At 40.2% G+C, this 144179-nt stretch overlaps 1 protein-coding gene across 3 annotated transcripts; it reads right to left on the reverse strand.

The window, feature by feature from the left end:
- Positions 1–26564: 26564 nt before the first annotated feature.
- On the reverse strand, positions 26565–120101 carry cdh8 (cadherin 8). 3 transcript variants are annotated; one of them, XM_044200753.1, is made up of 12 exons: positions 119650–120101; positions 117095–117617; positions 84255–84549; positions 61302–61421; positions 53374–53541; positions 52916–53103; positions 44383–44630; positions 36658–36794; positions 33997–34118; positions 33090–33207; positions 28929–29180; positions 26565–28732 (listed from the first exon to the last, which is right to left on the reverse strand). In XM_044200753.1, the coding sequence occupies exons 2-12, from the start codon at positions 117350–117352 to the stop codon at positions 28245–28247; spliced, it is 2394 nt and encodes a 797-aa protein (XP_044056688.1). In that variant the 5' UTR covers positions 117353–117617; positions 119650–120101; the 3' UTR covers positions 26565–28244. The 3 variants fall into 3 exon arrangements, with proteins under 3 accessions (XP_044056688.1, XP_044056679.1, XP_044056698.1); XM_044200744.1 differs by having other exon boundaries at positions 26565–28738; positions 119650–120099; XM_044200763.1 differs by lacking the exons at positions 44383–44630; positions 52916–53103; positions 53374–53541; ... (2 more) ...; positions 117095–117617; positions 119650–120101 and adding an exon at positions 38026–38382 and having other exon boundaries at positions 26565–28738.
- Between the last annotated feature and the right edge of the window lie 24078 nt (positions 120102–144179).

A 144179-nucleotide genomic window follows, 5' to 3' on the forward strand; every position in this document is an offset into this window, starting at 1 on the left:
TGTTTCACCGTATTAAACACTTCACATGTTCCTCAGGGTCCCAGCTCCACACTGTTCTTTACACTCACAAACACAGCCTCGAAAAAATGCCCATACACATACATGCCCATGCACAAACACGCATTTGTAAACTCTCTCACACACACACACACACAAACGTAGGGCTACTATAAAATGGAGTGAGAATGAAGGTCGAGAATAATAAAGATGATGCATTGAGTAAAGGTTATCCTGTCTCTAAGATGCTAATTGTTCTGTCAACAGTATTCATTTGCCAGGACTCCCAAAGGGCATGCATCCATTTTGTTTGTTCCAAGCAGATGGGTTCTCTGTTTGTGTGTGCGTGTGTGTGTGTGTAACAGTGTTAGCTCCATGTTGATATGTGCCTTTATTTATACATATGTCGTGTGCTTGTGTTTGCGGTGTGCACACATTAGCATGTGTCTCTGTGTACCAAAGAATGCAAGTTGAAATTCATGGCCTCTACATCTGCATGTGTTTGTATGCATGGGTCCATTTGCACAGCGCAGAAAGAGTGAGGTTGCGCTCATCTCTGAGGGTAAACTGAACAATATGTCATGATGGTTTCAGCAGAGGCACGGCTAAGATTGGAATACACTGGAGGATTGATAATACCTGATAACAAAATGTGATCCAGTACAACAATCCAATATGGCCTCAAATAATGACCACACACAGTCTCAACAAAAATGGAACGTTATTAGCTTCAAAAGGAGAAGATTAATCGTGGTGTACTGGATTGTACAGGTGATCAGGGGTGTTGAAGTGAGGGGAATAATGGAACTTGGTACCCAAGGCCCCAACATGGGGAGGGCTCTAAAAAAAAACCTTGAATCAAAACAGTGTTTTTATCTGCAGTTTTGAAATGTTACATTATCAAAGTAAAAAGTGTTATATAATTCTGTAGTTTGACAGATCACTTCTTGTATGTAAAATAGTCTGTTTTAGCCTGCGTCTGAAAGGTTGTACATAGTTCCATCCACTCCTGCAGTAGAGTGGACAAAATCATTAGTCTCCAAAAACAGTAATTGTGCTGATGCTGATGTTGAGAACTTCAGGTGAACTTTGAAGCAATCATGCCATTTAGAAAAAAAAAAAGAAATCATGCCATTTAGAAAAAAATAAAGAAAGTTACCAAAAGAGAATGAAAGCAATCAGAGGAAAAGCAGCTGTTTTGTCAACGCAAATTGCTAGCAATGTTTTAGAATGGTTTAATATTGGTATTTAAAGTGGCTAGCTAGCTAGTATTAAAGTAGTTAGCTTGCCGTTAAATGAAGCAGCACAGAAATTATATCAACAGATCATGTGGGAATAAATGCACATCATGCATACTTCAGACCATGTGTTATATGTGCATATGTAAGGAACATCATTTATGAACATTTATAATCCTATTTATTTCCCCCCTAATCAATTACTTGATTGATTTTATTTTTTATTTACTGGATGGATCATTCTATTTTCATGTGTGCTTTTCATTGCACATGTCTGTTGCAATATGAACAGTATAAACACTGATTCTGACATTTGATGATGATGGCATCCCTGTTGATGATGGTTTACTGATGCACATGATAAATTGAGGATACTATGGGAGCTATAATACACACAGCCATGTAAAATGGTTGTGCATAATGAGAGCTGCTCTGGCACTGTTGGAAAGCTTTGCAGATGGAACACATATCGTCAATGGAATTACACTTCTTTGCATTCATCAACAGGTCTAAAGACTGGTGGAGCAGGCAGACGTACTGATATGCAAACATATCCATTTATGGCTAACTGTGGGAGTGGAATTCTTAAGTCCACTCAGAAGATTTCTGTTTCAGTGATTGAGATTTATAAAACAGTCATGCTTTGTATGGCTTTATAATTCTGATAAGATTGTATTTGGCCCCTGGAGTTGTGTAATTTGTGTTGAGAATTGAGCTAGCAACTGAATAGTACAGAATGAAAACAAGTTCTGTTTAAAAAAAATACAATTTTAAGAACGTTCTATGCTTACTTTGCATTTTATCGGTGTGCTTCAGTTACTCAAGTTCTCGAGAGGACTGTCTGAAAGAACTTTCTTGGTTGTTTGACTCTGACAAACTGATTATTGACTTCACTTTATTCTTGCTTTGTACTCAGTGTCAGCCCAGCCTTAACAGGAACAAAAAGGACTCAAACCATTATAATTTATCTTCATCATTATGGCTTTTGCTTCTGTTTCTCTCGTGTTAATGCTAAGCCAGCCATCATTGCTGTGGCTTTTTTGCACTGCACTTTCCAAAGATCATCTGTCAGTCAAACAGTTGAGTGTGATGTCTTATTCCTTGGATTCTCTGTTGCGTGTCTGTGAGTGCCACTCAGTGGGTTTATTCAGTGAAATCACTGTTCACGTTAACCAACCATTTCTTGTTCAGATTATTCCAAATGTAAATAAATGTGTTTTTTGTAATAAATTATTTTCTGAAAGTGTTTAGTTTGACTAAATACCTTTCATATTAAGTGAGTTCACATGTGGTCAAGGACAAATAAATATTGCAATCAAATAAGTGCAACCTGAAAGCTGGAAGGAGAAAAAACTGCTCTCTATGAAAAGATTGATAAAGTGTTGCATGTGTTCCACAAGTATATAAATCTCATGCATACTTAAAAGACACGCGTTCAGATGAATCACAATAACTCTTAAGGTTGAATCTTCAATTTGGCGATGATATGTTCGGAGGCACGGATGGAAGAAATGGCTGTGTGGCACAGCGACACAGCTCACACTTACACTGTACAGTCTTAAGGTTAAATGATATGACAGTCTCTAACTAAGTCTTTTTTGCCTTAAAGGTCAGCTGAATATTTTATTGCCATCCTGGCTTGGCAGTGTATTGAAATGGTAATGTAAATATCACTACAGGACAGCTTCAGTGAGGGAGGTCCCCTGAAAGGTCAGTCAGTCTCCCCACTGCAACCTCATATTCATACACAGAAAGGAGCACACACACACACACACACACACACACACACTGGTGCAGAAACTCTCACAAACACACTCATTTACTACATGTAGATGCAGCACAAAGGCAGATTTTTACTCAGACACATGGAGTATAAGGGTACACACAAACACATGTTTTTCTATCCGTGTACACTTTTATTAGTTTCCCCCTTTTCATTTATGTTGCAATCTGTGTTAAACTTCAATGCACTGGTTCATTTTGAGGCATCATTAGAGCACAAGGCAATTTCCTGCCCAGAGTCCAGGCATGGACATGAAATGAAAATGAAAATGACTCTGATTGGCTGCTGTAAAAGATGTAAGCATGAGGGCAATATCTGAGGTTTTGACTGGTAAGACACATTCCTCCTTTAATGCAGGAGGTGGGGGGCATAAAGTAATCTAAAAACCCACATTTCATCACAGTGGGAAGGTTTCAGTGGTAGGCAGAGCAAGCGTTAGGTAATGCAAATATAGGCTCAAATGACATGGTAATAGGCATTTCTGTAGCGTTACGTTACCTCTAATTAGTGGAGCTGCTTGATCTTACTGACTTACTTACATTAATTATGATAGGTGGAAATGGTGACATTTTCTTGATGTTGGAGAAACAAGAATGGTCAGTAGAATGGTCACCAAAACACTGAAGTGACAAGTCTACGATGTACATTAAGGCATTTGTACATTGATTGTATTTTTGAAAAGAAAATGAATGCTGACCTTTCTCACAATGGCCATTTTGTCAATCACATGTGAAGATGATTCAACTTTACTTTATTGTCACTACACATGTGCAAGTACAACGAAATGCAGTTTAGGTCTAACCAGAAGTGCAATAAGCAAGTGCAGGATATAAGTGTGTGCATAAATGCAGGATAGAGCAGTATTATGAAAATATTTATATAATAATATTATGAAAGTGGTACTATGGACATTATATACAGATGGCATTACTATAAACAGAAGTATACTGATGGATATGTACAATAATGAATTGGACTGGGCAGAACAGTAGTGCTATGAATATAAAGCTAATGACATTCATAAGGACTGCATTCCATGTAATTGTGCGAAGACCAGGACCCTGGTTTTGCCCATGCTGGCTCACTGCCATGGCTTACTGGGACACCTAAATATAAAGGAAGCATTGTAAATGTCAATAGTTACATTTGTGCTAAAAGCTGTGCCGTATTTCTAATCTCTGAAACTCACCAATTGACATACCAATTCTGTTGTTTATTTAATCCATCTTTACATGTGCTGGTAGGCAGATTCTGTTTCTAGTCTATGCTAAGCTAACCGACTGCTCGTGGTAGTATCATATTTAACAGACAGATATGAGAGTGGTATCAATCAACTCATCTAACTCTTGGCAAGAAAGCAAATAAGCTTATTTCTGAAAATGTTGAACTATCCCTACAAAATTAAGTTTATAATTCAGATATGATTCGCGCCTATTGCCAACACTTATTGTGATATTAGGCTAAATAAAGCAAAAATGTCTTTTTGATGGTCCTGTTTTCAGTTATGGCTGACTGGACCTCTGCTCTAGTTGAAGCTAAGCCTGAAATGAGTTGAGGTCACAGGACCCCATGTAGTAACAACAATGACAAAGGTATAATTTGTCCAGCTCCAACAGGTGCAGCAAAGCAAACAGTAGAGTCAGGGAGATGTGCTCAGTGTGTGCACACCCACGCAGTCCTGAGAAGAGTTTTAATCAGCCAAAATCATTTAAAATCACTTGTGTGGGTTTACTATGGGTGTAAAGAGTCTTTAATGAGTGCTGAGGAAAGCTGAATAACAATTTAGGTGGCTATCTGTATTGTAAAGTGAAGCGATTTCAGATAAATACAAAAGTTCATTGCAAATGATGTTGGTCTACACAAATGTAAGAAACTAAATATATTGGTCTGAATATATTTTATTTGCAATGGCATATATGTTAAGATTGCCAGCAAATAAGTTTGCACACAGTTGTAGACAACACACAGTGACTGATGTATTTATGCTAGCTTTTCTCCAGAGCAGATAAATAGAAAAGATCATATTGTCACCGTCCTGTAAAAGACGTGTATCTCCATAAAGTTTTTCATGCGATAGAAACACAACGCATTTTTAAATAGTTTATTTAGTTTAAAAAGTAGGAGAATTTTCTCATCCCCAAATTTGGGGATACATGGTTTTCATCCATCCATCCATCCATTTTCTACCGCTTGGTCCCGTTAGGGGTCGCGGGTGACTGGAGCCTATCCCAGTGACTTTGGGCCTTAGGCAGGGTATACCCTGGACAGTGGCCAACTCGTCGCAGGGCTAACACAGACACAGACAAGGACAGACAACCATTCACTCTCACATTCATTCAATACGGGCAATTTTTTTTTTTAGAGTTATCAATTAACCTACACATGCATGTCTTTGGACGGTGGGAGGAAGCCGGAGAACCCGGAGAGAACCCACGGTAACACGGGGAGGACATGCAGACTCCACCCAGAGAGATTGTGTGATGTTGGTCTGGTCCGGGAATCGATCCCACGAACCCACGATCTCCTTATTGGGAGGCAGGAGCTTTTAGCCGCTCTGCCACCGTGCACAAACCATGTGCACCACCGTGCACATGGTTTTCATTGGACTGCTATACCAGAATTCCTCAGTTTATCTGAAAAATTCAAAATCGCCAAATTTGGAGATACATGGCTTTATTTGACAGTGATGGTGGTGTGTTGAGGAACTGTTGGGGTAAGCTCCTCCCACTTCATTTAATTGAGAGCTTGCACGGCCTTTAGGACATGGACAAGACTGAGGGATGAATGCTAATGCTGTAGAATCTTTATGGGTATTTTGCATCCTTATTTCACATATACATACAAGTCTGCAGGGATTCAGAATGGTTACAAGACTTCCTGCTCAGTACTTTATTGCAGCAGAGTACTTCTCAGCTTTAGCATGGACTTTCTTTGTTTGGATGATGTCACTACAGTAGAGTCTGATTGTATACGTTCATGGTCAGACAGCCTTGACAAATGAATGCATAAGGTAAGAATATTCTCCAGGGCCATTGATATGTTTCCATTATGGTTTCAATGGCCATAATTTATTCATTCATTAAAGTCCATGTAAAGCAATAATAAATGTGGTCTGAGTTTGTCACACCACAGAAAAATGTGTCATTAACCACCCAGCCAAATTTGAATGATTAAAAAAATCAAAATCTTGAAAAAATAAGCAGTATTCTCTGCTCTCAAACGCCGGGGGCGTGTCCCCTGAGGGCACTGAAACCACGCCCACTCACGGGAAAGCTGCGCCTCTATCAGCTGTCACAAAAATACACACAAGGCATACACACAAAGGCAGGCAGATATGCTGGAGGAAGATGATGACAACTGCACGTGGGGAAAATACTCTTGTCAAATCTTTACAAATCATGTTCATATATCATACAATAAGTCAATAATGTAATTATCGTGACAGGCCTATGTAATGTATATATTAACCAAATAACAAAATTTTGAGTAAGGGCCAGAATATAACATGCAAACTAAGAACTTGACCTCTCAGCATTCCTGTATTCTTTCTATTGCTTAGTATTCTTTTAGACAATTGTGTGGCCACAGTCCTTCTCCCCACAGAGCGGTCCGTCTGACATCCAACTTCTCTAGTGACTTTCAGCATGTTGTCACACTGGCACTCCGTCTCACTCGTGGTTGGAAGGGACTGCTTTGTGAACAGATAACAGTTGTAATTACTTGTCTAATGAGTCAAACATACTGATACATATAAACAAAACCAGTTTTCCAATTACTCATAACCCGCCTCCCTTTTTCCACTGTGGGGGATAATAAAGCTGAGGAGTAGCTTTAGCTTTGAAATGACTAAAACATGTATAAAATTACATGACAACTCAAGTTTTGAACCTGCTTTGGGCAAGTTAAATCAGAGTCTCTCTCTCTCTCTCTCTCTCTCTCTCTCTCACTCTCCATGTCTTTCTCTCTCACTCTCCATGTCTTTCTCTCTCTGTCTCAATTTATTGAATATTTTCACTTCGCAGCTGATGCTCCGGTGCGGTTACACCCTCCCGGGAAGGCACGTCTCCCTTGGTCAGTTTTTGCCATCCCAGTCTACATATAATTCCTTGCCATAGTTCTATTGATGCACATAAAATATTACCCATCTTTTGTGGATTAGCAGTGTATTTTCCAATGGATTAACATTACATGCAGTAACATTAGCTAGCTTACATGAAAATGATGTTAGGCTAACGTTACACGATGTAAAATCACGTTATGGGTTTCAAAATTTTGTAGAGTTACTGTCGACTACCTACTGTAATTATAACATCTTTATATTATAACAAGACAACTTACACTTAATGGTGGACACGTACTGTAGACGATGGCGCCAGTTGTCGGCGGGACGGGAGATAGTCGGTTCGGCCCTATTCTCCAGTAACAGTGAATTATTCGATTATCAGTGAATCCCAGTTGTCTCCGATGAAAGTTTGTAAAACCATCAGGTGTAAAATGTTCACTGCAAAGGCGGGTGTTGGTGGTGATCCTCAGCTCTCCATTAAGGTGGCTCTTCACAAAATCAATCCACCTCTTCGTGATCTCATCATTCTTGGGAAATTTAAATAAGGAGACCGAGCACCGGCAGGAGGAAGGCATAGCTAGCTAGCAAACTGTAGGCTGTGACTAACTGTAATGACTGTAACTTGTGACTGAGTGATGACTGATGCTAATGTGCTCTAGTTATTATATAGTGTTAGGGGAGGTGCCATGATCGGTGGCTCCAGTGCGTCATCCAGCCATGGTTTCAGCCCAAAAAATCCTGAACACAAAAGTGGTGAAAAACTGTTTAACGGTCTAACTAAACAATTCAGTACTACATAGTTAACAGTCTTTGTAACATGTTTTAAGCAATACATTTCTTACATTTAGAATATGTTTAGAAACACATTTATGAATTTCCTTTACACAGACTTAAATTCATATCAGCTTGACGTTTCATGTTGGATTAGCAAACAAAACACACCAGATTTGAAAATTTGCCATAAAGCATTATAGGTTCATGTACATTTCTCTTTCACTGTGCTCTGCATGATATACAAGTCTGAGTGTGTAATATGTGGAAAGTGGGTAAGTAGTGGACAGTAACATGGCCGTGTGTCAATAGACAGGGAATCATTAAAGTTTTACAGCCACATTTTAATCCTCTGAAAATGGAAGCCTCCACCCCCTCTACACACACACACACACACCAGACACACATACACACACACAGTACAGTGCTCTCTATTCTCCATCCCTCACCTCCCTCCATTTGATTTTGTCTAGGGTCAGCAAAGCTTCCTTTGCTCTCTTCCTCATGGATGCATTCCAGGCTGAGTTTCCACATATGCTAGGTGGTAGGGAAAGTTGCTGACGCTGGTGTAACAATGTGGAGCCCTGTAGAGCACATCTGTGATTTCAGCCCTCACTGAGACCATGAAGCGCAGCAGAAATTACCTCCTCTTGTACACACTGGTGGAAGGCTAGAGTAAGGAGTCAATTTTTCAGAAATACCACCAAGTTTTAAAGCTGCACACGTAAGTCTTGTCTCATCATCCCTTTCACCATAAAACTGCTGAGCCAAGCAGCTATGCATGATCATATAGACATTTACAGTGGACAGTTTGGTTAATAACTAAACTTTAAATAACGTCAATATACACTGGTGACTGTGGACTTTTAAAGCTTCACAAATCAATATATTTATATGAAAAATGAATCAAATGTGATGGACCAATAGAGTATTATCACCTGACTTTACAGTTCCCTTCAGATTTATAGCATGGGCGGCGCCAGAGGCCGGTTTACGGGCCTTAAGCCCCGCATCTTTACTGTTCGTCATGCGTGGTATCTTTGTACCAAATCCAGATCATAGCTGTGTTTTAAATGGAATGTTTGGAGCGAAGCACTGATGGAACAGAAAATGGAACCTTTAGTTATGTTAGCCACGTTAGTTACATTACTTGCTGTGTCGTTGTTCGCGCTATATCATGGTATTTGTCATGCTAATTTTACTAATTCTAATATGCGCTTTGGTGGCTTTTTTAATTATATTGATATTGAATTATATTGTCTTTTTGAATTTATTCCATAAGGCAAACCACGTCAGTATTTCACTAAAGTGAAATTAAATGGCAATTCAGTCATATTACAGGCTTGGATGAGTTTCTTATACATTGTTTAAAATATATCTTAATTAGCTTCATATACACACAGTGGCCAATTTATTAGGTACAACTGTGAAATCTAATACAATCAAATACAACAACTCAGCCATAAATTCTACCTTTCCAAAGATGATGTTCAGATTTAATTGACACTGTCAGAGTGGTATCAATCTAACTATATGTTTATTATTGAGGTTGTAGTTTGCAGACAGACAGGTCTGTTATATTGGATTGCATTAAATGATATAGGTGTACCAAATAAATGGCCAGGGAGTGTATGTTAAAGGAGGCAAGAGCTGTTTTGTGACAGTTAACAGTGTGTCTGAACTTTGATAATATTAATAATAATAATCGTTTATTAATATAGCAATTATTTATATTGCACTATTTATTGGTCGACACGTGACCCCAGACTCACCCCTGATCTATGGAGCTCATTGCTGCTCACTGTTTGCCGTCCCATAAATATACACTTTCCATTTTTTTGTTCACTTTCACCCCTCTCATCAGCGGTGCTTACAGCTGCAGCAGGCAGTTGTCTTCAGTGAAAAAGCTCTGTTTAACCCACTGTATGCTGCCTATTTACATGACTAACTAACATGCTAACATGTTGGCCACAATCAAATTAATTAATAAGGTGTTGTGTTTACTGGTCGTTCTGCTTCCCCCAAGTGGCCAAAAAATCAATCAATATTTCTTTAAAGCCTGTCTGATTGTTGTAAAACTGTCCAGTAGAATTGAGTCATCCTCATGTTTTAGCAGTTAAGCAAATAGTTGCTTTTCTTTACACATCCTCTACACATTCTTTACAACTTTTAGCTCAGTTGTGGGTCTCTACCAACGTCTGACGTAAATATCTGGCTTATAATTCTGCTTAATGTGCCACTGTGTTCATCAGCTAGTCACTAACTGTGACGGTCTACTGTTTGGTGCTGAGCAGGTAGTGTACAGTGGGTTTTTAGAGCTTTTTCTCTGAAAACAGCTGCCTCCTGTTGCTGAAAACGACACTATGAGAGTGAAACAAAATAGTTGCAGACCAGACAGCTAAACAACGAGCTAAAACTCATTATAATGCTCTGTAAAACCAGGGGAGCTGCAGATTAGGGTGATAATTCTCTGTAGGCCTCTTTCACATTGTCATTTGATACATTGATATTATAAAAATAGCATTTATAGCCACTTTAAAGTTTAAATTTCTCACTAAATTCTCACTGCCATTTTGAGCTAGTTGCTAAGTTTGTCTGCGTGCCGTTTGGTGCTGGGCAGGAAGTGTACATTGATTTATCAGTGCTTTTTTGCTAATAATTGCTGCTTGCTGCAGCTAGAAACAGGGTAGATGAGAGCTGAGCCCAAAAAAAAAAAACAAACTAAAGCTAAAACGCTTCATAGAGCTGGAAAGAGCTCCAAAGTCAAAGTCAAACACATAGTCATCATTAAAGGCGGGGTATGCGATTCTAATCCAATACATGGCTTTTTGTCAAATTCAGCGAATATCTCCTCACGGTCTGCTAGCTGTCCGTTCTGTGTGCAGCCCTGGCTCCGTAAGTGGGAAACAAACAAAATGGCTTGGGCCGGGCCACACAACACTATTCCAGTCATTCCAGCCATTTTGTGTGTCAGGTCATGTTAAATTACTTGTCCACAGACATTCAGCTTACTTTCTAGTTTGCCAAAATGTGCTGTTGTTGTGCTGTTAGCTATAGTAGCAGGAGAGCTGTCTGGAGCTGGTTTGCTGGCTCTGGGAAACCCTCTCGTCCTCTCAGGCTGTTAGCTTAGCAGCAGCAACTGTAGGGCCAGTTTGCTAACCCACAACCTAGCTAACGTTAGTTACATTACTTGATGTGTCATTGTTTGTTCTATATCATAGTATTTGTCATGGTATCATGGTATTGGATTTCTCCAGAATTGCATTCCCCACCAATAATAGGACAAAATATTGATTTGTGCAGCTTTAAGAACAAACTGTTGTTTTTATTAGTAAAATAATAGACTAAATTAAATTTGACATAGAGCACCTAAGTCTTTCAGACTAGAAGTAAAAACAGCACCACACCATCTTTTCAACAGCAGCTTTGTGGCCACACATATTCAGATCAATAAGACAAATAGGGACAGTCTGAAAACAAAGAGTGTGCCGCCCAAGAACTCCATGAACCTATTTATAACTGAGGCTTTGTCCATCGGAATAATGATCCTACAGCAAGGCTGAGACATCTCCCCAGGCCGGGATCCATATCCCTGTTAAGGCTGCTACCGCTGCTGCCAAACACATGCCAGGAGCAAGAAAATAACCCCTGGCACTGGCCTCTGTCATGTCTTACACATTATTCAAACATGCACTGTGGGCTTTATCAATCTTCTGAGTGATGGAGAGGTTGTTTGCTAGTTTGAAACTACCAAAATGTGACTTCTTCAAACCCGATAAGCCTGTTAACTTTGGGTAGAAAGACCATGATGTCGAGTAGAGACAGCGATTTGTTTTTTGTGGAAATAAATTCCAAATATCTGATTCTTGCAGGCAAGTAAAGTAAAAGGGAAGTACATTTTAGAGGAATGGCTCAATGCAAATGTTTCATTTATGCACAGAGTAATGTGGTTTTCAGGGAAGAAGAGGCACTTAAATATTAGTAAATTCGATAGATGGTCTCATCCACTGTGGTCCCTATGAGAAACCAAACGCAGAAAATGTAATTACATACTGTAGGTTTTTGTCTTTATTTCCTTAATGTGGACCTTTAATGGAATTACTTCACTAAGAGCAGGATTTTCATTTATCATTTGAAATTCAGATGGGTGCATTATGGCGAAACTTGCTGACAAAATTGAAACACATAAAAGTGAAACACAAGGCTGTTTCACCCCATTTAATTAGAGACAGCAGAGGAGGACAGAAAGAGAGAGAAAGCATAAAGACATTCAGAGTGTGCTTACAGAGGAATATTAATTATTGCTTTTTTTTACCCATGCTGTGGAAAATTAAGACTAAATACTCTGCTTGATCTCCACTATGTCACTATCATTTATGTTGGGGCAAACACACACTGGCAGACAAAGCTATTGGATTTATAATGTATCAAGCTAATATACTAGCACAATCTAATCATTAAAGTCAAGGCCAGAGCTTTGACATATTGATCATGCAAGGATTATTCAGGGTTAATGTGTCTGTTTTTTCCTGCGCCATTCTTTATATGTATATATTTCATCAGATTTTAGTTGCTGTGAATGAATTTTTCTGTCAGTGCAGAACGTACTAAGGGACTGTACAAAAATTATTAGGGGGAGGTGGGGTCATAAAAAGGAGATTTTTTTAATAGGGATTATTTGGGGAGGGTTTTTAAAATTTACTTGCCCCATATTTACTTTATATTTTTCTTGCAAGATTAACAGATTTTTTTTTTTTAATACGTACATAACAATAGTTACATCCAAAAATGCCTTTTGTGTGAGCCATGGACTATAAAGGTGTATTTTGCCATATGCAAAACAATCCCGTCTCTGTATGGGGGCTTCATTTTACACTTCACAATATAGCTAGTAGAACAATAAACAGTAGATGTGGCTATTTATAGTTAGTTGGAATTGAACATGTGGTGTGCTGGATTTTTTTCTAAGTCAAGGCAAATATTAATAGCACTGGGGGAGGGTCTCGTTTTTTTTTTGTGAAACATGGAGCTGGAACAGGTTCAAAGTTCAAAGTGACAACCACTATTTAGCCCTCCTCCCCACCCTAATAATTTTCTCACTGTCCCTAAGTAAAAATAATATCCAAAAAAGAAGAAAGTGAGAATGACCACTGAAGATGCAAGCTCATCAGAAACATGCTCCAAATGATCACATGGCAATTCTAATAATAGTGCTTGACATAAAATCATACTAGACCTTTGAAACACACACACATACACACACAGATACATTTTACACACGACAACGTGAAAACTGATTCTGCTTTGAAAAGTAGTGTGTATGGAGAGCAGCACACTGCAGAGACAGAAGCACTTTGCACACTTAGACAATCAGTGGACACTCACTTCAGTTCTGCTCTGCCGCCTGGCGCACCAATTCATGGCACATTTTACAGTCATCTAAGTAATCAGTTAGTACTTCCACCCTCCACACACTCCCAGAGCTGCATTTAGAGAGAGTGTGCCATTTAGACCTTGAAGAACACAATTAAAATTTAAATGTGAAGCTAAACTCTTTGTGCTTTCTTATGTGTCACTTACCCTTGTGCAGTGATCACAGTGACGAACATCGTAATTCAGTCTGAAATCAGCATTTGCTGGAGTTTTTCTTTTTTTTTTTCCAGCTTTGGACAAATCATGGGATTCATCAGATTTCTTCTAAAAAACATTCACATCACAGCTTCATGTCATGTTATTGGTGTCAGGGCACTGAAAGGGAGTTGTCATGGGCTTCTTCTGAAACAGGAAATCTACATAGATACAAACGTGTATATGTTCTAAATGATAGCTTCTAGCATAAATGTTGTGTAAATTTTAAGGAAACATCTAAAACGTCGAGTAAACAGTTCCATCAACTAGTTTTATGCAAATGTTCTTTAAAGTGAAAATTCGACACACCACCCTTTGTGTATGTGTAGTCAGTGTTGATGGTAAATGTAGTCAATTGAAGCAATAAATTCCTACTCAGTGCATGTTATATTAACTGAGAAAGCAGAGTTCTCATCAGCGGCACTGCCAGCGGAGCCATGCTGGCATGTACCAGGATGCATTGCGCATGAGCTTCTGGCACCCACGCTCACTCGGCGGGCTTCCGTATTACAACAAAGCTAACTGGGTGTAGCTGCACTTGTACTGTGGATATCACCACAATAACCGCTTCTAAACCAAAAACTTCACAACCGCCCGTTGGAGCAGGAATCTGATCCGTATTAGCCTCGGCCTCACTGCCCACAGCTTTATGGTCTGAGCAAGCTAGCTGCTGGGTGCTAATCAAAGTTACACAATGTTGCCTAGCAAATGAATTCCTGCAGTTTGACCATTTATTTTTCACACACAGCTACATCGTTACCTTGTCTATCAAGTCAATTTACATAAAGCAGCAACACACACACATACCGGTGAGGATCCCGGAGCAGAATGGGATTCCATATAACAACAATACGAATGCTAGCTGAGCTAGCGCTGCAGTAATAAAGTTCCACAAAAAGAAAAATGAAAAAACAGTTACCGGCATCCAGCTTATTACTCTCGTTATTTAGTTGGCTTCATTCATTGCAGCAGAATGATTCAGTTTCTGTTGGCATCGGAGGGCAATTTGAGCAAAGGCACCACCAGTCGCTGTTTGCTCTCGGCTCTGCAGCAGCAGCCTCAGCCTCTCTCCGCTGCATTTCTTCGGCCGTCTGGCTCGAATAAATACGGCTGAATATCAGAGTCAGAGAAAACACTGTAAAATGCATCCTTGTCCATAACATCCTCTGCACACATGTTTTGGGATGCCATTTTCACTGTTGGAAACGTGGCAAGTTTGCAATACAAGCGAAGACAACAAGAAAGTTATGTTTTTCAGCTGCATCTAGAGCACGCCCCCAGGCTGCCCAGATGCGGAAGCTAGAAATCTAAGCTGAAATCCTGTTATTCTTCCATGCATCCAACCACATCACTGTCACGTCAAATGGCGGCACTGGATGCAGGAAGAACAATTTGGCGAACTCTGCTTTCTCGGTCACTATAGCACACACTAAGGAAGTTATTGTTTCAATTGATTACATTTACCATCAACACTGACTGGACATCCACATAAAAGGTGCCGAATTTTCCCTCTAAGTGATATAAAGAAACATGGTACCTTTGTAGCATTGGTACCTGGTATTTAATTGTTTCTTCTATGTTAGATGGCGTTTATTTATTTTCTCTGTCCACACATACTATGAGTTGTTTTTGTTGGCTGCCTTCTTATTCTTTATGTTATGTCTTTCTGGTGGAGTGAAGGAATGTAACTGTATGGTGCAGCAATAAACTGATGCTGAGTCTGCAGTAGAAGAAACTGAAGCAAGACCCACAACATCATTGTTTATATGGAAAAAATGTTTTTTATCAGTATTCATATTTTTACTTTAATGTTTCTTTTCATTTGGTTATTTCTGCAATATCCACACTGTACCCAACTAAACTAATGATTGAATGGTTAAAGTTACAATTCTTCTCAGTCGCAGATGAACTGAATAAATGTAATGTCATCAAAGGGAACTGGTATGAGCTTCTGATGTAACCAGAAATCCACATAGATACAAACCCATGTATCCATGTCTTGCAATGTTTGGATGGAGATTAAATGGCTATTGCTAAAAAAAATGTCAACCATTGATAGTATCACACATGATATTTGATATAATTAAAATCGTAAGAATTATAACCTGAAGGTAAACTAAAACCATAAGGTTAAGCTTAGGATACAAAATGCTCATGGTCAAAAAATAATAAATGATCAATAATTAATAATCTTGACCAATAACGACATAGGTGTATAATAGTAAAGGATGCTGGTGCCTACAGAAAACACCTACTGTATTCACCTATAATGGTCACACTATTCCTGCATTGGCACTGGTTTGCCCAAAACATATAACAGCTGCATGTTGCTGGAGCAGCATGTTAACTGTTACATTTAATATTAGATTTGTTTTCACAGTATTTCCATGACTACCTTTTTATCCCCTGCATTTAGTGTGTGAATACCTGATATCCACAATAAATAATGGAAGTGGCACCAACATCAATACAATATTTTGCTTATGGGATACAAATGAGTTCCATTATTTTTCCAAATAAATAAGCTGCTGAGTCTTTTCAACTTTCAGAAACCAAGAACAAAGTAGGGAATGTGTTACAGAAGGAAACAGTTTATCACCCCAAAGGTGTCATGTTTATGCTCAATGATCACCATCACACTCCTATTACTCATAACAGCATGCCAAATTGGCATCTGTTGAGTGGGAGCCCCACTTCTAGAAGTTTAGAGGGGCCTGTGTGCCTTTATTGCAGCCTTGAACTGTAAAGCAGAGAGCATGTTTTATTCAGATTTCAGACTGAGGTGGAATCGGGTTCCCTTCATTTCCATCTGCAGCTTAGAGATAGCCAGGGATTGATGCACAATCAAGGGAGGCGGGTTTCAATGTAGTGGAAATCATTTCTCTCTCTCTTTCTGTCTCCCTTTCCCTCTTTCTTTTTTCTTTTCTTCATCTCTGTTGCAGCAATGTTCATGTAGTTTTGTCCTGCATGTCTGCCTATCCTTACCTCTGTTTTAATCACACACACATACACCACTGTAGACGGTCCAGACTGACTTGGGTTACTTGGGGAAAAGGGTCTGTGAATGCATGCTGCTCATGTTGAAAGATGGGGGAATCTAGTGTCTATTACCTGAGAGAGAGAAATAAAGAGCCTGGGGGTGGGGGGTGGGGGATAGAGTAAAAAAGGAAGAGGAACGGAGCAGGAAAAAAAGGGAAAAAGGTTTTGCGCGAAGAGTGCCGTTGTCCCCAGGGACATAATTAGGTCTAAGAAGTCTAATCATTGGACATAAAATACAACCTGTATTAACACATAACCTCTTCCCTTCACTGCCGGGGGGATGGAGGACCCCATAATCATTTATCCGGTGTCAAATCACTTCCAAAGAGGCTGGGACAAGGCGCTTTCAGGCAAAAATCATCTGCATCAAAAGCTTCCAAGATTCAAACGCATTTCCATGGGAATTCGTAACTGAAGAGCTTTTCTTTCTTTCTTTCTTTCAGAGCTCCAGCTATTAGAGAGGGAGGGAAACGAGAGGGGTGGAGGGAAAGATGGAGAAAGTCTGAGAAAGAAAGGAAGGGGGGAAAAAAGGAAACCTATACGCCTGGCAAATTAGTAAGCCTCATATGTTCTGTCTTCCTATGAATGAGTTTTATATCTGGCTGCCGTTTCGGTTCCTGTGCTCCCCTGCTGTTCCGTTGCGTGGTAGGTATCAGCCATTTGCCGGCTCACCGGGGTGTCTTTAGATCCGTCTCCCAATGGCCATATTGGAAAATAAACGATCTCGGGGTGAGAACATATTTGTAATGATTAAAACATGCAGTGGTTATAAAAGATTCAAATCAAATTTTTGAACTTTCAGTCTGTTTCATCAATTGAAGATTGTTTGAGGAAATTAATTGATTTTAATGATGCATGGATCTGCTGTTGACCTGAATACTGTATGCTGTCAGGGTCAAGGGAAAGTGTAGATTTGACAGAAATTCAGCTCGACCAGCATTCAGCGTCTCTGGACAGCAACATTTGGCCTGAAATAACCTTAGCCCTATTCCCATTTTTTTCCTAGCTCTTCCTAGCCTCATTCTCTCCTTCAAATACTTCTCCTTCTGGCTATCCTTCCCGATATCTCACCTCCCGCTGACTCCGTGTCCCTCGGCCCTGTCGCGTCTTTCTCTCTCCTTCTCGTAAAATACAATATTTATCTCAGTCTGTTTGAGTTCACTCACCCTTATCATTGGGTGAGCTCCCCCTGGCTCCGAGGTGGATTAGTCTAGGACTCATTGACATAACATTGGTCATGAAATATGTATATCACGATCAAAGGTGATGGCAGGAGAGACGGCATCGCTACAAGAGCTCACAACCTGGAGTTGATGTGCTCCTTGAAACCATAAGTAGCGGTGATCACATTGTGCAAAGCTGCAATGTTATAAGTAAATTAATAATAAAACAGAATTTGATTGGCTGGATGTGTGAGGGCTCATATGTGAGCGAAGGTGAAAGATTGAAAGCGAGAAGGAGAAAATGAATTTATCTTCTTCCTATACACATGTGCATAACACTTTGGATTTGGATACTTTGATTTTGATTTGAATTTAATGGTATTGATCGTTTTTTTTAACAGAGCCCAGCTGGAGTTTAGTTCCAGTCATCTTTTTTACCTGAGGCTTTGGACAGAGAAGTCTGCCAACGCTTTCATTTCCCACATCAAAACATCTCACAGGATGAATAATACATTTGGGGGGGGAAGAATATTAGGTTTAAACCAACAGGATTACAAGCCAGGGAACATCAATATATACATAAAGCCTGTGAAAATAGTTTCTACAATTTAGTATGAAAGATTTGACATGATAGTTCATAGTCCTTTTTTAAAAATGAATGCGTATACCGAATGTTTAGGCAAAAGTTAATTTATTATGGGACAACACACGTCTACTGCCTTGCTAGCAGTTCTGTGGGCTGTATCAAGGTGCACTGGTTCTCTGAGCATACTAACATGGTCACGGTGACAATAGTAACATGCTGATGTTTGGCAGGTATAATGTTTACCATCTTCACCATGTAGCATGCTAACATTTGTACAGCTGAGGCAGATGGGAATGTTATTAGTTTTGCAGGGACAGGTATTTGGTCATAAATCAAAGTAAAGAACAAATTTAAATAACCTGATGATTGTGCTAGATGAAAAGAAAGAAGATCAGCAAAGTCTTTAGGACTCATCCTCTGGGCACCATGGATACTACATTTCATGGCAATCCAACTAATAGTTGTCATTGTCGTCATTTCGATAAAAAACAAACACAAATGTCAACCTGATGGTGGAGCTTGAGGACAAACCAGGGGATCGCTGAACTGAAATAAATAGAATCCATCCTTTGGTGACCATGAACATCTGTACAAAATTACAGGATAATTCCTCTGGTAGTTGTTGAGATATTTCTGTCTGGACCAAAGTGGTGGGCCAAACCAGCATTTCCAACCCTCGAGCCATGCTGCTGGCATGGCTAAAAAGTCTAGCCACCAACAATAGAACCATTATGATCCTTTGTTGTGTGCTTGAATATTGACACTTTGTTAGATATACACATCCATGTAGATTGTACTTGATAGTTGTTATTGTCACACTTGTTTAAATTCAGATGTCACATAAGTTGTCATGCAGAAGAGGCCTTTTTGAAATACTTTGATTTGTCTAAACTTTCTCACTGTGGAAGTGTCGCTCTATATAGCAAACTGCACCCATCTGTCACATAAGTAAGTAAGCTCTTTATACAAACAGACACTCCAAACACAGTACATAACAGTTTGAAGTGACAATGTGGGTCTAAGTCGTTTTGGCCTGACCGAAAGTGGCTTCAAGAACACATATTTCGTCTATTCTAACTTCAGATGCTAATATAACAATAACATATTGCTGATACCGGATATTAGAAGGCACTAAATGCATTTGTTTCTGAATAACTGAGGACTAAACTGATGTGTTACTTGAGATCAGACTGCAACATACAATGTTAATGAACCAGTGTCTAATTATTAGTCCCTAGATATCTGTGTATCTACATGCCGACCAGTACCTTAATGAATCTTTCCTGATAATTAACAATAAGTAATCATTATTTTGTTATTATGTACAGATTAGTAACTTTTTTGTGTGTCCCCTTTCATTAAAGTGATGCATCATACATACATACTTCAAGTAGAGTGTCACCCACACTCATTCCTTGTTAACTTATGTACTTTATTGTGAAGTGTTACCAAAAAAATAGAAATATAAAAGTGATAAACCACATGCAGCCATCATGTACCACAGTATTGTTCCTTTAAACAAACTACCAGACACCATGAGTTTAGACGGCAGTTGTAAAAGCCCTTACTCTTACTCTATTGCTACACTATCGCTATAGGGATAAAGAGTAACAGGCAATTGTTTCTGTGAAAACATGCTAGATTACCATTATGATATACCGAGGAGTCCTTGTCTCAGCTTTGTTAGATAAAAGAAATGAAACAGTTTTGAAAGCAACATATTGGTTGAGGCTTATAAAGGCAGTCTTAAAATGAAGACTGATTAACACATAATTGGAAGTGTTAAACATGTGTGTGTGGTAATTGCATTTTTAGCCCACATATAAATGAAATCGGAAAGCGCTGCAAAACTGTCCGTTTCAACTGATACATTTCCACAGTTCACTGCTTCTACTACTTTACAACAACATGAAGTCATGGCATGTGCCATTCATAAAATCCAAACTAAGATTTAAAAATAAATGTTTTGAAGGGTTTAGCCATAGATTCAACAAAAAGTAATTAATTTATTAATTAATAAAATTAAAATATTTGACTGCTTGTTACTCATTATGTTTGGGGTGTAATATTGGCTCTTAAGCTTTACATGCATTCCATTTGGCAAATGTTTTTATCCAAAACAACTGATATATCTTTCCCCTGCATAGTTAGTTAGCTAGTTTATTCATTTAAACATCAAAATTCCATGCATGGTGCAATTCTTTTAACACATTAATACAATTTCCAAACAACACTGTCATGTTCAAGCAATTTGTGAAAGTTTACGACATGTTTCTACTATGTCTAGTCAATCAGAGTACATAACCCGACGGATCATCATGCATAGCAAGCTGATGCTTCATCTTCTGTTAAACCTGGCCTTCTTTTCTGTTAAAGCCTGTACTGATGTAAGATACCAGAGTATTTGATTTATTGATTGCTGTCGTGATGTAAAGAGAATTTCAACAAATATAACAAAAAATGCTTCTGAAATACAATACCTGCCCTAGCTTTAAGGGTGAGGATGTGTTTCTGGCTACCAGCATTTTTGTGTATACCATTAGACTCCAGTGTCTAGTCATATACAATATATTTGTCCATTTATAGAGTTTTGCACATTTTTGAGCATGCAAAGCAATTGGATTCAAATAGAAAAAACACAATATAATCACATAACTGCATAAAGCCTCATGTTCTCAGGGTGTTTTCTCTGAAAAGAAAATGAAAAAATTAAAGTCATGATGTTGCTGTAAAGTAACCAGCTATAAAAACTTCCAACAGAGTAGTGTCAAACAAAGATAATCCAAACACAGGCCCATGCATCTGCTCATGAGATTCGCCCTGTAGTCCAGCAGGGCCAAGCTTCCTTTATCCCATGAGCAGCTGTGAGGGTACCGGCTGGCTCAGGAACTGATTTAGATCCCAGCAGTTATTTGGCTGAAGTCGAGACAGCGGTGTACCGTAGAAACGGCAGGACAGTTATGGTGCAATTCTGCTGGCTGTGCTATCTACCAACAGAGGTGCTAATTAATGCTAATTGCAAGAGGGGGTCAATTATACACTCCATGGTGCATGATTAGGACCACCGTGTTAGCGACCAATGAATCAAAACAACAGCTATCCTCTCCTCCGCTGAAGCTAGAACACAAAAGTTATTAATTAATTAAAGGTATAATAAGAGGGATTTTCTCTTCTCCTCTGCACAAAGTGACCATAATATTCCTCCAGAGGAAGGATAGAGTTGTAACTCAAACCCAATAATTTAACAATTACTTGGATTTGCGCACATAATTCTGGCTTTCAAAACTTACTTTCCAGCCTGTACTCGTGTGGTTTGGAACAATAAGTTTACACCCACTACAGTGCCAACAGTGAAGTTCCTACTGGCCCCCACCCGCCTGCATTTCCACCTGCTTGGCAGCTGAGGATGCTGGGGCAAAGATTCAGCATGCAGATACACTGTCTTTTTTCTAGACACTTAGACACTAGACACTTTTGGATTTATGGTGTAGCTGGCTTGTTTTCTGCTCTACATCATGAAAACATGACATAGGTCAAGCGAGGGATGTGAGAGAAGGACATTTCTAACTTTAGTTTAACTGGATGGCAAAGTTTGCTGAATTAGCTTTGGCCATGCAGTCCTTCATGTCAACAAAAGTTTGAAAACTGCTTACAGAATGAATTAGACCAGCAGCTGCGACCATATGGTGTTTACGTGGTTTGGTGGTTCAGTGACCAGTGGTGAAAACACAAGATTGGTTAGACCATTAGTGTGATTCTTTTCCAGTACGGAACATTTAATGGGCCCCAAAATGCTGTCCACTTCGCAAACAAACTTTGAGATAGCCCGCCTTTAATCTTTGATGATTTTCATTATCCTTTGTTTAGACATGTCCACTTACTCCACTTCATATAGCTGAACCTGATCACTGTGTTACTTTGATTTTCTTTTGTAGTGATGTTGTGGAACATTTCTCGCAGCAACCTCAGAAGATGAAAGTGGACTAAATTAGACATGTAAACACTGTTTGATGGAACTTAATTAAAAAGTTACAGTTAAGGTTATTCTGCCTGAATAAGTTCAATCATAATGAGGGAATAAATTCATATAATAAAGAAATGGGTTTATTTGTGAATTCTGTCGGGACTTTGTTTTGAGAGGTAAGGTAAGAAAACTATTTGTATAAGAGAAATTGCACAGGGCTTCTTTTTTTAATACAGTTATACTGTATGTGTTTGTAGAGGCTAATGAACTAGATTTAACTAATACAAAGCCTTTTTGATTAGTGCTGTGAATTAGATTACAGATTTATAATTAATTATAGCCATTTTTGAATTCTAGAACACCAGAGTTGGGTATGTTGTAATACATTTTCCAATAGGCAAAAGAAGGACCCCAGACCCCAAGGGGCCCCAAGGCCCCAGTATGATTGTATTTCTCTTGGTCAATGTTAATTTAATTAATGCAAGTTTGTTTGGGAATAGGCATCATGTATTCACAATTGAAACTAAAATAATAAGGGCCTTAAAGAGACAATTAACACAAATCACAAAACTGTATATTGTCCCACTCACCTCCAGTGGTAACTAGTCATGGAGATAGTTTGAACTTCATTTGCTGAGGCTTTCAGATTTTCACCATTGATATATTGAAAAATTGCACTGAAAATTAACTATTTAAGTATTACATTGGAAGTACTTAGTAGAAATGGAATATATTTTCAGCATGTTGATTATCTTCACCACAAGCATTCAGCAAACGTAACAACACTATTTCTCAGTTATAACTAAGTCAAATCGAAACATACAGACATCATACACACCTTGTTACAATCAGTGAAATTGACTCTTTGCAGTGATGTCAGGATCGCCGATGTCCATCAAGGATAGATGTTAGGAAATCATATAAAAAAGCCGCACCTTCATCAGATCTTGTGACAGATGACTTTCTCTTCTGTATCAGAGTAACCCAGGTGATTGGTGATAGTATGTGCAGTGCAAATGATGCAGGCGTACCAAAAATGTAATCAAATTCAGCTACGCTCTTCCTCAATAACCTCAAAAAAGTGCATGCTAATGGACCAAGGAAGTCAGATATTTAGTTAGCTTTTTGTTTTTTTCATAAATATTTCAAACAAACTATTTTCACTGCATGCACAAACTCCTTTTTTTTTAAATCATGCAATAGGCCCCATGAGCTATTATGGCCCGTTTTTTGTCAATAAAAATCTTAACACTATTATCAACTGTACTGTAGTTGATTAAACAGCTAACAGGGAGGTTGGTGAATTATCCTGAGTTACTGCCACATTTCTGGATCAGACTTGCTATTGCTTAATTTTGCAAATGTCATTTTTTAATGCTTTTATTAACAAATTAAATTCACTTTGGCCAATACTAAAAATGAAAAAAACTGGAACTGCTGGATACCACTGGAGGTAAGTGGGAAAACAAACAAACACTGCATTATTAACTAAACTTAGGGCTCTTACAGTACTTGTAGAAGGCCCATCTAGTCTTGCAACATTTATTACTTTGTTGATATTGTGCTTACATGGTGCATATTGCTAAATGAATTAGTGTTTAATCAAATTCCCACAAACTAATTGGAGCACAGCAAACCTGGGGCCGGTACATTTCCAGTACAGGAGGACTGGTTGGTTTCTGGAGCTTTAGGGAAAATATACTTAATATGTCATTTGTAGTCTTCTTGCTTGGGCACTTGAAGGGATCTGGATACATAGTAGGGGTCCACTTACAATTTTTTCCCTCGGGCCCCGTAAAGGGGTTAATCCAACCATGAAAACAATACAATGACAAATGTGAAAAGCAACCCATGATATCTATATGTCCAAATCCAGGACAGAAAACGACTTTCTTTATTTGTATGCAACAAAGTTTGTTTGTAATTGAGGGCATCTCTGCCAGACAACAGTAATTACAGTTTCTACACCACGAGAGCCGGAGCCACAGGCCTGCCTTATAAAATCTGGCACATATCAGCAGGGAACAACAAGTGCAAGGTTGTCACCTGAGGGACACTTTCATTACATGACAAAAGTGGGAAGATAATTTGATTTACTGTTTAGTTAGCAACCTCTGTCAGACCTGCAGCTATACTCAGTAGTGGGGGTGCATGAAGATTGACTACAAATGAGTCTGCTGACCTGCCGGGGTCGCACATTCTGGAAAACAATTTGTGCTATCATTTAGCGGAGATATCAGTTGGTAAAATGTGTTCCATGGCTGATTTTGACTAATGGATCAGGTGCATAAAGATAACAGCCTCCAGGTTTAACATCACTTCCAATCCCAGAGGGCAAAGGCATCTGAAACACCAACACCAGTTTGGCAAGTTTGGAAACGGTACATGCATGTTGCAATGTGGAATCAGATGATAAGACGTCTGATATTTCTGATTTCTATTTCTATTTTTGACATCAAATATATCTGATCTTTGTGACTAGTATCCATATTGTTTTCATTACAAGAACATTATCAAATAGAGCAGGTTCCTGTCTTAATTGTGTGTGTGTGTGTGTGTGTACTACAAGCTCTATATATAGGCATATGTGCAAGTGGATTTGTATGATTTTGTGCCTTTCAGTTCAGTGAGGCACAGCCGTTAATTGATACGATCAAAAGCTTTTGTTATTTATGAGAAACCTCAATATCAGATAAAGCTGAACAAAAGTCTAATCTTTCAACAAGATTAACAAAGAGGAGACAATGTTCAGAAAGATTTGAATTTAAAAAAAATAAATATAAAAAGGCTAGGAAACGGGAAATTGCATTATATCTAATCTCCTTTGCTCATAAAAAAATAAAATAAATAACGGGGACAGATGATTATTACTGTAACACACCACAATTTACATACCAGACTAATTAATATAATGAAGGCCTTTCTCGTGCAAAACTTTTATCTCCCTGGGTACATACTCTGTGAGATGGGAATAACAAATCAGGATTAATACACAGTGGTCTTCAATACTTATTTTTTTCCCTTTGATAAGACATTAATAATGATAGACAGTAGATTATGTTGTATTAATCTATTATACAGTATGTTAAAAGAATGTTTAGAATGATATATACTGTCTTGGATGGTCACAAACTAAGTGGCAAGAATACACGCCACATTTACAGTGCTTGTTGATTTTATCCCTGATTCTATTCATTGTGACCATACTTTAAAGGATTACTACATTAGACATGTTCAATCCAGCAAGTTTGAACAACACTGTCGGCTATATCCCTCTAAAAGTTGAATTGTTCCAACTTCATAATGTCAAACTGATAAAGCACATTGTTAAGACAGTATATTTTCTGAACAAGCAAAATGGCAACTTTTAGGGATGAAAGGTTGCCTTTAACATCAGAGACATTTTCAAGCCAAGGAAAAGCTGCTGGAAGGGGAAAATGATAAGCATTTGACATTTTTTTCTCCCTGTTGATGTGCTTTCCTATCTTGTTGCTGTTTCTGGGGTGCAGGTTCAGTCTAAAGCTGTAATAATAGAATGTTGAGTCAAGTGGGTTAAAAGTCCATTTTTGCTTTCCACAGCATCAGGAAAGACAGTGAAATAGACTTTTATAGCATTCAAGGAGTACAGGCACAGGATATGCTAGGTGACTAAGTAAAGAACAGTCAGGGAAATATAATGCTACAGGGCTGCTTTTGTCTTTATCACGCAGTTTGATGACGCAAAAGCCTGCCAGAAGCATTTTTAGAGATTCAACACAGCCGTCCTGTTGTTTTGAGGATGGGTCCAGTTGTGCTTCCTGCTTTTTTCTGTTGTTGGATGTTATTCTGTGTTGTTCTGCTTTTACTTTTCTATAAGAAGAAACAGACCACCAAAGATATACCCAGAAATTCATTGCAGGGTACACTAAAAAGGTACTCCGGCAATTTACTGTAGAATTGTACTTTCATGAAGAGGGAAGGGAATCACAAAACAAAAAAACAAAAGAGAATGGTCAAAATCAAAGATGAAGAGGCCGAGGTATCTGAGCATGGGTCATGCAACCAATAGTATATTTTGTTGGTCCCTCTCTGTCCGGTCTTTCAAACTCTACGCTTCAAGTTTGTAAATGTGTAGCCTCCAAGCACAGATAACCCTGATGACATCCCTATGACGTCATCTGAATTACTTTCTCAGACTATAGAAAGCTCCCTCCAGAGCCACAGAAGACATCATGCAGGCTGAGTAGAACTCCTCATAACGAGTAAACTGACTCTTGTGTAAAATAGGTGACGTGCCCCTTTGACAGTGTTAATATTCTATATCTGCATAAGAAAACCACACCAATTCAGCAATATTTATAAAAATATATTTCACAAGGTAGGAAACAATACAGGGTATCTTAGATTACAGTACAGGGAGTAAATAATTGAACATACACATTTATAAGCATTAAAGCACAGTAGAAAATATGATCTGCATGTAGGACTATTCCATATATATTGTTTAGTCTACCGAGAACTGCCATAATACTGTATCAGTACAAACTGAGTATGCACGCAGCTGTAGTGCCACTGAAATTCTCATTATGTGCAAGAGCTAACGTGCAGAGACAAAACCTACCACCTCATTGAAAGCTAATGACATTAGCAGTAACTCTATGTACAATACAAGTCTTTTTTATTGATATCATACAGTGTAAGCACAATATGCAATATGCACATGGTCTGGATTTGTGTCTTCATTTTTCTTGGGCTACTGCAATCTGTGTTTCCTAAATGATATTTGATGTTTGGAGGGACATACTCAGGTATCAATTGGACTATTGTGCTCAGACGCTCACTGGCTGTACCTCAGAATATATTATGAGATATATTTTACACAGAATTAACATGTGTCAGAAAGGTCCCATTCCTGTAGTCCCAATTAATTAGATCATCTATATTGTTAAAGTAACTTAGAGCTCTTGTTTGCCTGCTTACATCTAGTCTATATCATCTGCAATATATCAACTGCAATAAATTCATCATATGGTTTGGCTGTTATGAAATAGTGTTCAAGTGGTTGAAAAAACAGCTGAATGTGAAATAATCTAAACACACTCACTTCAAATTGTCAGCACAGAAAAAATGATTTAGGAACAGAAATACAAAAACTCATAGAACAATAATGAAGAATCAACACGTCTCTTGTCAAAAAACAGTAGATTACAATTGTATTTAATGTTGCTTCTGTAAAAAGAAGGCCTCAAGAGTTTCTACATTTCTCTTTTTTGTCTTCACTTCAGTCTTTTATAGGCTAGTAACACTTGCGACCCACACCTGTAGCGTTTAAATACAAAGAGTTGTATAAAGCAAGCCTTTCAGGGCTTTAGATAGTTTATAAATGTGGCCACCAGAGAAGATATCAAATGATAACAAATTCACCTTAAAGCCAATACTGGGTTGTCTGTTTGCTTTTTTCAAATCATACATACATTCATCATTGTAATGTAGACCATATATTGCTTTTTCATTGTTCATTTTGTTTCAGATCACCAATCAGCTGGGTGGCTTAGGGAGACATGAAACAAGAGTCCCTCTGCAGCTTCTGAGGTCCAGCTTGCTGTCCATGGAGCATGGAGTATGGTGTCCGCTCAAGCTTCAGAAAACCCAACGATATTCATTAGTCCCTTGCATCGGGCATCTACCAGCAATCCCAGGGTTTTTCTGCTACTGGCAGTCACAGCAAATGACTAACACCCAAAATACTGCTAGACACTCCACAACGGAATCTAAGTTACACTCCACAAGAATCATAGATCTCCTAATAAAGACATTGTTTGGCTCAACAATTACAATGCGCTTGACGTAGTGGATGACGACTGCTATACCTCACTCTAAGAAGAATACAAAAAGGTGGCCTCTCTTGTTATTAACAGTTTTTTTTCTTTTTAAACACCTGCTTCTAAAAGCCAGCAAACCCCCTAGTGTTTAATACACAAGTATGTGGACAGAAAAAAAACTGGAAAGGTCTTTTTTCTAACAAACCAAAGGTCAGGTCTCGCGGTCGCTCTCACCCACAGAGTAGAGCTCCCCAAGTCTTCTGAAGCGTGGGCCCCACTCTTTGAGATAGTCATAGTTCTGGTCCGAGTCTGACGACGCCGTCTCCAGTGAGCTGAGGGACCCGGCAATGGATCCCCGGCCTTCGTATCCATAGATCTGGATGGAGTCGTAAGGCGGTGCTGTGGGATCATTGTCTGCCTCATGGAGCCGTACGTTGATGAATTCGTCCACGTCCACGCCGTTTGGGCCAGAGTGCTGGCCCGCCCGGGGCATAAACTGCAGGTCAGGCTTGATGTCTTTGCGTGGCAGGTAACCATTGATGCCATCAGGGTTCTGCAGTGTTGCGATGTCGAAAGCCTCCGTGTCCTCCTCGCCGCCTCCTTCATCATCGTAACGGATAATATTCTCCCTCACATCTTCGTCATCCTTTATAATCAGAGGCTCATTCTTGTGTCTCCTCAGGGTCACAAATAGTACTACTATTACTGTCAGAAAGAAAGATGGAAAGAAGGGAAGAAAGAAAGAAGAAGTCTAGGTCAAGCTTTGACATGTGGATTTCTGTAAGTACAAGCAGATTCAGATTCACCTTGTTCAGATTATTATTATTATTAGTTTTCATCTACATCTGTTAAACAACTTGTAATAATGTCACAATGCAAAAAAGAAACGCCTCACCTAACAGCAGTATAATGCATGCCAGGATGGCAATGAGAGCTCCCATACTAAGGCCTATAGGTAACACATAGGCCTCCACATTGCAGGACTGGACAATGCCATCTTTACTGCACCCACAGACTCGGATGGTCAAGGTGTTGGTGCTGCTCATTGGTGGATTCCCATTGTCGGTCACAATGATTGGCAGGAAGTACATCTCCTGTTTCTGTCGTCGGAAGGTATCATGCTTGGCTAGAACGCTGATTGAATTGTCTGTCAGAGAGAGGTAAAGCCAGAGATGAATTTTTGTGTGGATGTGTGAAAAATCCATTATTATTCATGGTGGCAACAGACTGAAGTTCTATTATTAAATTGTGTGAAGATCAGTGCAGCATGAGGGTAAACTAATTCCACATCAATCGTCACAAGGTTATTTCTAGCACTCTCGCATTCCAATGTTGTAGATGGATTTCAGCCACCTTACTTTTTCTCGACAGTCCAATTTGGGAATTCTTAAGGAAGGCAAGCCCGAGTTTGCTGTCCCCCTTTGAAAGCTGAGGAAATGAAGGGACCATGGCAGGCGACACTGACTTAGAAGATGGCACATGTCGACCCAGAAAGGTGCCAGCTGCTCTTTGATGACACTTCTGTGAAGCTGTCTGCTCATTAGCTGGCTCTCCTTACCCTGCTCACATTATCAAACACTTGCATTCCCATAAGAATCTACTCCTGCTGATCTTATGGAAAATGTACAAGATTTCTGATAGTCTAACCTTTGCCTCTCTGCTTGAGGGTGCACTAAAGAGAGGGGGAAAAAAGATCTGGTGATATGCGCTATAGAGAGATGGGCCATGTTGAAACATTCGTGTTGACAGAGCAAACTTAATCAAAAGATGGAATGCTTCATGATAGAATTATTTGCTTTGCACAATCTGTAATTGATGTGAACATATGTTCAGATTTATTTTCTTACGAGTGCTGCCACAAAGTGGTACGCTGTGCTTTGTGAGCACCAACATGTCCTATTTCATTTGGATCATTCAGCAGTGCATAGTGAGTATGCAAGTATCTAATATACTATAGTAAACCATCAGGGCTTGTCCTCGTATACAGGTCATTTTAATTTTCTTGGCAACTATTGATGGTAAAAATAGAATTAAACATTTCCTGCCCGTCAGCCCATCCACAGAAAAAAAGTCTGCTACTCAAAGAGAAAGACAGCTGTGCAGATAACCTTCAAACACATTTAACTCACTGGAGTTACAAGAATTCTGTTTTTATTATCTTTTAGGGCACATTAAAGTGTTTCATCTACCGACTGATGGATTCTGATGAAAAATGGTGTACATTGAAATACTAATAGTCACTATAACAAAAACAAAACCTCGTTTGAATTCATTATTTTTTGCTATAAATAACTTAATATGGGAGGTTCCAAATGGCAGCAGTGACAGCAGAAGTGACACTAACAGTCTGAAAACTTTCTGAACCTCTGAAGTCTCTTAAGATTATATGAGCAGCTACACCGAGCACATTCATGAATGCCAAACCAGCAGGAGTTCAATGCCTTATAGTAACATAATACCAAAGGATTGGGAGAAGCAAAAGAGGCAATGTTGGTATATCCAATTTTGTCTAGAGAGAAATACTTACTATTGTTAAGGTGACAGTTTGTATCACTCCTGTCCTTCTGGTGGAGGAACTTTTCCACCACTTACCCCATTAAGTGTATCTGATTTCTTCACACTACATGCTGATTGTATGGATTGTATGTTAGTATGTGCAGTGTTATTGTGCAAAAACATTTCATATGTAAATAGTGCAGTATTGCATGTGTATGCAACACAGACATAAAATAATTGGTCCCTACTTATATATAATACATTCAACCTGATAAAGAGTATACACTAATATAGTATTCAGAGCGTAGCTATTAGTCCAACTCAAATCATAAAAGGCATCCTTTTCATAGTCAGAAATTTTTAGACATACACCAGAACTCCTCCAAGCCTCTGAGTGGATGGGCCAGGTGATTGACGAGTGGTCCGGCAGGGGCACTAACAGAATATAAGCAAACCTACACTAGAAAATGTAGCTAACAAGCTAAGAGCATTGTTGTGTTGGCAGTGGAAAAGCACTACAACAATTAATATCTAAACTGACGGATGCTGACATTTTGCAAGTAGGTTTTTACGCTGTTCGGTGCACTATAGCTAACTAGCTAATTAGCCTGCAAAATCAGCAAGTATTAGCAAGCACTTTTCCCTAGGTGGCTGTTTGTCTGGTAGCTTGTTCAGCAAGCTGAAGCGCAAGACACAAGACACGTCTCCATGATTGTAGGAGGAAAAGGAGTTAGCTACAAAGCTACAGCTTTTGTATCTGTGGCTCTTTTTGAGCTGTTGACTGGCTATCAGTCATTGTTGCTGTCAACCAATAATTGAACAATGATGGGTACTGGTTCATCCTAATGTCATAAGTAAAAAATATTGAAAACAATTGCTTGATTAGCTATATGAAGAAAAAAATATCTATCAAAAGTTTGCTAACGTTAGCCTCCACAAGGTACTGGTCATACTAGACCAAGTTAGGCTGTTGCTGCAAAACCCCTGAGTGTATTGAATTGAGCAAGGGTAAGGCATTTTATTGCTAATGAGTTGAACTTCAAATTTGTAAGAGGAGGATTGTGTAATTTCTTAACATAATTAAAAAGTTATGCATAGAGTCTGAAAAGAGTTTCTATCAGCAGAATTTCATTTTTGGCAGTGTGGTGAATGTATGTTGTCTCAATTACTGAGAATGGGACTCTCTGCTCTGTTGCAATCCCGCCTCCTGAACACAGAGTGCTTGATATCTTGTATACAGCTGGTCAGAACCTTAGCCATTTTCCACAGTGTGGACAACCCCTAACCTCTTCACTGTTCCATCCCTACAATTAGACTCATCATCGCAAACAAAAGCAGCACACAGAGGCTCACAGGAGCCTGACGCTCTTTACTGAAGTGTCTCCCACAGCTGCCAATTCAGATAGAAATAGTCACTGAAGTGCTGGGGGATATGGTGCAATGGGCTTCTTCTTCTCTGTTCGTATTAGCAATACCACAGACAAGTGGTTGGTGCGGTTTGTAATATATAGAGCTCAGCCACAACACATATTTACTTTGGTTTCAGGCAAGTGAGAAAAAAAGCAGGTCTTTTTGTTGTAAGGACTAACACAGAGCTGCGCTTATTGTGGTGAAACATTTCTAGTGGGGGTTTTATCTGTTACATCATCTTAAGAAACTATTAAATCTCTTCTTAACAAAAGGGCAGGGTTCAGGAACCTGCATGTTTTATACACTTGAGTATTTTGCAACAAGTCTGTGCCTGTTAAACAGCCCTTCATTTTTGACTTCTAATTTTCTGACAGGATTTTTGCACATATGTGAGAGGAAAAATAAGATTTTTCTTTCCTTTAGGTATTGTTTAATGTGTCAAAAAAGGTATGAATATAGTTAGCTGAGGCTATATTTCCTTTGCCTGTGATTATTACACTGGCATCTCATGTTCCTGCCTGTTAATGTACCTCTTTCAAAAGTAAAAGGTATTTATTTTTGTCAAAAGATGGCTAGTCCATTTGATGACCTGATTTTTATGGACTCTTTCCTCCGTCAGAAAGAGGTTGCAGTAAGTTACCCTGCAGCCTCTGTGTTGAAACAGAAGGCCAGTACCATATGAAGATTTTTTGCCCCAAGCTGAAAACATTACACAATGTCATCATGAACACAGAATGTTCAGAGCCACTTATGGAGGGGAAGCAGGAGAAGAGGAATGGAATAAAGACAGAGAAAAACAGCAAATAAACCAATCAGAGTATTTAGCAAATTAATTTAGTACCATCTGCCATGCGGCAACAGCTCCTAAGAAGTCACCCTACATTGAGCTGCAAGACTACCAGGAAAAGCCATTTGGATCCCATTCATTTAGTTTCTCTCAAAATGCACTGGGGAGTAAAAAGAAGCTGGTGTCCAGACAATTTCACATCTGCTAATTGTGAGCTACACTGATCCACCAGATTTCATCTCGAGTACGGCTAACATGCCGCGGGTTAGAGATTAGACTGGAAAGCCATTGGAGAAATTTACAGAAACTTCAGTCATTCTGCCACAAAAGAGTTACTTCTCTGTGATTTCTTTTGTTACTCACCTTGGTTGTTTTTGATGGTAAAATTGGGGTTGTTGAGCATCTCTGGGACTAGACGATAGTCAAAGTAGTGGCCCTGGATTGGGTCGTCTTTGTCCACAGCACTGACAGTCTGGATCACCTGTGTTGAAAACAGAGAGACAAGAAAATATACAGAGGAGGGCTCAAAGCCATTAGAGGAGGCAGCCTATTCATTACTCTGTTTTTGCCACCGCAGATTGCCTCAGTCTAATACTGGCTGGCTCACACCTGATGAAATATAGGCCCTATTCATTCCTGGAGTTTGAGATTATTATCAATGAGGTCCTGTCTAGTCTGGCACACTTTCTGGCTTCTGGCTCTATCTGTTAATCTGTCATCATAGGTCTTATCGTGCTGTATGTCTTTATGATTGATTGGAAATTAGAATTCAGGCCCTGCAGGACAGTTTCCCTTTTTTCAGTTTCCCCTTTTTTTTCTCCTCCTTTCAATAAAGCTCCCCATTGTATGTACGCAGGTCCCCTGAATGAGGTCGATTGATGAGTAGGAGAATGCTAAGTACTTGTCCAGAATTTTTGGCTGGGAGAAGCATTGTGCCATCTGGAGGAGGACATGAAAGACAGTCTTGAATTATGATCCACTCTGATCAATCCTGACTGCTCTCATTTCCCCTTTGCTCCGCTCACACTGTGTCAAGGGAGGACTGTTGCAGGGAAAAAGGATCGTACTCCCACCTCTGTAGTTTCCCAGTGAAATAAATAGGCTATAATTCACTGTGGCCAATCATTACAGGGGAGGAGAGAGAGAGAGAGAGAGAGAGAGAGAGAGAGAGAGAGAGAGAGAGAGAGAGAGAGAGAGAGAGAGAGAGAGAGAGAGAGAGAGAGAGAAAGATAGATCACTGGTTTGATGAATGAGCCACTTCTTTCCTTACCTGTCCAGGTTTTCCATTTTCACACAGAAAGGCCTCGTATTCAGCGGCAAATTCAGGGGCATTGTCATTAATGTCCATAACTCTGATGGCCACAATTGCCCTCGATATCTGACTGTGGTTTCCTAATATACAGTGTGAAATAAGGACAGATAGATAAATAGGTAGAGAGAGAGAGAGAGTAAGGAAATCAAAAAGGGGAGGGACAAGAGAATATAAATAAGAAAAGACAATGAGCAAAAACTGAAAAAAAAACAAGGTTACAATGAAATCCCAGGTAAATTCTGTGACCTAGTTTTAATTTCCTTGATTTTCCGTCTTTATTTCTCCCTTCATTTCCTGAGCTGATGGGAGGACAGATGATAAGCCACATCAATCTACATTTCAGCTGGTATCAGCGATGCAAAACAGGATTCTAGGCAACAGAAAAGAAAAAAATATCCCATTCAACGTGCTTTTGAAAATCCCCTGTACACTGTAATGTTTAAAACATGAGGGTTAAAACATGCATATTAATGAGTCACTGGTGACTGAAGTCTAAAAAGACAATAAAAAGCAGTTTAATTAGATTAGGTTTTGATTGGAATTATTCATCACCGGTAATTGACAGTCCCTTTCGAGAGTCCCCACAAACGGTTGTATTTATTAATCAGTAGTGCAAATGCCAACTTTTAAAGCAATTATCTTTTAATGTGGGCCCAAGAGGGCAGTGTCACTGTGGCCAATGACACTGGTGTGTTTTTATTTTATTTATTTATTTGGGGCCATGCAATTTGCCTATTCTTCACCTTATAAGAAGAATGATTCCATGTGAAGGACGGCAAGTGCATTGTCTTGACATTTTGGACATAAATAAAGATTTCCTGAGCAGTGAGGTTGTCTCTTGTGGTAGCCAATAGCAAGTGAAGAGATTTTTTTAAATTCTTTTTATCAAAGAGGTTTTTAAATCATATTCATCAGGATATTGTAAACTGTTGAAATGTAACTTGCTTGAAGTCATGGCAAATCGAATTTGTCTTCATTTTCCGAGATTCTCTTGAGCCAATTCCTTTAAAGACACCATCATGTTTATTTATGATATGGCTGCGTTTTATTGCTTATGAATTAAACTCATTTGTAAGAGGAAGAATGTGGTATGTCTTCTTAACTGAGACATAGTCTCACTTTAACTATGACTATATTTACATTTATTTAAATGAAAATGTCATAGCATTATATATATATATATATATATATATATATATATATATATATATATATATATATATATATATGCTTTTTTCCATATTTAAATTTATTTTTAATAAAACCTAAACATAGAGCAGTGGACAGGATGCCCCAGAAATTCAAGGCCACCAGACGGGCAAGGAGATGAGTTGAAAAAGAGGTAAGCAGTGAGCAGAGTGGAAATTGACAGTTTGATAGACAGTGATAGATGGATTAGAGCAGAGGGATAGAGGGAGACAGAGCCCACACCCCTACAAAAGTGACTTTCCCCCAGCAGCAGACAGGGAATAGAATCTGATTAGTCAGATGTCAACCGGTGCGAGGCGGCAGAACGCGCCTCCGTTTGGGTGGCAAATGGCATCGGGATAGAACTGGGAACACATCTATTCCTCTTCACGCCAGAGAAGACACCAGCTTCCCCTCCCCATCCGTGAAGAATAGCAAAACTGCCATATTTATTTTGGCAAATTCCTATTAGGTGTTTTCAGAGATGCCACTATCTCGAGCCACAGTTACTTTGCCAAGAGGCATGAAAACGCACTTTAAATATATGGGTGCAAGAAATGACAAGGCAACCAGCTTATCAAATGAGACACATTCAATTCCTCCAACGGGCTCCTACGATGGTGGGATTTGTCTGTGCTGCACGGCCAGAACATTATGACAGCATTTGGGCTTTCATTTATTCTGACAATTATTGTGCGTTTCCTTTGATTAAGGAAAGAAAGGGACAGATAGAGGATGAGACAGAGAGAGAAGGAGAGAGAGATAGAGTGGAAGAGGACAGGGAAAAAAAGTTACAAGCTGTGTAAATTTCTATTCCAATAGCTTTAAGGGGTACATTAAGCTTTATCACAACATACAGCCCCCCTGAAACAATCTGTATGCAAATAAAGCCTTACATATGGTTTGAGCTGTTTGCAGCTCTGCCGGCAAGATTTTCTACATAGTCAGTGAGTTTTGCGGTTCGCAGATGTTCTTTAATCTGTAATGGATGCTGGCGTTGGAGCAATCCACTCTGGAGCATGTCTTTAAAACTGTTTATTTGATACGTCTTAATGTTCTTGCACTTCCACAAATTGACTACTGAGCTGTTTAATTCAATCAAAACTCAGCAAATCAACGTATTTAATGCCTCTGTGGATTCAAATGCTAATTGTTTGTGCCATACTCTCCGAGCGATTAAAGCACTGGTTTACAAAGCGCTATACTGTTGATCAGAGGATTGTGTGTAGCAGGTCAGTGATTCCTTTGACTGAAACCATGAGGTCGCTCCGAAGAAGAAGATTTTGTACGTGTCTTCCTGCAGTTCTCAGTTTATAAAACTCGCATGCTAATGAATGTCGAATAGTATGTTGATTTTGAAAATAGGACATTACAATTCATGAGGAATAATGTTCATGGCAGGGGAGAACAGAGTCAGGAGAGGTTACTTACTGACTTCTGTGGCGGTTACTGTGATGTTGTGCCACATGTCCGTCTCCCGGTCCAGTGGTTTGGCGAGTGTGATCTTCCCATCGTCCACGTTGATGTTGAACTGCCTCTCCAGGTCTGTGTGCCGATCGATGAAGTACCTGCAAAGACAATCGATCATCAGAAATTTGAGCCAAAACTCTTTAGCGACCCACCACTGCAGCATCTTTTGCAATCCGTCGGACATTGTGACAAACGGGGCCTTATCCATCAAGAGAAACCTGTAGATGAATGCACATTATAAATAGTAAGAAATCAATAATTATCTGAGGAATAATTACAGCCTTTACATGAGCAGCAGGGGGCATTAAAGCCTAACACGGTCTGAGAAGCCCTCCTCCCAATCACAGCTACGCCTCCCTCCTGCAAAAAGGACCATTAGTACATGTTATGTCAGGGTAAGAGATGGGGTGTTGTTAACCCTGTTTGGGATCTGTCAACACTCAATGGCTCCCAAAGGCTTTGCATTAATGAGTTAGGACAGCATTGTGTCACACATGAGCTCTAACAACAGAGGGGGGGTGGGAGGGGATAATGGATGTAATGGAGATGAACCAATGACCGGGCCTGTTATGTGTGACCTTGTCTGAACTTAGGCAAAATGATTTTGTTTTGTTTTCAAACCACTAGCCACTTTTAGGTCCTTGTCAATAAAGCAGCACACGATTAATCAAACACTGTTTCACATGATACATTTGTAAAACGTTCCTTTTTCCTGGTTCTACTTCTCTGTGACCCTGCCTGTGACACACTGACTTTTTGAGACTTGTACAGTCTTCAAAATACAGTGGCAAGAGATAAAACTCCCCAGAAAAAACTCCAGCAGCGGGTGTGAAATTGGAATGCACATAAAAGAGAATTTTCCGATGCCACTTGAAGCTGTGAAATCGCTCTTTCAAGTAGCGACGCGCGCAGCGCCAATTCTTGGGACAAGCCCACACAAAACTGACTGAAAAAGAATCTGTCATTATGGGTCATCTTTGGTTTCACATGTTTCATTTGCCGTTATGTGTGACTGTCATAAACATCTTACTCAACCAAAACGCAAGGCTGCTGTGATTCACGTGAGCTAATTACACCGTGTACTGCACAAGTGTTTCCATACCTCCAGAACAAACTGTCCCTTTCTCTCCGTGTCTCACTCGCACATCTTCGCTCACAATCTCTTCCCCCTCTTACTCACTAACAATCAGAAAGTTTTGTGGGTTTTTTTTTTCTTCCTTTTCCATCCAGCTGGGTCTCGAAGCTTTTCCTAATCCAATCCCCCTATCCAATTCTTTGCAGACCCCTTCCCCACACAGACATCCCTTGGCCACCAGGCGCCCTGCTCACCCTGTCTCCCTTCCTTCCTAACCCTGGGTCTTGTACCATCTCGCAGAGGAACCGCTCATCCCTATCAGTCCAGACCTGTTGGCAGGAACCCTACAGTGTTTGTATGAGAGAAAAGAGAGAGGGAGGAAGGAAGGGACACAGAGGGATGGAAAGAGAAATAGAGAAAGTGCACCAGAAAAAGCCAAAGACAAAGTCACAACAACAACAATTTATATGAAGGAGGATGCTGCTTATACAAGAATGGAAATCAAATAAATAAACCACTGGCCCAGATTCCAATTGTTGGGGAGATGTACCGAGCCGTGACATTTCCATTTTTGAGATGAAATGGTTTAAAATCCTCTAGACGCCGGGCTGGGAGAGGTCCATGAGGACCCCCCCCCCACATCCCCCGCTCTCTCTTTCTCTCTTGCCCTGCAGACGCAGAGCACTTTCAAGACAGGCAGACAGCAGCAAGCCACCTGGGAGCAGCCTCTCTCCTGCAGACTGAGTGGATCCCAGTCAAACTCTGACAGCCTCACGTGGAAGCGAGGAGACAGACCCTGAAATGTTCTGCCACCTGTCACTCAAACTGACAACATGATGTGAAAAGAATTAAAAGCAAATAAAAAAATGATATCCGGCGTCATATGTGCGCAGTTTTCTCGAGTGTGATGTGTGCAAATGCGCGTGCGTCTGTGTATCGCCTCGTTTCAGCTTTGCTTTACTTTTCACAGGCCTTTAAATGACATTGGGCTGACCTCAGTCTAATAGTTTGAGACTGTTTGTGCCAAATATTTTGTGGTTATGAGATTATGTAGTTATACGCTAATCAAAATTCATCAGTGTGATGGAAGCTGTTCTGTGCATAAAAAAGCTAAGTTGTAATCAGTGAGCGCATTGTTCTTTTTTTTCATTCATTTATGGTCCTTTGGTGCATTGAGGTGGCGTCTCTGCAGGGCATTTCTCACGGATAACCTGTCAGTCAAAACCAGTATGGCCAGGACTTCTCTGTTAGAGTTTCTGTGGGTGGCAATCTTTTATCTCTTTAGCCACGTTAGCTATCATTACTCAAGCTAACTACCCAGTGATTTTTCTTTGCCATCGCTTGATGTGTGTCAAACAATTATCTCCAGGAAAATTGTACCACACGCTGGGCAACAAGTGTAAAAGCTTCATCAGCTAAATGTACGATAATAACTGCTAATGTGCTGGATCAGTATGTAACACGTACGACGTAGCAACACAGACTTTTAGATCATAAAATACTCTTTAATGTCAAATTTAATGTTAAAATTTAGAGCAAAAATCTAAAATCAAAATGTTTTACTGATCTTGAAACCTCAGTGATGAGCCAAGGTGGGAACACAGCAACATACTCACTGTGGCAATCCACAACATCTGCCACCATCTAACCCTGAGCAGTGATCATGTTGCTATAGTATGGGTTCTTCATCACAATGAGATGGTACAAAGTGACATTGATTAAATCTAACAGTGAATTAACCAAGAAATAAGAGACACTACGGTTTTTTTTGAAAATAGGCGCAAATAGTGCAGTTGCTAGCGCATTTAGATTTATTTATCAAATTGAACCCCAGTTGTATGTATGTATATGTATGTAAGGGAAATAAATGTAAGGCACTTTGGACAAAAGTGGCACTCCACTCCAATTTTACAAATTAAGTTCAGTTTATAACCCATGAGAAATACTACTCAGCCTGTGGAAACAGATGTATAATGTCTTCTGTTGGGGTGGGGGGAGCTCTCCAGAAGTCTGAGAAAATAACCCTCATGACATCCTCAGGGTTAGCGGGATTATAAGTAAGGATATCTCAGTCTCTGCTAATTCAGTTTTGACCATTCTTTTTTAATGTATCTCTTGTTAGTCCCCCAAATTTATGCAAGTGCCATACTAAATCGCTGGAGTACCCCTTTAATGTCAAAAATAAAACCCTCTATTTGTGCCTGTCCCTTAAATCCCTTAAAGTGAGACTATGTAACTTTTGATTAACATCAGCCACTGTGGCCACAAGTGACAATTAGATGATATTAATAAATGCTAAGCATTGTGTAACAGTAGCATAAGTACAGAAGAGTTATGAAGCCAGGAAACTGAAATTTCAGTTGCACAGCAATTTCTATCTAAAGTTTGCTAACATTAGTTAACATTAACCACCGTAAGCTCCTGGTCATTCCAGACAAAGCAAGGTTGTATTAGTAAAACTCCTGAGTGTATTTCATTGATTAATGGTGTGTTTTATTGCTTGTGAATTCAAACTTTCATTTGTAAGAGGGAGACTGTATTTTTTCTTTGTTCAAAAGACACATAGTTTCACCTTAAATTTGGTTATTAAAGAATTGTGACCATCTGAGTGATTATAGCATATTACAGTTGAAAAATAAGCTATGTAATGACACCACTGCGTCTGAATGAACTCAAAAGTATTCTTTGCCATTTCTGTGCTTCAATTTCTTGTTACTTATCAGCCAACATGTACTCTCATACTAATATATAGTATATGTCATAAGTTAAATGACAGATATACTAATACAATATTGGCCATGCCTACTGCAAGGTGTGCATCATCACAAAATTACAGGCCTAAAGGTTAAGCAGTCAAGGAAAGGTTTCTGCGTATGTGTGTGTGTATGTGTGCTCAGTAGGTGCTGGGTTTTATCTCTGTTAGAGTGCAAGTGTGTGCATCTGAGTGACCGAGTGCCTGCAAGTTGGAAAGAGAAGGGGTTTCCGCAGAGAACAAAATGCCTCTGTGACATTCCTGCTTGTTATTAGGTCAGTAATTCCACTGGGAGGATCACAGATGTAGAACTAATTTTTGCCGTCCCCTGAATGCTGACCAGTTGTGTTTTAACACTACATTTTATTCAGGTTGGATCCCAGGCCCTTTTTACCAGGAAGGTGATTTTCCTTGCGAGTCCAAAGTAAATCATAAATAACAAAATATATAAAAACTAAAAATCCACCCTGCGTACCAGGCCTTCCTGACATTAAATTTCCATTCATTTTAAAATCAACTCTTTTACATGACTGCGTGTATTATTGTATGCAGGATGTCAGCTGTGCTAAAACAACATAAGGAAGCCTGCAGAAAGAGACAAGCTTTACAGAATTCCATTATGTTCCTTCAATTTCCCTCAACAATAAAAGAAAAAAAAGAAGAAAAGGAGAATGAAGACAAAAAATGTTAACCAAATATCCAAAAGCAGATTTTGGCAATGCTTGTCATGGTATCAGTACTCTGGAATAAAATACAGTAACAGCTATTCTATGAAATCCAGCAGTTTGTGTCAGACAGCCATAGTGACTGCCAGATGTCACATTGCTTTTTATTTGTGATCAGTCAGGTAGAAAACAACAGAGCACAGGCTACAGAGAGAAGAGAGGATTTTTTCATGGAGTGCACCTGAAATGTTGTTGGTTGGATGCATTAAGTACAGCTAAGGGGTTGTTTGTCTCCTGAGTGCAGAGGACATGGCAGCCCACCTGAGCACTCGCCTCAAGTGGTTTAGATTCAGACTGGTTTAGTCTGGTCCGGCTGGAGGGGGGACTGAGACGGAGAGTGATTTTAATCAGAGGGGTCGACTCGAGAGCTCGTTCAGATGGTGGTCCACACTCATGCTGCTTTTACTGCTGCCACTCCTCCACTATAAATCCACCTTCACTAGCTACAGCTTACTTTTAGGGAGCTCATTCTCTTATCAATTTCTTGAAGCAGGAAGTTAAAGAATAAGAGACTAAGAGGGAGAGAAGAAGAGACAGAAGGGAGGAAGGAGGAGAACTGTAGGCTGATAAGTGTAATTTATGAGAAATTCAAGTGCAAAGACCAACAAGCTGCATGTGTTACAAATGATACATTCACTATTGTTTTCACAAGAATACTTGTGAGACTTGACTACTTATGTATTTTAAATCACTTTCACAGTTGAAAAATAAAGTTGTTATACCATAATAGCCCTGTCCATGTCTGTTTTCTTCACCATTAGGATAAGTCGATCGGCAGAAAAATAATCTGCAGCTATTTTGACAATTTGATTAAGCCATTTTTGAATCAAAAACTCGAACAATTCTCTGCTTCCAGCTTCTACAGAGTGATGATTTACTGCTTTTCTCTGTTTTATATCATTGTAAACTGAATTGCTTTGGGCTTTGGACTGTTGCTTGGACAAAACAAGACATTTGATGCCACCTTGGACTAGGAAATTGTGACAGGCATTTTTCGGTTTTCTGATGTTTTAGAGACCAAATGATTAATCGATTAATCAAAAAATAATAATTGGCAGATTAATCAATAATGAAAACAATTGTTACTTGCAGCCCTGTGTGCCCTTCAAACTAACTAATTATATGGCTTATTGTCTAGTGAGGCTTTCTCCAGATTTCCCATTATTTTGAACATACTTCTGATCTTGTAAAAGGCATTATTTAGGTTACAGCCTTCTGTCAGCCAGTATATCTGGAAGGATTAAAATCTTCTGCACTGTAATCATTCTATCAGCCCAAAGCTCAGAGTTACAGGCTAATACACACCCTGGCTGGAAGTAAAATCAAGTGGTCTTTGGTGAGGGTGATGCATCATATTAAGCCCTCCATGACAATAGTTTGTTTCATCTCGTCCCCCACAAAGAAAACACTTGAAATCTGTGATAGATCAGGCTCGTCTTGAAGATTTGCAGGGGGGGTAAAAATGTACATTTGGACTTCAAATAAAATCACATGTTGAGGTACAGCAATTTGTTGTGACAAAATGCAAACTGGCAAGAAAATGCCCCCCGATGATCAGTGGCTTTACAGGAGTTGGCAGATGATTAATGCAGTATTCTATTAGCCACTTACGGCTTCTTCTTCTTTCTCTCTGAGATAAAATTGAAAATTTGAAAATGAGCTTTTTTTAAAAATCTAACAGCTCTTGAGAACATTTTCAAAAGGCTCTATTCTGTTTCCCTGACTGCAGTGGATTTTTTTTTTTTGGCTTGACAGTCACACAAAGCCCTTGAGCAACAATCCATTCTGAAAATAACCACTTCTCCACAAAATTGTAAAATTGGTGATTAAAAGCATAATGAACACTGTGAGTGTAAGTGAATGACCTCAGGACAAAATAAAAAAGAAAGAAAGAGAGAAATAGACTGCAAAAAGACAAATGACCTGGTGCATAAAGATGGCAGCCTGTGACTCAGTTCGCACTGCATCATGCTCAAAACATTTAACAAGTGCCAAGACAGGATGTTGATATCTGGACAGTTTCATAGCAGCAAATGTGTGAAGAGATCACGTCAGCAGAGCGCTTCCATTTGCATGCACACTCATTCATTATTTAGTAAATGTTTCTTTCAATAATGATGCACTAAATGGGCGAATAGCAAGACAGTAGGCAAACAACTCGCTATAAATACTGCACATAATTCAGAAGAAAACGCTATTTTGAAATGATTAAATTCAATGATACACTGGACTTCTATACACTTAAGATGTAAAACAAAATCACTATTTTACAAAACTAGTAACCTTGTATCGCTATCTCCCTCTAACAGCATAAAACACAGACTTGCGCACAGCAGCACCATGACACGAAATACTGACAGAGAGAGGTAAAAGATGTCATTATACATAAAATATACTTCTCTTTTTACCAGGGGAGGGACATCATGCAACCTCAGGGCTCAATTCCTCCTGGCAATCTCATCACTAAACATGAGGATGCCACCAGAAAAGGAAAAAAAAAAAAAAAAAAATAATGAACCGGCCCTGCTCTATAGCCTCAGCCAATCTATGAAACCCAGCCTGCTCACTGCTCGCCATGCAATTACACACAACCTGTTGAGTGTTGTTCCGGGAATGCGGTCAGCAAGTCGCTGGAGAATTAATGAAATGCCAAGATGGAGGGAGAGAAATTGCCTGTATAACCTATCCTCAAGGTGCCCTTGTGGTATTTCCAAGAATAAGTCACACAAGAGGAGAATAGTGCAGGGCTGGTCACACATCACACTGAAAGAGAAATTTGTGCTGTCTTCAACTTAAAATCTTCCCTTTTTTTGTACATCTGTGGAAATGAGAACAATCAGTGAATTGCTTCCTCACTGCCAACGACGCTACCACAGTCTCCAAAGGTCACAGGCATGAAAAGATTTAATTGCATGCCTCAGTGTCAACCCTTTTATTAAAACAACTCATTATAGCCTGAAAAGACTCATTTGTTAACCTCTGCTCTCCATCACTTCATGAAGTTACACTAAAGAGTTTTTTTTCTTTTTCAAGTTGTGTTACTGTATTGCTCTGGTCAGTCAATAGCAAATGGTTGAGCTGTAAAGGTTGAGGTTTTCTCAGGAGCTCACTGTTTACTGCAGCCACTATCTTACCTGACGAGGCTCCCAGTAGCGTCCGGATCCCTGGCGGTGACTGTCCCTATGACCGTGTTGATGGGGGCGTTTTCATTCACTTCCAGTAAGTACATTGGCTTGGAGAAAACAGGAGGTTCATCTGAGTCTTCAACCACAATCTTAACTGTAGCTGTATCTTTGAAGGGCCCACCGCTGCTGGGCTCAGAGCGGATGTTGGTGGCTTCAACTTTCAGGGTGTAGGCTCTCTTGCTCTCGTGGTCTAAAGGCTGTAGGGAGGATAAAAAGAAGAGAAGTGGTCAAGGGCTGCTTCATTGCCAGGATAACAGAGGTGTTATCCTGCTTCCTTACCTGTCCAAATCGCACATGTAACAGCCTGAATAGAAAAACTGTAGACCGGCTACAGACTACAGGCTTTTAACCAGAGTAAACAGGTTTGATCACTGGTTTAAGCCTCTTGACACTGGCTTCCAGTACATCTTAGAAGTGATTTTAAGGTGCTTTTAATTACTTACAAATCACTTAATGGTCTGACTCTTCAGTATGTCTCAGATCTTTTATCCCCGTACGACCCTGCTCGCACCTCGAGATCCTCTGGCAGGGGACTTTTATGTGTTCCAGACTCTAGGCTGAATACTAAGGGGTACAAAGTTTTTGAAATTAGAGCCCCGAGAACTCCCTGCCCGAGGAAATACGTCAGTGGCTTCTTTTAAATCTAAGCTTAAAACTTACTTTTATTGCACCGCTTTCCCTGATTTTATCTGATTCTAGCTTTTATTATTGCTGTGTGACTTTGCAACTTTGTTGTGTTAAGTTCGTTTAATATTTTATTCTATTACTGCTGTGTTTTATTTGTTTTTTTGTTGTGTTTTATGTGTTCTTTGCTTGCTATGTGAAGCACTTTGTAACTATGTTTTCACAAGTGCTATTTAAATAAAGATATTATAAAATACATTACTCAAGTACCAACTTGTATTTTGGTGTTTTTCTACTACTTATGTTCAAAAACATTTACCTGGCAACTATACCTTTCAGATTCAAATTTTACGTAATAACATACTGTATGATCAACTTATAATAATTTGCATTGTTGTAGATTAAAGGGGCACTCCACGAATTTTACACATCACGTTCAGTTTACCCGTCACAAGAAGTCTGTGAAATATATAGCATAATGTATTCTGTGGCTCTGGAGGGAGCGCTCCAATGTCTGAAAAAAACCCTGATCCTGTCATGGCTGTTACAAGTACAAGAGTCAGACAGCAGAAAGCCTGCTTTACAAAATGGTCTTTGAAAGATGCTATCGAGTTTCATTATAGGGAATGTAGTTCAGTGTTTTTGGAGCTTGACCCATAGTAGGGACCAAAGTAGGGATCTTGGTTTTCTACTGCTTAGATTTTGACATTTAAAAAAAAAAATCTGTATGTTGAGTCCTCCGACTTTATGAAAGTGCAATACTTGGCTAGGGTACCATTTTAAACTACCCAACATTATATAACAAAAGTTACCACGCTTCATCCAGCTAAAACATTACAATCACTACCACAATCTAAAAATGCTTCCTATTCCGCTTTTGATACTTTAGGTACTGTACATATTGCTGAAAATGCTTCTGTATTATATTTAAAACAATTGGGAACAGAGGACTTCTTGTGGCATTGCTTCTTTTTTTTCAAGTTACATAAGTATCTGAGTTTGTCTTTCACTACTATTAAAATCATATTTCCTTTTTCCTTAATTTAAACATCATGAGCCATACTGTATTGAGAGGCATGCATCTTCACAAAGATGCTACACTGAGAAATTAGCATTTACAGTAATGTGAATTGATTGCGTGATTGGCTAGAATTCTAACTTATAGTCCCCTGGTGTAGATTTGAAAATGTCTAACTTTGGCTCCCCCAGTGGTAGCATTCAAAAAGACACTGCTGCTACCCCATCACTCCACATTCTAAGGGACTGAGCTGAGCTCTGAGCTGAGTGAGCATCCATACTGTTAACGACTGTCATTTTTCTACTAAAAAGATCTATGCCATCATAATCATTTAAAAGAAGCTGCAATCAGATAAAATTACACACACAGGGGGCTTCAATCTGAAGAGATAGAGTTTGTGAGTGACTGTGATAATGTCTGCGTTATCTGTCTATTGCAGATCAAATGTATTTGATCATCATTTTGATTTAAATCAACAGAACTGTAATTTTCAGAGTTGCACAACCTGGAAATATTTTCCAACCTTTATCGGCATGAAAGAACACAAATCTCCCTGCTAATGTTCTCAGTACCGCAGATTATTAGAGCTTACATACTGCTATCACAACCAGATCACATAAAAGAAATAAGGAACAGGTGCTTATTCAAGACCATCAGCAAAAGGTGTAATTTCCCTAAGAGGAATAAAAACATTTTGTACAGAACATGTCATTGTGTGACACATATCTGTTTAATCGCTATTTCCATTTGCTATACAGTATTTCCTTTACAGATGGCTCTTCATTAATTTTTAAAAGAAAGAGGAGAGTCACAATTCTACTCTCTTGGCATCTCTGAGGACACCCCAGACTGTCACAATTTCATTCTGAATCACCTCTGGTCGAATAATGGGATCAAGTCACTTCCACGCTCCATAACCAGGATTTATAGGGAAATCAAAACTGGGCCTTGCCGCTTGAGGGGATAGGAGCTGGCTTGGGGAGAGAGGAGGACTAAGAAGATGGAAATGAACAAAACGAGAAATGTATTCAGTTAGAGAAAGCGGGAGAGAGTGAGAGGAATTGTCCCTGAGGTCAGCCAGGGCCAGTGCTAAGAGCTCTGGGGGTCGGTGGGTGGAGGGGTGTCTGGGGGTCCAGCTGTGTGACAGTAACAGCAGCCGGGGGGGACGGGGGAGGCGACCCGGGGCTTTGACTTTTACACTCCTACACTCCTGGCATCAGGGCACTAGTAGACAGACCAAAGCCCCTGAAGCCTCTCCAAGCCCCACTCAGAGAAGCTATTTGGAACACTTTCATTATTAACCTCCCCTTCTTCTTCTCCTCCTCCACCTCCTCACTCCTGACACCCAACCCCCCCTCCATTCCTTCCTTTTCGCTCTCTCTGATCCTACCGTCTGTGCTGAGAAAGTACATAGTGTGGCTGGACCACAAACCAATGGATTACACTTTAATTCAGAGGGTAGTGGAGTAAGAGCCTGTATATTGTGGCTGGATAGTGAAAATGATTATATGGAAATGGAGCGAGGAGAAGTTTTAATGTGAATTATTATTTGCAAGTCATTTAGTGGTACAAACATCAACAGTTTTTTCTTGGCACTTTACTATAATGTAATAATTGTTTTTTTTTAAGTATGTAATTTCAAACTTTTATTTCACAACTGTATTCTTAAACCGGTCACTACAGTTACATCCGAATATTGTAATTCTAGCCATTCAGTAGGCTTATTGACATGAACCAACACTGGGCATGAGCTACTGGAAATTGTACAAAATCACGCGTATGGAGAGAAACATTAAATTGCACTGACATATTAAAACACACTGCATTTTTTTTTTTTTTTTTTTGCCACTTTAGGGGCAACAGCATGCGCTTTGGCATTAGCATCCATTTGGAGTCATGTTGTGGCAACCTGATGAATGTAAGTCCAACATTCACTCCCCTTTGTTTTGTTCTCCCCCAAATCCTGAGAACAATTATCCGTCTCTCTGGCTGCTAAATGAAAGGTTGTGGGCCGTAAAACAATGAGCTAAAAGATGCTAAAACGCTCCATAGCTGAGGAGAAATTCAGAGTCGGAATGCTAAATCCGCGTGGGTTGGTCACAATGAGCGACCACTTTCACATTACACATAGTCATTTGATCAGTTGTTAATATAAAAATATATAGATTAATGGAGCTTTAAGAGTACTATTGTTTTTGGTGAGCTGCTTTTCACCTTTACATAAGTAATATAGCACATATAGTACTCCACATTAAATTCATCCAAGAAAATTGGCTCACGTTGCTTTGCTTCTCCATATCAAAATATGTCAGTATTATTCCCACTTGACAGCATGTAGAAACAACTTATTATATTTGTTTCCAGTGTCCTAACAAATAGGGGAAAGGAGAGAGGGGACTCTCACTTTTGCTGGCATATTTAATTACACCAAACCCACTATGGTTTGAGGAAAAAAATAGCAGTAAACAGCTATACTGATTAGCCTAGTTAAGTTTGATTCAATATGTTCAATATCAAGTACAAAATCAAAAAAAGCACTTAAGCAAGCTGCTCTTTTAAATACTGTATAATATCCTACCCATGGAATCAGAATCCAAGTCATATTTTGACCCGTTCAAATTATTAATTCAATAAACGCACACAGCGCTTTGACTGAGTAATCCAGGGAGAGACACTTTGATTTTTATTAGTATGCATGGTGGTACTGTTGTGCAGCTACTGTTGATTATTAAGAGATTCATGAGTGCAAAAGGAAAACAGTAGAGGTATGTAGCAGACATTTAGGAGTCAAGGTTGCAGAGCCAGTTTACATTCTTACATATTCCTGGTAAACAACATGGCTCAACTGAATGAGGCTAAATTTCTAAAATGGGGGTCAGCAGACTTACGCTCAGCAGCAAAGAGACGCCCCCTCACCGTCGTGTCCCACCCCACAACCCTACTGTGTCATTTTTTTTGGTCTCTCTCAAGAGTTAGCATCAAATCAGTATGTACACACAGGCCATTTAGAGACTTCAAAGTTCAGCGTCGGCTGCAGGGGTGAAAGCTCAGCATCCCACTAACATCCCTCGACAGGCCTGGGGGCTGGCAGATAAAAAGCTTAAAACCCAAACAGCAAAGGATCTCTCCCCTGGTTTGTGCCTCTCCAGCCTCAGTTAGATCAATGCTTTTTAACCTTGCCACAAATAATGTTAAATAATTTGAATTCCACGTTAGATGTCAGTTTATGGACCCATACAGCTGTTGACAGAGACAGTGTTGGGGAAAAAATATACGCTGAACCTTTTATTCTGTCACCCTGGTTGGAGGATAACACTGGTGAGCACACAGAACAAAAGAGCAAAAGCATAACGACTGTTTCTTTTAACTCATCTCAACTTGAGACGCTGCCATCTGGAGGGATGCAAAAACAGTGAGTGTGAAAATGCCTTGCTATTTTCCCAACACATTATCATCTATCTTGCTTTAGTGATGTAGGCAACCAACACAGGACCACAGAGAGAGAAAGCTGAGCAGACATGGGGGAGAGCGAGGCTCTCCGCGGGACATGGAAGTGGAGGTTGCCTAAAAGACTAACACATTTGACATTTGCTTTGTCAACAGTTAGAGATTTTATGACTTTGTGTCGAGTTTGTTCTCCAGCTCTGATGTTTTCTTTAGTGGCAGTGAATTGTAGTCCCGGCAGATTGCTTTAGCTCTTATACATTCCACCTCTCAAGCAGTTCATTGTTCACACTTTGACAAAGTCACACCACATGTCCTTGGGGTAATGTCATTTTACATCACAACACAATGGCATTCCACATTTGAGTGATGTATAGCTTTACTGAACCAACCATGACTCAAGACTTAAGAACACCCATCCATCAATCATGTGTATGATTCAGTATATGCAAACATCCTTTACCAACCAGAGCATCTACAGACTTAAGACTGTAGAATACATACATATATAAATAGCATGTGCTTTGATATCTTTGATGCCATGTGTTCGAATCTCTGTTTGATTTTCCACAGATGTCTTTGAGATACGGCTGCGCCTAAACTTGCTTGCAGGTCACGAGGTTATTAAAATGCAATTGCGGTTTTCGAGTGAAAATTTCACACATTCCGTATTGAGCAAAAAAAATGGGGTTGGGTGCTTTAAATGTCTACAAGCAAGCAATGATATCCAGGCTCAAAACTCTGCAGCTTTTATCCTGGAGGAAATATTCATACTGCATTTGTACGGCATATCTAGAAACGTATTACATTGTTTGAAAATCAATGAGATCCTGGGATACCATCAACAGCAAAGCATGTGTCAGCCTCGGCCGTACTTCGAGATTAGTTGACGATTACAATGTTGATGTGAACACTTGCTTCAAACATCATCACATTGTACCATGCCATTATACTGTACGCGAAGTGTTTGCCTCAAGGTTAGAGATTCAGATTTTGTTTCAGGAATCTCGCTAGCTTGCTTTCCTCAGGACCATACACCTGGGAATATTTTGACGAACAAGTTTAATGAGCATTGTCTTTTCTTCTCTGAACAACTACTGCTAATGTTCTCTGGGCAAGGCAATTAAACAGCAAATGCTTCACTGAAGTTGCTTTGGGGCTGCGGTAGAAGACTGCAGCTCTCACGTGTAGATGTGTTAGCATTGCAAAGCAACGGGCAATTTTATGTTCAGTCCATCTGCTCTTATGCTGATGGTAAAAAAAAAAGTAATTCAGACCTCAAACCACAGATGTGCTATATTTGCTCGGATGTACACACACACAGAAAGTCCAGCTAGAAAACTCGTAGTTTACTTAAAAGCAAAAACCATGTGAAAGTGATATCTGAGTTCATTGTTGTTCACTATTTCATAGATTTTTTAGAATAGAAGAAAAACAGGTTTTAGCAATATATACCAAAAAGCAAATGCTCCTTTAGCCTCCAAGATTCTCAGAGGGGAGGCCCCAATGTTAATATTTAATGTCATACTTTTGAGTGAACCCTTTTCTCAAAATAACAAACTTAAAAAATGAATGCAGTTCTTGCCCTTACCTGTATAGTTTGTATTGAATTTCAAAATAAATAAATAAATAAATGTATTTTTGTTTTTGTCTTTGTTTGAATTTAACCTCTTTTCTAGAGATCCAGGGCTCAGCCCTGACATCTTTGAATGAAGAGAGATATTGCAATATAAATAATTGCTACATTAATGAACGATTATTATTATTATTATTATCATCACTATTATTATTATTATTACTTCTAACACACTGTTAACTGTCAAAAAACAGTTCTTGCCTCCTTTAACATACACTCCCTGGCCATTTATTTGGTACACCAACATCATTTAATGCAATCCAATATAACAGACCTGTCACAAATTCTTTAGGGAGATTATAATGTTCAGTTTTTGTTGACACTGTCAGAGAGGTGTTAATTAATTTATGTGTTTATTATTGAGGTCGTAGTTAATGGTGGTGTTGTACTGGACTGCACTATACTGAGATGTGTTTCTAATATTCTTCCCCCCTCATGTTTGGAAATGGGTTGGGCAAAACATTAGAAACACCTCACCTCACACCACTGTAAACTACAACCTCAGTAATAAACAGATAGATTAATATCACTCTGACAGTGTCAATTAAATCTGAACATCATCTTTGGAAATATAGTTGAGTTGTTGTATTTGATTGTATTAGATTTCACAGTTGTACCTAATAAAGTGGCCACTGCGGGTATATTCAGTTGGCGTTCCGTTATGGAACAATAAATTCAATAAGAAAAATCAATATAATCCAAAAAAAGCCACCAAGGCGCATACTAGAATAAGTCAAATTGGCATCAAATGCATCTGATTTTGTGGCAAATATACGATCACAAACTAAATGCTCCATCCAGTTTTGAACAAATAGCCAATCCAGCCACTCTGTGTTTGAAATAAGAGCAAATAAATCAACGGTTATTAATAGGTGCCACTGAGTGAACAAACTCGGTAACATTATGTACTGTATTAAGGCACACCTGCGGGGCTCTGTCAGCTGGCGGCACTCGTTATTGTTTGAGATCCGGGGGAGGGGGCGAGTCAGGCGGTCTGCAGGTTGGACTCAGACCGGGCAGGATAACTGTAGCCTGTGGCAACTTCAAAACTTCTGGATCATCATTATCATCATTACCAGGGACAAAGTGGCATCAGTTCCGTTCTTCAGAGACATATTAATGTCCAGGACTTGCTTTCGTATCAGTCTATAATCAGTCTGCACGTTCATGTAGACACACAATGCGTGCGCACACAAAATGTGCTGTAATAGTATGGTGAAGTACACAATTTGAGTGAACACTTTTTAAAGCTTTTACAACCTAGTCACGCGTTGTGTGTACTTTACTGGCTTCATTTAGTGGCCTGCCTGTCAGAGCACAACTAAACTCTCCTGGCTGGTGCTCCCAATATCAGTGACAGCGGCTGAGCAAAAAGACTACATAGGGGGTGTAGAACTTAGATGTTGAAGAATCTACATGTCAAATTTCATATGTATACATGAACATTTCCATGTCTAATCACTATACGAAAGTGAATTTGATGAGAGGAAGCAGTACGCTTAAGTCACACAAAACTGTCTGTATTTTCACTACGCTGTGTACGAGTTGTTGAAGCATGTTATATTATTGTGAAGTACATTTCCAGATGTGTTTTGACAGCGTTGATGTTGACTTTAATAGAATGTTAGCAAAAAAAGTGTCAGACCCAGGACACACTAGCTAGCAGCTGCTGTATTACGCAGTGTTGTGTTTGACAGTCAGAGACAGAGAGAGCATAAGGAGTTGACTTCAGCCATTTCCAGTGAGTTTCTAGGTCTTACCCTTTTCAGTCGAAGAATCCCTTCTTGTGTTTGTGTGTCTGTAATAATCTCAAACATGCCTTGGTCATCTCCCTCCACAATGTTATACGTTGACTTGGAATTCTCGCCGATGTCTCTATCATTTGCTTTCACCTTGCCACCCATTTTCCCCATCGGTAGGTCTTCAGGGATCACAAAGTCATACAAACCTGGGGAGGGATAGACATAGCTCTTTGGTTTTCAGATACGTTGATCAAATTAAACTAAATTAGGGAAGCATATTACAGTATTGCATCATCATTATACATTACAGCAGTTAGAGGAATTAGTTTCTGAGCAGGCTGTTTAATGACATTTTCAAAATAACATTTATTTTTCACAATTACATCCAATCAGAGGAGTACTTTAATTTAGAGAAGCAGTAATTTGTTTCTCCTCTTTATTCGATTTGGGATGTTTAAGGTCGCACAGTTACTTACTTTTAGAGAACTTTGGCGGATTGTCGTTGATGTCTGTTAGTGTGACGGTGACAGTCGTAGTTCCGGACAAGCCCCCCATATGACCTCCCATGTCCTTAGCCTGAATGACCACCAGGTACTCTTCTCTCATCTCCCGATCCATCCCATGGAGAGCAACTTTTATGGTCGCTGGAGGTGGAAACAGTTCATAACACATCAATGCAATTATAAACATGACTGATATACTCTGCGCATCATTTTAATGATGCTCATGCGAATACGCACCAGCAATCACAAGAAAAAGCGAGGCGGGCTGTAACCTTCACGCCCACTTTACTTCCCAGTTTGTAACGTGCATTATTGTAGACCATGACTTTACAAAACAAGGACTCCATACCGAGCAGAGGTAAAGAAATCCCTGCAGGTTTATTCTGTGTGAGTCTGTGTGAGCATGGCAAGGTGGTCATGACTGAGCCAGTCCCAGCACTGTTTGTTTTCGAATGTGTTGTTCTGCCGTCTGCAGTCATTTGTATTCTGATTGAGTGTGAATTATGCTGTCTGTCTTGTATAATCTTGAATATTGTATGCAGAATGGACCTTATTGACTCTGCCACGGCGCTGAATATAAAAAGGGCTCAGCACCGGCATATAGGGATAATCCACTCAGGAAACAGAGGCCCGCAGGATCATCAAATGAATATAAAACCCCTCATAAAAGCCAGGCTTTGGCATGACACCCTGCCTTGGTCCTGAGCTGCCTCAGACAATGAGAATATGCTTGGCTATGATGAAAAATGTGGGAGGGGTTAGGATGTTGTTTGTGCCTGCATATTCTATTCTTGAGATAGATTTTCCTTAGAGATGTAGCACAATTTCAGGGTCAGCTTTGCTTTTGGAGGTCACACACAACACTGATGATCTAAACAACTAGAGCATGTGAGGAAGAAGAGTTGGATATTAAAAATAAAACAGCTACCTAACCTCATCACCAAAGTGGCATTAAATGAAGGAGCATTGTTGTTCAGATAATTTAATAAATACAACAAATACAACAAGCGTTTGGTTTTTTTGGGGGGGGGTTTTGTTTACCATTTTGTCACTGGGGTTGGGGCATTTTTCTCTCCACCTCAAGCCAACATTGCCATCATTCTTCACAGTAATGACCGAACAAGCAACTGAATTGACAAATAGTGCATTTGGTGACCATGGGATCAGCACAACAAATCGATTTGGACCAGTTGCTCACATTAGTGCCATAGACTAGTACTCCCAGACCCAAGACCATATGTTTACTTTCACATAATATGTCTCAACCGATTGATTTATACAGACGTTTCTGTACACCAAGTGTGATGTCTGTGTTTGACCCTTGTTTTTTTGTTGAAATTGGCTTACTGAAGTAATTGTTTTTGGAGCTGAAGAAAAATGATTAAAAGTTAGCGCTCAGCTTCAATCGGTAATGTTAAAAACCACAAAACAAGCCAGAAATCTCAGACTCAGACCTGAATTTCAACAGGCACATTAAGATAACCTGAAGAATATATCAAGAATTAAAGGTTCAGTGTGTAATATTTATGGGGCTCTTTTTGTAGAATATGGCGTTAATATTCATAAGTATGTTTCATTACTGTATAATCACCTGAAAATTGTTACCTTAGAACAAGCCCTTTATATCTATAGAGGGAGCGGGTCCCCTTCCACGGAGGTCGCCATGTTGAACCGCCATGTTGAACCGCCATGTTTCTACAGTAGCCCAGAACAGACAAACCAAACGCTGGCTCTAGATAGGGTCGTTGGCGTCTTTCGCGAGTTTCGAGACAAACTTGGAAGGGGAGGGTGAGCAGTATTCAACTGGTTGCAATCTGCATTTTCACCGCTAGATGCCACTAAATCCTACACTGCTCCTTTAGAGGACTTATGTCTCAGCAGGATTTGGAAAAACTTGTACATCCATTTTTCTTCAGTCAACTCGACTACTGTAACGGTGTCTTTACAGATCGATCAGACAGCTGCGGCTGATTCAGAACGCTGCTGCTCGTGTCCTCACTAAGACCAAGAAAGTGGATCACATCAGTCCAGTTCTGAGGTCTTTACACTGGCTTCCTGTCTGTCAAATAACTGATTTTAAAATACTGCTGTTGGTTTATAAAGCACTGAATGGTTTAGGGCTAAAGCACATTTCTGATCTTCTGCTACACTACAAACCATCCAGACCTCTCAGGTTGTCTGGGACAGGTCTGCTTTCTGTCCCCAGAGTCAAAACTAAACCTGGAGAAGCAGCTTTCAGTTTGTATGCACCATATATCTGGAACAAACTCCCAGAAAACTGCAGGTCTGCTGCAACTCTCAGTTCTTTAAAATCAAGGCTGAAGACTTTCTGTTTGCCGCTGCCTTTTATGAAATCAAATTTGAGGCGTTTGATTAATATCTTACACTGCACTCTAACGTTTACTCTCCTGTTTTATCTTGTTTTTATTGTCTAATTCTTTTTAAGTGTAAACAAATGTCTTTTTATATTGCCCTATGTTGCTTTTATGTTTTATGTAAAGCACTTTGAATTGCCTTGTTGTTGAAATGTGTACAAATAAACTTGCCTTGCCTTACTTCCTCATTGTTTGGAGTCCTACAGGCCCCACTGCTATATGTGTAAAAATAACAATAATAATTGCAATATTAACCTTTTTTGTCCTTTATATACTTTTTTCCCCGTTTCTTCTGAACTTATTAGAAACCAATGTTTACTGTAGACAAGGATTAAAGTGGTAACCTTTTCACTTTGCTACAAACTGGGCTTGTTCTGTAGATTCAATTAGATGATAAAATATGGAATGGAATGACCATAAAGCACTGATATTTGACCAGAGAAGTAAGTCTTTCATGTTTAATATGTTATATTAGCTATAAACAAACAAATATATATATATATATATATATATATATATATATATATATATATATATATATATATATATATATTATTTTGTTTGCCAAAAGTCATTCACTGACAAAGAAATGTAAAGTACTGTATATTATCTTACATGGTGATGTTAATTATGTTTGGGGTAAATTAGACAACAAACAAACTGTTATAAATCTCCAATAACAGCAATCCAAATAGACTTATTTTGGATTTGGGATCACAGCACAGCAGAAGAACATCCACTGTATTTAACCAGATTTTACAGCTGAGGTCTCTGACACCCGTACACAACTAATGTGACATTTTCTGCAGTGAACTTTTTTAAACACGTCATCAGTTCAAAATCAGGTGTTTCAAGCAACTGTCCCAGTTACATTTACGAAAAGTCATTCAATATCAAGGTGATAAAACTATTTAAGTGTGTTTTTTTTTTTTTTTTTTTTTAGCTCATTGAGGCCTGGGTTGTCCTGAGCCTCAAACAGAACATTAGGGGTTAAGATTTTGTTTTCAGAGGATGTTCAATTACAAGATGCTCAATTTTTACACACAAGTTATCTTTGAATATTACATACATAAATAGATGCTGGGACCAGGGGCACAGTATTGTGAATGCAGTAATAGGTATGTAATCCCACAACACATTGACCCATTTTATTAAAAAAAAATGAATAAATGAATGTCATTTAAAAACTTGTTTCAAAAGGCAATGGAGTGTTAACACATGGATGGTTCAGTATATATTTTTCTTATCTATTTTACTACTACTGCCGGTAATAATCATAACCACAGAGAACCACATGCAGTACATAGCGTATCAACTCACTTGTCCTTGTGAGTGTACATAGGACACACACAAAGACGTCTGAAGGATGGATGTGAGTGCACATAAACACATACAAAAACACGTCATCAAAACAAGAAATCGGTCACCATTTTAAACCATTAACACGACCAATTAAAGTAAGGATGGTAATATAACATTTCTCCTTCTTATTCTAATTTCTGCTCTGCTTATAGAAATAATCACACTCACATGGGTGTATGCTTGATGTGCATGTGCAACATTTATACTCAACATACTGAATCATGTGACCGGTCTAAGCAGTAAAAATGCCTAATGAGTCTGATTTTAGTGCGAGCTCTGACTGTCGTCAAAAAGGTAGGCCTACCTCTCCTCTAGTCACGCTAACAAATGAATCGATAAATAAAAAGAGCAACACAAACAAGACACTCGTACTCCCTCATCCACGCACACACACACACAAACATACTTCATTCATCCTGCTAGAAGCAACACTCTCATCTCTGTTGATCATCGTTAATTATTCAAATTAATTCCTAATCACTGAAAAGGGAGGATAGACAAACACTCATTTCCATAGATATTTGCCTCAACTTTTTTTTTTTTTTCCACCAACCATTAACCAAGTGATGAATTGGGGCATGATGTTTATTTATTTATTGAATGCTTTTCATTTCCAATGTGGCATGGCAAGTGTCAAACGCATTCTAATGGCTGTTTTCCTCTTACCTTTTATTTTTCATTAACATTCATTAAAACATCTGGCTCACTTGAATGAGCCATCTGCAGTCACAGAAAGCATGAATGCTAATCCTTAAATTGTCCGTTCAGTGTGGTTTCTATAGCCATGTTCCGCCGCAGATGCTTCGAGATTGTGACACCTATAGCAGTGAGGACGAGCCCAATTTCTATGTGTTGAACTGAGTGCTCATCCTAATTATGTACATACATTTTGAGACTCCTTTTCTTGAAGCTTGTTTATTGTGTGCTGTTTTCCAAATTGTGAGCAGTCGATTTCCATCTCATTTCTTATTAATGTAATTTCGCCATTATTTAATCATATTGCTTACAGACACATGTTAAAAAGTCAGCTGAAAAAGCAATTAAAGATCCAATCTGGAATCTGTTTTGAGATAACTTTATGCATGATGACGCTGCCAAAGAGTTTGCCTTCTGAAAAGATGAAGTAATTATTATTATTATAATTATTATTTTGAATTCATAACACGCAACTCAGTGATGCCCAGCTCTGCTCATATGGATCTTATAATTTTGTAGTTTTAATAATGAATTTCATGCAGCCCATTGTTGAACCATACAGTAGTTCACTGACATCAGTTGACCTAGCTAAACCAGGACAAACCTTGCATTTGTCTTGATGCATCCCACTGATACTTTTGTCCTCACCCACCTACATGCGTAGCCTGTACTTCCTGTTGTGAAAGGCTACACGTGTATCAGTCTCATTCAGCACCGTCCTCACTGGTTCAGTACAAGGGCCAGGGTGATTTTACTATGCAGATTGCAATCACCTGTGAGTAATATTGTGCGTACATAATACTTTCCATTTGCGATGCCTTTAACTGTTCTGATCTAATCTGACAAGCCTCATGAAGAACTCATCAAAAGATCAAAATGTTACCTTATTAAATTTATTGGGAGTCACTGATACAGTGTGCGGATTTTCTTACTGTGTGGCTGCATTATTTCATGTTTTAATTTAAACTATACACTCCTCATTTTAGTGACGGTGCCCCCACTAATACAATCTTTTCTGACACAGCGTACAGTTCATGTTTTCAAGTGTGAAGCACGAGCATGCAGCTGTAGAGGGAAGGGGTAGAGAAAGGGAGCGAGCCTGGGAGCCTGAGTTAACAGCAGCCTCATGCAGCGATAATCTACAAGCTCATTTCATAAAACAGATGGGCTGAGTTACCTGCAGTCCTTTTGTTGTTACACAACTTTTTAAACAATAACCAACATTGTCAGCTCCCTTTTAGCATGCATATGATAATGTTTTTCCTTACGGGCTTGCTAAAAAGAGGTGAGGTGACATAATAATGTAGACATTTACATAGTGGTGAACAACACACTCGTTAACATAGTTGCCATGCGGTCTTCTGACAAATGCTTTTTTTAAACTATAAAATATTTTTTGTCCTTTCAGAAAATGTATGCATTTTTAGCCTAATGCACAGCAACAGAGGGAGAATATCTCAGGTGGGCCAGCAGGTGGGGAAGCTGTTGCATCTCCACCTGCTGCAACCTGTACAACCTGTAGCACCTGCAGGCAGTGCACATGTACATCCACCCTCTCACTCACTGTCTGTCTTTCTCATTTAAATCCAATGCTGCCAAAACTCAGGCAACATTATAAATGCAAATAGACTGATTTAAAACTAAACTATAAATATGACTGAAATTTGAATGAATTCTAATGAATTTGTTGGTTGAATCCCTTATAACAGATGCTGCAAGAGGGGTGACCCCCCCAGCCTAAATGCCATCTTAGAAGAGCTTCTGTTGATTTACAGCAGAATGTGCATGTATATTCATGTAATCAGGATGTGGATGTCTTGTTGATGTTTCATCTCATTTTTAGATGCCACAGCTTACCACAGCCAAAAAGCAAAATTGATTAAAATATAATTAAATATTTCTGTTATCCAGTGATCTCTCCTAAATGTATTTATTGGAATCCATCTAATTATTCATCATCTACATAACTGTCATTTTTTCCTTAAGTTGGCATTTTTTTCTCCGATAAAATGACAACGCATGTTATAAGTGCTAAGATTTGCTATGTGTTGTCAGTGATATGCTACAGTTGTTTCTGTCTGTTCCTTCTAGCCAAGCTAGTCTTTCTCTTATGAAATATTTCAAAACAGTCAAAAGTTGTTTACAGACTGGGCATCTAAAGCCTAACCTAAGCCATGTCAGTGATTTTACACTGTCCATAGCTTTTTGATTGATGAATGAGTTTTTCATACGATCCAAGCAGCCACTGGTTTATTATTTTTATTCAATATGGTGTAAAGTTCAACTTGCACTGACTGAAAACTTACTTGAGATAAAACAACTTACTTAAAACAACATGCATCAAAGTTAAGTTATGTTTATATGGCTGACCAGTTAAGAGCAGGGCCTTTTTAGAAAACCCTGTTGCCTTCAGGTGACCGTAAAAAGCTTGAAAAAGTTTGGTCAGCACCTGTCAACATTTGTAATACTACTATAATAACTACAGTGTTATGGTTGTACTAGTACAAGGTATTGTTAGCTATTGGCTGAGTGACTGTGAAAATATTTCATCTAAATAATGCAAAACTTGCATTATAATTTTCCACTGCATACTGTTTGCTCTAAAGTGGCTACAGTCTAAACATTCGGTTGTTTGTCAGGGGTCTCATGCACAGTTGAGGCCTATCGATATACAATAAGTTAGACCTTTCGAGGGTAAAGTTAGTCCAGTCAGTTGGAAGTACTCACCTAGAAACTCGGTCAAATAGCGTTAGCCCACTACTTGACCTTAGTTAACTTTGTAAGCTCATTTATCTAAGCTGAGTCAGATAATGAAAAGGACAAAGGACATAACTAAAAGGTTCTGGCCTGGCCCCGTCTAGAAGAAAAAGACTCGGAATAATTCTGGAATAATCCTTAGATGTAATCACTGTCTAACTGTAAAGCCTATTTCTTTCCTTTTTGTCCCATTATGGGCGTGGCATTCATTCATTACATTTTGTAATACATTATGCTCTCCATTGGTTAGAAACAGACAAAGGATTTGCACACTGTATTAATCGCTCCCATTAAAATTAATGAAGCAATGTTTCGATCTCACAGCGATCTTTGTCAGGCAAACAATGAATAACAGCACAAAAAGCTCTGCCTGCCCCACAGAGGTGTCCTCCTTTTGTGTCTCCTTTTTTAAAGTCATTGTGATGACAACTGGACCTCTGTATTATTGTATGTGTAGAATTTAGCATGCTATTCATAGTGTAATACTTCAGCTGGTTGCAGTAGTCAACTTGGCACAGCCGTCCTACACACCCCGTCCTCTTGAATCCTTTGTGTCAAACGTGCTCCAAAATGTCCTCCAGTGTGTGCTGCTTTGTCTTCTAATTAAGTAGATTTATGGTGGAAGAACACAACCCTCACAGAGTTTGTGCCCACGGAATAGAGATTAAGCTTAAAATTCTAAAACACCAACAAGCACAGAACTGCATTTACCTGAGTTGGGGTCAATGGAGAAATACGGTTGTCCCTCCAATATGCTGTAGACTAGTTTAGCGCTGTTCCCGTACACTGGATCATCAGCATCTGTAGCTGTTACCCGGGTAACTGGGGTACCTGTGGGGCAGAAAGACAGAGTTATGAAGCAGAACTCCATAGACAATCATCTCTACATAGCTCTGCACTGAAATTTGGAAGTGCTGAGCCAATCAGGGTGAGACTATTCAACCCTATGTGGGGTTGATTTGTTCAAAAATCCAGTCCCATCTCTATCAGACATAGTTGATATTTGACCCTCCCCTACAATGCTCCCTTCAGCAGACAGAAAAAAATACACAACCCCCCCAATAATATTTGTGCAGTCCCTAACCACAATGAAATAATAAACAAATTTGAACAAGCATGTGTACCCACAAACCCTATTTTGTATATTGCAACCGCATGCCCCGAATTCGTCTTCCAATCGTGTGCGTACAGTTCTGCCGTCAAAGCGTCAATTACTTTCGGCAAATGTGACATGACTTCAGATGAAATATGTTATAATGGGTGTTTGGCCTAACTGAGCAAACCAGTCATGTCGGTATGGATTAGTCTTTTAGCCTCTTGTAATGCTAGCTTCTGCTGGATATGTTAGCTAGTGTGCAAATCAACATGACAGTGATGGATGTGTCACATACTTATTGTAACACAGCAGAGAAAGTAACTGTGTGTACTGATGGCCAAATCGTACTTTTACATGCTTTTCACAACTGTTGGTCCTCAAGAACTACAGACCTCAAATATACACACTGAAATGTGTGTTGCGGCACCGGAAAACACTCTGTTGAAGGTTATAAGATATACGAATGTATGTCTTTGAGCCGCAACACTTAAAGCAAACTTGTTATTGTAACTGGTGGCACAGGTATTCTTAAAATGCTAAACACTAGAGCAATTAGCCATTACCTTCATACCAGCAATACTCAATGTAGCAGAAATTATGTGCTTTATTAAATGAGGTTTGCAGAAAATGTACGCAAGGACCTTCATCAATATACCAACTCTGCCAAACGCTCAAGGCAAATCAGAAAATAGATTAGTGACAATACAATCCGCCATTCACAGCTCCATTATAAGGTATCAGGAAAAATGCACTGAAAAATGGAATATAAAGAGACCGTTAATGCAATTAAACTCATCCATTTTAATTCACAGTGACCTAGCTCCCCATCAGTCTCAGTGTGAGGGAGTGTGTGTGAGAGGGAGAGGGAGAGAGAAAGGAGAGAAAAGAAGCTGATATGCTGACAGTGAGTAGCATGCTGGCAGGAAGCTACAGATGGTATGGTAATTGTTTCTGTGAAAGATGTTTAGAGGTATTCTGACAACAAAGGGAGACGTCCCTCGTCGCAGACGGCGCAGGTCCTGCACAGACACCTGAGTCTGTCCACTGCAGACGAAAAGGCTTGTAGTAAAGACCTGCGCCAAGTATGAGTCCTGGCTCCGACATTGTGATTCAGAGGTTTCAGTCGTGAATGAAAACATGAAAATGACAGATGTGTTGAATATTATAAAGAGTCCGGTGTAGACCTGCTCTATAGGAAAAGTGCAATGAGATAACTTCTGTTATGAATTGACTCTAAATAAATAAAATTGAATTAAACTGAATTGTTGAAAACACAGTCTCTGCAAAGTCTACAATGTGTAACCCACAAATCAGACATCTGTATTCTGTTGGCATATTGTCTTTTGCTGCTTCTACAAGCATTGAAACAGCCCCCAACTAACCTGCTGACCAATGTGCAGCACAGTGGGGACTTAAGATACATCTAAGAAGTTCAAAACAAACTCTGGGAATACATATTTTATCTCCAAACCAAACTATTGCAGTATAACCACTGCAAAATAGAAAGGACATGAATAGCGCTACACCAAAGATGTTTTAGATCCACATGGTACAGTTTTTGAACTTATCTCCTTCTTTATGACATCAGCTACACGTGTCAACCATTGATTAATAGTTACCGCGGTGTCTGTGGTCTTGTAACAGCAAAACAAAGCAAAAGCCACCTTTGCTCTTGAACTGAAGTAGCAGTTTCACTGTTGCAACCCAATTATTTCACAGTGAGAGAGCCTCAAGTGGTCCTCTGAGACAAAGGTGTTCTAGTAATTCATAGTCTTATGATGACCCATGCTGTTGTGTTGCCAAAGCTTACCTTGTAAATTGCATACCGCTTGTTACACCTCATGCCTTTTGCAGTGTTTAGATCACAGCAGATCAATGAGCTCGCTTTCTTTCTGTGTTTCTGCTTGCTGGGATAGCACTAGCAAAAAAACTGCACGTTATAACTTGCGATGTGAACTGCTGACAGACTTGGAATTTTCTCTACTTGAATCCACTGAACTGGCGCTCAGGTCACTTACTGTCAATTTACATGAAGTAACCCGTGAGCATGATATTCAATATTGTAGCTATTAACGCTGCATATCATTGCATTGACTACTCTCCATAAGCTGCATGTTTGTTGTTGAAAATCTCAAATAAGTTCAAACCTACACACCACACAGAATAACACCTCAGTATGAGGTTATCCATGTGTGCTATTCACAGTTCTGCCTAAAAACCTGGCATTACGTGTACATTTCCTACAAACGTGTTAGATAAGTAAATAAAACATTAAATAAATCGGTTGACAGTATGTAAGGAAACATAATTGTATGAATTATATCTCACAAATGTGCGCAATAATTCAATTCAGCATTGGCATGCTCATGCAGTAATGCTGAGAAGTAAATTATGTCCTGTGTGCCATAGGTGTTTGCCAATTGTCAAATGAATAAAATGAGAGACAGCTAAGGAAATTGCACCTCTTTTTTTCAGAGATAGAGAGCCTTATCTGCCTTAAAGTTAAATTACTACTACTACAGAGGGAGAAAGCAGCCATCTACACATCCCTAATTATGAAAAGTACCTTCGTACTTCTAAAAGGTGTCTGACTATTGCAAACAGCCTTTATAAATTCAGTTACACTATGGATTGAAGCGGGGGAAGTAGAGGGTAGGAAAAAATCTTCATAAAAACAGTGGAACCGGTGAAGCATGAAATAGCTCCCTCTTTCTTTCCCTCCCACAGGATAAAATGCTCCTCACCACCCCTGATAAAAAAATTAGGGATTAGGAAAGCCTGTGTTTTGGTCCTGTTTCAAATCAGTGCAGATTAGCTCATCCTTCCCCTTGATAATGCACAGAAATTTCAGGGCCACTGCAGAAATGGATGCAGCTGTAGGCCAGGCAATGGGCACAGAAACTCAATTGTAGGAGGAATATTGTCTCTGGCTTTTATTTGAAGCCTGTAGCATTGTGGTGATTACAATAATAGCAACACAACACCTATAAACTTCTAGGGATGAAAAAGCTGAATGCCTGCTAAAAACAAAACCCATGCAGCGAGGAATTAGGTATGTAAAAAGCCTACAATGGAAAATGGATTGGAAATGGAAAATGTTCACCCAGAATGCAACTGATGTCCTGCGCACTCTAGTGCTGTGGCAACTTTTCTACCTAAAAACTGTTACTTACACACCATTCTTTGTCAAACCTGTTAGAAATGTGCAAGTGGGTGCAATCATGCTATTTCCTGTCTAAATGGATTAGTCTCACTTTTCTCCTGCTGTCTAGCAGATGCCCAGACACTGAAAGATTGCATATAACCTTTTCCTGGGAAAGCAAATCTACCTCTGTTGGTTTGGGCAGTGGCCCACAGAGTGACACGCATTAAGCATGTTTGAAATTACAGCCTGCATTAACGGTTGTTTTCCCACGCTAAGTGTAATATCATTAATCATGTCCTGAAGTTCACAGGTTTTAATACCACACCAATAATTTAAACACACATCATTTCAAAGGATGCCATTACTATATATGAGGCATTTACATCAAATTTACAGCTGCTGCTTTTTTTGGTCGAAGGGCCTGCAGTTTCTAAAGGGGCCTCAGAATAAAGACATGGGGGTCTAGCCTCCTGTTTTATCAACCGACAGAAATAATAGGACACCCACTTCCTATTTACTCTGTACACTGGCTCAGTGATAGGAAATCAATAGGAATCTTCCTTGAACCAGAGGGAGGATAAATTGGGGAATGCAGCCCAATGTGACACACAATGGCTGTGGAAGGACATTGCAGCTTATTTATGTAAAACATTATCCCACAACACAGCTTCATCTGTATAGCCTTCTTTCCTTAGAAGTATTGCAAAGATAATCAAACAGTGGAGGGTCATAAAGATGTGGCTTTAAGCCATCACAAGCTGCTCATTTGCAGACGCTGACTGTACGCTGCAGGGTGACAGGAACAGGAAGTGAATTTGAAAATTAAACACCATACTTGTTTACAGCTTTATCTACAAATAGCTATTTTTCACAGATATCTCCACCATTAAACTTTTTCAGTTGACATACATAAGCACAGTCAGGTGTCCGAAATGCTAAGACGTTAATTTACCCCAGCTAGGGTCATCAAAAAGGCAGCTGGATGATAAAATGAAAATGAGGAATATTGTATTTTCTTGTCAAATTAACACCATTGTTTGAAACTATGTGTGAGGGGCTCCTGCACAATTACATTTCTTGAAAAACCGGATGAAATAAAACATCAAACTATTGTACAAAACATGTTATGCAAAGATGGAGCTCACTTTATAAGATGCTCTGCAAAACACTGCATTGCACAAAACTATTACAAAGTCTTCATTACAATGTTTATATGCACAGAGGCTCTATTTTCCAGTTGATCTCACAAGAACATGAGCTGCTTTTTTCCCCTATTTCCCAGAATTCCCCCTCAGCATGCTTACTACAACTCAGCAAACCGCACCACAGGGAAGCACTCTCAGCTCAAGTACCATCATACCTATAATCATTTAAAAGAATGTGTCATTACAGTTCATTTAGTATTGCTGGAATGCTAGACTGCTCCTCCATATCCCTCCATCCTACATGCATGACAGCTGTGTAACATCTCAGCTCTGCTCAGCTTGGACCAGCTCAGAAGCGTGAAGGGTAGAAGACAGGGGGCATTCATATGTATGCAGGCACTGAGCCATAGAGAAGAGATATCACTGAGGCATGGGGAGAGCTGTGGGCTGCGTGAGGCGTGGGGCTAACAGTGCCCTGCTGTGAGCCCTACCCGGGTAAAACAATACTGTTTATGTCTGACTGGCTTTACACTGCAGGGGTCGAAAGAGAGAGAGAGGGAGAAACACGGGGATAAATAGAGAGAGGGGCAGAGGGGTAGCGCATAACAACACATACTGTACGTCTTGGTGGTTTATTGCAACAGCAAGGTATGCACAATGAAATTGGAAAGTTTTCTTAAAAAAAAAAAAAGGGTTTTCAGGTAACGCACCACACCCTTTTAGCAGCCATTTTGGGGGTCTACAGCTCTTAGTCAACACCAACTCTGGGCAGCTGAAAAAGTAAAGTGCTGCTGTCTCAGAAGAACTGAACAGATATGGCTGTTTTTGACCATTTCTTTACAGAAAAATGTGACATATTTTGATTTTATGTGATGTCAGCTTGTTAGCAACAAGCGACTTGCTGCAAACACAATTGTACACTAACTAGCTGCTAAAAGCGAGCAGCTAAAACAATAGCAGTTAGCTAGTAGCTATAATAGAGCGCCAAAGTGAAACTGAAACTTCCGGTTTTTGTTCCAGAAGTCAGAGAAGCTCATTCAAAATCCCACTAACATTTGTAACAACACTTGCACAGCCTTGGAGCAGAGCCTTTCTCAACAGTATGTCATGTGGCTCGCTTTACATGTCTACATAAGGACAGTAGTTTAAAACAAAATTGTAGTTTTTTTATATATATTTCTGTTTTTATCAGCCTTTAATTAACACTATTTCCCATTATCATTTCCCTACACCTTTGCGGGCTGAACGTCAACGCTCGACAAATGAGGCGAGTCCATGTGCAAGTCAAGGGGCCGAACAGCACGACAGAGAGGAGTGAGCGTTGTAAATGTTTTTAGACAGCAGAGATTACAGCTAAAAAAATGGCTTTATAAGAGTGTGTTGTTGAATTTTATGGATATGGACAAAAACCAAGTTACAATGACGTACCGAAGTAATGAAATACCCGCGCTTGCAAATTTTCATCGGAGCTGTAGTTTTTTCTATGCTCACAAAGTAATCATTGCTTAACTTTGTTTAAATCAAGAAGGTTTCACTTTCTTATAGCGACGGATGTAGTGGATGCTGATTTGTCTCAGAATATGGAAAGTAAACTCCAGGAACACACACAAACCAATCTGATATTAATGCTGCTGCGTTATTGGTATTGTTCACAAATCTTTTTCCTCACATACTCTAACACAGTTTTCTAAATGTCAATTTATTTCACAAAATGCTGTGATGCTGTAACATTTCAAAATCTGCAGAAAGACTGCTGAGCCTCTAACTGGCATTATAATGTTTCATGCACTCAGGTAAATGTAACATTTGTATTGGAACAATCTTCACAGTCAATTGCATTTGTCTCCACTAGCTGTCAGCCATAATGTGATTACTATCAACAAAAAATAGACTTCTTGACTGTGATAATATAAATGTGAAAAAATTGGTTTATTATTCAGAAATTGCAAACCTCAGAATACATTCATTGGGCAATTAGACAAAAAAAAATGATGTTAAGTGCATGCTTACTGTAGCTGCTCCCCTGTCATTTAGAATTAGACAGTAGTGAGTCTGTCTGTTGGTCAGTAAATATTTTTCTGGTCTCATGACTGTCACTTTTCTTACAACAGCCCATTGCAAACTAATGTAATGAACCCAAGCACAGTGAAAATGTCATAATGCATCCCATGGCAATGACTGGTTAAATGAGTCCAGCCTTCACTTAGCCACTGCTCATCCTCCCTCCCGCTTTTCTAGGTCAGAAAGATGGCGTGCCAAACCCTTTTTCTAAAATGGCTGGTCTGTCCCCTGATAGCGCCATTGCAGTGACAGGAAAGTGATTATGTATTGATCACGATCACATAGACACTGGTGTAGCTCTCTCTCCTGTCTGTGGGCAGAGAGGATAATAGCTCATGATCAGACAGGGAGACTGACAGCCCATCTCTCCCGGCAGTGCCACCAGCACTATTTTTGGACAGTACCACCTATTTGATTGAAATGCATGTGCACGGATGGGGTATAACGCAAGAATTAAGAGGCGATTAGCGCTGTGAGGCAGAGTATTGTCAAATACAAAGTGTAGCGCTGTGCTGAAGTGTGGCAGGCCAAAGCTCTTGATAACACAGAAACGGTTGTAACGAGGTGGAGAAAACAAGCGTGTCGAGGCATCCTTTCATCCATCCATCTATCCCCGTCCGTCTATTCTCTCAGAGGAGAAGATGACATACTTGGAGCACTGCCAGTTGATTTTCCTACAGTAGTCAAAGCCAGTTTTAGATTCCTGGGCTGCAGATGGGCATTTATGGCAACACTGCAGATGGGCATTGAGGGAAACCCGTAAACAAATAAGCATGCTCATAAACAACTGGCATGTGCACTTTTTGTCATTTGCCAATGAAGCCTCAAACTTCCCCACCCCTTCATTTGTCACCATTTCCACCAAACACTCATGTTCTACAGCCCGGGCTGTGACTAAAAGTGGTGACTGTCCTCTACCATGATGTTTTATACTTATATCGGGAAGATGTAAGTATTTCAGATTACAGGGAGACACAGTAAATAATTGCAAAGCAGGAAAAAACATGGTCTCCCTCAGCCCATCAGTCTTCATAACAGGACTAATGCATACTCATGCTAAACTGCATGTTTCAGCAGGGCTGCAGAACGCAGCTGAGGAACAGGGCAATTGAATGAGGAACGCCCTGCGGAGGCCGAAAAGATCAGGATATACAGTATGTGTTTATGTCAAGCTGTAACACACTTTTAAAAATTGGACTTGGCCAAATACAACATGGGCAAGAGGAGGGCTTACAACAGGAAAAAAATATCAAGATATGGTTGTCAGCATCCAAGAAATTGTTCCCCAGAGCCAATGATGGATAAGGGACGCTGCGCTTTTGAGGAGTAAGGGACCGTCACACTTAAGCACTTACATTGTCATTGTTGTAGTACAATTACTAGTCTTTTATAAGACAGAGAGGAAGCCGTCACAGAGAAATGGGACAGAGTCTATGTGTGTGTGTGTGTGTGTACAATACGTGTCTGTGTGTGTACATGACATCCCTATTTCAAGGATTTGGCTACTGAGTCTGCTGCCTTGACAAGCCGTTTACAGGAACGGCAGGAACAAAATAATTAAGTGGGTCCTTTGTTCCCTACTGATGGCCGTGACATGTGCCGCCATTTTAAAGGGTTGTGTCATTGATTCACTTTAATTAGTTCATAGGAAATGTGTGCAACACGCAGATAGAGTTCAGGACTGGAAGTCGAGGACGGAAAATTGGGCACTTCACATGTTTAATTGCTCCCAAGGCATTTACAATGGCAAGGTAATAACAAAGAATAAGGCAAAGTATATTGTCTAATGAACAACTTTATCATGGGTAAATGAACAAAATGTTGCTTAATTTGAGAACTCTGCCACATGGGCAAGGGTGTTTAATGTGAATTATGCCTCCTCAATTAAAAAAAAAGGAAAACATAAGAAAAAAAAACCAAGTTTCAGCATAATGCAAAACTGTGGTGGGAAATGAACTTGCGGTTAATATTTTTGACACACTACATCAGCACAAACTCCTGAGAGTGGTAAGCCAGAGATCAAAGTTATTACTTAATACCAGAAATGAATTACTTATGTATACACTGTTGCCAAAATGCCCTTAATGAGGCATGTAGCCCAGTACGGTTCCAGCTGAGCTGCTCAGTGGCCAACAGTAGACAACTCCCAGTGTGTGTGTTTATATACAGTATTTCTGTGTGAATGGAGAGCTGCTGTACACCATGGAATAACACAAGCAGACTATATAAAATGCCCCTTATAGACAGAAATTTATAACAAGAAGGGACTTAGGATGAATGGCCTGATATACGATAAAAAATACCCACTGTCCTGCTCACTTTAACTTCCTATTTGAGCATTCTTGTTTAGCTACAAACTGTGCAGTTTTCCTGCTGGCCTATCAAATTCAAGCTTCTCACAGTAAGTTAGCAGCAAATGTCCTCAGTATCAAATCCTCCTGCAAACCCTTAGGCCATATCAGCGGTGAGAAAAATCACAAAAGATATCGCAGCAAACTTCACTTGAAATCCAGACAAGAAAAATAGACAGCTCTGTGCAGACAGGGAAGAAGCCTTGCTGATTCAAGGCGGGGGAAGAACACTACCAAATTATTGGAAATTGACTAAATGGACTGTACTTATATAGCGCCTTTCTAGTCTTTCTGACTACTCAAAGCGCTTCAACTACATATCACTAAGAGATGCCTTTGCCACAGTGTCTGATCATTTTCAAATGCAGTGTTGATGTTAGCTTGTGATCATTTTTAAAGACCCTGAAAACACATTTTTTTGAGGGGGGGGGTCTAAGTATGAGTTTTGGGGTTAGAACAGTTTTGGGGTTTTCACATGAGAGATTTCTGTATTTGTGTTTTTTTTTTGTTAGCTGTCCTCATGAAGTGGGCGGGGCTCAGTTATTAAAAGGTGATATCACATTCCCATGTGCCATTCAAAATTAAGAAATATATGAATCTAATTCTGATGAGTGTTGGTGGGTTGTTTGCTCATGTTACCAGGAACTGTCAGTCAAATCTGATCAAACTACACCCACACAGTCCTGATTGAAGCAGATGAGACTTTTAGACTCTTAATAAATAATAAATAAATAGGGTTTTTTTCCCCAAAAACCCTAACTTTAATTGTGTCTTATTTAGACATTAATATTTAATCTTATGGTGAAAAACTTATAACACTAATATAACGTAGTTACATAAGGTAATCTCAGATATGGGTAACATGACATGAAGTAAGTGTGTAATTGAAAAATGTGACTAAAATAAGACATAAGACAAGGACTAAAATTAAACTAAAATTAAATTAATTACTCATTGTTGAGTACATTTTAACATACGCTAATACATTACAACTTGTCGCAAAATGTAAACCCCTGCAAAACTTTACGCGATCCACAGTCCGTTCCAATTGTATAGACTGAGTGTATAGGTAATACTCGGGGGTGTTTTTCAGCTGTCTGTAACAGAAAAAAAGTAAATTTGCTTTAGGTGCCAGCATGAACATTCACATTCTTTCAGAATGTGCTATTTTCATATTCTGGGGGCAGCAGCAGCACTGAGGATGACGTTGGGTTAAAAACAAAGGACAGGAGTTGGAGGGAAGCGTTGCCATCCCTCCCTCAGCAATGACTCCCCCAGGCTGCTGCAGTGCAACAAGATATTCTCAGTCAATTACATGTTTTCTATTCTTACAGCATGCAGAGGTAAAATTGAAAAAAAAAAAAAAAAATCTCAAGCCACTCAATGGCACTGGTAGCACACAGTCTGTAGCCCATAACCCCAGCAATTGGCCCATCTAAAAGCAACGTGTGACAGAGGTCCTCCACCTCCCACACAACTGCAGTAAGACACTGAACTCCACTGAATCCATGTGGTTTGTTTAAGCGCCGAGCACACTTCTAAGTAATACACTCTGTCATCTGACGGCTGTCCTGGAGTGAGAAGGGTTAAAGCGTTTTCCCAGAGGAATGTCAAAACGTACTACGTGACTGGTGACTTAATGTCTTCGTCAGCCGGTGAGAGCGGTGCTATGCTGCCGTCTGACAAGCAATCCATCAAAGAGAACACACAGACAGAAAGCTGCATGCCGCCACATAAAGTGTCCGCGCGACAGACATGCTAAAATACACGGCTACAGCGCGCGCGCGCACACGGACGCACGCCGACACACACACATGCAGGCATATCCACGATGGAGACAGACACACATTCATGCGCTTGTTAACATGCTGACAGTCATAAAACACAGGAAGACAGACAGATGCACAAACACACTCCAAATACTGAGCAAACACCTAACCTACCTCTAAACTCTCAAAGTAGATGGCCAACAGAAAAAAATGGGGGGGGAAATGACAGAGGAGGAGAGCGACAGAAATGGTGGAATGTGGATTTACACCCCTAGTAATCCCAAGGTTTGTTTACACTCCCAGAAGTGAAGTGAAAATTTTAAAGGGCTATCTCTGTAGCGTGCTGGAGAGCAGATTCACCCAATTACACAGCAGCCCCCAGTGTGACATAGTAAACCTGCTGTAGGATTGACTGTGTGTGTGTGTTTGTACACGTGGCTTTATATATGTGTGTGTGTGTGTGTGTGTGTGTGTGTGTGTGTGTGTGTGTGTGTGTGGACACCAGACTGTGACTGCGGTAAAACCACAAACTGACTAAATCCATACTGCAGTGTTGAGAGCAATACAGCTGCCAATGCTCCAATACACAAACAGCCAGAGCAGAAGAAGGCTGTGTGATGCCACAAATCAGACAGCTGCATGACAGCAAGACAGGAGGGTAAAACACACAGTAACCAGACCTGAATTTGGTATCGGTCTGCAATAAAATACAATAAAAACAGAGCATTTAAAGTAATATCTGAACAGGAAACAAGAGAAAAAGAAAAGTTTAAAAAACTAAATTACAAGCAGGGCCATGAGGCAAGCTTTTTTTTTTTTTTTTCATTACTTTCCCCTCATTGTATCAGACAGCTGAGGCGTGGCAGTGACTGTATGAGCCAGGCGAGGGCTTTAGTTAATGGGGACAGACATCAAGAGGAGGGCCTCGCCCGTACTGGAGATTTGATCCTTTCGTCTTATCAGCTTCTTTTCCAAATGACCTTGCTGTACGGACTTTTATGCCTCTCCCCTTTATTCTCTGCCGGTGATTGGATGGGCCTCTCTAGTCTCAAATCTCCTCCACCTTGATGAATGTGTTCCACCCTCATTTATGTTGCACTGACCAATCCCCCTCCACTACCAGCGACAGTATGGCACATGAATCTTGGCTGTAGCCACTTGAAGCTGTAGTCACACACACGACCACATACAAAAAACAGCTAATAAAGATATTTGCTAAGCCCCTTATTTGTCTCTTGCAGTTAAATTAAGTCTGCACAGTCTTTTGTGGGAGCAAAATGTGAGTGTTATTATGTCTTTCAATGGGATGCAATTGCTGCTTTTAATTTTAGGTACTGAGTGCCTGCAGCATCCAAATAGCTATGGTTGGTACCTCAGACAATTAATAATGCAGACATGAGAGAACTGGGTATCCTGTTCTTGCTGCTCAACACTGTACAATCACCTGAAGCATGAAAAGGGAGTGCAGCCTCCGACACACACACACATTCGTGTTGACTTTTGGCTGCAGAGCCAAAGAGCAAAGTTTCTTTCTTTTTTGAAAAAAAGCAAAGAGTAAGTGGGAATGATGTGCTGCACAATACAAGATACAGCATGAAGGCGATGCAAAGGAGCAAAGAGGGATGCAGAGCAAGAAAAGTGCAGTGAAAAAAAGGCCCTACAACACAACATTAAATATCCACAACTCTCTTGAATAATTAATAGGTGAGCCACGGCTGTGTACTGAAGAATGCGTATGAGAAAGCATCCTGGCATCTTAGCAGATATGAGTAAGCATTTGCCAAGTCTGCGAACTGGAGCCCTCCTCATTGTGCCTGTTATAGCGATGATGCAGAGAGGACCTCCCACTCACTAGCATGACTTCAAACAGTCCCTTGTCACTTCTGGCTGATATATGACACAGCTGATAAGGACACACACACACACAGGAAAGTGACATTACATCCACAAACCTTTGAAATGGAACTTTCCAAGTGTCATACTGAAAGATTCATTAGCAAAATTGCATCAAGTCCAAAGTAAATGTGTTCTGACTTAATCAGTGGAAATGAATTCTTCCAGAAGTTAATAAATAACGCTCTAAAATTACAGAGCTAGAGTTGTGTACGCATAAATAAACGAAGAAACGTCAACAACAACATTTTTTAAAAATTCTTCTGTCAAACATTGTAAACACGAACACGTTGTACAGTTCAGCAGTATAGCAGAGAGAAAGTGCAGTGGCTCAGTGTGTCCTCTGTAGAACGGGGGCCGATAGGCAATTAGTGAGTAAATGTGTGACTGAGAGAGTGAGAAAATGACTGTTTCAGCCGAGCTACACCAGATCTATCTCTGGTAAGATGTTATATGCACCCGGCCTAATGAATGCAGCTGGTGGCGTTGGCAGCAAACGTCACTGATCTCACATGCAGGTGAGGTTGCAGTGGAGCGACACAACAATGTGCAACTTCTATTAAGTTGCACATTGTTGTGTGCAGCAAAGAATTATGTGAGTAATACACTTGCTGCAGTGAGATACAAAAAGCACGGGAACACAAAGGTTCCGCATCTGTGGCTGTGAATTGTAGCATATGGTATAAAGCAATAACATACTCAAGGCCATGCTATACTGCGTGGTACTGGTGTGCTGGGGGTCATGGAGTCACAGGCTGAAGGCCAGCTGCTGTAGATCAGTGCTAGCATAATACATCTGTTACTGATATTTTTGCTGTTGAGAGGCCTTGAAAGAAAAAGCCATGTTTTATTTATACTACCCAAACAGAAAGAAGTTATATAAAATATGTTAAATCCCTTTAAGATGGATAAAAAAAAAAATTCTATCATGTCTTGGTCACAACAACGTATTGTTGTTACTGCTCTGTGTCTACTTACATGTACAGTAGACTCACACCCACTCTTGTCATGGTGAGACAACCTGTGAAAACAGTTGCAAAATGTCTTCTGTGGCTCTGGAGGAGTTTGGCAAGCCTAAGAAATTTCTCTGCCTATGGAGACTACAATTTTTTAAAGAGATGGCTTCATTATGGGGAGTGTGAGGTTCAAAAGGTGTGGGCATTTACCAGGCAAGTGGGTGTAACAAAAGACTCTATCGAGTTGTATTATGGGAAGTGTAGGATCCGGAGTTTTTTGGAGCCAGAACCGAATTAGGGACTAAAAGTGAGGATATCTCGCTCGTCCCAGCATTGATTTTCATCATTCTTTTTTTAAATCTGTCTCGTGCAAGTCCCCAATTTTATGGAAGGACAATGCTACATTGATGCAGCAGTCTTTTAAAATGAAAAGTACTCATAATAAATGGCCCCTTGACTGTGTGAAATTATTCTTTCATTGTGCACAAGCTCTCTCTGTTACTGCCTTACATCAATGGCAGATCAGAAGCACACAGATTCAAATCAAAGCCAATAGATATCAAAGGCTTTACCACCCTTTTTGGCCCAGTAGAAAGCCAATGATGGTTACAATTAGGGATGCAACAAATAATTATTTTCATTATTGATCCATCTGCTGTTTATTCTCTCAAATGATCCATTCATCAGTTAATCATTTGGTTAATAAAAAGTCAGAAAATAGTGAAACCCATTACAATTTCCTAAAGCAACATGTGACATCTTGAAATTGTGTTTTGGACTGTTGGGTGAACAAAACACGGAAAGCAAGCAAAGAAAAGCAGAACATCCTTACAGCGGAGAAGCTGGAACTAGGGAACGTTTGGCATTTTTGCTTGAAAAATGACTAAAACAATGAATCAATATCAAAACAGTTGCTCACTAATTTTCCATCGATCGACAAATCAATTAATCCGTCTTAGCTTTAGTTACAATAATGCTAGCTTCTGCAAGTCCATCCTACACCCAGAGACAGTCCGACTGCAAGACCGTTTACATTTGGACTTGTTTTCAGAAAGTAACTCCCTTAAAATATTCATTCATTCATTCATTCACCCACAGTAAGCCTATCTGCCCACTACTGGCCATTAGAAGCGTCTTCAGCTGACATACTGAGCCAGGATCAGTCCCTCTCCTCGAACGGGAAACAGTCCCTTGTCACTTCTGGCTGATATATGACACAGCTGATAAGGACACACACACACAGGAAAGTGACATTACATCCACAAACCTTTGAAATGGAACTTTCCAAGTGTCATACTGAAAGATTCATTAGCAAAATTGCATCAAGTCCAAAGTAAATGTGTTCTGACTTAATCAGTGGAAATGAATTCTTCCAGAAGTTAATAAATAACGCTCTAAAATTACAGAGCTAGAGTTGTGTACGCATAAATAAACGAAGAAACGTCAACAACAACATTTTTTAAAAATTCTTCTGTCAAACATTGTAAACACGAACACGTTGTACAGTTCAGCAGTATAGCAGAGAGAAAGTGCAGTGGCTCAGTGTGTCCTCTGTAGAACGGGGGCCGATAGGCAATTAGTGAGTAAATGTGTGACTGAGAGAGTGAGAAAATGACTGTTTCAGCCGAGCTACACCAGATCTATCTCTGGTAAGATGTTATATGCACCCGGCCTAATGAATGCAGCTGGTGGCGTTGGCAGCAAACGTCACTGATCTCACATGCAGGTGAGGTTGCAGTGGAGCGCTCTAATGACACACGGCTGTTATTAGTGTCAACTACACACCTGTTGAGCCTATTCTGTCATACAAATATTTTGACCTTTTTTTTTGTCATCTACATGTCAAAAAATTATATAGTCATCTCAGGCATAAAAATGTTTTTGTAATCAAAATATGCGCAACTTAATAGAGGCTGCAGTGTTGCTGAAGGGTGGATGCTGCGTCCTTGTTTTCATTCTCAGATTGATTAACTGACCTTGATGCAATGATCAGCAGTGTGTGACAGTATGACAGCGAAAGATGAGTCTTACATGCATTTCAGGGCTGGAAAAACTGTCATTACAAACACTTAATTAAACAGTACAGTAACCTGGGACGTGACCGGTTAGGTGTTTTTGACAAAAGACCTTTTCATGTATTAATTCTAATGCTGCAGCCTTACAAATATTAAAAACAAGCATTCAGCCAAATGTCATTTTTAACCTTTGCTTCCCTCATGTCCCATTGTACTACTGTTGACCCTGTTGCATGAAATCCATTTAATCACATCTACTCAACGCAACAAAACAGAGGGTGGCATTTGTGACAGCCTCGGCTATTCACATTCTTCTCCTCATCATTACAAATACAGGCACACAACAGCTTGCACACATGCTCTGACACACGAACACACACACACACACACACACTTGCTCTCATTTACCTTCCCTTTACTGAACTTTGTTTATTATTTACCTCTTTCCGTTTTATTTTTCTTTTCTTTCTACTTCATGGGCACAGCAAAAAAAAAAGAAAGAAAAAAAAAAAAAGAGGTGACTTTGTTTGAGAAACGGCGCTGTGGATAAGGAGAAGGCTGCTTTTTGTCCTTAGTCTCATTGAGAGCTTTTTGCTATTCATTGGGGCAAGGCAGGCAGGCCAGCAAGGCAGGCAATCTTATGCAGATCACATTGAAGGGCTTCATTACCTAGAAGCCAGCTACTTTTTGTTCTCCCTCAAGGGAAGAGTGAGAGAGAGCATTAGCTTAGCAAAAGAGATCTATGGCAAGCAAAAGGGAGGGTGAGCGAGGGAGGGAGAAGTACAGAGAAGGAGAAAAAAGTGTGTACATGACAGAAAGAGAGGGAGTGCGTTACAAAGAGAGTGGGTCTCTGCGGGCTACACAGGGGAGCAGGGACAAATTACACCTGAACAACAGCATCTTTACGACTGCACGGTGGCTTTATGCTAACACAGAGATGTTTTAGTGCGTGTGCACTTATATGCACTTGTGCACGTGTGATCTGGGCGTGTGCATGAGATACACGTGTGCGCGAATGCCTGCCTGCATGCTCTAGGAACAAAAAATGCCCCAGGAGGCTTTCAAGGGCTTATATTACTGTATCTGGACCAATGACTGATGATGTTACATACATAATTCAGGTACATTGGATAATAAATAACATTTGATGAATTTGTAATACATGTATACACGCTCGTATGTGATATTGAGCAGCTGCGACTGTGTGTGTGTGTGTGTGTATATTTTGTTTTGTTTTTAACTCCTGAACAACATGTGTTAGCTTGGGAATATCTGACGTGCCCTTTTTTCTTATAGAGGCTATGTAATGGCTAAGTGTGAAGCAAAGAGATGCTGAACTAGCAATGACTCTCTATCAGCTGCTGGGTGTAGCTACAGGCAAGAGCAGTGAAGAAGAATGGAAAAAGGTGTTGCTGGGTTATTGACAGGTGAAAAGTATCACAGACGCAGACGTGGATAAAACCAAAGCCTACGAATAAACCCACACACACATGAACATGCACGTACACACAGATGTACAAGTGCAGATGCTGTTGCCAAATGAGGTGAGATAGATAGGAGTAGCAGGTTATTTACAGAAAAACTCCAGCGTGTCAGTTAAATCCTTTTTGCCTCGGAGGCCTGTCCTATTCCCATTTAGCACGGCCACAGAAAAGGGCAGGCTGGCATGCACGTTGCCTGGCAGTTAGACAGGCCTAAGAGAGTCAGCGCCTTGGCCAGGTTCACTGCTCTGACCCCCTCTCACCCCAGCTCAGCCTGTGAGCCGCCCACCACCATCACCACAGCCCTGGTCTGCCCAGCCCAGGAGCCTGCTCGTCAGATGTGCCCTGGCCCAGCACTGGCCCAGCTCTGGCCCAGCTGCCCACTATGTTAAAGGGCCAGGGGCCCCCTGCCACTCAGTCCATCTGCCAAGCTGCAGACCAGTCTAGGATCAGAGAAGAGAGAGACACAAACACCAGACACCCTCGCTTTTAGCTCTCTGCTCAAAGCTCAACAGAGAAATGCCAGATAAAAGATGCACTATAAATGTGCTTTTTTTACTTATGTGGGTTGCTTTGACCCTGAAACACTGCAAGGGTTTATTCAAGTTAAACTGCATTTACTGCATTCAGACTTAGACTTTTCAAGACCAAGATATGTTCAAGATTTACTGCAAGGTCAGCATAGTACAATCATATTTTTAGGTATATCAAGGAAGGGGATTTTTATAGAACATCTGGCCCGAGTGGAGCATGAAATGCTCTCAAAATAGCTCAGCTTTCCCTGTATTGATCTGAAAGATGCCAATGTGTAGAAAAATAAGTGAAAAGCAATACGAATCAGTGTTAGAGATATAGATTTAAGACACACACTTTGATGCACATGCTTTGATGAAACATACAGTAGCATTTAACAATGTTATCCTTCATGCAGGATTATGTATCAGTGTATCACTTATAAAACCGTGTGGGTATTAAATCATCTGTGATCACAGTGAGCTTTCTGCTGTATGTTGGAAGCGTGAGCCGATCAGCTCTGATAAAGGTCTGCATCTTGCTCATTTCCATACGTCTCCCCTTGATCAAGTCTGCTCATTTATCGTCCAAATCTGTGATGACAAGCCTTTACTTATTTTCCCAGCTGCCGGTGGTGATGAGAGCGTAATCAGAAACATCATTAAGGCCCTACATAGACGGCTGTGCCTGCTAGTGCTGTTACCCACACCCATAATAACTCTGAAAATGCAAATCAACTCCAGGTAATCTATTAATGTCACTTCAATTTTATGTCTGCGCTCCAATTTAGCAGATCTTGACACATTTGGCGAGGAGCCGTGCTTCCATACAGGTATTCATTTTGCTGGGGTTTCAGAGAGCACGGCCCGTGCGAAGAGGAGACGGGCCATCTGTCTCCGCGCCCGTTTATTAATCGTCCTGATAATGAAGCACACTCACAGCCTAACACTCCTGGGGCACCTCTCGCATGAGTTCCATCCGGCAAAACAACTTTTAGCAAGTTTGTTTCGCAGTGTCGCAATTATTGTCATTCACACCCCCCTTAGTGCAGGGAGGATGGTCTCGCAACCTCTTCCTAATTACCTGAAGCGTCACTTCAAGGAGACTTTGTAATTTCCAACTACATCACAACCCCCTTGTTAGCTGCAGAGGGTAGCAGAGCCTCATAATTCCAGCATATGGTCGACAGACATACAGGGGAATTTGTCAGCTTGTACTGGCCTTAAAGTCGAAGACCCCATTAACAGGAAAACAGGATCTACTAATCCCGTGAGATCTGTGAAATCCGTGCAAATGAATTCTAATTCTAATCATGGCCAGGCTTGCACAAATAAGCAACAAACTCACTTTTAATTGAAGTGACAGTGAAACACAGTTGTTCGAAGAATATTGAAGAGATATGGCGAGGTAGAGCATATCAAATATTAATTTGATTAAATGAATTGATAATGGTTTGAATTTTTGTCTTTCAATTAAAAGAAAAGATCACACAGTCCTTTGCTTGCCTGAAGATCAGAAGCAGATGAAATTACACAACCCATGGATTTGTAAAACAAAATCAATTAGATCATCTAAAAAAAATGCTGTATGTGGTTAAAGCTGCACTAGTTAATATTTATATATTAACAATGAATCAAATGAAATCAAATTCTGATATCTCGGAATTACATAATCACAATTACAACTGAAAATAACATAGCTGAACATTATTGACAAGTAGTCTACATTCATTAATTTGTTTGTGTCCTCCGTCCAGTTCCATTGTGTTGTGTCACACTTGCAGTATTTATGTATTTGCTTATGTTTTCTGTATTTGCAGCGCATTCCTTTATACCATGTATACGTTTTCTAAAGTTGCAGTGTGCTGCGCTCTCCAGGCCACTGGACTAGCTTCTGTTCATTCGTTGTCTGGGTTTTCTAGCCCACAACCTCGTTTCCAGCCATGGCAGGCAGCTGTTTTCAAAATGGCAGACATACGTTAGCTACTAGCTAGCGTAGCATAGTGGAGCATTTAGCAGCAAAAGAGCTTTTTTTCAGTAGATGGTGCATGGAGACTAAAGCAGAGCTAAAAGAAGAGTGGAAATTGGACTTAAATCTCTCAGGTGGCCAGAAACCCAACTCCTCAAATGATTGTCAGTGCTGCTCTGTGTCTGCTGAATGTCTAAATATGCCACAGTTTGCATGTTCACTATAATAACTTCATAATGGAATGTGTTAATGTTGTGTTAGTTTGTTCGAGTGCCCCCATGAAAAAATAAATTAATGCATTTCTTAAACACACGGCAGTTTTCCGTAGTTACTAAAAAGTTGGCATTTTGGAGATACACTTCTTCCCCCTTGACAGACTACTACTGGCTCCTTGCATTAATGAGATCAAACTCTATTCTGACTGGCAGTCTCTCCTCCAGCACAGCCATCACCTTTGCTCTCCACCTCCTCTCATTGTTGCACTGTACTTTGAGAGACGATCCACTAAACAATTAAAGTGGTCCATTCTCAGCTATCTCAGGAAAATTAAAGTCAGAGAAAAGTCACAGAAAGCGACACATCTTATCCGACTGGCCCTTTTAAAGGAAGAACAAAAGGTCTTCCTCCTTCATTTCCCATTAACCTCTATGCTCCTTCGCACACAGGAAACATGGCGACCTCAGTGACCCATGTCACATATCTCATCCGGCTGTGGGGACCGCTTCCTATGGGGGATGGTGACATTCAACGAGGGGGGTTTCTATCTAGCCGTAGTCCTTGACAGATAAAAGGTGGGTGTTGATATTTGTCCCTGGTCTCACTGATATGGCGTGGATACACTCTTGATAAGCGAGGAGCCGGTAAGACACTGATGAAGTCTGGAGTGGAACTGACAAGCTCTGTAAGTGGATAACATCGCCAAGAGACCTAGCCGTTATGGTCGGGATTCGATTTTTGATTATTCGACGGAGGTGGCTACTTGCTAAGCAGAAATACATCAGTACACTCAGCACTGTCTGAACGCAGTATCAGATGTAATGCGGCATCTCTTAGCATGTGCCATAATTACATTTTAATGCTTTCCAGTTTCACGTCGCTGTGAAGATTTGCTCATATGCAGTAGACTTCACCAACCATCCGTTTATTTTCTTCTCCCTTTCCTGTGGACTTTATTAGTTATCCAGTGCTCAGCACACTTCCAGTAATCCACTGAGTCCTGCACAAATTCTCATTTCAGCGTGATAAAGATGAAACGCCGCTGTAAAGAAACCGGCGATTTATGAATATGAGGCGAGAGAGATGAATGACTTATTGTTTGTTCGTCCAGAGCGTCTGATTCTTCCCATAATGCCGCAGCACATGAAAACTTAACAAGAGGAAAACTAGTCACTGCAAGAAAAGGCTTTCAAGCAAACAACTGAGCATTCGTGAATGTTTAATTAATCAGTAGTGACAAAAGGGAACAACAATCAACAAAGAGATGCCGATTTCCATTTCTTATGCATTATTCCCTCTGGCAAATCACAGAGCGCTGTCAACTACCACTTTGCTCTCTACCCCATCACTATGGTTGTCCCTGCACTGCACTAGCAAAACCCTTGGAGAGCTACATACATTTCAACTGAGATCCAAAACAATGAGCAGCAGGGATCAAGTAACGGAGTTCAGACAACAAGAGTTCACTGTTATTCTGTGTTTACATGGATTCTTTTGAATTGTGTTTTGTTCCTTTTTGCTTCCACCGCAGCAGCAGAAGCAGTTAATGAGAATCAGCTGCAATGATCATGAGAAGCTGAAGCTAAATCACCGTTACCTCAAAGAACTGACGCGAAGGCTGTTCCCTACAGATGGGATTTACCAAACAGATTCCATTACATACCTAACACCATCTGCCCTAGCATGTTATGTCAGCTTCGTGACAGGTAACAAGAGGAAGCTCGATGAGGAAACACAATAACAAGCGCATACCGCCCAACAACAGACCTCAGCACCCTCGCTGAACTCCTCCAATGTCAAAACGGCATAAAGACACAGTCTGATCTCCTTTGTGATACTGATGGAAACATTTTCAACACGATTCATACTGCTCTGGAGTCAGTGGTAAGGCTCCCCTGAAGAAAAAACAGTGTACTGATCTACTTATAGACTTTTGCCAATCCTAGATGAGCAATACATTTAAATTATTTGATCATCACACAGTGGTCATTTAAATGCATGGATGGAATAAGAATGTGAATATATGAATATATTAGCATACAGTAAAATGGAAAGTGTTTGCAGTGGTTTGTGCACCAGTTTGTGGGGGATTGAAGAATGGTAGCTTGTGGCAGTTAGCATCAGTCAGTGTTGTCAAGCTAAGTGACAATGTGGTGTAAATGCAAACCCTTCATGCTCTTATTTGGCTTCTTTTGCTTCCTCTGTGATTGTACTAAGTGCTTGAATCTTGAATTAAAAACTATCCATGTACAGACATTTCTAAAGTGAGTTTGTTAAGCTGTACTACTGTTTCTGCTCCTAGTTCCTTTAGTTTTTGACGTATATAAAATCTTACATTCTGAGCATTCTAATGTTTCCATAAATATTTGATTGTGGTGATCATCAGCTTATATCACATAACTGACTGCACACATGAAAATGTTAAAGAATGCAATTCCACATTTTCCCAAATGCTCCACATCATAAGGAAACGTGGCCCTTGATCTAAACCAAGTGGAGAACAGCATTTCTTTATGTTTGCCAGAAGGGCAAGTGTTGTATCTACATATGCTGATGTTGCTGTAGCATGTCTGAAATGTGCTAATGGTGCTTTTTCAGCTTCTGTAGAATTCAAGTTGTGTGTGAAAGTTTTAGAATGGTATTTCCTGCTTTCCTGATGTGGTGAGTTGTTTCATTTTACAATATGAGATTGTATGGCTCACGTTTTGCATTTTGTTAGTCGGACTTCTTTGCGAGCGGGCTGTTTTGCAGAAGATGTGACATTAGCATTACGCAGCCTCGCTAAGAGTGTGCTGACATTGACATCAGTTTGTTCAGTTGCAGAACTGAGCTATGGGTGAAGTGCTAGGGATTTATTATTCTTGTATTTTCATTTGCCAAGATGGTCATAGGAAGTAAGCATGTAAACAGGCGTACTCATTTCCTCTTGTTCTTATTCACTCATTATTTTTATGCAACAGTCCATTAGAGATCAGCCGTCTCAGAAATCTCCCACACTGATTAGGCTGCTGTGTGCGACAGCAACCAGAGAAGAAGTCTATCTATTGTGACTCACCGACAGCAGACATTTCTGGAACAGAGGCTCGGTACGGGCCTTCAATGAACTGCGGTGGATTGTCGTTAATGTCCTGGACTTTGATGATGAACTCGGATGGTGGCTCCAAGGGCTCGTCTGTGTCGGCATTAATGACCTGGGCTGTTAGCGTGTACTCGGCCTTCTCCTCGCGGTCCAGCCTCTTCATGGCGTGGATGTCACCTGTTAATTCGTTGATGGCGAAGATGGTGCCTGCCCCCTCCCCTGCTAGGACGTACTTGATGTTCTTGCTGCCCACATCCAGGTCTGTGTGCAGCTGCAATCAAAAGGAAAAGACAAATAATAGATAAAGTTAAAAGGTGAAGGAGAGTCCTCAGTTTGATCCCACTGTGTAAACCGAGACTCAGCTTTAATGAATGCAAGTTGATATGCTCAGCAGATTCTAAAAGTTTTTTACCGTGTAAATGTGGATAAGTGTACATATAACTGAAATGTGTTGTTTTTGCTGTTGTGCTTTGCGGCAAGTAGTGTAGCAGGGATACTAAACGTGGCTCAACATAGCCTACACTTTGCTAAATGAGGCCCGTTGGGGACAATAACTTTACAAGTAGCACAGGAAATGGACCTTAGCCTACATTGTTGCTCGTTACACATCGCAAATACATCATACAAACACACGTTGTTGGGGATATTGCTCCCTACAGTCTGGAATTCATAGAACGAAGAAGTGCTTTGAATGTGCATACCATAACACGGTAAGAACAGAAAAGTATCAGAATCCATAAAAAATTAAAGAGGAAACTCTGCACATGATGCTTCATGCTCACAAATAACTAGCCCCAAAGTTACTGGACGATACTGCATGTCCCTCATTATTTTTGTAATTACAGTTTCATTAGTTCACTAAAACTGCATTATGTGCTAGGCTGAGTGGTTGGCTCCCACTTGCCGCATGGGCTAAGTATAACTAATGAGTCTGACAATGCTACATAAGTCTGTTGAAACATCTGTGGACATAAGAGCAGGCAAAACCTTCTGCTGTTTCAAGTTGAAAAGGTAAATTAGAAGGGCAGGAGATACAACAGGTCAGATAGAAGAGAGGTCAGAACAAGAGAAACACCAGGGCTTTGACACAAGGGAAGCCAAAAACTTTTCTTTAATTCACATAAACAGACAGAGCACTTCTTTAACTTTAAGTTCTTTTATATAAGCCTCCTCAAGGTGAATGACTTTCAGAGGGGATGAGAGAGGCACTGAGTAGAACATTTACAAATCCACCAATGTTCAGTGTTGCTGTGACACGGCTGGCAGCCCTCTTCTTTTCAGTTTGTATTTTTTGTTAATATACATGCCTCCCAAAAACACACAGCCGCACACACATGCACACACACACACACACAACCGAGCACACAGGCATGCATCAAAACATCTGTATTCAGCAGCTTTAATTTCATTTCCTGCCAGTGTTTCAACAGAGATTCCTGTGGGAGCGTGGTTAGGGTGCAGAATAGCAAGGTAAAAATCTGTCGGTGAAAATCCCGACCTCTAAACCCCCCGCAATGTTTTTATAAGCCGGCTTTTATGCATATACTGTCTCGGAGGTGTTGTTTGCAGACACTGACAAAGCACATTCACTTAAATTGTCACACCTTGCACTTTTGTTTTCCTAATTGTGCCATCATTTCACATGAATGATGTAGCTCATTAACACAAATGCCTCGCAACATCCTGCACACTGAGAAACTCTTTAAATGAGCTGAAATTAATGATGGTCTGTCATTGTTTTTTTTATCCTATGTGTGACTTCTTGTGTGTAGTGGTAAGCCTGAAGCTAGGCATATATGACTGCATGTGTCTATGATTCACTCATAGGGGTGCAAATTGACTATTTTAGCTTGCGTATTGGATTTGGTTGTGCCATGTATCATGCATATTTTTAGCAACACATCAGCATTTTAATCCTGGTGGGCTTGGCACTGACACTTTTTCACCTGGCACTAATACTGTCAGGTGAGGTCACCCATGCACAAATGTATGCACAAAAATGTAGAAATAGGTATACATGTGTTCATTGCAGACTTGCTGTCAAGGTCAAAATGAACTGTCAAGCTCAACTTTTAAGTCGAAGGGAAAGTTTGAACACCTACAGTTCCTACACCTACTCAAGGTTCACTTACTAGCTTTTTTTCCAGAGCTTTCAACTGTAAGCTCAAAAAAGGCTAGTAATTGTCACCTTGAAATTACAATATTTTGCCACAGTCAAAATGTGTTAGTTTATTAGTATTAATTGATATAATCATTTGGTTTCATCATAACCAGGCAACTGTTTTGCCCTCTATTTATCAATCAAACTCGTATTGCACTCTTTATACAGGGTAGTACAATTCAAAATGGCTGACAAGTTGATAACAAGACAGTAGAAAACATAAATACATAAATGCTTGGCTACATGATTGAAAACCACGCCAATGCACATCTACCGCACAACGGGCTTACTGCTTTGAATTTTTTAGGGGATTGATTCCTCCTCTTATGAACAGTTGTAACATTTAATATTTTAATTAAGTTGCCACATTGTAAAGCTGTCTAGGTAGCACATGCCATGGTGCATTCTGGCTGACAAGTTAACAAAAATTACAGGTGGATGAATAAATGGCACACTGTGTGCTTTCTCATGAAAAAAAAGTGATGCAAGCAATCACGACTTTGCTGAAAACTGTCACTTTAACTTTTCATTACCTGAAAATTGAACCAAGCTGGCTGTAACCATCTGCAGTTTTCAACAATAATGTCTTCTGTAAATGCCCTGGTAGGCCCTTCCTTAGACAGCCTTCGCACCGGAGTGCACAAATGGTCATCAAAGAGTAGAGGGGGTCTGCCACCGCTCCCTGTCATTAACTGAGTTGTTACAGCACCAACAATCTGTGACATTGACTGTGGCATTCAGGAAACAAGCAGGTAATGGATAAAAACAAACTGTAGTCATGACGATTATGTGCTACCATGCAGACTGGAGTCACAAACCGCCAATGCAGTATTCTGAGCACAGGGTGAAGGAACGTTGTTTAGACACATAGATCATTGCCCTACATGTTTATTTCGTATTTGACTAGTAACAGTGGTAATATAGTTGTTAGTAGCCTGTTGTCCCTGGCTATAAAGTCTAAAGAAACCTTTCCAATCCTTGAATAATACTGGAATGCACTACGGCCGTCATGTGTAGTTTCATTTTACTTGTAAGCAAAGTAAACAGTGTGACTGCATTATTGTACGAATGTAAACAGAACCTATCATAAAGAGGGAATAATGCCATCAGTGAGTGCAGCATGTGTATACAGGCTGGTACCGTTATTATGACTCTTGCCTTAGCTGCCTTACTCTGCTGTTGACAGACATCCATATATTTTGAATCTGCAGTTCAGAATGATAAAGAAAGCGTTGGTGGACTGAAGAAATTATCCCGTGGCAGTACTTTGCAGTGCTCCCTGCTTCATGCCAGTACTGTTGTGCACGCCCATTCGCACACACACACACACACACACACACACACATGCACACCTCCATTTGCCAACCACAACTCTCAATCAGGGGCTGCATGGGACTGCTTATCCTGTCAGTGGAGGAGGAAATATGTCACTGCTGAAGATGAGCTTTTATGGCAATCACTTGAACAATCACTGTGTCTTAATGAGGAAGATTCTACAGATTCTACTCCCACCCCCAACCCCCCCGCCTCGGGCCTGGGTTCCACATACTTAAGTGTAGTCCTAGAGAGGGAACTAATGATTTTGCTCCTTGTCAGGGCAAATGGTAGTTAGGACATGTGCTCCTCCTATGTATGTACCAGCAGGACTGGAGAAGGAGCGAGAGGGAGGAGATGCCGTCACTGTGATGCAACTTGTCAGCTACTGTCTGCTAGAACAGACTGCACACAGTACATCAGACTGCCTTCTCCAAATTCTACCACAGTTAGTCATCGGTAAAGGTCAGAGATTACTTCTTTTGCTGAATTTAATCTGAGAAAACACTGTGACACACATATACAGTATATGTATATACAGTGATGGAAGAAGTACTCAGTTCCTTTATATGTCACCACTACAGCAATGTAAAAATACTCCCATTTCTGCCTTCAAAATTCTACTCAAGTATAAGTACAGAGGTATTATCAGCAAAATGTAACAGTAAATGTACAAGAAACAAGTACTTTTATTAATACAAGAAAATGGCCCCGGTGACTGATATATTATTATAAATGACATTATTGAATTGTTAGTACTGATGCAACAATGTGTACGTAGCATTGTACTGATGTAGCTGGTTAAGTTGTACCTTGCTTTGAGTATTTCATATATACAGTTACATAGTTCAGCCTGGTGGTGCCCTACCAAGGGGTCAGTTCCCTCCAAAGGGGTTGTGAGATAATTTATGGGGTTGGAAAGAAGAAAAAACAAAGTTCAGCTGCACAGATTTGTATACAGTTTTTGGACTTTGTCTCTTTACTTTTTTTTTGCGAAATATTGGATGTTTTTACCTCTTTGAGCCACAAACAATTATTCAAATGAAACCATCTGAGAAGTCTGGAGGGGAAATGTCTCTTTGGTGAAACTGATAACAACTAATACACATCTGAAACATATGAGAAGGGGCCCCAACGACACACTGCTTCTATGTAAGCGGTCACAAGCCAAAAAGGTTGGGAACAACGGGTTAAATCTTTAGCAATGCATTATGTTCATAAGCTTGATATATTTTTTTATGTAGAATCTTTATATGAAAAGTAACTAATAATTATAGCTGTCAGATAAATTAAGTGGAGTACTTACATGAAGTACTCTACATCAGATTTGTACTTGAGTATTTAGTTACTATCCATCACTGTTATTTATAATAATATGTAGCATTTGATGTCATTTAATGTAGCAAATGGTGCAAACTGGCAAAGACGTAGAGCAGCATGAAAATGTGCTGTATAATGCAACATTGTGTTGACTCTAAATGTCATGTTTGGTGCGATCCTGATGTGGTGAGGAAAATGATGACCAGACCACGTGATCATACTGAGGGGGGGTCATGTTACCCATTAAATATGTAGTTGATTGCATGTTGTTATGTAAAATGTATGGGAACCCCAAGGCCTTGTACTGTGTGGACTAGTTTACATAGCACCTTTTGTAGCAGCCAGATGTTAACCTTTCTGTATTCAGTTCACTTATTATGGCCCAGTTCTCCTCATCTGGTCAATGTGACCCAGTCTCACAGAATGAATCCAAAGAATTCATTCAAGAGGGCTTCATACTGCAATGAGGGATCAACAGGGGGTAATTCATTGCCAAAACTGGTAAAATTAGAGCTACCATTTTTCCCCATCTGTACAGCCTTAGGCAACTGTAGCCTAAATAGTTACTCCAGATAGATTCTGCTCAAACATCGCTGGAAATTAATTGTAGCTTCCTCCCATTTGTTGGATTTCGACTCTGTTAATTACACCTACATGAATAATCTGTAATTCTAAATATTGCAATAACATTTTGAATGTACGGAACAGATGGCGCAATGCATGATATATGATACACTTAGCTATTCTTGGAAACATTTTCCCTCCAGTCTGTCTCATGGCACATTGCGTTTTATCAAATTGGACAGAAAAGTTCCCTTCTGGTGTGAACCACAACAGGCTTTATTGGAGGAAATCATATAGTGAATATCCGTGGTGCTGGAACATTGGAAATGAAACGTTTCATTCAGAAATATTGTAGCCAGAAAGTCTGTAGGCTCCTCAACACAAATGAGGCCAAATTTAAAGGTCTTAAGTAAATGCTTAAATAGCTATAAGATGCATTCATTTTTACTTCTGTTATGAACAAATATAGATTTTTCTCATAACTCAGTTAGAATATAATTTTTTAAATGCTAGGTTATCTATTTGTGTTCCCTTGCACTGGCCACAAAGGAATTCAATCCTCGGGGATTTGTGGGCATCGGTTGCAACAATAATCAATATTGCTCTTCTGAGAGGTCAACCACAGTATTCATGGAGGCCAAAAAGGGGAAAGAGAGCCTTGCATGTTTTCCTGTTCATGTATTATCAGTGCAGGCACTCTTCCTTTATTGAAACAATGGGAAAGAGATGGAGTCATGACCCACATACAAGCAAAGGTGACGGTTTGTAATTGAAGCCAGCTCCACTCAGAAAAGGTACTGTAATTACAATCAGTACAGAGACTCCCAGTGTTATACCTTTTCCTCACAGCGTTGTTTTTCTTTTATTGGACAGAAAAGTGAATCATTGGCAAGCTTTCGCCTTCAGCTTTCATTCTGTTTTATTTTCCTCTTGGACAATCATGAATTAATGAGACAAACAAAAAACGAGACAATTTGTACTGGATATGTGTGCAATCTGTACCAAGGTCAATCAGGGCTAATGTGTTCTGTGCCCATCCCTGCACTTTGAGCAATGGCATATGTGTTGCATTCACTGCCACTGGCGCATTATTGCTTCTGGAGAATAAGTCAAAGTCAAAGCAGCTACCTTTAGTACAAGAGGGCAACACAATTAGATTTAGCCAGCCATGAAAAGCCTTTTGTTTGTGAGTGTGGATGCATGGGAGGAGGCATTTTAATCATAGCAAGGTACAGTGTCACCACAGAGAGAGAATGGGGAATAAGAAAATAAAAACAATTCTGCATAATGCATCCAGGCTGTCGGCTACATCAGCTCTCACTTCAAGAATGACCTATTGCATGCAAGCAATCTTCAGTATAGATTTTTGCCGTTACATGCTGTTGTTACAACAAGAGAGCATTAGACAATCAGTCTGTTCATTGGTCTGTGCCCTCACACCAACCTGGCAAAGGTAAATAAAAAAAGACGACTTCGGGTAGAAAGCATTTGTCCATTCATGGCAACTCTGCATGTGTCCTGTGAAAAGCTCTGCAGCCAGAATTAAGTCTGCAAGAAAAACCTGTGATTTGAGCAAAACAAACAAATAAAAAAAAAAGAAAGAAATGTTCTAAACAATAAAGAGTCAGAGCTGTGGAAATGTGTAAATGAGCTTGGCTACGGGGGCTGTGGCGCACATGCTGAGTGTTAAATAGAGGGAGATTTTTTAGCATTAACCTCGACTACTGTCATTACCCTACCTGTGGGCCCAAAACTCATCGGTATACACAGCATGCCGAAGGTGGGTTAGTGTGGAGGGGTGCAAAGCAAAACAAGCTTAATCAAGGAGCACAACAGTTTTCTCTTTCTGCTGTGCGGCTGACCTAATCAAATCAAGAAATGAGATTGATTTCACGAGGTGCAGATGGATCCCGTAGCAAGTCTAATTCAATGTGCCGGCTCTCTACTATGATGTGTGTTTTCTCGGTCCAGATGGTGCTGCTCGGGTTTGTAATTCATATTTCAACATTTTACTCCCCCTTCCTCTCTCTCACAGGTTCTTTTTTTCTTTTGCTCATAGTTTAACCACTGAGTAAATGAGTGTTGATTTGGATAAGTATCACAAACTCATCTGTCAAACATGTGATCCTGTGATCTTGTTAAATGTCACAAACAACACATGTGCCGACTGGTGAGCTTGATAATGTTGTAGCTTATGTTTAGGAAAGTAAAGCAGAGAAGGAGAGTCCTAGCCAGTATTGACTGAAAATGTACAGTATACTACAATGTACAAAATTATTTTGACTGAAATTATTACTTTTACATTTTTTGTTGGGAGAGTGTTGGAGTTCAAAGAAAGCGTTAACCCTGCGGACGGCCTTGTGTGTTTACAAAGTGAAAAAAGTATTTTTTTCTGTACACTCCCTAAAAGCCGCAGTACCACACTATAAAAATACTCCATTACAAGTAAAAGTCCTGCATTTCAAATTTTACTTAAATAAAAGCACAGACGCAGTATCATCAAAGCACTAAAAGTAAAAGCACTAATCACACAGGATGATCAACACATTTCAAAAGATTATATAATTTTAACTACTTTCTATGCTGTTAAGGTTGTTGTAATTTTTAGGAATCATATTGTATAAGTTGATCATTGGTTTTGTATGTAAAACATGTATATCTACTACTTCACTCTAAATATAGTTGAATAATGTAAAGATAAAATAATAAAATGGATCTAGAGTTAAATACAAGAACTATAAAACTGTTCTTAAGTAAAGTACTTGAATAATGTACTTCATCATGTTCTGCCTTTGAAAACTGGGTTGAAAAAAGGTTGAATCATGTACAAACTGTACCACATGTGAGACACTATGGACTGCGTGCTCTACTGTGAATCTGGGATAAATGAAACTTTAAATAATAGTAATGAAAAAAAAAACACCTAGTATATAAAAAAATAGTGAACAAACCTGCAGGGAACAAGAGTCATAATTCAGATTGTCTTTGCATTCCAATCAGCATGTTTCAAGAGGTGTTTCATATATAGTATATATAGACATGCACAAATTTCCATAATTGGAAGACATGCAGTGCAGGAGCCATTCTTTGGGGCTTATTCCTGTGGAAAAATGCGGATGTACTCCACAGCTCCTGTTCAAGCTGTCAAAGTCATTGTTCTCAACCCGAGAAGCCTTGCAAATTAGCCAGTTTCAATGCCAACTGCCACAGCTGGAAAGGCATGCATTGCTGGTGTTGAAAATTCCTGCAGGTATACAGTAAGTTTTCTGTATGGGAACTTGAATAATGGGCTCCGACAGCTTTTGTTTGTCCTGTAGCAAGTCTCTACTGCAGGCCCTTTCTTAGAACAGCACTGCAGGTTATAGTGTTATTATATTAATTGTTAATGTGCAATAAACGCAGGTGATCGGTCAAATCTTTGTAACTTTGAATGCCAAAATCGTCTCCATCGTGTAAGGACGGCTATCATATTCATGAGCAAGTTATGGACCGAGACCAATTGCTGCCAAAAAAAGGATCACGCCCTCTATGTGTAAAACATCTAAGAATAGGAGTACTGATCTCATCTCCAGTAGGATCAATAACCCGGCTACATTATTTTGACTAAGTATCTCTTTGTACATCAGTAGCTTATGCCAGCATCCAAACTTACAAAGAGAGGCACACAAAGGCTTTGCACGTATCTGCTGTAGTTTTTCCATATTCAAAGCCAACACATCTCTCTATGGGATATAGCTTTTATTAGGCAGGTATTGGAAAGCAGTATTTGCTCAGGCCTAAGAACAAAAGGCAGTATAAATGAGGGCTTCATTGGCTATATTAATAATCATCTGTGCCTTCTCCTTTGAGAGGCCTGTGATATCGAGTATCATTAGACATGCAAATAACAGCTCCATTTTCCCGTCCCTGGGATTAGGAAGGAAAGAGAGAAAAATGAAGAAGAGGCATGGCTGTGGCAGAAACAATTAAGCCATCCTCCTCGCGGAAGCACTTGGCAGCCGGCTTCAGACTGGTAAGGGGGGACAGGAGGGGTCCTTTGGCTAGGCAGCAACGTCAACACGCTTGTCTGAGTGAATGTGCAATTGCGCAGAGCATCGCTTTAAGATGTCAGATCACCTTGGAGTGGACGGCAGCTACAAGCGCAAGCACTCCTTCTGTGTGTCTCGATGCCACTATACATGTTTCACACTCTGTCTCGAACACACACCCGGAGACGGAGGGTGGGGAGGGAGGGAGAACAAAGAAGCAAGGAGCAGAGAAACAGACAAGAGAGAGGAGACAGTAATCTCTGCTGTCTTACGCAGCGGACAGTGATGACATGTTCCTTTTATCCCTTCCCTCACCCTACACGGATGACCATCGAGTGCATTCCCCCCAGCCTTCCTCCGCCACATTAGACAAATATCCAAGGCCTCTCTCGCTTACATAATCATATCCTTTGGCTTAACAGGACCAACTTTTACATCCCGTTGCACCACCCCAGTAGCACAAAACCAAGAAGCAGCAAGAAAAAATTATATCAAAGCCCTCCTGGAATGCCGCACTTGAGATGAAGTACAACTAAATATTTTCATACACTAAAGTAAAAGTCATTTACTCTTCCCTTCAGTGCTTGGAAAGGGGAAGTTGGCATGGAAATTGCCTCTCATAACCCATTTCCCTGATTCCCTTGTTACCTTCACTTCATTTCCAAGTTATCTTCATCTTTCCACTTCTTGCTATCACATAAAGCTACCAGAGATGGAAAAAAACTCTATCTTTGTTGGTTGAAAGGTTACATAAAGAAAAGTAAGAAAACAGGTTAGGCCTAGAGGGTATTGTAGCTGTACGATCCGGCGACTGAATTAAAAGTGCTTTTTTAAGACCAGTAAAAACAGGTAGTTTCTCTGTGTCCGCCTAAAAAAAAGAGAGGGAAAAAAAATCATTAAAACCTCAAATCTCAGTGAGAGACTGGGGATGACAGCGTGCAGCCCACTGAGTTCAGTCCATCATCCTGGAGACGGAGACAAGACAGTGAGTCAAAAAGCAAGAAAGTCAAAAGTGACTCCCTGAAATGCTCACGTCTCCTCACATCGCTCTCTCTTTCGCTCCCTTTCCTCTTTATCACTCTCTTCCTCCTCTGCTCTGGCTCTGTGTCTTTTTCTGGAATCGCCCGTCGGTAATGTCAACAGAGATTTCACGGCACGGTGCTGGTGCATCAGCCAGGCTCACATTTCCCCTACCTGTGATTTACATCAGAGAAGAGGCTCATGGGGGATTTTCCATGCCAGAGAAGGGAGGGGAGCGATGACGGTGGTGGTGGTGGGTGAGGGTGTGTGTTTGTGTGTGTGTGGGGGGTGGTGGTAATACCCTGGGGCTTGACGCAGTAAGGCACTCTAACAATGGCGGCATAGACCACCCAGCTGAGAGATGCTTTTACTGCAAAGAGTACCTGCATGACTGCATTCAGGCCCTGCTCCTTAAATGTCACCATCCTCCTTATATAGCTCACAGATCTGACTTATTTCCAGCATAGTTTGGAATGGCAGCACACACATTTGCGCTTGTCAACTTCAATACATGTATAGCATGTAATGAAGTTGTAATAGAAAGCAGAAAAACTGGTCTGTGGTTTTAGTGGTTTTTATTCATATTTTGGTATGGTAAAAACCCTTTGAAACACCATCTAGACCATCATGTCACATCAAAAATCAATGGTAGTAAAGTCATTTATGATTACTACCTCCTAAAAGGGTTTGATAATCTAAATCCAAATTATAAAAACAAACAAAAAAAACATTGATAATATATATGGGATTCAATTATAGGGAACACATTCTTCGCTGTAATACTAATAGGGAGACAAAATACAAAAAGTGTAACTTAACCTTAGTTAAACATAGTTTTTTGAGTTAGTAAATTATATGTACAGTTACTTTATATTACACATATTACAATTATTGATCCTGGTCCCATTTTATAGTGTTTATTACAACAGAAGTTTTTTTTTTTTCCTTTTCCAGAGAAAATCCAGTAATTCTGTCCACTTGACCCCAAAAATGTGTGAAAAGTCAGATTTTTCATTGAGATACAAATAGGAATTTGTGAAGGGGCCGTGTTCAAGCTAAAATTGGGTGTTAAGTTGTTCTTTAAAAATATTACATCCATTAGATATTGTTAAAGGGCAAGCTGGGCTTAAATTTAGCTCAATGTATTAAACGTCATTCAGAAATTTTCACATATGTGTTCACGTACATGTTCTGGAAATGTACAGGGATCCAGACATTTTGGAGAGAAGTGAAAGATGAAGTGGTCACCTTGATTACATATGATTTGGAATCACCTCCTTGTATATTAGCAACTGAGGTGGACAGTGCAAAAGGTAATGCCAGAGTCCTTGGAAAATTGTTACATGTAACAATCCATAAATTTTAGATTTCTAAAGCTGTGTCTTCAGTATAAGCTATTGGCATAAGGAGGTGTTGATAATAATAAGTTATGGCAACCAGTCATAGACACCTCTGGGCTGGAATTAAGTCTCTGTACTCGTTATACCTGCTGTGTTTTTGTGTGTATTAAGTTGGTTATGATGAAAAATGTGGTTCTGTATGTATTTCAGACTGGACTGATACATGTTGACTGTTATTTCAACATACCTCAAAATATTCAGCCATGCAGGTAGCTTTGATTTGTTTTGCTTAGATTTTTAGATATCTATTTTTAAGATTTGGAAGTGAATTGATTTTTTTTTTTAACAATCAACAACAACATTTCCTTCCAGAAAAAATGTCCCGCTTATTTTGAATCACCCACAGAACACACTGTCACCAGTTTCACAGAAAAGTAGTTCCACTGAAAACTGTTTACAGGGTGCTCTGTGGACTGACTGTTTCTGTCAGTCTGTTTATGTCACTCTTTTTTAACGTAATTTTTCAATGCTTTAAAAAACGCAAATTAGATTCAATTTATCTTCATTGTATTGAAAAACCTGGGCACATAAATCCAAACCTGCATGATACCACTAGTGGTAATTGGAAAAAGATGTGTTCTTTGTTTGCTTGTTTGTTTGTTTTGTAATTTGGGTGAACCAAGCCTTTAAGATAGAGTGACCGGACTTTACGATAAATGTTGTCTATTATTGTTCATTTACAGAAAACATCACTCGAATAATAAATGAATCAAACATGTACATGATGTAGTTACGGTCAGAGAGGAAACGCTATCATACCATAAATGACACTGACAGGCTAATATCCATTATTTAACTGAAACCCAAAATCAGCCCGAAATGTCTGTGATTACATTTTCAATCTCACCATGTGTGCTGTCAGAGTAGTCCACATGATCAACCAACATAGTTAAGTGAAATATGTTGCGATGGTTGTCATGTCGAGGGCTAACGAGTTGGGACACGGCGTTGGTACGACATGCCATTTGTCTCCCATAATAGGACATGAGAGCTTGCAGACATTTGAAGGAAGTCAGCATCGCAAAACGACTCCTTCCTGGAAAGACACACAGCGAAGCTTGCCAGGAATGCTTTTTTTTTTTTTTTTTGACTCAGTGTGTATGTGTGCGTGTGTGTCTGAATGAGTGTGTGCATACTCGCTTCCTGGCGTGTGTGTGTGTGTGTGTGTGTGACAGATATGTGTGTGCATCCTTGCTTGCTAAAACGTGGGGAAAACACAGGCTGTTGTGTGCCTTTGTGTGTGTGTGTGTGTGTGTGTGTGTGTGTGTTTGTGCGTGTGCGTCCCTGTACAAATGCCCCCTCCCTGTTACAGCTGACTAGTAGATGGATGCTGGCTGTCACACCTGCCTGACTTTGTTCCTGCCAGATGCGGTGGGGTCACAGGGAAAGCGCCCAAACACTCATCAATCTCAACCATTGTCCAACATTCTTTCGGCTCCAGCAACAGCTTCCAATATCCATTTAGTCGCTCCAGATGCTGGCAAAAATGCTTACATACACAGAAACGGGGTGGCCAAACCTATTGACCTGCACTGTCGGTACGGGTGGATGAAAAAACAAAGGACGTCACAGGATCAGGAGTGATCTCTAAGAGCTTGTGACAAATAAAAGTTTAACTTTGCATTTACTCTGTGAGGTCGTCATCATCATTAGGCTGGCAGTAAAAGAAATTGAATTTGGTGTGTTCCCAAATGCTGCTGTCGAGTGTGATGCTGTGAGCAAGTGCCAGTATATTCCCTGCAACCTGAGGTCTTTTCATTTAATAACATCAAAGCCAAATGGAGGAGCTTGGGAGTCACTTTGGGGTGGTGGGGTGGGTGTGTGTGTGTGTGTGTTGGTTAAGGTGGAGTGGGGGGGGGGGACTGGAAGGTCTAAAGGACGCAGGTATAAAACAAAACCAATCATATGACATTGAAAACCAGTTCCAGGTGAATTTTGGAAGGAGGTGAATATAGCTGTGCTAAAAGTTTGGCCTCATATCCAAAAGCAAAATAATGTGCATCGTTTTGGTCACAAACACACAGTTTTGCCTTTGTGAACGCACCAAACTCAATTACATTTGAAATACACTCCTGGCCTTATACTAGCACCACACAAAGAAGCTAGAAAAGTAATTTCCACCATTCTGGCTCGTGCAGACTTTTGCCGTTCCCTTGATGGGAAGCAGCACTTGAGTAGCCAATCCGCTAATGGGAGGGAGGGAAATGGAGATAGAAAGCATAAACCTGACAAATAAATGTTATACTGCTGGAGTTTTTGCTTCCTACCACTCCCAAAAAAAATGACTTTGAGTGTGAATTTTTTCTGGCAAAATATCTAATAGCAGAAAGACAGAAACAGAGGAAAACTCTAATGCCACCGAGCAAACACAAGCTACTGTAATGTCTTTACGCATGGAAAATCATTGTTGTGTTTATAGTTTGTTGGTCAGCCGCTATTGCTGTGGGTCACACTGTCGTATTCGAGAAAGATGTTTTCATGCAGCAGCACATCACTTTTTTTGACATAGCGTAGTTACTCAGGGTGCTAAAACGCTCTACAAACAGTAATGGTGTGAAAATACAGCTCTCTCCCACTCTCCCCGCTCTGTCTTCCTCTCAGCAGCGTTTCTCTTAGTGTCTTTTCTACATTTTCACTCCTCAGCTCTTTCTCTCCCTTTTTAATTCTCCCTCTGGGCCTCCTGAGGGTTGGGAAATAATGTACACAAACAAAACAGGCGAACGGGATAAGCACTCACGTTGTTTACGGGAGGAAAGAGGAAAAGGAGAGAGACCAAAAAAAAAAAAAAAAAAGAGGAGGAAGAAATCATCACAGCGTGCGTTTCCATTCCCGCACCCACTTTAATTGTGAAGAAACTAGAAAGTTGGGAGAATTCCCCGCACTATGCAGAAGCACTTTGATGCTGTCACTCACACGGTGTGGGGCCTTTGATTAGGCCTTGTCTGTGCACTGGATGCTCATGACCACCCTTGGCAAGCAGGAGCCATTAAAATCCCAGCAACTCTGGCTCCCCCCTCAGTCTCTCTTTGTCTTTATCCCTTTTCCCAACTGGGTCACCCACTGCAAGAGACTTGATACTGAACGTTAACACCATTAATAACTAGTGCTTGTAATGCAGAGCGAACGAATGATTTACCCTTTGAACCCAGATGATCATTCATATACACACTTAGGGAATCAGCGGGACTTCAAAGTACATTTACTCAAGTGCTGCACTTAAGTATATTTTTGAGATACTGTACTTTACTTGAGTAAAAACTATTTATGCCACTTTATCCTCCTACTCCACCACAATCACAATTCACATGGAAATATTGCAGTTTTCACTCCACACTACATTTATTTGACAGCAGCTACTTACTTTACAAATTACAACGCTACAACATTAAAATGTGACTTACACATTAATGCATCAATAATAACATAACACAATATATATAATAATATAACACTCTGAAAGGGGACGTTCTGCATAGAGAGTCCTTTCACTATGGATATTTTAAGTTCATTTTTCTGCCAGTACCTCTGCACATTTACTAGTATAATTTTGAACAATATGAAATCATAGGCAAAGCTTTGGATTTACCAGTCGATCTACGTTCTAACCCTCACCTATATGGCCATGAGGTTTGGGTAGTGACTGAAAGAGTGGGGTAAGGATGAGCCCCGTAGAGACAGGGAGGCTGGAAATGGATATTACGAAATATTTTTATAGTATTGCTGTTACTAAAGTAAAAGATGTGAGTACTTTTTCCACTACAAAAAGATGTCCCTCATAACTTCAGTTCTTGCCTCATAATCATCACATTTAGACATTTTCTTCAGTATCAAAAGTAATCGAGGCGACATGGTTTATCCATGGTTACTGTGCAAGCAAGAAATTCTAGCTGCTAATGCAGCATTAGCTACGTGTTGGTTGCTCACTGACCTCATGCGAACACTGAACTTGCTGTTTACATCACCTAAAACATGATGGGAACCCTGGTTGTAAAAAATACATTTTCATCTCAAATGGAAATAAGAAAATATAAAACAATAGGCGTGACAGAAAAGTATTGTGTTTTGGTTTGTTTGTTTAGGAGTATACTATTTAACAGTACTAAAGCTCAGAATGTCCTTTCAACATGTTTTTAAATCTCTGGTACAAGGGCACTCTGCCCTATCCATTCATATACTGTAATATTATTTGTTGTGTGCTTAAAACCTGTGGACATACAGGCAAAAAAAAACAAAAAAAACAAGCAATTTCAAATTGTTTAATACTTTTTTCTCCATAAAAAGCATCCTCTGACTGGGGCTTCCCATTAGCCTAATAATTAAGATACATACCACATAACTTCTATTCCTTTGTTGGTCCTCTGGACCTTTGTTGCATGTCATCCAGCTCTTTCTCTCCCCATGTTTCCTGTCAATAAAAACTCTAAATCTAAAAAAGTGTTTCACTTCATTGTACCCCTTCCATAGATGGGATGGCCTTCATGGAATTGTATTTTTCTGCCTCCCAAGGACTCACAATGACGTAGCTCACTCCCTTCAAAATTTCTACTCTATTACTTTAGAAGTACTGTTCCGTTCACAGTGTGTTTTGCACCCTGAATTTTTCAGTGGTTTGTGGTTTGTGGTGGTGTGAAACTGTCCATGTTTAGGCTTGGTCTCTTTTTTTCCAGTAGGTTTTGTCGAGTTTCAGTTGTACTGCTACTAGCAAAAGCTGGCCATTTCACCTAGTTATCTGTTACTTTTAGCCATCCATTTAGTCTTTTCTTCTCATTTGCTAATTTTCACTCCTCTCATTCTCCACAATTGCTGTTAAGATGTTAAAGTAACAATAGGCAGAAGTCTCACCTAAGACATACAGCGTCCATGTGCGACAGACAGGGAACCAGAGACAGAGTGACACTTACAGAGAGGATAACACTTCCACTCTGCCGCCCACTCCCCTGCACGACCACACTTCCTCTCTGCCTTGCCGAGTCCCGGGGACATCTTCCATGCACGCTGGGTGTCACAGCAGACGGATGACTAGCTTCAGCAGCACCATGCCATTTCCCCTTCTCACACTAAACTGTCACCCCCCCCTCCTCCACGCCTTCCCAGCCTGCCGGGCTTTACTGCTTCTTGGCCTGGACTGAGATTTACACACACACACACACACATATTCATACATGCACACTAACACAAGTACAAGCATCCATGCCTCTCGCTTTCTTTCTGTGATTTACACTCAGTGGGAAACTGCGCGGCCAGTCACAATCATGGCCATTAACCGGCTCTGGGAGCTTCTCCTCCCAGGCCAAGTGAGTAAGTCTATCAGATTGGATTCACACTGTAATTCTGAAGGTCACGCCACTAGATCTTACCACACAGCCGTTTTGGCTCAAAACAACAGCGAACTTTGGTGGTCAACGTTGCATTGTAAACTGTTTTGCTAAATGATGACAGAATACTTTTCATATAATAGCATAAAATCCATCAACGCTGTTTAAACCTCCGGCTTGTTTTACAAAATACACTCTTGACCTCACATGTCATTTCAACAGTTTCTGAGGTATAAATGATACTTGATTTAAAGAGCGATGGCTGCTGTGAATGAGTGCAGCAAAAAGACATTTTGTCTTATATGCACACACACCCTAAAGCTGTTTGCCCAAGCAGCTCCCACTACCAGTAATTATTATTAGGACAGTTGCAACCACTGCCAGGAAATTATCATAAGCAGCCTATTGCTGTTTCCTCTGCCTTCAAATGATTGGAGAATAAACTTGGGAAAAAACAAAATCGGGCATAAAACAAATGCTACCCGCAAGACAGCGCACAACAAACTGAATATTCAAGAGAGGAGAAAACTATGGAAACGGATAAAAATGTCTCGCCCGCAGAATTCAAGATTTGCCAATATGAAAGCAGCATGCTCTTACAAATCAAAATTTGCCACCAATTTGCTCCTGTTCAGATTTCTGGATGGGACAGCGGCTTGTTTGTGTCCCCTGTCAGAGTCTGGAGGATTCTGAAATTAAGCCTGTGACAAAACATACACAGTTACTTGAAAGAGGGGCTCTAAGAGCACTGCACAGCACCAGTTATTCTTATCAATACTTGGGCATTAGAGTTCATTTGCAAAACTGCATTAACACCTCTGTTAAAATCTACCCCTCCACCCATTTAAATCTCTCATAAATCTCAGAGCATCCCTTCTTCCACCAGCATCATCGCAGAGAGCCACACTTTTCAATTTCTGGAGTGAGAAAAGGACAGGGGGTAAAAAGCCTCTTCCAGTATTACATCTTTTCTATTTTATTACCAGTCTTCTGGGAAAATGGGGGCAGCTTTGCAGCCTGGCTATCTGTTTACATTTTCTTTACAAGACTATATTGGAATTATAATTGTGTTCTATGGCGCCTTCTTTTGGTGCCTTGCTCTGTTTAAAGGTCCTGTGGACCTGGGGAGATGAAGAAAAATGGACCCCTTTTGAGGGATTCGATTACTGAGGAAGAAAATGCAGCTGCACACTGGCCCTTGTTTCTTTTCCCTTTTCTGTTTTCCTCCAGGTGCCAATCTCTCGGGATGCTCAATATTAGAGCTGGAATGGCGCTGAACAAACAATGGTTTTAACGCGTTGAGAAATAATTTACTTCTGCAATTAAGATGGAAACAGACTAAAGGAAATATAACTGTGAGATAGGTCATTATGAATTACACAATTAAAAAGAAGTCTGATGTTTCTGCGACTGACCACTGAGGCATCTTTTTGGTTGCTTTGATTTTGCCTCAAAGTTGAAATAGCAGTTTGCTGAAAACTGGCCTTATAAAAAAAACCTGAAATTCATTTGCACAGTTTTTGAACCCAGCCTTTGATTTATAATTCAGCAGAGGGAATCAAACTGAGCACGGGTGTAACTTAAAACATGATGTCTATCTAAATAAATTAATGTTGAAAAGTCACCTTTTCCATTTTGCATACTGTACTGTAACCGCAGTCATTGCTGTTTTTTTTTTAACAAACAAGATATTTTCCAGCTCTTCAGTTTCACCATGTTAAGACCAGAAAAAAAAAGCTTTATCACTGGTCACAACACAATGTGACATGCAGGTTACACAAACACAGCATAAATATTCCATTACAATATTGTTAATTGCTGATATTCCTGCAGCTCAAATACATTGTGTAGTGCAGTGGAGTGAGACAGTGAATGTGTATCCTTAATAATGTTTGGAATTAATTAAAATGCAAAGCCACAAGCTCAGAGTGCAACCACAGGTGGCGATGAAGAGAGCGCAGTGAGAACAGCCGTGATGAGTGCAGGCCTCCATAACTCATGTCCATTTAAGTGATGATTTCTAATTTTATTATTGTTATTCCTATTATTTTTGCCACCATTTCAATGAGATGAGTTTGCCATTTTATACAACAATTTCCTGTGTAATATCATTCTATCAATAAGTAATTACTTGCTTGGCAAATTGCTGTGCAAAATGTTCATCGGAGGGGAGAAGATCCATATCAGTTGTTAATTTGCATAATGCAAATGAATCCATGGAGAGGAAAAAACAACTTTGCTGCCATTGCTGACAGTTGGATACCAGCACTGCTGCTGGAAAAGCATAAGTACCGTTACTACAGAGCAGCACAAAGGGCTACAGCATTTTGCTGTTAGGAGCAGGAAAGTAAACCGACTCCAAGCCCCAAGCTGATGGAACAATTTTTTGGTTGTTTTTGTTTTTTACAGATATAATTTCAACTGGCAGAATAAAAAATGCTACCAATATTTGACAAGTGGAGCTGGGGTTTGTGAGTAACAGGGATGCCACGGTGAGAGAATTTTCCCATTGATTAATAAACTCGTGACAACACCGGTGTTACCGATTACACCGGACATTTTACAAGAAAAGCTATTCGTTGATGACGCTCAATATCTGTAGGGCTGCGGGGCCCATTCTGGCAGCCTCACTCTTGTGGTGCGCTTGAAGGTGTGTGTGTAGATTAGAGGTGTCGCCTCCAGATGCTGCCACCTTCATAAGACAAAGTTTACAGATGTGTAGTGCTATTTGTTTAAGTACCAGAGTGCACCTCTAACGCGTGTTCATGTGCATGTTTAAGAGTTGTGGCTTGTTTCAACGGTCATCTTCTTCTTCTATCTATACCACTGTTCCTACAGTGGCAAGTTTACATACGTTAGGCAACTATAACTGACCACACGGTCAAATGTTAGACTGACTTTAGTTTCATCATGGTGAGAAAGAATATTACGCGGCAGTCAGCAAGTATTAGGCAATACCATGGATGTAGTAGGTTGTAATTAGTGTGGCATTAAGCAATAACTTATAGCCGTATGAACACAAGTAGTTTGTGTTTTTAATGATTTTATTTACTTACGTGCCGAGCAAATGAAGCCGCATTCGAAAGATCCATTCTGAGGAAAAGTTGCAGTGCATGCAGAGGTCAAGCTCATCTAATAGGCTAGGCTATGGAAACGTAGATAAGCAAGCTTTCATTGCCTGCAGGCTTTGTGGATGCAGCTCAAGCTGGCCAAGTAATGTTTCTTTGCAAATGCATCACAAATAAAGAAACTGTCAGAGGAGTGAATGATGAATGAAAGGATGATTTGCTGCCTTTTCATCTTTACTAGTTAACATTAGCTAACTAACTCAAAGGCTACTGGCAGCTAAGGTGGAATGTTTTTTTGCATGTTAATCAGTGCATGAGTTGACGTTGTGAATCAATCCACACACCTTAAATGTCAATATGACTTTGACCATTCCGTTTGTTGTTATTGGCTCTCTTGCATGACATATGCTAAACTGCTGCTGTATGGAGCAGACACTCTTAGTTTATAACTGTAGCTCCATAGTCAGACTAAGTGTTGATAACACGCTTAGTATTTTACAAATAAAATTTTTTTTATTTGATGAATGTGGGCGCTGGTAAGCAAAAATAAACTAAATGGGTTTTATTTCTATTAAAAAAAGCAAAACAAAGGTGGGGGCGGTGGGCAAGTAATGTAATCGGTGTATGCCCTAACACCGTGTAACACTGGTAACACTGACTACCGCAGCAAGCCTATTGAGCAGTTGTCCATTTGTTGGAGCTAAGGCATTAGCAGAGGATGAGCTCCCCACTACTCCATTAGGCTTTCCCCTGATAGAGTAACACCATTTTAGCCCCCTGTTTACTTAATATGCAGGATCCGGCCCCGTCTATTTGCTTCTAATCAACTGATAAGACGAAAGGCCTTTTCTACGGCCCCTGGAGGATGAAAACCAAGCTCCTAATGGTCATTAGTAGCAATTATGTTCCGTAACTGGCACACCCCTTTCTGCATTTGCTGCGTTTGGCTGCTTAGGCGCATGTGGATCTGATATGGACGCAGGGAATCCTGAGCGCAGCTCACGATACACTTTCACATACTGAGGCTGACCACGGCTCCTATTTGATGATGGATAAGTTAAGTTTCCTGTCTGATTGCCTGCTGCGAGTGGGATAAATTGCTATTTGTGCTCACATGTACACAGTATTGAGTGTGTGTGTGTTTGTGTTTGCTCTATTTGAAAGCATGGTTATAGGACGTCAATTGCTGCATGACTCAAAACACCCCTCTACTCTCCTCCACTCTGAAAGCATCATTAACACAGCACTTTACTGTAATTGCGGTGTTGTCAAAGGCATCTTGAGGACACTACATGAAGCTACAGTCTGTCCATCCCAGCATGCAGCAGCACCTCCCAATTAGCTAACTCAGCTCCTTTGCTACAGGATTCAGGAGACTTGTGATTTTTATGCAAAACCACCAAGATCAAACGGCCTCTGCCCTAATCCCCGGAGTCGAACCTGGGGAGTGTGATCCTTATCGACAAACGCTGAGCCGGTGCAGAGTAGGATCTTATTACATATGCACAGAGACCTTTTTTGACATGCATTTTCCCTGCACACCAGTGATGCAACAAATGCTGGAATCCCGCTCCTATTTTTGCATTGTAAATGTCAGCACACATATTGTGTGCAAAAAATCCTGCTCGAGACACCTGATCCGAATTCTAACTTGATCTGATGTGGTATTTGTTGAAGTAATAGAGCGCACTCACTAAATCCCTCCATCCCATTTTCATCTGTGTCTTGGACTGGATATGATCCATTTATGAATCCCCTGAGATCATTTCTAAGAAGCTCCTGTAGATGAACAACTAGATAACGAATGGGATATTATAACTATATTTGAGCTAAACTGACATATAAATAGAGGCAACATCACACACTCAATCCATCGTCTTTATCAGATATATGTGAGCAGCAGCATGTACTATGAGGACTGCTAGTGTACTGTAGGATTCAGCTGTGTAAACAGGTCAACAGAAGAGCCTCACACAAACCAAAACACACACACAGAGCACTCAGTGGTGACGAGGACGACCATTGTCAGAAAACTAATAAAGAGGCAGTGTGTTGCTGCGGTGCAGTAATTACACATCCCAGGATATCAGCACGGTATTTATAAAAACACCAGGCATCAACAAAGAAGAAAAGGTCATCAAGACAGATATGACATTAGCATTTTGACTGCACAAAAAATGTGCGGACACATGGGTGCACACAGACGCACTGACACAAACGCACTGGGTGTGTGTGTGTGTGTGTGTGTGTGCATGCCCAGGTACACAGACAAACCAAAAAGATAATGTCATGTTTTCTTATCTGGCCACTCAATGAGACACATAGACAATGTGTGTTTGTGTTTGCATGTGCATCTGTGTTTATGTGCCTGCGTGTTACTGTGTGCAGAGAGAGACACTGATAAACATGCCACATCTTGGCAAGTAGTGATTCAAGCGGGCGCCGGCTTCTGTAAACACTGGGAGTGCTGCTCCGATTGAGATGGAGGGAAATGAGGACCTGTGTGACTGCTTCCATCCAGATGGAGGCTATGGTTTTGGGGTTGGCCCAGGTCGTTTCCCCCGATGACAAACCATTCAAAGATCTGTGGAGCCATTAAAATATTGCTGCCTCGCCGCAGCTGCTCCTCATCTTCATCAACTAACAGCAGCAACGCGGCTCCATGACGCAGATAAGGCACAGAAAGTAACATAAAAGGGCACTGTGCCATTTGGCAGAGTGTTCCTCTTCTTAGAGGCGAGAAGAGTCATCTCATGAGACTCGGAGGGGGTTTCCCTCCAAGACACAGCTCCTAATTTTTGTGAAACTTAAAGTCTCTTTACACTTCTTGTTTTCGCTGCAAGGTACTTGAAGAGAATTTCCTCAAAGGATAATATTGTTGACAACGTTGTATTTTTGGATTTTCAATTCAATGCATTACTCAAATGGCATTCTTAATCGCACAAGTGAATAACAAATCGAGCTATTGCTTTGTCATTCAGCAGCTTTTACATTTTAAAAGACAAAAACGTGCCCAAAAAATAACATTGATTAATGAAGGCAGCTCAGTGGTGCTGTGTGGACTTTGCATGATCTCCCTGTGTCTGCGCCGGTGTCCGCCCACAGACACGCAGGTTAACTGGTGAACTTGTGAACTGGAAACTCTAAATTGCCTGTAGGTATGAATGTGTTGTCTGAATGTGTGTTAGTCCTGTGATATATTGGCAGCCTGTGAGGGTGTAGCCCGCCTCTTGCCCATTGCATGCTGGGATGGGTGCCAGCCCCCTGTGACCCTGAGCAGGATGAGCTTAGAAAATGGATAGCTCTTTTTTTATAACAAAGTAACTTTTGCATTTACATATAATTATTGAAATCCTTTAAAATATTTAAAGTTGAGGAAAAACTAAAATAATCTTGTGCTGAGAAATCTGTACATACTGTATATTCTCTGTGTTTGTTCTCTGAGGGTCTAAGGATAGAGGGTGTCGTATGTTGTACAGATTGTAAAGCCCACTGAGGAAAATTTGTGATTTGTGATATTGGGCTATATAAATAAAATTTACTTGACTTGTATTGACTTGTGTACCTCTTTGGTCAAAACTGTAACTTTCAAAAAGAGGAAATTTAAGCAGCTTCTGCAGCGACAGTGCCCTTTACAGTCGAGTTCTCCAGTAGGTGTGAATCTTTGGTTCTGACCGACAATGTTGGTTAACTTGTGTTATAATTTGACTGGTGCAAGTTCTGTGTGGGGGCGAGCAGTAAAAATAATTTGTTATATCAGATATTGTTGTCTGTATGTTCATTTGACATAACAACTAGACCCATGAAAAAGAAACAGCTAACACTAGCTAAATGTGGGATGAACACAAGACTAGTTTATGTTTCTTCAGTTCGACTTTAAGTTCTGTTAAGAATAACTTTGTAATACTTAATAAAAGCACTTGACAGGATTTAATCTTGTATGACGTCATCAGCAGTCAACCCACACAACCCTACTACATTCAAACACTTTGACAACTTAACTAAATGTTCACAATCCTCCGACATTACACCAGTCCAATCTTTCACCAAACTCATCTGCGATGATGTTACACTAATTGGATGTTCTATTATTCATAATAGCAGAAGTTTTTCTTGGAACTCTTTCATTAAAACACCATAGAGAAGACCGGGTGTTAGCAAAGATTTGTTAATATTTCATCAGATAGACCATTGGTGCATGTCCAATCCACAAGCACAACAACAGGCAGTTGTGGCTAGGATAAAGGCAATTAGCCAGACTTTGATAACAGACGGCCTCTACCCCCTAAAAGCTTTTCACATGTTTCTGGCATCCTCTATTCAGTGTCCCTCAACACCTCATTTCGTTGCCATCGAGAGAGGAGGGAGCAGCTGAGAGAGGCGATGTAACATGCCGTGTCCCTCATTGTGCACGTAGCACTGACAGACAATGCACATACACCAGGATTCTTTGAGTACAATTTCAACATCCTGCACGCTCGGCCCTGATTCCCATTAAGCATTCATGATTCATCTGGATTTTATATTATAACGTTTTGAATTTTTCATGCATCTACCCCCACACACACACACACACACACACACACACACACACACTTCCCACCCCCTTTTCTGATCCGACAGAAAAAAGAAGAATTAATCAAACACTTTCTCACACACAAAGAAGAGTGTGTTTCTGTCATCACCACCTGCTTGTTACATCCCGGGTATTTTTTCTTGAAGTCAGTTCATTTATAAGGTTCAGGCTAGATGTATCACATGCACCTTGGAGACACAAACAGAAGGAAGAGGCATTATTAGAGGGATACTGGCGTCTTCACAGGTAAAGTGTAAGTAAGGTTGGAGAATAAAGTATGGGGTGTGTGTGGGTGCTGCCCTTTTACGTTCTTGCCTCTCCTCCCTTGGCTATTATTTCAGCTATCTTTTTGTTCTTCTGCAGAAGGGATCATTAAACCGAAATAATTCATTTGTGAGAAAGGTCAAAGCCACAGTCTGTTGGCACCCAGATACTAGAGTTAGGAGTGGTTGCATTGAGAGAGCGAGAAGAGAGCAAAGGACGGGGCCATTGATTCTTCTTGTGAGTTTTTTTTTATTGTCAACTCAGTGATTGAGGTGAGCAACCCTCTGCCTTCCCGCTCAGCAGTGATGGTAATCATCATCTTTAATACCTGTTATAGGTGAAGACACCGATCTCCAAGTAAATGTCACATCCACTGTTTACTGAGGCCGCTTTGTTGTTCAATTGAATTCAATGGGCTTTATTTGCCATGGAAGTTTCAAAAACAATGTTGCCAAAGCATCAAAAGGCAGCGCACATTAACAGTAAATTGTTATGTTGTATGAGGTGGGCGAGGAAGGTAGAGGGGAGCTACAGGGGAGGACTGAGGAGGGTAAGTAAGGAGGCGGAGGAAGAGGGTTGAGGACTGTCATCTTTTAAGTGCCAGAAATAGGCACTCACTCCCCCCCCCCTTATCCAACACTCCCTCCCCATTGTCTCTCTTGCTCCAGCCCACGTGTGCTCCCAGCTAACCGTGAAGCCAAATGCACATCCAGTCGCACAATAACAACATCCATTCTTAACAAGATTACTCCGGCAGTCCCAGTTTGGCTGATGGGACGTGTATGGGAGCAGAGGCGCAGGGATAAGCCGCCTGCCGACGCCTGCAGCATTTCACATACCCTGGGCTCTATCCATAGGAGAGGAGCTGCCTGGGGAGTTGAGCCAAACATCGAGCCCACAAGAGTACACTGGCACAGGGAGCAGGAATCTTTAGCTGCTACTGCTGCTGCTGTGGCTTATGCCCACAACTACTATGTCAGAGGCAAGGGCCAATTAGCAGGTTTCAGATAATCATAATCTTTTGATTTGAATAATCAGATTTGAATAATTGCAACCTCATTTACTGCTCCTGATGCTTGGCCAGTGTTTTGACTGGGAAACACATCCAGATTCATAAGTAAGCAGAATGTCCGACATCAGGCTCTTTAATGTTGCCTTAATTTAGTCGTCTATCCTTGCTTTTTGAAAATATGATTATCCACGGGCCTGTGTTTTGTCTAATAAATCAACAATCGTTTAAATGTCAGCACAAGACAAAGACCAAGAGGCTTAAGACAGTTAAATTGCAAATGCATCTCCTGATGCTTTGAAAAAGATATAATCCAAACAAAGCAAAATCCCCTATTTTGAAAAGAAACTAGACTCATTTAGCCAAAGCAGCGGACAAGCCAAGCATTTGAGGTGAACCGCTTTAATTCCTATAAATTAGTTAGAGCAAAGTTCAAGGCAGAGTGCCAGATGATTTAGCCTGCTAAGCGCTCCACCTCTGCACAGCCAGCCCAGGCCAAGTCCTGTGAGCCAGGGAGTGTGGAGGGAGGCAGGAGGAGATGAGAGAAGAGGGGAAGAAAATCGGTTAAAAGTGGGCTGGGGTGGGCGAGAGTTGGACTCTTCTGGATTTCCACTGGAAGAGTTTGACACCGCTGAATGACAAACACTGACATGGGAGAGAGCTAATCGCAACGACGTAGTCCGAGGTGAAACCATAAAGGGGTCATTTGCTATGAATTAGCACTGATGTAGAAGCTCAGGAAAGTGGCCCCCGCGTGAGCTACTCACTGTATAACATGGATTTAATCACGCTGAGCCACAGATGTGAGTGATAGCAGCAAGCTTGTTATTTTGCTCAGGGACTCTGAAGCCTTGTGAATGGATGTGCTTTCCTGTTAAATTATAATTGCAGCTGATGCATGTACACAAGAGAGCTTCCAGGGATCGCGGACGAGACGCATCATGTGCCTCCTTACAATACACTGAACTGAAACATGATTTCAGCTCTCCTTACGAAAATACACAGGGAGAAGATACAGTATGTGATTTAATGCAGAGGTCACTAGGTACATGTGAGAGGAAAGACAGGACACTGTGAGCTGTGTGTGCTCCATGTTTCTATGTGTGGGTGTGTTAAGAAAGAACAGAATGAAGGTAAAATTTGAACAAACCACAGAACTTCTATTAAAGGACCACTGACAGGCTGGTAAAAACAAAATAACTTGGCAATAACATTTAAGATACAAGCAATGACAATACGTTTGCTGGAAAAGTAATAATGCCAGTGAAGATGAGGTCACCTGTAAATTTGAAATACCACCGATTTCAGACTGCAATTTCTGCTCAAAACACATATAGAGCAGTTTAGAGAGAAATTTTCCATAAATATGACTGTGCTGACACCCCAGCAAATGATACAAAGGTACACCAGTTATAAAGCTTCATGGACACACTGTATTTACTGTTGCACACATAACACTCATGTCTAAATATACTCCATCCAAGCCTGTGTCCGTTCACCTCATTTTAGTCCATACCACTCCCAAATGGACTACTGTACGACACACACATGCACATACACATACACAGCTTGTTAATGGGAACCAGGACGACAACACAAAGCCATAGACAACCTGTCAAGCTCTTTGAGGGCAGCACTAATGTGATCCCACAGCTCTATCAGAGCCACCGCTGGGCCCAGTGTTTTATTACAGACTGGGAGGGACAGACAGAGGGAGATATTGGAAAGGAAGAGGGAGACTGTGACCATGGCCCATTGATATAATGGCCCTGTCGGCATTAGTGATATACTGTACAGGTGAGTCTCGGGAAAAGAGAGGAGCGCGGTAACAGAGCAGGGAAAGGAGGTAGAGGCAGAGGACAGAGGCATGTTCGCATGTTTTTTTTCTAAATTACACAAGATGAGGGAATAGAGATCTAAGGGCTGAGAGACAGAGGAGCTGCCGCCAGACTGCAGCTCAATACGGATCTTTGTGGTGCTGCCTGAAGAGAGATTACAGAGCTGTATTCCAGGAGCTGTTGTGGGTGTGAGAAACCAAATGGAATGAAATGAAGTCCAACAAACATTGATAGGCTTTCCTTTCCTGGATTTAATGACAGCTTTTTGATTCAACCCTCTCGCTATGGCACTGGAACCTGTGTCTAATTTGGGCTATATTTCAGAATTTATTATATCTGAGCCAATGCTTATAATTTATGTGTCAAATTGGCCATCAATCACTGGCAATAATTCGGCTAATATTCTCGTTAACTCCCACTCCTCATCCATCAATCAAAGGCAGTGCCAGATATCTGCTCAATTGTTGGAGCCGGAGTAAATGCAGATTAAGGTGGGGGATCCCCGCTAATCAGAGGCCACATCGGCAGGACTCAGTCAAGAAGGGGGATCAAATTTTGATCTGTTGTAAACCAGCACCAGTAAGGCCTCCGGCAGGACCAGGGAGTCTCAGGCTGCTCTGGTAGCTGCATTCAGGACTCAGTCTCGCCTTAGCTTTGCCTCGCATCACCAAAGCCAAATACTTGGAGAAAATTTAACAATGTCATTGTACCACCCCCCATCAGCCCTGGAGGCAAGCTTACTTGGGCTCAAGAGTCACTCTCTCCATAATCACCCCGTCACAGAGAGAGAGAGAGAGAGTGAGAGGGGCGGAGGTGGAGGTGGGGGACAGAGACGAGAGGCAATTCAGCCGAGCAGAAGTAGCTCGCATCAGTATTTATAGACTGATGTCCCACATCTTGTACTAGCAGACCAAAGTGCAGAAAGCAACAAAAGCAACAAAAAGGTCTGAATTGAATTCGGAAAACTATCCCAGACAGAGAAGGGTTTGCTCAAGTCCAGATCGAGGTGGTAAACAGACTAAAAACAGTAACTCCAATCTTAACTTACAGCATAGTGATCGATGAAAAATTCACTTTATCAGATACGCCATTTAGTAAATAAATAAATACATACTAGGGGCACCTGCTTTTTCCAAGGAACACACTGAACCAATGAATCCAAGCTGTGTTCTCTTATCAGTTTCACCTGAATGAATCTCTAAAGGGGAAAACAAGAAAGAAAGATTGAACCATTTCAGACAAGTCAGTACTAGAAAAAGGTCTTGAGTTTTGGGGGGAATACAGCAAACATCACTGATATTATAGAATATCACCTCTGCTTCTAGCAAAACACCCTTTGGACTTAGATTACACCACCAATCTGATGCTACTGTGGCTCTTCTTGTTGGGAAGCCTGTCAAACAGCTTGTTTGGAAGAATGAAGCTTGTGTTTCATTCCCCCAGCACATACGAAGACAAAGCTATTTTTTTTCTTTCAAACATATCCTCTTTCTTTGCCGAATCAATAATCAAAGCCTTTTTTCTTTCTGTATTGCTGTCAGTCCTTGCAATCTTGCAGTTCAGCCTGAATTGATGAATATTAATGGTTGATTATAAATTCTCTTTGAGCAAAAACACATACAATGCTGTGGCGGATAAAAGTGTTGGACAATGGGATGGGGCATCAGCCAATTTACCATATCTGCACTACAATTCAGCAGACTGGAATCCATCATTATCAGTCCTCACACACCATATGCTAAATGATCACCAGGAAGTAAAGGAGTCTACAAAAGTTACTTCTGAGGCTGTGAGATATTCCAGCGCTAACTACCATCAATCTGCCTCACCCTACCAAGGAAACACATTCTGATTCCTCTTTGGTGAAAACACAGCAATTTGTTCACTGTTTGTCTTTTGTTCTAAGGCAATGTTTTGCCTTTAATGCCCTAATGTAAATGAGCTGCTTCTTTGTATGTTTGAATAATTGAAATAGCTTTGATTGAAGAGGCAAAATGGTGGGAAAAAATGGCTGACATCGCAGAAGGTTTGGATAGGCCTCATGCCGGAATGAAGCAAGGTCTTCAACTAGATTACAACAACTTTATATACTACAGAACTCTCTTTTTTTTAAAACCCAGGCTACACTTTTCCATTATGGTTGTGCAATGGTAAATCAAGAGATCCTTTGCCTAAAATTACCCTCTGCTTGCCTTTCAGTGGTCTACATGAGAGTCTTTACTTGTTGAAGTGGTATCTCCCACTCGTCGTCAACAATGAGCAAATGCGCGTCCCTACTTGTTGAAGTGGTATCTCCCACTCGTCGTCAACAATGAGCAAATGCACGTCCCCTAGCTCAGTCCGTGTGAGCGATACTTTCAAGCCGATCTACCTTCACACTCCATTTGCCTATTTCTATTCTTAATGATGGGTTATTTCTGAACCGTCCCTGGCTCATGATGAGTAATCCTAAAATCCCTTCCAACACCGTGTTCGTTTTAAGCTACAGCCGAGCAACAAGCTTTCACAGCTGTCTCCCCTGCTTCACTTTAACAGGTACTGCATGTCTGCCTCCCCGATGCCAACGGGACTGACGGGGGCTGACGAACGCGCCGCTCAGTGAATCACAATGTCAAGAAACGACGCGCTGAAGAAGAACAGCAAAAGGGAAGGGTGCTGTCACGCCTTGTGGCCGTCCTTCTCACTCTTCCACACATCCGCCTCCCCTAACCCTCCTCCCCCTGCTTTCCTGCATTTATGCTAATAGTGTCTGCTGAGAGAGAGCACCGAGAATGACACACCGATGGCACAATCTCTCTCTGTCCCTCTCACAAATACTGTTTCTCACTCTTGTTCCCGATGTTGGTGTAGTTGAGGGGAGCCCAGTCGCAGACAAAGATTGGGGATGCACGTATAATTAAAACTCAGAGTGCACTAGCAATACAAAACTATGGGATGGAAAGAATTCAATCTTGGCCTGGACTTCCTTGATAATAAGCCCACAACCACAGACATGGGTGGCCTGACACACAGTGGAGGAAATTGTGCAAAATACACAGAGCTGTATGACCCATTCGAATCACACCTCCCACCCATTTGATTCATTTTTTAATTAAGCGTGAGAAACACAGAGAAAGGGGAAGAAAAGGAGACACCGGGACTGAGCGGGAGAGAGATTTATAGTATTAAACCAATATAGTGCCATCTTGGTTTAACATAGGACTTATCTTAGCACTGCCAGGCATACTCATGACCACTTAACCTTGCAGTGAACGCAACCCATCATCATCGCCTCGCAAAAAGCAAGCCGAGTTCTTCTTCATCCACAGCTGCCCCCCGTGCCCAATCCTTGCATGTCCTTCAACAGGACGATGCTTATACCTATGACTAACCTATCCTACAGTCAAGTTTGTTGAAAAGCATTAACTGAAGCCTTGAGAGAGAGCATCCTTCAGGACCGGTAACACAACTTGATTTTGTGCCACCAATCCTGTGTTGACAGTCTGTAGAATTTCACTCTCAGGCCAGAGGCGCACAGCACAGTACTCTGAGCAAGAGTGTGTGTGTGTGCTTGGAAGTATGAATCACAACTCAGTTATCCACGTTTGACGTCATTAAATGTTATATTATGCTTGTGTGGCTATTTTAAGAAACCTTTTCAGCTTAAATATCTATATCTATATATAACAGTTTGTGATATATTAAATCTTTAATGCTCAATATCTCACAGCTGAGATCTAACCTTTAAAATCCAAGTTTACTTATGGTCACTGTGGCCCTGGTGAGTGTTTGTTTGTTTCAGCATTCTGATGAGCAGCCATTGTCAAATCCAGCAGAGGCTGCCTAATTGACTCGCTTGAAATATTAATGCATCACTTAACAGCATTTTTGTGTTCGTATGGCATTTAGAAAACACAGGTACAAATCCCGCATGGTGGCCCATGTTTAATTGATGCAGCCATATGACAATGCTTGGGATAGAAAAAAACTAAAAAGTTGAAGTGAAATTAAAAGTATTTACTGGGAACACAAGTGACTTCTTTTTTTTGTGCAACAAAAATGGAACCAGCTTTTTGCTTTAGTGCCGTTAGGTGCCATGTCTGAGGGGTTGAAAAAAAAATATTTCAATGCACTACAATGGCAATGTGTCATAAACAAGAAAGGCATACTCACCAATTATCAAATATTAGGCACCGAAACACTGTTTGCAAAAGCTATTACTGAACAAGATCAAATATTATGCTTGATGGCCTGCATTCCTGCCCATGCCAGAGTGGCTGGGGGAGGGAAGCGAGCGTGGCTGCCAGGCTGACTCTCCCCAGGTGAGTCCCAGCAATGAGCTGTGAACAAGCTGCTTTGGCTGGGCTGGCCAGCAGCCTTCCCCTCCCCTGAAACCTGCCTGACACTTCCACATAGGCCAGGGAGCAGGTGGCCCTTAGCCGCAGGATTAGCCCGCAGTTCTGTTCATCACAGAGCCGCAATGGAAAAAAATAAGCATAACTAAAACAGCCCGCTCTTATCCATGTTATGTACAATGCGTAAATCATGCCTTTATAGGAAGAAATGGGTGTGGGCGAAGATGGGGGATTAAAAATAAATAAATAAATAAATAAATAAAGACATACTTTCTCATGCATCTGTATTCTGTATGCATGAGATACAAAAGTAACATAACGATCTGTGTGACTGCCACACAATATCTCGGATTTCAAGGACATCAAACACAGCAAAAAACGTTGCCACCATTATTCGATGGGAGTTTAATTATTTCCAAAAGCATTTTGTGATCGCCCCTCTCCTCCCTTTCTCTTGTCCCCATATCTCTGCTTCCCCTTGACAACTAAAACCCTCCCACTGCCCATGGGAAGAAAAAAAAAATGGAGGGAGCATTCAAATGGCCGAATTAATGTTTCCACACGATAAGCGAGCTTAATATAATGCTGACAATCACAGCACTCACCCTGCCAACTAGAATTGGATCAGGTCCAGAAAATTCCTCCAGCACAAACATTTGATTCCAAACCCATCCTCTCTTGGCGCGGCTCAGTAATCTTTGTCCTTCACCAAGACCGCTCGCCACCGCTGCGGACCCACCAGTTTGTGTACTTTTGGACTGGCCTATGATAGGAGTCATAGACACGCAGGGAACACAAGTAATCCACACCAGCAGCAAGGACATCCACAGATCCATGAGCATCTCCTCAGACTGCTTTGGCATCCTGTCGTTGCGTGTTTTGGTTTTTGTTTGTTTGTTTTACGAGACTCTTCTCTCTCGGTCTCCCGTTTCTAACGCCTCTCTTCAGATCAACAGCTCCTTCTTAGATAACAAGAAAAGGTTACTTGTGTCCTCTTTGAACGGCAGAGCTTGCATCCGTGGTGTGATAAAGGTCACTTGCATGGCTTGGCATGCCTCCATAGCAGTTGGTGAGGGGGTGAGACGCTCAGCACAGCATCCATTTGGCGTTATTTCCCGAAGGGGACACCTATAAGGGAGCAATCACAGTTTGTTAGTTGTCTTTTAGTCTTGTGAGGAGTTGTCAGGAGGTGGGGAAGAAAGGGGGAGGCAGGAATAAGAAAGTAGAGTTAAATAAACATCTGAACAAATCAGACGAGACAGCCAGAATGAGAGAGAGAAGAAAAATCTGTTTCTAAGGAAAGCAAAAAGATAAAAAAAGGATTTAAAAAAACAGGAAATTCTCATTTTAGTATATGAAATCAAGATGTCTCTTCATCATTACAAATGATCTATCTGTAGCAGCCATGACCCTTTATTCCAATCTTGTTTTCATATTATCCTGCTACAACGGAACAACAAATGGGTATGTCTGTACTCTGAGGCTATTCAGCCCACAACATCAGATTGCCTTGCTTTAATCTGTTGTTCTGGGGATTATCCTGGAAAGATTTTGAGCAATTACATGTTCCTTATGACGAATGTTTTGATAATATATGTCGGGTGAAACACTGTTATAGGCTACAATCAAATTCCTTAAACATCCGCGCATGCATGCAATGGTGTCAGCTTTAGATAGAGAGGGTGGCTGCAGGTGAGCTCTATAATGTCAACAGCGCTGCATCTCACTGATATCATAGTAATCCAGATGAGATCATTGTGAAGGTATTTAGAGACATGTTTAATAATTGGATCAGATATAGAATATTACATTGGAACTGCTGTTTTCTGATAAGCATGGACATAAACATTTATGGGAGTTTTTAACACAGAAAGTCTGCAATCGAATAAAAATAACCAAATCAAATACAACAGAGTGACACAACTGTAAAATGAGATAATCAAACACAGTTTTAGCACTAACACCCATTTAACCAGCTTGGTCATATTAGTGTACAACTTGTGCATTGTTCATCAGAATGCAAAATCAGAGAGGGGGGGGAAAAAAATAGCACAGACACAAAGGGTTGGCTTTGAGTTGTCCTCAGCTAAAACTGATGCAGGTGGACATGCTATAGCAGCACCCGAATGGCTTGCTTTCAGCACAGTGCCAGTGTTAGTTCTGGTAACTTTTACTACACACAGCATGTCACTGTGGTCATATGCTGTGTGGATCCAGCATGGCAATTCCAAGGACAATGAGCTGTAACGTATTCCACCTGAAGCCAACTGCAATATCATAAAATGTGGAGTGATCCGAGTTACTGTGACATTCTCCAACTACAGGCACTAACCCGGAGACTAAAACATGCAGGACCAGGTTAATAAAAAAAGGAGGGAAATAGGGTGAAAGGAGGTATACGCCTGTCAAAATCCAAAACTATAGACTATATAAAATTTAACCATAAATAAGTGACATGACGTTGTGTTTCTTCCTCTTTTGTAGTGCATTTTAAGTCACTGTGTTGAGTGACTAAGCAGGCGGTTTCAGCACCACGGGGGTAGGACAGCTCCCCGCCAGAAAGCAGCCGGTCCAGACAGCTCAGCCGAAAACCGAGCGCCGGCAGCGGAGGAGCTGTCCAAGGTAGACGCAGGAGCAATACATTTTTCACTGTCTGGTCATCCGGAAAAAATAAATAAAAAATAAAACCACGAATTCGAACCCACAAAGTTTGAAGCTGCTACTTGCCTTTTACGCCTCTGCAATAGTCTGCAGCACATACCCCGATTAACCAAATTCGCCGTCTCTCTGAAGTTTTACCCCATGAGAAGACATTGTTTCCAATCAGTCCATCTCATGTGCATCGAATGTGGCACTAGAGCGCAGAAGAAGTCTAATTTACGGAAAATAAACCATATGGCAGCATACGTGCGACTTGCACCGCGACAGAGGCAAGTGAAATGTGAATAAAGAAGGTAGCCTAAGTTGCAGACCTTTCTGTAGACTTGCTCTGTGGCGCCGTGTCATCTCGCTCCTGAAAATGTGCCGGGGAAAATGTACCGTATACCCGCGCAGGAGAAGGGGGCTTTGAGAAGTCTTGTTAAACTCCTCCACTAAACACCAGTGTAAATTAGTAATACATGTTAGGTGTATATATATCATGGTGGCGGGCTATACTTACTAGTGAGACTTGCATCCTTTACCGCTGCTGCATCATTTCACAGTTTTCCTCTTCAAAATACGCAAAAGAAAGTCCAATGCGTTTCATTCGAGGCGGTGGGAAAACGAGCGAAACGCGGAGAGGCGAGAAATCCTTCCTGCAGTTTGTCAAGGCGGACTGACTGTGTTGGGGTTGTAGTTAAGAGCTCCGACAGGCTTGCTGGCCGACTGGAAAAGTGAGGAGGAGATGGAGGAGGGATGTACGGTGGCAAAGAGAGCCTCCCCTCCGCGGCGCTCATTGGGTTGATGAGGAGCCGGGTCAACAGGCGCACAAATGAACGCATGCCGCTCTGCCCAGGAACGGACGCGCAAAGGTTATCGTCTCAAACAGCCGGCTATAGCGATATTACATAGGTGTGTGCAGGTAAAATGCTCTCATCACTGTATTTCTTTCTGTACATTCTAACTCTTCTCTCTGTTGAGCCAACGACGTATGAGTTGGCCCTCACTTCTCCCGGTTAATAGTGAAATGAAATAGGCGAGGCCATCAGTGAAACGAAACCGAGGATGCTCATTTACACTGTCATTTGATAGGGTTAAGCAATGAACAGATGGACACACATTTTAGCTCTGTTGGCACAATAGAAAGTATTCCAGTCATGTAGGTATACTGCATTTCTCTTACACTGACAGTTCTATGGTTCAGTTTATTTGTATTCTTGACACATGGGTGTACACGTGAAGAAATTCTGTATATATATATATATATATATATATATAAAACAACTAAAGCCCAGACTATTAAAAGACAAGGAGCAGGGAGAGTGTTACACGGGTCTTATTAAGACGGTTAGTGAAAAGGCCATGCTCATCATCGCATAGCTGAATGTGAGTGTTTGTGTGTGAGTGCAGCAGAGTGTATGAGTGACAGCAGAGGGGGCCCATGCTGCTGTCCATGGAGAGAGCCCTCTAGTGTTTGTCCGGCTACTTGGCAGGAGCCAGGCAGGCCTTGGGGGAGCAGCCTTTACTAGCGCAGCAGGAGAGGATGGGTTTTTTTTTTTTTTTGTCAGCTGTGAGAAGTCTGATACAACCAGCTGTCAAACACTGCCTTGGTATCCCTTTGTTCTAATGATAACATATTCAGTGATAATAAGTCTTAGTTGAAGAGTCCATTAGTTTGTCTCCGAGCATGTTATTGTACCTTACCACCTTAACACAACAGAACTGTTCCTCTTAGGCTTTGCCTGGTGGAGGCCTTTTGACCCAAGTGCCAGAGATCCCAATTAGCAAAGACATCAAGTCTACCATTATTTATTTCTGTACCATTTAATTTTCCTCCCACTCATGCTTTGATGTTGCAGCTTCGTTTCAGATGGGGATTCTCTGATCATCTCTTTTAAAGCTTCTGCTGCATAATACATTAGCCTATAAATGTTGAGCCATGTTTCTCTTGAATGAAGATTTCATTGACGGACACTCGGAGCATATAGGATACGTGTAGACAGAGTTAAATGTATAAAAGGGACCGCTTGGGGGTGGGGGGGTCTGTTCATTTAGAATCACTGTCAATGTTTAAGTAAATAAAGAGCCAAAAACCACATGACTGACTGAACCTGTTGGCATGGTGTATATTTTTTAGAAACAGTCTAATCTCTCTCTCTCTCTCTCTCTCTCTCTCTCTCTCTCTCTCTCTCTCTCTCTCTCTCTCTCTGTCACACACATATGCACTGCCTAATACAACACAGTAAAAGTGTCAAACTTCAAAGCAAGCCCTAATTCATGCTTAATACAACCACATCTACTGTTTTCAAACTGTGCATTAATGTTATTCATGCCACGTTATTTAAAAGGTAGGGTAAAAGGCTCCATTGACATCAGGTGAATCTGAAACTAACTAAATCATTCAAAATCTCCTTCTGTGAGTGGAGTTTGGTGCAAATGAGAAGGTTCCAGCTTTAATTAGTGATTAATTCCACTGACATGGCCCCTGCCAGTGATCAAAATATCAGATGGCTTTGAAAAAGGCAAAGTAAGTGAAGGGGAAATGGTCTTTAGAACCCAAGCATCCTCAATCGATCATTAGTTACTGCTTTGTCAGTGGTATTAATCACAGAACTGTTGCAGTGTGCACCACAGACTCCCACATCACCTCCACAGGGACTGTTAGTATATGGAGATTTTGTTGCTTATTATGTGTTCACTGACCAATCATTTAAGGTACAAGCTTGTCCACTCTTATGGATATTCACGGTATTCTCAGTTGCAAATATATGAGCATGTTAAAGCGGGTGTAAATGTCATCAAAGGCACATTTTAGAAAATAACCCCACCACCACCACTGCACCCGCACCTTAATTTGGCCCAGTTTCCGAACACCTATCAATTCAATTCAATTCAGTTTTATTTATATAGCGCCAATTCATAACAGAAGTTATCTCATTGCACTTGTCCCATAGAGCAGGTCTAGATCGTACTCTTTATAATATTATTTCCAGAAATCCAACAATTCCCACCATGAGCAAGCACTTGGTGACAGTGGCAAGGAAAAACTTTTAACAGGTTTTAAACTTTTAAACTTTAAAACCTTTTAACAGGCAGAGACCTCGAGCAGAACCAGACTCAATGGTGGGCGGCCATCCGCCACTGCCGAGAGAGAGGGCAGGAGGTAAAGAGCACACAGTAGCACAATGCAAATTCCCCACAGAATTAAATTAATAATAATAATTTAATAGTAGTGGTAATATAAATATTAATACAATAATAATAGTAATAATTATGTAGTAGCTGTTGTCAAGCAGAAACATGGGGGCAGTAGGAGGCCCGCAACCATAGATCCAGACTCTGCAGCTCCGGAGGCAGAAATACCTGCTGAAAGCAACAGAAGGTGCAAGGAGAGAGACGAGAAAGCACAAAACTACGGGAGAGGGAAGATGTCCAGACCAGGTCTTCCCCAGAAATAATCTACAAAGCCCACATCATTTGCTGGACACCACCTCAACAGCCAGCGGTGGAATGAAGACATGCGGCTAAACATGTCATCACTAGTCAGGTTTGGCAGAGGCCCAGAGAAAACTACTTAGTTTACTACTGCTACTATGCTTTTAGCTTGATGTGCCTTCTTTACGCTTCCCTTATTACTGTCGTTGCTGGTTTTTCTGACCAGCAACCCCTTGTGGTCATGCAAATAATGACTCTTCTAATAAACCTAGACATCATTTGTGGTTTTGAGTTAAAAAACATCTGAAGTCGGTCCTGTTATTTTCATTTAAGAAACATTGTTAAGCTATGCCCCATTTTATCTTTCCAACAGCTCAAACAAATCATACATTGTTTTGTCTCCTCACATCTTGACTATTGTAATGCACTGTGTTCTTATTTAAGCCAAGAAGCTGTAGCACGTCTACAAGTAGTTCAAAATTCTGCTTTACAATACTGACTACAACTCCACAGTGTTCCCATATCACCCCTCTGCTGGTTTCGTTACACTGGCTTCCTCTCAAATTTGGATTGAACTCAAAAGTGTTTATGACATTTTGATTTTGTTTGTTTCTGATGACATTGCCAGCTTTTTTACATAAGCTTGTTGAATTGTACTTACACATCCATGTTGTATTTATATCAGTGTTTTATTAATTTATATTAGTGATGTTGATCTTGTAATTGATGTCCTGTAATTCAGCACTTTATTCTTGAATGCAATTCTATGACTAAGAAAGTCAACCTGGGACAACTGTTGTTTTCCCCAAGTCCACAACATTCAGTGCTATATAAATTAGGGCCTCAACTAACAATTATTTTCATTATTGATTATTCTGCTAGTTATTTTGTCAATTATTCAATCAATCTTTTTGTCTAAGAACTGTCAGAAAATAGTGAAAAATGCAAATATTTGACATAATTGTGCAATATTCTGTGTTAATACTGCTGTGCAATATACTCTTTTCAGTTTAAAAATTCCCTATTTATTGATATTTATTCATACCTCTATTACAGCTGTGCAGTATCATCCATCTCATTATAATCTTAATCTTAATAAGCTACACTTAACTTGACAGTTCATGCACTATTACTTTATACCGTATTATTATCATCAACCGGTAAACCCACTTTGTACTTCACACTTATTTTAATTTTATACTTATACCCACTTGGTACTTAATTTATTTTCTGACCTGTATTATAGTGTATTATATGTTTTGCTTAGTACTTCTATTCCTGTGTGCACTGACATGATAGTGAGCTGCTGTAACAAAAGAGTTTCCCCTCGGGGATCAATAAAGTATTTCTGATTCTGAATCTGATTCTGAAATTATAATTTCCCAGAGCCCAAGGTGACATATTCAAATGTCTTGTTTTGTTCAACCAACATTCCGAAGCCCAAAGATATTTAGTTTACAATGATATACAGAGAAAAGCAGTAAATCATCACATTGGACAAACTAAAACTAGAAAATGTATGGTATTTTTGCCATAAAAACAACTGAAACGATTAATCAGTTATCACATTTGTTGCTGATTAGTTTTCTGTCGATTGACTAATCAATAAATCCAATAATAATACAGTTTTATTACTTACTTTATTCTTCTCTCAGAAGCAAAGATGGAAGTCGCATGACTTTGTTATTGTGCCACGAAACCTCATAAGAGTGTCCACAAAAGAGTGTCCACTGAGGTTGGCATCCCGTCCCCTGCCAACAGTCAATGTTGGTTTCTTTTAACCATGACCTCAATCTTTCCCTTACCTTAAAGGTGGGGTATGCGATTCTGGAGAAATCCAATACCATGACAAATACCATGATATAGAGTGAACAACGACACAGCAAGTAATATAACTAACGTTAGCTAGTTTGTAGGTTAGCTTCTAGGTTGTGGGTTAGCAAACTGGCCCTACAGTTGCTACTGCTAAGCTAACAGCCAGAGAGGAGGAGAGGGTTTCCCAGAGCCAGCAAACCAGCTCCAGACAGCGATGCTCACAACTCTCCTGCTACTGTAGCTAACATCACAACAACAGCATATCTTGGGAAACTAGAAAGTAAGCTGAATGTCCGTGGGTAAGTAATATAACATTACCTGACATACAAATCATGGCTGGAATAGTGTCGTGTGGCTCAGTCTGAGCCACTTTGTTTATTTCTCATTTACAGAGCCAGAGATGTGTACAAACACCAGATTTTTTTACGTGTATTGGATTAGAATCACACAACCCACCTTTAATCAATTAGTTTTAGTTGACTAAACTTAACCAATCCTCAAGCCATAGAGATGGCAGATCAGAAAACGCTCATGTGAATCTTCTTTCTTCTTCTAACAGTCATTGGTTGTTTGGGAAGGCAAAAGACAAATATTGTTGTACACGTTGGAGATCTTTTTGGTCCAGTTATTGAGGCATTAACACACATTCAGACTGGGACCATGTAATATATCTAACTCATCTGGTACCACTTTATTGTTTAAAAAAACCTCACACTGCAGCTTTAAAGAAAGTGGGACCACTGGGACCAATACTCATTCACCTCCTCCTCCCAGGATTTCCCAGGTGATCAAGAGATTGAAACTACTCGTTTCCCCCCCGGTTATAAACGTGTCTCAGTAATGTTTGGGCTACTACAACAATCAGTAGGGCAAGGAAGGTTATAATGACAATATCAATGTGTTGCAGTGCAGTTCAGGTGTTAGGGTGGTGTGGGAGATATGGGTGGGGGGTATAGCTCTGTGTCTAAACTGACCAAATTGTCTTCTTCTTGTTCCTCCTCTTCAACTTGTCCTCGTGTCTTGGTCACTAAAACATTAAAATAGATGGATAGTAAATGTGCTCTACTCAGGCTTGGAAATACTCATTGTTCTTCATTGTCAAGTGCTGCCCTCTCCATTTGACAGTATAATATTAACAGCACAATTGGTTCCTTCCATTCGGCTCCTTCGTTTTAAAAATCCTTTTTTTAGCTACTCTGAATTGTTTAAAATGTCAAAATATGCAAATTACTCCTGACCTCTTTTGAATCATAGAATTCAGCATCAAAAAAATCAAACTTATATTCAAGTTGAGTATGAGAAAAAAATGAAAAAAAAAAATCCCTCCTGCTTAAACAGTTCCTGTTCCTGCACAATATGCAAAGTGCACACCAAACCCCCACACTGAGAAATTTTGGGTGATGTCTGTGTTTGAGCAGGCCGAGATATAAGTACAGCATGTGGCAGATTAGCATTCCTAAAAGTCATACTTTAATTGGTTGCAGATTGAAGTTAATTGATTTAGCTGATAGTTTTAAAGCTCCTGAAGATAATTAAGTGCAGTGTGGAGAATTCTGATATGTTGACATTTTGAGAATGAACAACATGTAACGTGTGGGTACAACATAACGTTAACTAACATCTTAATCATGCAAATTGAAAAACACGGCATATTTAATTATCACCGGTCGAATCATTGGTCCTCATTAATTACATTGGGCTTATTTATTCACATTCACATATCTATTCCACTTATTTCCCAATTATGCAGGACAGTCCTCAGACCCCCGCTGGTATAACAAACAGTAATTCCGTTCCTGCTTCATTAGGGGATGCTTGTAATAAGACGCTGAGGGGATGAAGGGACAAATGAGTATCCAAGGTTGAAGCGCTGCAGCAACAAGAATCCAGAACATCATAAATGATGATTGGACTTACTTAATACTTACATATTTATATATTTTGAGTCTACTGTAGAGGTAATGAAATGTGTGACAAGGAGCCCCCCCACAAATATTAAAAACAAGTTAATCTGCTGCTGTAAAATTGCAAGTTGACTCAACAAGTAGTGAATAGTTGTTCACATACTGAGAAAAACATACTGAGTGAACTTGAGTGAATCAGCAGGTGTTAAATTAGGCTCCAACGTATCCTCATACAACACTTCGTAGATATCTTACAAAAAGTATAACCCTACAAATGTCCAGCAACCAGCAACAGGTGTACCGGACCTTCATCGTCATGGTAACAATAAACACGTGGTTAACGTTGTGAAACGGTCGCAGCTTGGTTAGGTTTAGGCACCAAAACTACTTGGTTGGGTTTCGGAAAAAGCTCACGGTTATGGTTAAAATAAGTAAGTTACGTTAGTAGCTCAAAGTAAGTCACGTGAAGTAAATCACGTGACTTAACTTACGTAGGCTACGTAACTTACATACGTAACTTAAAATAACTCAACGTTGACTTTTGGTTTCACATGGGACACGAACCCCAGTCTCCCAGGAAGAAGTCTTGTGTTTGTATGTAGGTGTAACTACAAAAAGTGAATGAGAACAGCCTCCATTAGGCTATCTGAAGCATTCATTACCTGAACTAATTAATGAACAATATTCAAATGATATTTGTTTTTTCAGCTATGAACAGAAAGCAGCTGCTCCAAACAAAATGTTTTCTAACATTTGCATGTAGGGGATTGCATGTTTGGGATTCAGGTTCAAATTGGATTTTTACTTTACTTTTTACTTAACAGCCAGTTTGAAAGTTATTGTGCACTTGTTAAAGCCAATTAGGTCAAAAGGTGATGCAAAATGATGCACTTTAACAGCACTGTATGAAACCAGAATTGCCATAACCTAAGGACTGTCAGGACACCAAGAAAGTTAAATACTGTAATGGACACAGTTTTGCTCACAGTTAAAACTCTACTTTGACAGTGTTTCCAATCCTCTGTTTATCTTCATTGGACAATAGCCTGTTCTTCTGCTATGGCTACCCCAAAGTACGATTTCCTCGTAGGGGAAGCCACAAGTAACCAACTCAAGATTCAAAGCTCTGAAGTAGATTTCCAAACAGCGCCTGAAAGTTGAAATGGACAAACCCATTTGTATACATTGATTTGATTAAAGGCGAGTTTGTTTCACTAAACTTCATTGAGTTTTAAGGCAGTTGTTTATGGAAACTCACACTCAAGAGAGAGTTACATCAGCACTTTACATGAACCAGCTCTATTTATTAACATCGGGCTGTCTCTCCATATTCGTAAGCCTCTCTGACCAGCGTGATGCTTTATGAGCATGGGGATACAATAGCAAAACTGGATGTGGCAAAAAGGAAGAAATTTGTCATTAATCTGGTGTAATGTGAGAGGGAGGTTATAGATGAAGACAAGTGCTAGCAGAAGAGTTCTATGATTAGATGCAGACAGACATCAGTAGACATTGATGGTTGTAATGAATAGACAGAGTGCTGCGGTAATGACACTTTACCTTTAATAGTGCTCATTAAGAAGACTAGCCACTTGGTTAACGAGGGCGAGAGATGAGCCCCGCCATTTGTCGTCAGGCCATAGACAGAGGACAGGTGTTATGAATTTCCTTGCTGATAAGAGGTAAAATAAAAAAGAGTAACAATTTGTTACTTCAAACAGCCATAAACAATAAGAAAAAAAAATTTCAACCCAGATCTTGCAAACATGTTGTTTTCATTTTTGTTTCTTTATAGTGGGGTATAGGACAACCTGACTGACAGCTGTAGAAATGAGAAACTAACCTCTATGTGAGCACAGTGAGAAGCTGCAGCACAGGGGTTGTTTCCCATTTCTACAACTATCAATGAAGGTGTCCTTTGTCCAATTCAACATTGATATCCTTAGTTGTGTGCAATAAATGTACATTAAGAGTTGAATTGCTTTTGCACAAAACACAAATAACTCCAGATATTCTGTCATTAGCAGGTTATGTCATTTTTTAGCTGAAGTTAGGCTTCTGGAAACACTAAACACCTTTGTTTGTGCATAAGAACAGATAACTGTGCAATGAGGCAACAACTATTATAATAATGTTTACTTAGTTTACTTAAATTAAAAATGTCCTGACAGCTCTGATGGACCACGTGATTCATGAGGCTGGCCACTATTCCAAATGACTTAAGAGTAACTATAAACTCAGAATCTGTGTGTAATATCTTACCAGTCTGGTATTTAAAATCACTGAAGGTAAATGTTCATTAGACCCTGGTGCTGTGTCGGAAGATTCAAATAATGACTGATTGATTGACTCATTGATTGAAGTCACTGGCGCTGTGTGATCTGTGCATAAATTGTGCACTACACCTCTCTCAAATCGGACACTGTATATGAAGTGCATTAAAAGTTGCATTTCAATATTTTTCTACATAAAAAGTGTAAAAAACAACATAAATTATTTGTTTTTTGTACTTTTGGACAAGTGTGTGTATGGGTGCCTCTGCCAGCGAAAGCCACTTGATGATTAATAATATGATAATAATATGATTTATTTAATTCTGATTACAATAACAATGATTTATTTCAGTTTCAAATTAGGTAGGCCTAATTTGTTGCAATGTTAAACTGATATTTGAGAACTTCAATATGCACGTTGATGCAGTAACAGGCAGTTAAAGAGAAGGTTAATGTGTAACTACAACACAGAACTGAAAGCTCCTGTAACTGTGTCACTGTGTATACATGCCATATAATATGAGTGAAGATGTTTTTATTTATCTATCTATACATCTCTTGTGGATACTTGGCAGTACACCCTGCATTTGATGATGGACTTGAAATGGCTTGCAGCTTGGCAACTATGGGACTACCTAATTCTTTTTTTCTTGCACCAAGACGAGATCTCAGAGGGATTTTCAGTTTCTAATTAATAATTGCTATATGTGGCTGACGCTCTGTGAGATTATTTGAAGTCATTAGAAAACACCCCCTTCCACAGACTCTTAGGAGAGAAAGAAGGCGACCAGCAATCCTGCAGGGATCGCACAGCCGCACCTAAAGTGTTTTGTTCAGGAAATTTAATTGCGGCATCTACAAACTTGTTCCTATGAGTATTACAAAATAATGACTCTGTTCTAACATGAAATTAAAAGCCGAAATGTTTTTTTTCTCTAGGCTGGAATAATCTTAATGGAAAAATGTTAATGCTAACACCCTTAGTCCTGTTGTTCTCAGTGACTTACTTTATTGTTTGATGATAAATTGCCACTTGTCCCAACTCTCAATCAAATTCCCTCTGTGTTTGGTTTTCCATATCTTGTAGCTTTCACAGTCCAAAAAGGCTTCTCCCTCTGTGCTGCATACAGAAATTTGCCTTTGTTCTCTATAAAATTAACCAAAACAGACAGCCAAGTGTGAAGTACTGTTTGATGACAAACACTGGGAAATACTGTGAAATGCTGTATCATGACAAATTAGCAGATGACAAAATTGCAACAGTTTTTAGATCATGTCTAACAAATGGACATGGATATCAAAGACGATGTGTCAAGAGTAGCAAAAGGTACTTCAGGACAGGAGCATATGGAAAGGACTTGAGGAAAATGGAAAGCACCAGGACAAACACATCTAGGCTATTGATTCATTGGTGGGTATAGTCTTAGAGACGGGTGCAAGATTGATCAAATGGAAGGTTATCCTTACTCACAGAGGCAAGCTGTTTGCCAATATCCATCACTGGAAAGTCAAAATGGCTCAAAGGATCCTTGACATTCCCCAACACTGCCGAGGCAGGAGCTGGCCAGGTTAGGAGATTCTCTGTGTGAGGGGGGATTGTTTGGACTCCACACCCAATGAAAGGATGTATAGTATTCTTCACATAGGTAAAACCAAGGCCAGTGTCACTGTATGTTTAAGCATCAGAGCAGAAAAGTTAGAAGGAGATTTATTGTTTTTTGTCTGGAAATAATAACATATAATTTATTTAAGTAAATCAATTGCACAAAAATAAAGAAAAATATTAATATTTTTAAAATATAAATAATTTCTTATAAACCCCACATTGTGAAATGTTTGCAGCCAGAGATCTCATATCTTGGTTCAGTTACATTTATTAGTTTAAATTATCAACCATGCAAATCAATCTTTTGGGTCTTTCGCCATTAAAAAAACAGCAACACGTGATGTGTGTTGTTCCAGGTGGTGGGTCTAATTGCTGGTGGTGTACTGGCATTGTGTGTGATTTATTGGATGGTAATCCTGAAGGAAATAAACTCAGTTTTTGTGTGCACAGATTTTCAGTAGAGTTAACAAAGTTTGGCCATATAGGGGAAGTGGAAACAACACAATACTGACCTATTATCACTTTTTAAGTTGCTTATAGCTAATTAATCAAGGCTAACTAACAAACAGTTGGTTATGTACCAACTCCAAAAGAATGCTAATGTTGATCCATGTCTGGATCAACATTAGCATTCTTTTGTGTTTTTGGCCACCTAATGAATGATAGATAGATAGATAGATAGATAGATAGATAGATAGATAGATAGATAGATAGATAGATAGATAGATAGATAGATAGATAGATAGATAGATAGATAGATAGATAGATAGATAGATAGATAGATAGATAGATAGATAGATAGATACTTTATTGATCCCGAGGGAAATTTAGGCATCCAGCAGTTCATACGACACATACAAAACACCAATACACACAAGAATATAAGAATAAAAACACAGCAGTGAAGTGATAGTCTAGCCACACTGCTAATTCAGAAAACTAAAAACAGTTTATTTAAGGCCCTTCTCTCTGCCACTGACATAAGGACATCCAGCTCCGTGACAACCACAGAGCCAGCTCTCCTCACCAGCATGTCCAACCGCATAGTGTCCCCCTTCTTAATGCTGCCTCCCCCAGCACACCACAGCATAAAAGAGAATGCTGGCAACAACCGACTGGTAAAACATCAGCAGTAGTTTCCTACAGATGTTGAAGGACCCCAGCCTCCTCAGGAAATGCCTCCATCTCTGCCCCTTCCTGTGAAGAGTGTCAGTGTTTGCTGACCACTCCAGTCTATCGTCCAGCTGCAGCCCCATACCCCACAATCCCAGTGTCATCTGAGAACTTCTGCATGTGGCCTAACTCAGAGTTGTACTTAATGTCAGAAGTGTAAAGGGTGAACAAGACAGGGGAGAGCACAGTCCCCTGTGGTGCCCCAGTGCTACTGACCACAGTCTCAGAGGAGCAGTCCCTCAGCCTGACATACTGCGGTCTCCCCTTGAGGTAGTCCGCGATCTAGGTCACCAGGTGTGAGTCCAACCTCATCTCTGTCAGCTTGTCTCAATACGAGGGGCTTGGTGGCGTTGAAGGCGCTGGAAAGGTCGAAAAACATGATCCTCACAGCACCGCTCCCCTTGTCCAGGTGAGAGTAAGCCCTTTGTAGCAGATAGAAGATGGCATATTCCACACCCACCTTCTCCTGGTAAGCAAACTGCTGTGGGTTGAGTGCATGGCGGACCTAGGGTCTAAGGAGATGGAGCAGCAGCTGTTCCCAGGTCTTCATTATATGTGACATCAATATTCACGCTTCTGTTTTGGTCTCCATCCAACTCCTAAGGGAAATATCGGGCTTATCTTTCAGCTATGTTCATTAGCAAATCACAGCCATTTGGTGCTGGGCAGGTAGCGTACAGTGGGTTTTCAGACCTTTTTCACTATAAATAAGAGCCGTGAAGTCAAGCTGGGGCCATAAAACCACAGTTAGCTAAAACCGCTCCATAGAGCTGAGAGGAACTGCTGATTCAGGTGATAATTATGTGTGGGTTTATCACTACTACCTCTTTCACATACACGTAGTCATTTGATCCATTATTAATATAAAAATATTGATTATTAACAGCTTTAAGTACCCCAGGCCTGTTTAGGAATATCTGATCCCTTTCATGGCTAAACAGGGCCATAAAAAGTCAAGGTAGTGCCACACCACTGAAGTCTTGTTACTGTGCCTCATTTATCCACAACAGCTCTTTACATTTAAGGTTGTGACTGTGGAGCTGTAGCTTTCTGTGCTATCGCAGTTTCCTGCCTTTCTGTCCGACTTTTGATACCAAAACAATATCATGCGGTGTGTTTAGCTAGCTCAACCAACGCTGCTGTGCCTGTTTTGGGAAGGGACTGCCTGCAAGGCTGCCATACATTATGCTTGGTTATAAATTGCTTTGTTTCTATGATGGTTGGTTGTTGGTACGTTTTCAAGGAATGTATTTTACAGCATATCAAAGTTTCACATTTTCTTATCGAGGAAATGTTTCGATTCGCAATAAGTGTTTACGTTGTTTACTATCTAGGGTTACTATCAGATTAGTCAACTGGAATGTAATATGGCGCTTGTCTAGTCTACTACGTGTTTGTGGACCAAACCAGGCAAATGCAAGACAACACCAAATACCAGTTAACAGATACTGTCCAGTGATATAATTTTTAAATGACATTTTCACCAATGAATGCTTTATCACTGAAGTGAAGGTTACATAGTTGTTTTGTAGAGGTTACAGCATATGTAGAGATATTCAGTTCATGCATGCGCTGTACACAACACTCTAAGCCTATCTGTTAGAACAAGTGAAGTAGAAAACCAACAAAACAATGTTTTAGTGCTGTAACGCTGAGAGGGCTTTGTGCATATCTACTATATCCTGAACCTGCCCACACTGCTCTGGGAAGTTATGGCCTGTTGAGCATGTATTAATTTGCATCTGCACTCGTGTTGACAAGAATCACCACCAGGTTTACTGCCCTGATTGTTTCATCTGTCAGGGCATGGGAGTAAAATGAGACACAATTAATTCCTGTGAACCAAAATCCACCCTGTCCATTAATCTTGTAATTGTAACAGAACGCAGCAGTGGAGGCAGTAGTGGCAGCTTGTCAAGTAGGGAATGTGAGGTGAAGGAGATCCAGTCATCCTACAGATTGACTGTGAAAGCTTTTACACACCGGTGATCTTTCTAAAGACGTTTTAGTTAATCACTAGTGTTTTTTTTAAGTTCCATGGAGCTGAATAGGAAATCATGGGCCAATTGCATATTATTTACTGTATATTATTTAGAATAAGGGATGTGGTCACTGCTAGCTGCAGCTGCTTCAATTAATTTACTAACAAACATATGACTAAACATTGCTGCCTTGTTAAAACACTGCATTACGTAATGTGTTTTGTTGCTGTTGTGATCTGATGTTGTTATTTAACCCTGTCTTGGCTAGGTCTCACTTGTAAAATGTTTTAATCTCATTGTGTATATATACTACACAGTTAAACACACATAGATTCACTTCATAATAAGAAAAGCTGTAAATCCTCACAGTGAAGATGATAGAGCCAACACATGTTTGATATTTTTATGCAATAGTTAATTCATAACACTTTAGTTTAACTCCTGTATTTAGTATTTATTATTATTATTATTTCTAAGCAGTAAGTAAGCAGTATATAACAGTATATAAACTGTAAACTATAAATGGTTTACTGTTTATGCACATGTATAAACCAATCATAGGCAGGTTTAAAAGTGTTTATAAAGGTGATCAAACTTAACTCAAGGTCCACTTACTAAATTTTTCCCTGAACCTTCAGCTGCATCTTGTGGCCCGCAGCAGATGGAGTTTGCTCAGCTGTCATGGAGAGTGAAGAAGAAGTATTTAAAGATAATAAACTAATTTACTAATACATATAAAAAATACTTCATATATATTATGTACTGCTTATAAACGCTTAATAGGAAGGTAAAATAAAGTGTTACTGATTAAGGGATTATTAAAATAGTTAACTAAATGATTAATCAACTAATTGTTTTGGCACTATTTACATGCATTACATTTTTTATGTAATTCTTGCCCGGAGTACACTTCTTTAAACATATTGCAAGTATGAAACAGTACCAAGGACACCACTGTTGAAGGCAAACAATAGCTGTGTCCCAATTCTATACGCCATACTAATTCTAAAGAAGATTATGTAGTGTTCACACTGGAAAAGGGCCCAAATTAAGTACCCTAAAAAAAGTCAATATGCATACTAAAAGCATTTGATTTGTGCTGTTGATGTATGTGATGAATGAGCTGTTGACTATTGCCCCACAATGCAATGCACAGGTTTCCTGTCATTTCCTGTTTGTTGATTTCTTGTAAACCAACTGCAAAAACAGAATACTAAAGATCAGTATTATATGTAGTACATACTGTATACAATTAGTATGTAATATGTGCTATATGTATAGAATGTGTTCCATGTTGCCAATGAAGATAAGTCACTAATGCAAAGCAGTTGCATATGAACATGGTTTGAAAGGCTCAATGGATGTGCATGTGAACTATTTCTTCAGGAAAAAGTAGTTCCAACTAAACTGTCGACTGTGTCCACTGTGGATCACCCAGAGTAACTGGAACACTGTTTCTGAAAGGATACGCTGTTGTTGAGTCTTTCATATGTAATTTTCCAATGCTTTCAGCACCACAACCAAAACTCCAGTCACCTCCATTGTTTTGGGGTGGAGGCAAAGTCTTAGAGGCAAAATCTCAGCATATAAAACCAAAATTATCTGCACGGGTAGATACCACAAAAGCTAAGTGATCAAACATTCTTTTTTTCTGATTTGGGTGAAGTGACCCTTGAAATAGACAGTGTTGTCATGATACATCTGCACCTTAAATTAACAGCTTACACCCACTGACATAAGGATTGAATTCAGGATTCCCATGTTCAGGAACAATCAATACTTCGTATATGAGGAGTCTTATGATTATGTTCTATATTTGGAGATATTACAGCTTTTTCTAGTCTACAGTTCATATAAGCTGACATAAAGCTGCATGTTTGATTGCTTTGTTATCATTATTTTTAGTCATCTTTGAGTTGCTATACTTACTTTACCTGCGTGTGCTGTATTTGATTAAATTATAATTCCTCTGCAGCCTGAATCTCCTCTCAGAGAGAAGCGCCAGCTTTGCCACAGATAGTGTGATTTGTCATCTGGTATGTTCTGTTGGTGTGTAGGCCGCTATAGGAAAAGCCCCTCAGTTTCCACTGCAGGCGCTTGTGTCACGCTCATCACGTTTGACAGCTGTTCAAACTTCACCGCATCTGCTTATTTGGAGGAAAAGTCTGCTGCTATCATTAGCACATTTACAACATTGCCATATTGCTTCTTTTTGCATCTGTTCTCAGAAGTAAACTGTAACTGATGGTATTATCTAAAACCGTGATTCAATAATCTGGCTAATCCTTTGGGACTTCTTTGAACTGGATGTTGTAGGACTGAACACTTGCTGTGCTCTTGGAAAATTAGGGAGCCTTAGAGTCAGGAGTTGATATTATGGTGTGCAGGATACAACATTTTTGGGATTAGGAATATTTCATTTGGAAAATTAATGAACATACTCTGCAGAAACAGAGAAAACTTTCATGCTCGTACGCAGACAATGGACACAACATCAAAACTATGAATGATTAAGGACTGAAATAGGTGCCTTAAGATTATTCCCATTAAACACAAACAGCAGCGCCGCAGTGTGACAGCGATTAAAATGCATGCTTGTTTAGGGGATGCAATGGATTGGAAGGCTCCATTGTATGTGGAGTGGGGCTATGTTTAGACTAGACGAACACTAAGGTCATAAGAAGCTTTGGGGTGAAAAAAAACACATACCACCTCCTACCCTCCATTCCTTTTTTCCTTCACACTTTACTGCAAACCCTGCCATTTCAGAGATTTATAAATAGTATTAAGCCTGTTCTTGGCTCTCTTGTCGTTATGGGCCGCTCAGTTTGAGTGGCAGTTGTCACAGACAATTTCTATCATACTTTTATAGAAAAAAGCTGTTCACAGAGGAGTAGAAAATTCCTTTTGAGGAGGAGTCTTAGTTAGAAGAAAATTGGGCACAACAAATGCTGATCTATTTTGGCAAGTAATTGTAAAACGCAAAAATATTCTAATGTGGCCAAAGGTCTCCGAAGCTTTCAGGTAAACAGTTTGACTTCAAGCAAATGATTTGAATGAATGAAATGTTAAGACAACAGAGGGGTATGATTTGATAACCTCCAGCTATTCTAACCTATATTCCTTTACATCTCATGATTTATGCATTTGCAGCTGGGACTCCCACAAAGAAAGCAAGAAAGTTTCCTGGACTATATAAACTAGCCTATGGCATATTTACATCATTAGCTGCAAGTCAGTCTAAATCATTTTTACCTCCTATTGCTCTGCATATTCAGAAGGAGTGAGCGGAATCAAGCCTCGCTGATGTATCAATAAAACACTGTGGCTAGACACATCATGTGCCAAAATGCCAGGGAGGTAAAACAAATCCTAAACAAAGCTGTAATGTATATTTCAGAGCTCTTTTGGAAGAGTTTAGGCAGAGACTCGATGCACAATCTGACAGGCATCAGGGAATATCAGCAAAAAATGGCAAATCTCTTTTAGACTCAGAACTGGGAGAAATAGATGATGTAATTGGCAGAAAATGTCTCTGGTGTGAAGCCTTGTGTTTTGCAGAAGTTCTCCATTCGTTCTGACAGAGGGAAAAAAATTATACACATACTGCAATAACTAAGAAATAGCCCTGACTCTGGGAATGTTGCATGGAGCTGTGCTCTGTTCATGAAGCTCTGTGCCCTCAGGTCCATGAGATGCCCTGAGATCTACCATACACTAAAGACACCTACTCCACTCATATATACTTTTCAACACTTTTTGCCTGCTAGCTCAGTAACAACCCACAATGTTTCACCGCTTACATTATTCAACATCTCAAACTAAATTCTATATGAGAAATTTAAAGCAGCATGCTGCGCCCTTTGCATCCTTTTCATGTAATTGTTTTAAATGAGTTTGAAGAGCAGAATGCTGGTTTTGCACCACAGGCACCTTACCTGCTTCTTGCACTTGTGCCTGGTATTCTTAGAGCTGAATATTATCCAACTCTTGATGTACTCCCAGTAGAAAAGCACCCTGCTTTGCTGTCATTATTTTCTCTTCTTGTCAAATCTTGTGAAAACAGAGGCTGGTCTTTCCTCTGATTATAAACAGTGGAAAAGTTTGAGACTTCACCAACAAGACAGAATGATGAAAAAGCAGTATCGGGCTTGGATTGTCCTAGCTGAAATGAATGCTAAGTTTTTGTCTTCTTTTCTCACAGTAAATAAAAATAAAATTGCTAAGCCCCGCCCCCTGCTTTAAATTCTGGCGTTTAAATTCTCACATATGCAGGTTTACAATAACATTGTGGTAGATTTACCACTAAAGATGTGTGTTAAACTTTGAAACAATGGGTCTTTGATTTCACACAAAATTTGACAAAAGCAGGCTAACTAGCTAATAAATGCTAACTCCCTGAGTTGCTTGACATGGAAAAAGGAGCAGCATTGTTTATGTATTGCAGGGTAACCACTCAGTCCTAGTATAATACAGTATTAAAAATAAAAATAGAAATGAGGTTGTTGTAACATAACCCTGTGCGTTTGGTGCTTACTAAAGAAAATCATACAACACACAGGTTAGATTTATGCTCTTCTCTTCATATTTTCAAATGTTCATGTTTCACTTTCACAAGAGAAAAGGACTAAGGACTGAGGACTAGCCAGTGAGTTTGGGAAATGTAATGTTATTTCGGGTAAAGAGTTTGGCTGGAGCTGCTGGAGTGTAAACTTCCCAAATCCAAAAAACCGAGAAGGACAAACCTGCTAACGTTACCATTAACACTGATATCGTGGCATCCAGGACTTTCACACAGTGGATGTGTCGGTCCTGAAAAGGGATTTTTCTGACCACATGAACGTGATTAGCTCATGATGTGCTCCATGGCTTTGGTAATAACAAATTAACAACTGTAGGTAGTGATCTAGTTGGCACGCTAACGTTAGCAGCTTATGTTAAAGAGGATAAATACGCTGTTCAATCCATAACTTACACTTTTGCCCTTGTGTTTTTGATTTTGGAAAGGCGATGAAGAAAAATACAACCCCCAAAACTCTTTAGATGCTAAGTATCTCTCTTATTCAGCGTCATGCACGCCGCCTCATCATGTTGAGAAATCCAAAGCTTGACAGACTTGCTTTGCCTTGTTGCGGTTGCTAAGCTTTGATTGGACAAACACAGTTCGTGGGACGTGTGATCAGAATCACCCTCAAACCACAGAATGCCCCACCCAGTTTGAAACTTTTAAGCATGCTGCACCTCAGACTGCACCCCAAGTTGTGATGGTGGTATTTCTCAGCAGCTGTCAGTAGTAAAATACCTTCTTTGACATTACTGATTGGGGTGTGGCCAGAAATCCAACATGCTCTCAAGTTTTTACATATTTCATAGATTCATCACATCAATGCAGAAAAACATCATGAATTTATATATACTGTATATAAAAAAAGAAACTCAACAGATGTTCACAACAATATGTTACAATAGGTTTATCTGAGGTGTTCATTATTGCACTGAAACATGAGTTTTTCTGTGTCTCAGTTCAGGTTTTCAGTGTGTTGTTAGGTAACACAATTGAGCATCATTTGATTGCATCAGTTGTGCAATTATTCAAATAGTGTTTTGCCCTTTTGACATACATTTCCATGTCCATCTGAAGTCAGAACCCCCTCCAAGCTATGAAGGCAAAACTAACAACAACAAACAGATTAATAAAGAAAGTTTTGTGCTATGTTCCAAACAATAATGATAACCATCTACTTTTCATGCAAACCAACTTTAAATGTGTGGAATTTAAATTCAGCAACAATAACATGGGATTTAATTGCCATTCATTTGAACTACCTTGAAAAGGATTTGTCACCTCTTGACATTTCACTTTTGTTGGTGTTCAACAGGCAGTGACAAATCAATGGCGCCAGCTCTAAAACTATTTGCAGCCATCTTTGCCCAGGTCTTCTTCCTACTGTGTCAAAACAACAAGACCAGGAAAATGCTAAAAATATGTTGACAAGGGCAGACTGCCTACGCAGCCTTCTGACAAAAAAAAAAACAGAAGAAGAATAAGAAGGAAAAAACTTGTCTTCACCTCCGACCAACCCTTTGGAGTCCGACCCCCCCCCTTCCATTTGAATCACTTGCTCCTTGTTAAAAGGACCCAGCCCTGGATGGAGCGGGGGTGGTGATACCCCTAATGAAGATGAATATTCAGCTGCTTTAGAAAGGCTCCTGGAAGGCTGCCCAGCCTGCACTCGCTGTTCCAGTCAAATTGGCGGCACAATGAGGGAGGGAGGGGCCCGAGCACTGGGCTGAAGTGGGGAAGTTAGGTGGAGGGGGCCAGTGGAGATGATTGGGGTGGCAGACAGGCAGGGGAGGCATGCGTGCCTGTGTGCTCTGCTGGAAAATGAGCAGAAAGCGATGCATAAACTGTTTGCATACATACATGTATACACATACATGTGGACACCAGCACAGTCTAGCATCAGAGGAGTGAGGCTGTAAACGTATGGTGGAAAGTAGTAGAGGATAATAAAGAAAATGGACACAGTCATTTATATGTAGGGCTTATTCTTTTTTACTCTCACACCATCCCATTCATAAATATTTAAATTTTGAAATATTGCATCTGATTACATGATTCTGATTAATCAACTGAATCAGCTGAAGTGGGTATAATGTTGCATTTTGGGGTCGAAACACGCTTTAAGGATAAGTACTACATGTGGCACAGGACCAAGACAGGGTAACATGTTCTAAGGGATTCAAGTTACTTACATGAAACACCTTAAAATCAAAATAACTTGTTGGAAAAGTACAAGCAGGTGCATTAATCTCCAAAAAAGGATAATTTATTGCTTAAAGACATGTTTTATGATGACGCTGGCCAATGTGTTTCCTTCCATAGACTGTATATGAAGATGGACGACACGACAGCTCCCCAAAAGTGAAGCCAAAACATCTCGATCGATCATAAACCCCGCCCCCTCAATGTTAGCAGTTGGGACATGAGCCAAACTAAAAACTCAATGTACACGTTAAATACATTTTTCCCAAAGTTGGTTTCTGTCAGTTTAGGTAGTTCTTATCATGCTGATGTATGTTCAAGTGTTCGTTTTTCTGATAAGTTGGTTTTAATTAGTTATTTGATGCTATAAAAAGGGGGTTTCACGTCATGATTGACAGCTGAGGCCGGCTCGCGATTGAATCGGCCGGGTGTGTGGGCGGGACCTCGATACCGCGGCTCCAACCCCCGATCACTACTGCGCAGACTCTGGCTCCAAATTACATCCCCAGGGCAAGATGGCAACTCCCGTATCCGGGATATTTTGGCTTCATTTTTGTACAGTGGGAAGAAGTGGAGACGCGTCGTCCATCTTTATATACAGTCTATGTTTCCTTCCTATACTCGCTTTGTAGCAGTGGATTGCGGCACATGTTATGGTCTAAGGGGGTGAAAAGAATTGCTGATGAGGACAGTGAGCTTGACAGCGAGGGAGAAAGGATCCCACAAACAGGTTTGAGAGGCAGTTCTGTAGGTTTCACCAGTCTGGAGCCAACAGGCAGAAACCACACTTTCTTGGTCCTTATAGAATTAGATGTTTCTTAAACCAAGAATGATCGATATTTATTCATACATATCATAAAAATGCGTGGAATAATTCTGACATCTCCTCCATATTCCACCAATAGGGTGCAGGTAAGGAATAGGAGAGAATTAGGAGAGAACATGTAGTCATACAAAAAATATTGAATTTCTTATTTTTATTTATATTTCACATATGTAAACTGGAATTATGCTTCTGCATGTAAGCGAACGGATGCTGTGTGTTTCTTTTATACTCGGAACTATAACATACATGTCCACTAGAAAGGAAAACACAAATTTTACCACCAGTGACAGTGTAAACAAACATGACAGAATTTGGATTTATCAGTGTAAATGGAAGTGACAAGTTGAATGGACAACAATATGAAGTGCCTTGAAGTGGAATATAGTTTCCTCATCTCTGCTAGACAATCACTTGTGGCAGCACTATGTTGAAATGTACGGCCAAACTCTGAGAGAAAAGAGAAAACCTCCTGATGTTGGATCAACCAATCAGCTTGCTGGACGCACAGGTCAGCACTACACATTGTTGAGATTTGGGGAGTGCTGGGAAGGCTCCCCTGCAAGGCACTGCAGTCTACAGTTACCCATAACACCCTTCTCTGCATAGGTTTGCACCAACGTTTTCGTGTAGCTCCGCAGAGGCCACAATTCCATCTCTGTTTCGTGACCAAATGCAAAAGCCTCCTGAGATTCCGCACAGAATGAGAAACCAGAAAATGAAAACTGGGCCTCATAAAATATATTGAATTGTATACTGAATTATTACATTAAGAAACAAGGGCCCATATGTATGTTCTAATAAAACTTTTCTAATGCATGTGTTGCTTGTTTTCACCTATAATTGTTCTACAGATGTGATTGTTTTTCATGCTTTTATACACTTACGGCACATCGTTGCCCTGATGCAAATCTGGCCTGCATAATCAGATTTTACAGATTTTAAAAATATTTTATAAAACGTGTCATTACCATTTGTGAAAACACTGTAATTTAACTATTTCTAATTGTATTCATTATTTTGAGGGATAATAAGCAGTTTGTGGTTTCTCCCTATTTTTCTCTTCACTTTCTGTTATTGGAACGCTTTTTGACCTGTGTTTGTTGCACACGGACCTTGTTTACTGTAAATTGCGACCTACTTTGGGGGCTTTGGAGGGAAAAAAAAAAGAGACAAAAAATGTTTTTAAACTAATACTGATTAGTTAACTACTGATTCTGTAAAAATACTATTTATATTTCAATGGAAATTGTTAAAAAATCAAAATGATGACCCTGATTTCTGAGTGGATGTTGATGATGCTGTGTTCATAAGCTCAGTGCTGTGCCATGTGCTGTCACGGTTCAGGCTACCTTTGGCTATGGCTGCGAGCACACTCCTTTTGCCAGGTGGAGAGGGGAGATGGAGAGAGCCGCCGGCCATTAGCAGTATTGGCTATTGGAAGTGAAAAGAGAAGAAATGTGGGGCAGCTTTGCCACCCGTTTGAAGTAGGGACAGCTTGTTTGTGAAGTGGAGGCCGAGCGCTTGGCTTTCATGTCCTGCTCTCACGTGACCTGGGGAGACCTCAACTTCATAAACCATATTGACTTTATCGCCTGAAAAAAAAAAAAAAAAACACACACACTGACACAATCTATTCCAGCACTTATGGGGCTCTGAAGCCTGAAGCTTTATGAAGTGAGATGAATAAGAGAGCGCTGGGAGTTTCAAGGCCAGCCCATGACACGACTTACAAACAGACAAACATTGAAATGTTCTCAAATATTGACTCATTACCTGAGCAATAAGTAAGAGTTTTAAGGGAATGATGTACTGTGAATTTCAGGCTGCATAACAATACCAACGCTGTGGCAATTGTTCCCAATTCTTTTAACGATTATTGTCACACTCCATCAGCACTCACTCTATGATCCTGTAAACGATTGTGTGATTAAACATGAATTAAAAGTGAAACCATGAAATTGCAAGTCCTCCCACCACCTTCTCTAAAGTTGAAATCTTGTGCTCTTAACGGGAGTTTTTGACACAACTGCTGATCCAGCTCTCGGGGATGAGGGCTTGAGAGACTTAGACGTTTTTTTGTCGTCTCTGCATTTCTACGGAGGGAATTGGCAGATTATTTGGTCAACCTCGATCAGTTCCACCACAGCTTAGGGGGATACATGCTCGCTGACTAATATTGCCCGGAAATCCATCAAAGTCAGAGGGCTTGTCCCCCTTTTAAGACTTGTGTGTTCCAATCAAGTGCTCAGCGAGTCAAAGCCATCACAAACAGAGGTCATACTCTTATGCCTGATGCTGACAGATCCCAATGAAAATAAATTATGCTGTCTCTGAGCATGAAAGTACCTACTGTAATGTCGAATGAGACGACAGTTAAGTTTAATCTTCAAAGCGCTCCTATAACGTAATGCAGTTTTCTTTGCTGGTTTAATATCCCCAAAATAAAAAGTTAAGATGCTTTTCACACTCTCAAGAGTTTTGACGTAGGACACAAAAATGGCTTTCTCTTTTGTTATACATCATATGTTGTGTAAATATGCAGTCACGTATCCCAGAACTGTAGGTTCAATTCTGTAGAGGTGATTGCACTAAGGAGATACAGTAAGTCAGGGGGATCCATTGATGAGAAGGGTCACTCGGAAAAAGGACAGAGGCATTGTTGCAGTTTTAAGTTTTCGGTTTCACATTAAAACCATCATCAGGAGTAAGTAGAGGTGTCAGGGTACAACAGCTAATTAATAATTAAATAATAGCATAATTGATGATAAAGGTGTCAGTAGGCTCAAATCTTTCTTAAATTCCTAAATTAATAAAAAAAAAAAATTCCCAATTCTATACTTGTTTTTTGTTGTTGTTTCTTTTTGTTAATTTCCTGCCTTTTCCATTTTATACTAACACAAATGAGTGATGTCAGACGTCAATCAAACTGCGACTTTGATTTGACTGCCAATTAAACTTCACAAAGAGAATACAAAATGTATTTACAAGATTTGAGATGTATTTTTGGGTTTTCCTAGATCTTTCTGGAGCTGTCTCACCACCACCCACAATCTATTTTATTGGTGACACTTTACAAAACTTCCTGTTCAGTCAGACTTGACACCTGGGGCTGACACTGCTGGAGACAACCCTTGAAAAAGATATGCAAGCTTCCATGAACAGTGATCTAAAGGCTTCTGAGGAATTCAAGTTATTTACATTCTGTTGAGAGCTTTGGGTGCTGTTCTATCTCACAAGCAATGTAGGCCTGTGACATCATCAGCCTAATTG

Source organism: Siniperca chuatsi, linkage group LG1 (assembly GCF_020085105.1).
Source record: "Siniperca chuatsi isolate FFG_IHB_CAS linkage group LG1, ASM2008510v1, whole genome shotgun sequence".
In the NCBI taxonomy this organism is placed as follows: domain Eukaryota; kingdom Metazoa; phylum Chordata; class Actinopteri; order Centrarchiformes; family Sinipercidae; genus Siniperca; species Siniperca chuatsi.

Excerpts from the sequence above, each read along its gene's own strand:
- cdh8 (XM_044200744.1), bottom strand. The coding sequence starts at position 117,352 with ATGCCAAAGCAGTCTGAGGAGATGCTCATGGATCTGTGGATGTCCTTG. Across the intron at positions 61,422-84,254 it reads TCCAGAAATGTCTGCTGTCG|GTACCCCAGTTACCCGGGTA; the intron begins GTGAGTCACAAT and ends TCTGCCCCACAG. Across the intron at positions 53,542-61,301 it reads CTCCATTGACCCCAACTCAG|CGACCATAAAAGTTGCTCTC; the intron begins GTAAATGCAGTT and ends TTCCACCTCCAG.